The sequence below is a fragment of the Diabrotica undecimpunctata genome, chromosome 7, assembly GCF_040954645.1.
Source record: "Diabrotica undecimpunctata isolate CICGRU chromosome 7, icDiaUnde3, whole genome shotgun sequence".
Taxonomy (NCBI): Eukaryota; Metazoa; Arthropoda; class Insecta; order Coleoptera; family Chrysomelidae; genus Diabrotica; species Diabrotica undecimpunctata.
Window position 1 is genome coordinate 97,189,922 of NC_092809.1, and position 144,179 is coordinate 97,334,100.

Sequence of the window (144,179 nt, forward strand, 5' to 3'; positions counted from 1 at the left end):
TCTATAAGTGAAGGCTCGGTTTAGGATCATTTTAAGTATTGACTTTTTAATGACCTTATCCACAATAAAAGCAGAAAAACCATTGTCGGTTGTTATTTGTTTAATAATTGAAATTTCTTAATTATAATTATCTTTTTACTTCAGAAACTGTGATCTTCATCAAGACCTCCAGATGGATACGGTTATCCAGACAATAAGTAAGTTTGCCAAGAGTCATGAACAAAGCCTCTCCATTCACGTGAATGTCGAGGCCATCAAACTCCTAGACAACGCCAACCAGATAAGAAGACTTAAGAGAACGAAACCATTTGAGTTAGTGCTATAAGTGAGTGAAAGTGAAAAAGCAGAGCAAAGTTCGGCTAAAGTGTACACGTTAGCTAATAGTACTATAATGGATTAGAGCCTAAGGAATATTGCTGAATGTAACCTTAGATAAGTTTTTCGTAGATACAATGTTTTTAACAACTTTTTATTAAACTGATGATGGAATGATTCAATTCCGAAAAGATCTTCTTTAAAATAAAAATTTTAAGGTTTTTATAAGCATTTTTTATACCTTAATACACACGAACACCACGTGCTTTGTATTCAACAGGTATACTAGCCACTCCTGGATATCTCCACTTCATGGTTTGTTCCAGTTTCACTTTTAATTTTAAATAGCAAATAATAATAAACTTACTGACAAACTAAAATAATGGGATCTATATTTCAAATATTCCAGCCTAGTAATAGTTTTTTCATTAAAATTTTCTATTTTACTTTTCAAAAATTTCTCACGAGCTACAGTTTTGTTATTATGTCTGTTACATTTATAAATTCTTTGAATTCTAATGTAGATCTCAACTTAATTATTGATTGATAGCCTCTAAAAATACGAATATATTCGGATGGTATGTATTAAAGGATTTATTTAAATATGAATGGAAAGATTCACATGCATTGGTTGTTCTCGTAGTTTCTAAAGATTTTGCAGCCCAGAGTATCGGTGGAAATGTTGAGGTTTCATCAACATATGTCAACTAAATAATCAACAAAAGCATTTAGTTCGACACTCTCGGGCATAATTTCGATCAGATCAAAAACTAAACAATCACAGACTTCTTGGTGATCTAGAAAAAGAAGACCAAAGCAATGACCAATCCATTTTCTCACTTCAGTTCTGTTTTTGTAATCATTCGTTAAGCCCACTTCTTGAATTTTACGCCACCAAGCCTGCAAAAGATGGAATCTACATCCGATTATTTTAGATTGACCCCAAACTAATTTAACAGCCTTATGAATTGATTTTTCAAAATCAATGACAATATCTTTTGGAAGAAAATTTAAAGTTAGCTCTGAACATTTGGTCCTTATCAAATTAAAGCATGTGAAACATGTTTCATATGTAGATAATAATTTATCTGGCAATGATGAACTAGTGGAATGTAGTGGCCATTGTAGTATCCATGAATTATAAACATTTGATAATAGAATTTTGGGGAATATTTAAATGTACCATCCATATATATTCTAGAACACTTACATAAATGTCTGAGATTTGTGTCACAAGGTATAACAGTCAATTTTGCACTCTTATCATTTACCAATAAAAAGTTTTCATTTCTAGACGTGATGATATGGTTCTCTAATTTTTCCAATGATTCCAGTACTTCTAACGTTTTTGGTAAAACTGGGAGTAATTTTCTTCACTGATTTCAAATTCATAATAGTTAAATTAACTGCTACTTTGCTAGCTGCTACTCTTACAAACTGTTGTTGAATGCAGTTGGCCTCCAGACTTTCATGAGAATGATTTAAGTTTTATCTAGAAGTGACTACATCATCCCAAATTGTGTAGATGGCAGCGTTTTAACCTTTGGTACGACATCTCCAGCGTGATTTCCCACTTTTGAACTTTTCGGCAAAATACAAGTTATACTTATTCACGAATAAAAGAGGTCTCTTTTCGTTGCACTTTTTTTCACCACCATACGTTTGTCAAAATTCTCCATAACGTTTCGAGAATAAATGATTTTCATAACACAATTCAAGACTATAGCAATATACTTTGAGAATATTTTTACAAATGAATAAACAAGCAAGCAATTTAATTAAACCCAGCCTGTGAGAAATGTCCACCCCTAAGAATTACGTTCGGGTGTAACAATCATCGGAGCGAGGTGTATTAACTTCAGTAAAAAACAGGAGTCACTCCACTGTGCTCCAATGCTCCAGACGATCCCTTTCCCCCCTATAGCACTCTGAGGCGCGATAGGGGTACATCTATCAGCCAAATGCTTTTCATGTGGAGGTCCTGGGTAATAGAACTCCAACATGGTTTCCTAACCGAATGCAAAACTCAGGACAGCGCATTGTCGCTATATTCCTGTTATCTTAATGTGGCTTTTTCGTGAACTAAAATTGCTTACTTGGGCCTCAAGTCTCCACTCTAAGCCAGGCACAGTTCGGTGACTTGGTGCTCAAGGGGGTTGGGTCCTACGTGCCCGGGTTTCTGGGGTTTTTGTAATTTTTTTTTGTTGGCTTGTGCCGGTTTTTGTTAGTGTTTCTTAATTTTTTTTGGTGGCCGAGGACGGTTTTTTTGTGTGTTTTTTTGGTTTTTTTTTGTAGGTAGCCCTGAAACAAAAATCAAAATTAGTGCAATGTCTATACTATGACATTAAAAATATATAAAATATGAAACAGTATAATCATATAAAGCCTGTCTTCTTTAAGGCAACCGGGCTCACGTTGTAATTGGCGATTATCCACGAGTGTTTTTGAGCTACGAACTGTCTTCCATTGTGCATTGTCATTGTTTTGAAGTGATTTCACTCTGGTGTTTATTTTCTCCCTGGTGTAATTTTTATTTTCTCTCTGGTGTTTTTGTTTTTAGTCTACTATTTGTTGTTTAGGTTTTCTGTGCTTCCATCTGTTGAAAGCGTCGTACCTCATTATCTCTCGCAGTCTGTAATGAATAAACTCGAAGATTCGTACATATTTATATATTTAATATTAATTTCTTCTTCGAAAAGCATTACGAAAATTTACCTGACTATTTGGACGAACTTGTATACCTTAATTTTAGGGACTTGGACGAAAATGTATACCTTCTTTTATGATACTCATTATTTTGGACGACAGTGTAATCGCCGCTCTGGTAAGGTACGTTTTAAATTTATCTTAATCCATAGCAATATTTGATTTTACATTCAATATTCCAGATGGATACAAGAAACCACTTCAAAGGGTTTCTCCAAAAAAGCTAACAATTTAAAAAGCAACGTGCAAAAATTTTCAACCGAAAATCCGCACCCCAATAACTTAAAATAATCGACCTGAAGATGGATGGTTAAAAGTAAGTCACCAAAAAAATGTATTTTAATTTGTATTTATCTTTTGATTTTTTAGCGCTTGTGTATCGGAACAAGAGATAAAAAACTGGTTTAAAAATATTGAAAACTATGTTAAAGAAAAGCATCTAAAAGACGTTTTAACTGGTCCATTAGGAATTTTTAATGGAAACGAGTCAGGATTTCAAATATGTCCATCTACTGGAAAAGTATTTGCTATGAAAGGTTCAAAAAATGTTTATAATGTTGTAAAAAGCTATTCAAAAGAATAGCTTTTCAACGTATTCCAGAAAAAGTTGCTTAAGGCATTAATCCTAAATGGGGTGTAGACAGAAGCGATAATAGTTGGATGACGGCAGAGACATTCTATCAGTATATTGCGAATGTTTTTTATCCCCACCTAATTGAAAATAATACTAAGCTTTCAGTTATTCTTTTTGTAGATGGGCACAAGAGTCACTTAAGTTACCAATTAAGGCTATTGTGTAACGAATTGCAGATTGAAGTAATTGCACTTTATCCTAACGTCACAAGGATTTTACAACCATGTTAAGTTTCTATTTTTCGTCCACTAAAAGAAGCTTGGCGGCAGTCAGTGAGAGAATGGGAAAAATAGCATCCAGGAGGGGTAGTGAATAAGGTTGTATTTGCTTCTATATTGGCGCAAGCTACAAAAAAGCTGTAAAACTGAAACAGTAGTAAACGGTTTCAAGGTTTGCGAAATGTTTCTATTTAAAGCAGATGCTATTGACTACACAAAATAGGTAAATTTTGGACTTTAGGTAAAGGACTTTAGGTAAAGAAGTAGTAAAAAATTAAATTATTTCAGATCATCAAAAGAAACCCAAGATGAACTATAATACTTTTGTAAATATCTTAGGTCCTGAAAAAAATCATAGCTTAGAAAATTTAAAAGAAAATCCGAAGAACAATTTACATAGCGACGATAATTTGAATTTGTTGTTCAAATTTTGGAATTTTTTTGAACATGATCCAAAACATTCGGATAACCCAATAGTTCTAAAAAATACAGACACAAACATTAATATTATTTAAAATATAGCTTTCACATCTCCTGTTAAAAATACTAAAACAAAAACATCAGAACAAAGTGGTATTGAAAATGTAAATCTGAGAGTAGTAGCACCAATGATATCCATATTTAACAATATAAAACTAATGTTTATGACTTACCCTCTACAAGTAAAATTATTATTAAACACGAATTGTTGGGTAGTTTTTAAATTCTCTTATTGTACCGGAAAGAAAAAATAAACGAAATACGGAAGGACTTCCTTTTGCTATTACATCTGCACGATATCAAGAAATGTTACGAAAAAAGGAGGAGTTAAAAGAAGAGCAGGAAAAACCAAAACAAGAAAGGAAACGGAAAAGAGAAGAAAAATGAACAAAAAACCAGTGTAGCAACAAAAAGAATTCAAAAACAAGACAAATGTTCTATTTGTTCAAATGATATTCAATCGAATAAATTAAAATGAGATGACTGTAGTATTTATTATCACGAATGTTGTATCCCTGTTAAGTAGAGACAGCATATAGGTAACGATGGTGATAACAGTAACCAATACAGTAAGAATGAAGACATTGACGAACTTTTCACTCAATACAAAGAAGCACAGAAGCAATTATAAAATTTAATTGTATCAACTGTCTATAGGTACCCCATATCGCACAGAAATCTTTGGGTTTTCTTGTAATTTTCATTTGTTTCTAGTTTTTTCTGTGTTGTCCACAAAGAGGTTGTCCAATAGCTAATTTTGAAAAATTCCTGATCTGGAAGTTAACCAGTATAATAGGAAAATATCGGCTCTTAAGTTAGGTGAATTTTAAGTTAAATATTGCCGTTGAAAAATTACAAGAGTGAGTTGGTGAAGTTTCTGAGTAGGAGTAACATTAGAGACTCTGTAAATCAGCTTATATTACATAAATTATTAGTAATAAACAAAAATATCTATTTGACAACATAAGAAGAACCATTGTTTAAATAGGACTAGTTAGACAATCCTTATGGAACAAACATTTGATTTTTATTCTGCCGTCATATGGCGGCCTCTAGTCATAAATTTAAAAAACTATTAACAGAAACTTAATTCTCAGCAGGATTCTATTCGAGTATATTTTTACCTGTCTAGTAACTAATGCAAACCTGCACACGGGTGCCAGATTGTGAAGAAAATATAAGACTTTAATAAAATGCTTATTGTTATTATCGTTGTATGCGTCTTGTGAAAGATAACTTGACTATTTCGAGCGAATATTTCAAATTGTTTTTCTACTTTGAGACTTGATAAATCTAAACCGGTTAGTAATCTATTTAAATGAAGCAGTTAAATGCTGCCTTTTTTTTTAATTTTTATTAGTTTACCAGATATTTAATTTGGTTATATGATTTGTTAGAAAAGGATTAAATATTTAATTGAAATAGACTCGACTGCTCTCGTCTTAGAACACTCATGCGGAGGTTTATTTTTTAGACAAGACTTGAGTTTTATCATTGCTTAAAAAAATTCTTTTTAAACAATGGTTTTATGTATGTTTTGAGAAAATTAAATTTTCAATCTTTTAATCTTTAAAATGACGTTTGAAAATATAGTAAATTTATGGGTATGGTTTTTTGATAATGATTTTGAAACAAATAAACAGATCGATATGCCACAACAAGAGGCACCACATATTTAGGGACAAATTAATCTATGTGTTGGGATAAAAGGAATAATAATTAACAAAACTTTAATAAATGGTACCCTTTATTTTATTTATTTATGTATTTTATAATATACACACCATTTTTGTATTTCTGTTTACATAAATGAGAATGTTTTTTTCAATCAACTCACCCGATCTGACTGTTTATGCAAAAATTAAATTCGCGTTATTTTAATAGTTAGATAACACTTATTAAAATTCTAATATCTACACCATAGACAATATTAACAAAATAATAATTCAAGGTAAAAAAACAAAACAAAATTGTTTACATTAATAGTTATAGAAATTGATTGTAACATTGTTTTCATGAACTAAAATAAGCAATGTATGAGTTGGATCTATGTATGAACCAGCAATACTAGTTTAAAAATATTAGATCGATGTTTAACTACAATGGTATCAAGTCCAACAAACGTTATGATAGCAAAGTGTTCAAGAAAAACTGCAGCAGAAAACTGAGTTTGCGGCTTTGGTGCAGTTTGTACAGATTTTGTCCTAATCTTAACCAGTCTCTTTTTTTAGTGCTGTTATGCGAGTTTTCAGAAGATTAATCCGTATTCGAGATGCATGTAATCTCCTTTAAAGTGTGTGATAATTATGAAATCTTTTTTTCTTGACCAATGGTGATAACGGCATATCTAAAAAGCTCATCAACAAAATCGTCAAGTTCAGAATTATCACTGTGCGAAACAGTATTGGCACTGGTTGATGGTTGTTTTTCTATTAAATACGTATGAAAAACGCGTGGTGTCGTTAACGAACCTTCCTCTTCTACCTCACTATATTTTTTTGGTATAGCAGTACTGGGTAAATATTTTGCATTTAGATATTTTTGGCAAAATGCTTACTGCATAGATTTTTTTTTAAATCGGGTAGCTCCAGACTTTCCAATGCAGCATTACCTACAACAATATTATTATTAACACAACTGAAAAAAAGCAATTTAAGTTCTGTATTCAAAATATAGATAACTTGGCAATTATGCCAATATATGTTTATATATATATATATATATATATATATATATATCTCTATATATATATATATATATATATTATATATATATATATATATATATATATATATATATATATATATATATATATATATATATATATATATATATATATATATTATATAAGAGTAAGAAAAAAAATTTTTAGATAGGAAAAAAAAAAGAAATTAATTACTATTTAAATGGGAATAAGCCACAATTAAAGGTTAAAATACGTTTATTGACGTTTCAATTTCCACTTCGGAAATCGTTTTCAAACATGTTTGTTTTTTAGAACGATTTCCGAAGTGGAAATTGAAACGTCAATAAACGTATTTTAACCTTTAATTGTGGCTTATTCCCATTTAAATAGTAATTAATTTAAAATGCCACAAGAAAATAGCTTCAGAACAATATTAGGAAAAAAAAAGATCCCATATCACTACCAAAACCAAATTTTTGATAGTCCTATGGGATTTAGTCATGGATGATGTTATCAGTGATTGTATCAACAATTACACTTTTTTCATTCCTTTTATTAAAAGATATTGGCACTTCCTAAACACAAAATTAATGAAATAGTCAACATTTTCAACAATAATAATCAACATATACAATTTACAGTTGAGGAAGAGGTAGATGATTCTCTAGTTCCTTAGAGAAGGTTTTAAGTCCAGTGCTTTATACAGGTTGGTGAATTGTTTGCAGTCGGTAAGTTTGGTATGGTTGATTCGTAGTCTCCTAATAGTCGATGCTTCTCTTCTAGTTATGAAGTCTAGGGAGAGATGACCAATAAAAGATTGAAGTTTATGAAAAGTTGTTTTGCTCTTTTGCTATAAGTTTTGTCAAGTATCCTCTACTGACTTTTTAAAAACGAATTTCGAGATTCGTTAGCTAGTTGAATTGGGGTGACTTCAGTCACCCCATGGTTGGTAGCTTCTTTGGCAAAATTATCTGCTGTTTTATTACCAGTAGTTCCTGTGTGAGAAGGCAGCCATATGAGAGAGACTTACATCGTAAGCAGAGAGATTTTGGTATATGTCATGAATGTTTTGAACTAATAGGTGGTCAGTGAAAATTGTATTGACTAAATGGATATATGAAAGTTAATCTGAATAAATGGCAATATGTCTGTTTTGATGGGAGATGCATTTAAAAGCCAACAGAATACTATATAGTTCACCTGTGCAAACGTTGCATATTAAGGGTAACCGAGATGATCTTACAAGTTCATGTTTAGTGGTTACTGCGCAACCAATACCAGTGGTAGTTTTAGAAGCATCTGTATAGAAAATTAAATTCTAAAAATGCTTTCTTTATAAGAAGGTTAGAAGATTCAAGTTTGTTAAAAATGGTGAGTGAGGTATATATTCAAGGGAGATCTTTAGCCCAGAGGGGAAGTAAAGTTAGAGGAAATGAACTAGTCTGAAAAAGGTCAATATTTTTAAGTAGTGGACAAATTAATTGAGGTATAGGTTTTATGATAAGGTATTGGTTATTGTTAGTGGACGAAGACGCCATTGTGGCAATTAGGGAATGAACGGGATTAAATGGATTTGCGGATGTTGATGCAGCATGCGAAAGTAGAAGTGATTATCGTCTTAGGGTAGGAGAAAGTTCATTAGATTCACGGTATACACTCTCAATAGGACTAAACCGTAAAGCGCTCAGACCTAGAAGTAGTTTTATCGGCACCCCATTGAAGATGACTGAGGGTTTTAAAAATGTTCAACCTTTTAAAACAATTGATTTTAAGTTCAGAGATTTGATTCTTTTAATTTAATCTGGAGTCAAACATAAAACCGAGAATTTTACATTAATTAACAACAGAAAGTAGAGAATTGTTAAATAAAATTTTGGTTAAGGGAGTGAAAATTCTTCTGGAAAATTTTACTAATTTGGTTTTGTTCTCAGTGAGTGATAATCCTAGTTCGTTAGATCTATCTTGAAGTAGATTTACTACACTTTGTATAAGTTTATATGAGGTTGGGACCTCACCAGGGTTGAGTTACCAGTGGATATGATAACATTTGCCATGTTATTATATCCACTGGTAGCTTTAACATCCTAATATATAAGACTAAATAATGTAAACTAAATTGTAACATATAACTTTTAACGGGTTTTTACCCAGATATTTAGCGGCTCAAAACATGTTCACCTAGACACTGATGATGGAATATAGATTCCGAAAACCTTTTGTCTTCATGACATAGCCCATTTGGGTTTTTTAATTTATATACCTTTTATAATGGATTTTAACAAAAATTTTTTTTTGTAATGATTTTTCTTTTATATTAGTATAGATTAGGACAAGATCTTTCATTAACGATTGTCAGCGGTATGTCAGTGGTAAATTTACTGGCTTCATTTAGAGGGACGTTGGTGCCTAAGGAATTTTCGAGAAATTTTTCAAGATAATTCTAGAAAACCCTAATTTTTGTGTTTTTATAGGATTTGAGTGCAGCTTTTAGTTCGAAATAGTTTATAGAAGAGTTCGGATAATTGGTATCTTGTGAAACTAAGGATGAATAAGGAAAGGGTGAAGGAAGAAAAGAGTATATACGGTTAGGTCCAGATTTGTTCCAAAACTTTTATTTTATCAAGTATAACCTTTTGATTAAAAAAGGGATTGGATATTTTAAGGTTATTTTTTATTAACAATCTTTTTTCAAACCAGACTTGGGCTAGTATTTGAAGTACATAAAGTTTTCTTACTTAATTAAATATCGTGTCTAAATTTGGCAAAAGATGAAGTAAAAATATACATAGAGCAGGAAACTCATGATATATGCCTATTGATCATCTGATGTTCCGTATTTCTTAGGGACTGTTCGATTAGTGAATGCGGGATGGAAGGAGATACATTTGAAATAAGGATTCTTTTGGTCGCAGAAAGAAGCCTGCAGGTAAAGATTACGGTGAAATTAATTATGACGTTCGGTGTATTAGTTGATCAACGATGTCGGTAGAAGTGAGGAAAATGTAGATTCGATTATTTGAAATGCGAGATTTAAAAGTAATATTTTTTGGATAAACTATTTTACCAATTTCTTTAATATATTCAAATAAAACAGTATTCAAAATGGAGTGCATGACAATAACTTGTCCCCTTTTAGAAAACGAACGGGAAGGAGGTCTAGAGACTGCGGCAACGACATATGATTGTTGGTTGAAACTGGAGTTGTTTTGTGTAAATGTAAATATTTAATTGCTGTTCATGATGTGTAGTTCTGGTTACCCAGACCTTAACACAATACCTAAACGTGAGTACCTAAAGGACCCTCTCCCAAACTGGAAAGAAAGAAAAAAAGGATCTTACCTATTTCTTGGGATTTTCACTGGTTTTCTTTAATTAAACCAATATAGCCACAATTAAATTCGACTATTGAAATATAAAACCAAATTTGATACTCGTTTTCTTATCACATTGTGATTAAAGAACTTCGCTTCGTATTATTAACTCGTCGATGAATTAATTTATCTGTTTAACACTGTTTAAATCTTTAAAATCCATTAGGAACTTTAAAAAGGGTGTTTAACCTTTGACAGTTATTTGATGTTTTTTGAATCGATTATTTGAAGCTTTATTTATAAACTTCAACATTTTATTAAACTTATTATTAAAAAAACGGTTTGCAAAAGTGCTTTTTAGCTTCTAAACATTTATACTACTTTTGATATTTTTCATGTCATACGGCTGTACGTAGGCTCAATGAAAAGCTGGCGTAAAAGCACAATTAAAAAAAAACAGAACTTTCTATAACCACCAACAAGAAACAAGCTGAGATATTGCAGCGGACAGATCTCCTTTGCATTTTTCTGTGGCGATATTTTACGAGTACCATTATTTTAATGTTTCAAAACTAATTTACTTCTTCACTGTGTATGCTATTGATAAATCGAATTATAAAAAATTAGATATTCTTTTACAATGTTCAATTTTCAGCTCTTAATGTTAATAAACAATGAAAATATTTGCAATTTCTTAAACAAGAAAAAAAAATGCTATTTGATTTCCTCTGGGCCATAGAAGGTTTTGGTTTTTTTTAATGTTTTTTTTATTAGCTTTATATTGAGCCTACATACAAGTGTATGACATAAAAAAGTCAAACTTATTAGAAATTTTTATATGCTAAAAATTTGTTACTCTTCAAACTGATTTTTAAAAACAAATTTATTATATTCTTGATATTTTTTTTAATAACTTAAAACGAAGCCACAAAAAAACGATTGCTATTTACAAAATATCCCTAGAGTGACTGTTTGGACAAGTACAGTTGTTTAAATAATCGGTCTCCTGGATAAACAAATTGAATAACTCATAAACTGTATGGTCGTTCTGTATGACATTTAGCACACTTTAAAAACTCATTAACTGCCATAATTTTAAATAGTTGTATTACATATCGTTATGCAAAAAGAAAGTTATTAACATTTATAAATTATACTTTAAAAATAAGAGTTTTTAAATTATTTCGGTCAATTCTTTATGTATTTTAATTATAAAAATATCAATATTAGAGAACATTTTATGATCTATAACTTTTATTTTAACGTAATATGCGCATAAACTTTTTTCACTTTTTACGATTGTTAAAAAAAAGCAAAGCAAAATTAGCTAAAGTCTTCACATAATTGTCATCAGCTACCCCTCATATACCTTTTAGAGACTTTAAATATCTGTTTAAGATTTTTTCAGCTTTTTTAGAGTTGTAGATCATAAAAAGTAATGTAACTTTTGAGAGTATCCAAATTAAAATACAAGAAACTAGTAATCGAAATAGTTGCAAAAAACCTTATTTTTGCAGTTATTTATAAATTAAAATAACTCTTTTTTGTGCAAAAACATATAACATAGCTCCTTGAAATTATGGAAATTAATAAGTTATTACAGTCGCTAAATATCAATCAGAGCAAATAGTTTACAGGTTATTTAATCTGTTTATAAACATTTATATTTGATATCGTTTATGCCACAAACTTATATAGAGGCTAATGAAAACCTGATGAAAAACACACTTTCTAAAAAAAAAGAATCTTCTATGACCATTACGAGCCAAGAGAGCATTTTATATTTAAAACCAAAGCATTTTATTCTTAAAATCATACTTCCATTGTCTATTAACAGTAAGAGCTGAAAATTGAAGGGACTCTAAATGAAGATCTGAATTGTGCGATCCAGCTTACAGAGGGCATATGCGGTAAAGAAGTAAAAATTTATAACCCGTTAAAATGATGGTATCGTAAAATACCTCTTCGGAAAAGTAGAATGGAGAACCATCTGAGCTCCGTTTTTTTTAGATTTGAACTTTTTTAAAATAAATCGCGCTTGTAAAATTTGCAATATCTTGGCTTCTGTGGCACGTAAAACATAATTTTTTTTAACTGGGGTAGCTCAACAAAAAGTTGTTTTAATAATCGCTTTCCATGATAAACAAATCGTAACTATTTTTATTAGTTACATTACGTACCATTATGCAAAAACAGTTATTAAAATTTATAAATTTCTGCAAAATCAAGGGTTTTTTGCAACTATTTTGGTGAATTCTTTATATATTTTAATTTAGAAACTCACAAAAGGAAGAACTTTTTGAGATCTACAATTTTTATTTTAACTATTTTTCTCTAAACTGGATAAAAAACGTTTTATAAGCAAAAGAATGACCTCTCACTTTTTAAAATTGTTTAAACAAAAACAAACCAAAATACCTGTATGTCTTCACAGATTTATTATTAACTAACCCTCGTATATCTTTTAGAACCTTCAAATATCTTTATAAGATTTTTACGTGTAATCAATGATTTTTTTACAGATTTTTCTCCGATAAAGATGAACTCATTTCTACTTTTCAATACAATAACTAAAAATAGGTAGCTAAAGAAATACATATTTAAATATCTAATACTTTGTTTATGTTTATTAACTTGATATTTATTCACTAATTTGTTTTTCCGAAGTTTATTATATCATAATTATAATACCAACGAAAACGTAAAATTCAAATGATGAATGAAAAAAAAATAAACATTTTTTTAAGTTAATTACGTAACGGAAACGGTGTAAAATAAAAGAATATAAAAAAAGTTTCTATTTACTTACCAGAGTGTAATATCCATGTTTGACAAGCCGAAAGATTTTTTGTCGGAAATCTGAACATTCTTAAACCATGAATTTTATATGGTGATAAACCACATTTTTAATAACAACAAATATTTCCAGCCATCTGTAAAAAACCATTTATTTATTATGGAAGTAACATTATTCAGAACCAAATTATTTGGTACAAGACACTCAATCTAAACAATACAAAAATAAAGATGTAGATGTAGATGTAAATAAACCAAGGCCAAAAAACAATAACCGGTTACAAATGAAGGTATAAACGTTAATGAAATAGGATTAGAAACTAATGAATCATTGATCACTTCACCAATTAGCACAGAACCTACACTGCAAACACAGAGCAAAAGAGCTTTCTCCGAAGCAGCTACACCACTTGAAACTCCTGAATGCTTTATACCGCCTGCTAAGAATATACGTTCAAAAAAGAAGAGAACTATCCCAACGATAGATCCTATTGATATACAGAAATTAATGCAGCCAACAAAAGTATTTTTTGACGACGACACAAACGAAAGTGTTCTTAATTACCAAGAAACGATACACTTTTTTAAAAACGCGTATGGTTCCCCCGACCCATTGAGTGTTGCTCAAACTTTTACAAAAGATATTGAGGGGTTACTAAAATTATTAGACAACATCTACCCAATGTTCATTAAAAAAATAATGAAAACACGTTGAAAACGTATAGAACAAAAATGCCAATTCTTCAGTGGAACATAAACGGTTATTATACACAACTAGAAATGTTTAAATTATTAATTACTAAACACTCACCTTCAATAATATGTCTCCAAGAAACGAATGTTACTGACCAAAAACTAGCAAAATGAAAGGCATTTACAGGTTATCATAAAAACATATTATGAGACAAATACCAGTAGGAAGAAGGTCAAAGGGAAGACCCAAACTTAGATACATGGAACAAGTGGAACAAGATCTGAAAACACTTAAGATTACCAACTGGAAAAACAAAGCAATGAACAGAACAGAATGGCGGAAAATCCTAGAACAAGCCAGACAGAAAGGGTTGTCGAGCTACTGATGATGATGATGATGATGATAAAAACAGACGTGATTTTAAAAAAGCCAGTGCAGGGGATTCTATTTATGTTAATAACTCATTGAAATCTAGACAAATACCTTTAAAGACAAACCCTGAAGCAGTAGCAGTAACCATAAAAACTTCAAAAATTATTAACATTTATTTTCCACCGAATACTGATATAAGTATAAAAGAGATACCTCATATTATAGAACAAATTCCATCGCCTAAGATTATAGTAGGAGATCTAAATGGTCACAACTCACTTTCGGGATCTAATAGATATAACAAAATAGGACACATAATAGAAACGGTCATTAATAACACCAACATTATCCTGCTTAACGATGGATCTCCAACAAGATTTAATTCTTTTACTGGAAAATTGTTGTATTGACTTATCTCTTGTAGACTGTTATTTAGTACAAAACATAACTTGGGAAGCTAGTACATAATTGTATGGAAGCTATTATTTTCCGACAGTGATACGTTTCGAAAACAAACAAAAAATTCAACCATACACTAGATGGAATACGGAAATAGAGGATTGGTCACCGTTTACACAATTTGTGGAAAATCAATTAAATTCTTTTTCAGATCCATCCCATGATCCAGCATGATAATATAAACGACTTGGTATATAAATTTTCCTCTGTCATACTTTCCGCAGCAGATCAAATCATTGGAAAAAAGAAAATAGTAAGAAATCGTATTGGAGACTCACAGAGCATTCAGTAAATACAAAAAAAAAACACAAGAAAATCTTCTAGAATATAAGAAGTTAAGGGCTATTAGTAGAAAAGTGGTAAAAGAAGCAAAAAAGGAATCGTGGAAAAATTTTTTATCAACAATAAACAGTTCTAACCCAGTAGCAATAGTGTGGAAACAAATTAAAAAAATTTTGGGACGCCAGACAAACTCATCAATAAGGATTTTTAGAATATAATAATAAAATTAATACTTGTAGATCTGGAATAGCCAATGTATTAGCTTCATCCTACGAGTCATATTCAAGTAACGAAAATTTTTCTCAAGAGTTTTTACAATTTAAAACCAAAGAAGAATTAGAAGAATTTAATTATGATAAAAGCGATAACCTACCAATAAATGCACCAATACTATATTGGTCATATGGAATATTTGTCACTAAAATATTCGATTCGGGACGATTGGTAAAATTTAGTAATATTTATAATATTATCCGATTAATAACCACAATAAATCATCTGTTCAAATTATACTAATAATTCTCGTTTTAAAATAATTTCATATAAATACAATTATTATTTTTAAACATATTATATAGTTTAGTATACATATACATATTATAAGTGTATTAATAAGGGCGATTAACAATTGAGATATATAGCCCAGGGAAATAAGCATTTTTTCATGACACTCGTCCGGCCAGGCAAACGACAGTTGTTTTAAGTAGTATGGACCTCTGTAACAAAAACCTATATGTTTCCTGCAGTCGATTGTTTGGACTTAATTAGTTATTAACAAATTAAGGTCAAAAAACGGAAAATTTTTGCTTTTTTCGTCCATCAGCAAAAAGTGAAGCATTTTAAACAAATTTTAGAAGAGAAGAAACTTATAAGTCTTATAAAAACCTTTAAAATGGCGTTTTCTAAATGTTTCTATCCTTATTTTTTGCTTGGAAAGTTGCAAAATAAGTAAAAAATTTCGGTTTTTTATAAATGTTAATAACTTTTTTAAAAATAAACTCATAACATTTATATTTTATGGAATGCTGTGCCTTCTAGTGCTTAAAATATGGTCAAAATTTCAAAGTGATCAGTTTAATAGTTTAAAAGTTATTTTATTTGTTTATCCCAAATTAATTTTTTTTACAACAATATAAGTCAGAAAATTATATAGTTTTAGTAATTGTAATGATAGTTTCTGAAAGAAGAAAACTTATTATATTATTAACATTAAAAAAAATTCAGAAAATTAATTTTAAATATTGCAAAATAATTTTGCAAGAACATGTCGCTTTTTTGCTTATAAACAATTAGAATAACTTTTTAACCATTGCCTGCAAGAATACTATTTTTTTATATTTAAGAAGCCTGAATCTTTTCACAAATTTAAAAGAAAAAAAATTTGTCCTAAAATAATTTGCGACAAAGTTAGCCTCTTTTTTTTATTTTATCCATAGCAGCTTTGTTTATAACAATTAATAAATCTAATTAGCGTTATTTAAAAGACCATACTTTAAAGTTTTAACGTACCAAATTCTAAAAAGATTGTCCTTCAATAAAATCGTCCACAAAGCTTCAAAATGTGGTCCTTAAAATCGGCTGGCTTCGAAACTCACGGGAGCCGAAGGGAGGGGGAAAGGAGCTGTTAGCTGTGTCTCTGGTTCTTATTAATTTATGGATTTCGACATTCCTTTTTTTAATTTTGTATATACTGTTTGCGTACATTACGAATATGCATTAATTCAATAAATAAATTGTTAAATAAACTATCTAATTTGCTTCAAATTTTTTTTTAATTTTTATTGTAATATTTGAGATAATTTTAATTTAAAAACATAAATATTTATAATTAATTTATAACTTTTTAATAAAATTGTAAATAATTTATTTATAATAGATTTTATGAAAACAACAAATTGTCGTATTCAATTGTTTCTAAAAATAGTATTGTTTTGGAAATATTAATTAAAATAATTTTTCTAATGGCGATTCTTTATTATTTTATTATTATTCTGTTTAAGTTAGAGTTAATTTCATGTTATCGAATGAACTATCCTACAATAAAGTCGTCCCAAGAATGCAACTCAGTAATATTGGGAATATCATTTTAAAGTCATCTACTTTACTACTTTAAAATATATGTTAATGTATATACATATATATATATATATATATATATATATATATATATATATATATATATATATATATATATATATATATAATACAATATTAATATATATAATATATATAATAAATAATATATATATATATATATATATATATATATATATATATATATATATATATATATATATATATATATATATATATATATATATATATATATATATATATATATATATAATACAGGGTGATTGATTAGTGCAAGGAAGCTCAGTAGATCTGTTATAGTAAAAATTACAAAAAAAAGGTATTAACAAAAATTGTAGGCAGCTTTAAACTCCAAATTTTAAAATTAGTTACAATCTTACAGGGTGTTCCATAAGATGGTGGCAGACCAAACTTTTGTTTTTTTTAAACGGAACACCCTGTATTTTATTTTAAATTTGAAATTTAGGAGTAGAATTTTTGAAAAAAAGGAGTATAGTAACATTGATCTATTGCAACCGTAGTTTTTTAATAATTGTTAAAAATTTTAAAACATACTCGTTTTTATAATATTCGTTAAATCAAATACAGGGTAAGTCAAAATGCAAGCACATTATTTTCTTGGTAATTTTAAATAAAACACCCTGTATTTTATATCACTATCGAAAAGTACTAATATCGTACTTCAAATTTTATAAAGTGCTCCCTATACCTAAAGTTATTAGTTTTCTAGATATTTTTATTTTTCTATCAAAGTATTAATTTGGTAGATATTTTAACGTTTACCAATAATTATTTTGAGTCGGCCATGATTGATTTGTCAGAAACTGACAGTTTGACATAATTGTTTATTAATTCAGTATTGGGGAACACCGTAAATTAGCAACAATTATTATTTAGTAATTCAGTAATTAATTCGATTTAAATTAGCAATAATGAATTTTACTACTGATGAAATGGTAGATATGATCTGGATATTGGGGGAATGCAATAAAAATTCATTACTATCAGCTAGAACTTATCAATCCAATAGTTTCCAGATAGGCGGCATACTAGACAAGATACATTTGAAAAATTAAAAAATCGATTTAACCGCACTGGTAAGGTGGCCCCAAGGTCACCAGAATTCAATAAAATGGACTTATTTTTTTGGGGTTACGTTAAGAACGAAGTTTATAAAATACCTCCAACAAGAAGGGATGATATGAAAAATAGAATCCGAATTGCATTTCAAAATTTTTCTTTACAAATGCTTAGTAGGTAATGTAAGCAACTCTTTCAATGACCCATTTCAAGTATGCATAGATGTTTTGGAAGGTCATTTTTGAACACCTTACTTAAGTAAGATAAGTTAAAATTACTGTTGTTTTTTATTTTTCTATATGTTTTTATAATTTTCCATCGGTTATTTTTTATAAATTTTATTTCAAATAAATTGTTTTCTTTTATGTGTCGTTATTTCGTTACTGAATTAATAAACAATAATGTCAAACTGTCAGTTTCTGACAAATCAATTATGGCCAACTCACAATAATTATTGGTAAACGTTAAAATATCTACCAAATTAGTACTTTGATGGAAAAATATAAATATCGAGAAAACTGATAACTTTAGGTACTTTATAAAATTGGAAGTACGATATTAGTACTTTTCGATAATGATATAAAATACAGGATGTTCTATTTAAAATTACCAAGAAAATAATGTACTTGCATTTTGACTTACCCTGTATTTGATTTAACGAATATTATAAAAACGAATATGTTTTATAATTTTTAAGAATTATTAAAAAACTAGTGTTGCAACAGATCAATGTTCCTATATTCCTTTTTAATTATACAGGGAGTTAAACTTGATACGATTTTCAGATAATATTGGTTATAACTTTTTAAATACCTGGTATAACATAATAAAACTTTACATTGTTGTGATGTGGAAGTGAAGCAGATTTCAAATTTAAAATAAAATACAGGGTGTTCCATTTAAAAAACATAAGTTTGGTCTGCCACCATCTTATGGAACACCCTGTACGATTGTAACTAATTTTAAAATGTGGAGTTTAAAGCTGCCTACAATTTTTGTTAATAACTTTTTTTTGTAATTTTTACAATAACAGATCTACTAAGATATCTTAATTATTATAAACAAAGCTGCTATGAATTAAATAAAAAAAGAGGCTAACATTGTCCCAAATTATTTTAGTACAAATTTTTTTTCTTTGAAATTTGTGAAAAAATTTAGGCTTTTTAAATATAAAAAAAACAATATTCTTACAGGCAATGGTTAAAAAGTTATTCTAATTGTTTATAAGCAAAAAATCGACATTTTTTTGCAAAATTATTTTGCAATATTCAAAATTAATTGTCTTAATTTTTTTTAATGTTAATAATAGAAAAAGTCTTCTTCTTCCAGAAACTGTCATTATAATTACTAAAACTATATAATTTTCTGACTTATATTGTTGCAAAAAAATTAATTTGGGATAAACAAATAAAATAACTTTTAAACTATTTGACCGATCACTTTAAAATTTTAACAGTATTTTAAGCACTCCAAGACACAGCATTTCATGAAATATGAATGTTATAAGTTTATTTTCAAAAAAGTTATTAACATTTATAAAAAACCGAAATTTTTGACCTATTTTGCAATTTCCTAAGCAACAAATAAGGATAGAAATATTTAAAAAACGCCATTTTGAAGGTTTTTATATGACTCAAAAGTTTCTTTTGTTGTAAAATTTGTTTAAAATGCTTCACTTTTTGTCGATAGACGAAAAAAGCAAAAATTTTCTGTTTTTTGACCTTAATTTGTTAATATCTAATTAAGTCCAAAAAATCGACTGCAGGAAACATATAGGTTTTTGTTACAGAGGTCCATACTAATCAAAACAACTGTCGTTTGCCTAGCCGGACGAGTGTCAAAAACAGGGTACTTTTTTTGCTTATTTCCCTGGTCTAATATTAACGCGCGAGCGAAGCGAGTGCGTTAATGTTCGAGATTGTTAATAGCCATTTTAATTCATGAGTTAGTTACAAAACTTTTCCGTGGACCGTACTTTTCAGAAATAAAGATATCTTAGTTTAAATATTTATTTACTTAACGATAAACAACAATTTTTTCAGCTTTCATTGACTTTATTCAAAGTTTCCTTAGTGGTAGTTTTATTATAGTAAACATTAATATTCGAAATGGTACAATTACTGAAATTAAAGGAAGATATTGATAAATAATTATCTGCTGTATAGCATTTTGACAAATTTATATTTAAGTCTTCTTGGACCTCTGTAAATTCTGTGATAGAAGAAGTTAAATTCTGGTGGAGTTAAATTAAACTCTTCGTCAATATTCATCCTTTGATTTTTCAAATACACAGAATTTTAAACAATAAAGTAAATAATGACATACAATGACAGATAGTACTAACATCGGCTACTTCATTTTAAATTAATTTTTTAGTAGGTTTATAAATAGGTATATGTTTGGTTGCCTACACCACAGGTCACTGCCAATCTAAGAGCGTTTAATTAATTTATGCAAGCAATGTATGTTGTGTTGCCTATAATAAAATCGTTCATTAATAGAAAATCATTCATTAATAGGGGGTCATTAATCAATGATTTTGAGGGTGTTAAAATTGATCATAAATGGTCGGTCGACGGAAAAATGATATTAATTTATACTTATTTTATTATTAATATTTGGTCTAGATTTGACAGGTTTGTCATAATCATAAGTAATCAACGTCTGGTTTTTTAATACGTTAAAAGGTGGCGTTAGGAGCAAACATAATAATTTATTGAATTTGTTTAAAATATAAAACATAAATAAATAATAAAATAACTTATTTTTATAATAATATTTTATTTAAATTTTAAAAATACAGAAAACATAGAATGTTTTTAATATAACTTGTTATTTTTAAACACCTTATTTAGTTTACTTAACCCTTTTTTTATTTTGACAGACAATATATATATTTCAAAATTACGATTAAACACCAATTATTCCAAGTCACATGAGGTGTAAAATATTTGGGACACTTTGTACGTTAAGTGTATCGTATTAAGTTATTTATTAAAGCTGTTTCGTATGTTAGTAAATTATATGTTTTTTGTATATATTTTGAAAGTTATATAAGATTATTTAAATATGGATGCTTACCTTGGATTCCCTGATATTTAAAGATATGGTCACAAAATATTGTGGCTTATTCTAACGTCTTCTTTTTAAAGTTCAAATAAGATCAATAATGTTTTTTAATACAGATTTTCAAAAAATCTTAAAGCATTTTGGGAAAAGTAAAGAAAATGTTGCTTATGATGTTGGTGTTGTCAGCAAGTGGCTGAAAACTCAGGACCACCTTCCTGAAATACCAGGTAACTATTTCTTTTTATTTAAAATGTTTTTCAATTACAAACAATTCGGTATTTTAGCTTACTTTTGATCCTGAGTACCTATCGGATAATTTTTTTGTTTCTAATTCATATTAAAATATATGTTAATACTGTTACGATAAATTCTGACCCAAAACCGTAAATATATTTATTACTAATATTTTCATTCATTCACGTATTTTTTAGGTAATGCCTACCTGACACACGATGGGTCCCCCTTTGTAATAAAAACAACAATTCGAACCTTCTGGAGACAAGCCGATTTAACCATACCGGTTCTGAGAACAATTCGCCGCTCTGTCTAGAAGGCCTTTCAGCAAAACAGCGGTCTATGTTCGATGTGTTTCGAGAAACAACTGTTTTCATTCTCGAATAACAGGACTTTATATTTATAGAGGAATTTTGGTTATGGAGGGACAGTTAATAAAGAAGATTCGCGCTCGCGATATTGTTGTTACGCTCGCCTACTAATAAATTATGTATATTTAGTGATAAATAAACTTATATAAATTATCGTGCCTTTTAATAAATTAAAGTAGGAACAATATAATAAATTAGTAAAGACATTATAAATTAAAGACATAACAATTAATAAATTCACAACAAATGGTGTCAGAAGTGGGATCGAACATAAATTAGACTTATAATAATAATACAAGTGAATATAAAATAAATTGTGAAAATGACGACGATTTATGAGCTCACAGTGACGAATTTAAGAAGACATCTCGAAGACAGAGAATTAGCTTCTACCGGAAAAAAGGCTGAGTTAGTCCAACGACTAAAGAACGCTTTGCTAGAAGAAGGACTAGATCCAGAGACTTATATATTTGAAGATGCTGTCCTCTCGTCGATTTCGAAAGTTTCTGGTGATGTAGCCAAAGTTTCTGGTGACATCGCATCATTAGAGAACAAAGTTTCCGGTGACATCGCATCATTAGAGAACAAAGTTTCTGGCGATATTTCGAAAGTTTCCGGCGACATCGCTTCTTTAGAAAGCAAAGTTTCTAACGAGATTTCTTCTCTGGAAAGCAAAGTTTCTGCTAACATCTCTAAAGTCACTTCTAAGATGTCTGCTCTTGACGATAGAGTGTCTTCGTTAAAAAACCAAGTTGCTGCCGATATGTTGGCCTTCGAAGAAAAGATATGGAAAGAGATGGAAAGGAAGATGGAGGAAACAGGGACAGCAGAGAGAGGAAACAATCCAATTAGAGTAGAGATAAAAGAAGACGAGACGAAATGTAAGTTGGAAACACGGCCGAAATTTGAAGGAAGTGGAAGTTCTGTGCATGTCAAAGTCCCAACTTTCGACGGAAAATCGTCATGGAACAACTACATGAAACAGTTCGAATCAGCTGCAAGAGCAAATGGATGGTCTGAAAAAGAAAAGGCTGTAAACCTGACTATCGCTCTTCGAGGAGATGCCTTAGATGTGCTTCAGACCATAGCCGTAGAGGAGACCGATGATTTCGAACAACTGAAGAAGAGGTTAAACATGCGATATGGCCACGAACATTTGGAGCATGTATATCAGTCGCAGCTTAAAAATCGAAGACAAAAGAAAGATGAGGCTCTTCAAGAATATGAGGTAGATATTGCCAGATTAGTACGATATGCTTATCCAACAGCTCCCGAAGACATGATGGAAAAATTGGCCGTTCAAACGTTTATTGATGGTCTTCGTGATCATGAAATGCAGAGAACACTACGATTAGCTCGTCACAAGACGCTAGTTGATGTCTTATCCGCCGCCCTCGAATACGAGTCAGCTATGCAGGCCTCTGGAGGATACAGTAAAGTTAGGACTGTAAAAGAGGAAGGAGATGAAGATAAACTTGACCAGCTCGTTAATATGATGAAAATTATTACATGCAAGAAAACGAAGACCATAAAATCAAGAAACTCACCATCAGGAAAACCAGAACGAGTCGGCTTTAGGGGAGCAGCTTCGACCCGGAACTTTTCCAAAGACCCTCTTATACTAATAGCTTCTTTGAAATGTCGTGAAGATAGTGTATATGTAGATGGAGAAATAAATGGTAAAAGACATACGTTGTTGGTGGATACCGGAGCGACCAGAACCATTATACGCCCGACAGTTATAAACAGCCGAAAGAAACTGTTACCAACGAGGTTGCGACTTCGGACCGCTACAGGTGAAAATGCCAACATTCATGGAGAAATCCAGGTACAATTTTGAATTGGAGCAGAAAAGTTTGTCCATACTGTTATAGTTGCTGACATCGAAGAGGATGTTATATTAGGAATGGACGTAATGAATATGCATGGATTCCAATTGGATTTTAAGAATAAGGTAATCAAAGTTGGCAACGAGGAAGTATTTCTCCATCCACATAATGACAACACTGTGCAAGCAGCCATTAAAGAAGATACAGTCGTGCCTGCGAGAAGCGAAACGATCATAGTAGCGCGGCTACAGGGAATTGTGGACGAAGGGCTTCCTCTCTCTTCGCCTGTGGTAATCGTCGAGCTGTTTGACGAATTGGCTTAGCATTACCAGTATCAATTTTATGCTTAACAACGGTAGTTCTTCCCGTCTTTCCTCCTTTCGGTACGAAAATATCACGATACTGCCGCAGAAATTCCTTTAATTTCCTTTTCTCCATCTGATTTAGAGACTGTCCTGCAACTGCAACCATTTGGTCGAATTTGTCGTTGGAATTATCAGATGTTGTCGCCTGACGGATTATGGATGTCACAGGTACACAAGTTCCTACTTTTGTCTCTTTCTTTATGGTCACTGGGTAGTCATTGACATTGATAAGCCTCACAGGAATTTCCTTAGCCAAAGTCACCAATTCCTTTCCAATTATGATTCCACGGCCAACCTCATCGTCGTGGTTCCAAGGCTCCATCATAACAGGTCTCTGAAACGATTGTTCAGGAAATGAAGAAAGACGGGGTGATAGAACCTTCTACGAGTCCATGGGTCTCTCCGGTGGTCCTGGTTAAGAAGAAAGACGGAACGACGAGGTTCTGTGTGGATTACCGTTTGCTGAACAACGTTACCAAGAAAGATAGTTATCCTCTGCCTCGGATCGATGACACATTGGACACATTGGCTGGAAGTAAATTGTTTTCTACTTTAGATTTGAACTCTGGATACTGGCAGGTAGAAATGGACCCAGTCGATAAAGAAAAGACAGCCTTCACCACAGGATCTGGATTGTGGCAATTCAACGTTATGCCATTTGGACTTTGTAATGCTCCTGCGACATTTGAGAGGCTTATGGAAAATGTGTTGAGAGGGTTATCTTGGAAAACATGCCTGGTTTATTTAGATGACATAATCGTCTTGGGGGAGACATTCGAAGATCATTTGAGGAATTTAGAAAACGTTTTTAATCGACTTAAAGCTGCCCAATTGATGCTAAACCCCAAGAAGTGCCAGCTATTTCAAGGTAAAGTCAATTATCTGGGTCATATAGTCAGTAAAGAAGGAGTGGCCGTGGATAAGGGAAAAATCGATTCCATTAAGGAATGGCCAAAACCAACTGACAAACATCAAGTGAGAAGTTTTCTTGGACTATGTACTTACTACCGGAGGTTTATTAAGAAGTTTGCAGATATTGCTAAGCCATTAACGCGACTTACAGAGGAAGCAAGAGAATACCGCTGGGATATAGACTGCCAAAATGCCTTTGAAACGTTGAAAAAGCATTTAATAACAGCACCAATTTTGGGGTATCCACTGCCAGAAGGAGAGTTCATCTTAGATACGGATGCAAGTAACGTGGGAATTGGAGGAGTGCTGTCTCAGATTCAAGGAGGACAGGAACGAGTCCTTGGATATTTTAGTCTGAAAGTCCTAGGACTTAGAACAAGTCCTTTCAAAACCTGAGCGGAATTATTGCGTCACGAGAAGAGAACTTCTAGCAGTAGTTAAATCAGTAGAGCACTTCTACCAATACCTCTATGGCAGAAAGTTTCTAATCCGAACCGACCATGCCGCCCTTAAGTGGTTGATGCAGTTTAAGAATCCAGAGGGTCAGATAGCCAGGTGGATCGAACGACTCCAAGAATACGATTTTAAGATTGAGCACCGGGCCGGAGTTAGCCACAGAAACACTGATTCTCTTTCCAGAAGGCCATGCCCAGCAGAGTGTTCCCACTGCAACAAAACGGAATCCAAGGAAGCAGCAGTGCTAAGAACGACGATTGTCAACGACGACTGGACGCCTACTAAGATAAGGGAAGAACAAGAGAGAGATCCAGTTATACAGAAAATCCGAAAATGGAAAGAGGAGAACCGTCGACCACCTTGGCAGGAAATATCAAACCTATGCTCAGTAGTTAAGACGTATTGGGCCCAGTGGGACTCATTTATCATCGAAGATGGCTTGCTCAAACGAGTCCTGGAAAATGATGACGGTTCAGAGAAGAGAAGACAGTTGGTGATCCCAAAGAGCAGAATAGCCGAAGTACTTCGTCAGTTACACGACAGTCCATCGGGAGGGCATTTTGGTGTAAGGAAAACCCTTCAGCGAATTCGGGAACGGTTTTTTTGGATGAACAGTTCCGACGATGTAAAAGACTGGTGTAAGAAATGTACTATTTGTGCCACGAGTAACGGGCCTTACCGAAAAAGGAGAGCTCCTATGAGACAATATAATGTTGGAAGCCCGTTTGAAAGAATAGCTTTGGACATCGCTGGGCCATTTCCAGAAAGTGAAAAGGGAGGCAAGTACATGCTGGTAGTAATGGATTACTTCACTAAGTGGGTCGAGATTTACGCACTTCCAGACCAGAAGGCCGCCACCGTTGCAGATAAGTTGATCCAAGAATATATCAGCCGATTTGGAGTGCCTTTGGTGATCCATAGTGACCAAGGCAGGAACTTCGAAAGCGATCTATTCCAAGGAATATGTGATAGACTAGGCATGAAGAAAACAAGAACTACCGCGTATCATCCGCAATCGGATGGTATGGTAGAACGAATGAATAGGACAGTTGGCAAGTATTTGACAAAGATGGTGTCCGATCATCAGCGAGACTGGGACCAATACCTTCCGTTCTTCACAATGGCCTACAGATCTGCTGTTAACGAATCAACAGGCCAGACACCAGCCAAAGTACTATTCGGACGCGAAATGCGACTACCTTGTGATCTAGAGTTTGGGTGTCGACCTGGAGAAGATGTAGCAGGTGAAGATTATGTGATCGAATTACGAAGAAGAATGGACGATGTACATGAGTTGGTCCGTTCCCACCTTCAGATCGCTAGCGACCGAATGAAGAAACGGTACGATACACAAGCCGAAAAGGGTTGCTTTAAGAAGAACGACAAAGTCTGGCTGTATAATCCCAAGAAGCGGAAAGGTTGTTCTCCCAAATTGCAGCAGTTTTGGGAAGGTCCATACCTCATCATGGAGAAGATCAACGATGTCATCTATCGAATAAGCAAGATTCCGAGGGGAAAGCCGATGATAGTACACCATAACCGGCTGGCGTCTTTCGAAGGTGACCACGACGTAGATGAAGAAGTGGAAGTAAACCAAGTCCAAGATGTGTCTGACCTCACGTTTGAGGAATTCATGGGTGCCTATGGAGGTACCGGTAAAGCGAGACATGGTGTTACCACTGAAGAAAAGCAAGATCTACTCGCGCTCCCCGTTGACTACTCGCTGGCCCTTACCATCCCGGCCAGTATCAAAGACGCACCAGGGTTGGCATCCGTCTTTCGAAGGAAGTTTGGTCGAGTTGCAGAACTTCAATGCCAGGTGCCAGCTCCCGGTAAAACCTTGAAACTCCAAGAGGCATCACGTTACCTTTTCTACCTGGTAACAAAAGACACTGCCCGTGACCAACCTACCTACCGAGATGTATGGGAAGCCTTACTTCAATTGAGAGAGCACGTACTAGAGTCCGACGTGCAAAAGTTAGCCATGCCAAAGTTGGAGTGCCGCCAATTAGATTGGAGGGTTATCCGAAATATGGTGGAAGAGATCTTTAAAGACACCGAAGTCCAGGTGTTAGTCTGTTGCAATCCGCATAGTTACTGGTGCGGAGAGAAAACCGTCCCTTGTCATTTTTATACAACTGGAAGTTGTAAAAGAGGGTCCAGTTGCCGATACCAGCATACCGTTCCGGTTCCAGTCCTGACAAGGTTCCAGGAGGAACAATCTTTTAAGAGGGGGGCAATGTTACGATAAATTCTGACCCAAAACCGTAAATATATTTATTACTAATATTTTCATTCATTCACGTATTTTTTAGGTAATGCCTACCTGACACACGATGGGTCCCCCTTTGTAATAAAAACAACAATTCGAACCTTCTGGAGACAAGCCGATTTAACCATACCGGTTCTGAGAACAATTCGCCGCTCTGTCTAGAAGGCCTTTCAGCAAAACAGCGGTCTATGTTCGATGTGTTTCGAGAAACAACTGTTTTCATTCTCGAATAACAGGACTTTATATTTATAGAGGAATTTTGGTTATGGAGGGACAGTTAATAAAGAAGATTCGCGCTCGCGATATTGTTGTTACGCTCGCCTACTAATAAATTATGTATATTTAGTGATAAATAAACTTATATAAATTATCGTGCCTTTTAATAAATTAAAGTAGGAACAATATAATAAATTAGTAAAGACATTATAAATTAAAGACATAACAATTAATAAATTCACAACAATACGTATATTAATCATATATATTCTTTCATAATCCTGAATAGGTCATAACAAAATCAATCACCTTTACTGACATGTATCATCAATATTGCTGACAATCTTGTTAAAGTCAGTATCTTCTACCAATTCTTTTTCAATCTTCTCTTCCTACTCCTTTTAGAAACTTTCTAATCAACAATTTTTCATTGTTATCAATTTGTATCAATTGTATCCTTTTTTGTTAGTGGACATATACATCTAAGTATTTTTTACCCCTAACATTTAGTTACAATCATAGCTCATCTTATATTTAGAATTTTTTCTTCATTTTCATTGAAATTTGATTAAAGAAAATGTAACAGTGAAAGCGAAAAGTTGAAAAAAATAAATTATAACTAATTAATTTCAATCAATTCCTCTTTTAATCTAACATCCGTTTCTTCAATGTCACCAATTCGGTTGAAAATCCATTGTAGTATTACCAGTTTCAAAATATCCTTAAATCTAGTTTTAAAATCTGGATAGACGGCATTCAAATGTGGAACATATATTGAAACATTGTATTTCTGTCAGATTACTTAGGACAAATTGAAGAGCTGCGAAAATTCATATCGTTCAATGTTTTGCTTCATCAGTTTAATTCTGGCAAGAAACGCTAAAATTATCGACTTTGATTTTATATTTAAATTGTCTCCTTTCGACTGCAAGTTCACCATTTTAAATTTAGCAACAAATCTGTTAAATAAACAACGTCTGTTTTTCTCTTCAATAATTTTCTTTCAAATTTTCATCATTACTACCGAGAAACTCTAAACAGCTCCAAATAATGTAAAAAATCTTGTCAGGCGCAAGCCTTTTAATAACCAGCCTAGACTAGTGTGAAGAAGTAGAAGTAGAAGAACCGCGTATTCAACGCATTGTTTTAAAAGAAAAGGTAAACTCCGTTTACCTTTTCTTTTAAAAACTTATAAAACGACGCTGTAGTTACCGATATATCGGTTGTCAAATTTCTCGTAAATAGCAATTCTTCGTGGATATTTTGATCCATAATAAAGACTCGTACAGCTGTATAGAAAAATGGGTCGTTTGTAAATAATCACACAAGAAGCTTTCAATATCATAACTCAATTCATTAATATGTCTTTGATCTTGTTGTTAAAGAATTTTTTTTAATATTATCAGATGCAAGTTTTTGAAGAAACTTCTTCAACGGCTGGCAAAATTAACTGTTCTTCGATAGTATGCAGTTTTTTGGATTTTGCTAACAGTATATTGGAAGTCGCTTGCAAACCATCATCGTTTCTTGGTGACTTTGTATCGATCATTTTGTCCACCGTGAGTCTCTTCTGAAGTTTCTCTTTAAGTGTTTGAAAATATTTTAAATCTTTATTTGTTTTACCAAGGTAACTTCTTTTCAGATGATCTTCCAGCTTAGAAAAATTAATAGCGTCATTGCTAAACATTTGCTGCATAAAAGGCACAAAGACATTGAGATAAACCTGTGTAATTGGGCATGATTTGGATATTGAACTAATAATAACTCAAGTCTTGCCTATCTTTTCTAAAAACTAATACAAAACTTTGGGTAATATCTTTTAAAAATATTAATTCACTTTAATTTAATTGTTATTATAAAATAAGGTTAGTTTTATTGCCAAGAAAGAGCTTAGAGTCAGACACTAAGTTAGGCGCATATACTTAATCTAATTTACTTACTGTTGCACGTCATCAGCGTCATAGCCCGTGAGGTCACATGATACCAACACGAAATATTTAGGCGGTAGGTGTGTTCTTTTTTAGAATCACTTTGCCGAGTACACTGGCATTACAGCCACGAGACCTATTTTATTATATACGCGTAGAAATAATATTTAAAGATTTCTATTAATGTTAACTTAAAGAAATACATAATAATATGTTTCATTTAATTGGTATAAAATGCATTATAAAGCGTTTTTATGAAGAGCATTTGTTCGGAACACACTGTAACTGTAATCGAACGAAGGTGATATTTTGGCATAAATTGGTAACACTTATTTGACTGTTGCGGTGTTTTTGTACTTTATTATTTTGAATTTTAAAGTGAATACCTCTTGTTTTATATTTTTATCTACTTAATAAAATCTGTTCTTTTTAAAACAAAATTAGTGTGTTTTATTTTAAAAATGTCACGTAAGAATTTAAATAGTCGTTGTAAAGAGATGGTAGCTTATAATTCCACTTTTGAAATAATTATGTAACCTATTTGATCTAAAATGGATTTAGGATTTTATATACTTTGGCAACTATGTCAACTTCGATCTCTGTCAATGATAATGACGTACAACGGTAAGTAAATTAGATGGACTGTACTATGGAACAAATGGGACGCGTGTAAAATACTCTTAGATCAAGTGAAAGCAGTTTTAGACCAACGGTATTAATTATATTAATAATATTATATTTATATAATTTTGTCAAAATTATATCAATTATTCAGTTTTTTGCAATTTTCGAAATGTCTTGCCATTGGCCACCATTTCCATTTCATAGACCCCCTAAATTTTTTTTTTCGCCCACGTAGACCACTTTAAAAATAACTGCTCTGGTTAATAGCTTGTTCATAGATTAAGATGAAATTATTTGATAAACCGTGAAATCACTGTTGGTTTTAGTATTTCTTGAATTGATTCAATGTCTAATGGGGATTTGAATTCCTGATTTTTTATCTATTTCTTTGGCAGGAGACAGACTACTGATTTCTTCGTAAACCATAGTTACAACTTGACTCAATATATATATGACTTATATTGTATAAAACTAAACTCTTAATTTTTATTTTTTAAATTTTACAGGCGACACCATGATCACCTATTTTCTGGTGAATACCAATTTTAGTATAGAGAAAACAAAACAATCTTTGGATGTATACTATACAGTAAAGACAATTTTGCCAGGTATTTTTCATAATACTCTCCCTCTCTCTTCGAATATGAAGGCTATATACGAAGAAATGTAAGTACAAGACATTGCTTTACATTATATTTTTAATCTTTTTAATATATTTTATTTATTTTTATTTCTTTTTGAAAATGGTTAAAAAATTATCATAAAAACCTGTTTAATCTAGTAACGTTATACGACTTTTAAACCTTCTTAATTTTTTAATCTAACAGACTACTTGTTCCACTTCCGACTCTGACACCAAAACTTCAAAGAGTGATTTGGTCCAAACTAAACGGTGATCCTGCAAACTTTATTGGCGATCAAGCTATCGCTATGATGACCCATATAAACGAAGTAAGAATTTGGGAAGATGTCTCATTGGGCGATATTTATATTGTTGATTATAGTAACGTGAAGCTGGGACACGCAAAAATTACAACTCCCCAATTCTTCAAAAAACTAGATTTCATAATTGAGGTAAGACTAATTATTCACAAAATACTGTTATATTAATAATTTATAGAGTTTAGATCACAGAGTTTTATGAGGAATCCAGAGGTCGAACTTCATATGATTTTATTAATACAGAATTAAACCCGGATAAAGGGCGCTATTTTTGGCGGAAAAAAATAAGGGGGCACAACTTTTGAAAATTTCGAAAGATCTCGCTTATCAAATCAAATATATATTACAAAACTATGTCTTATCTAATTATAATTTAAAAATACACTTGTATAAGTAAAAAATGATTACGTTTTAAATTATAAGTCACTTATGGCACCTTTGTACATGAACCACTTAAGGAGGAAACAATTAGGAGACGGTAGTACAACTAAACCTAGTGCTAAGATTATTACTATCAAATGAATTAATATAAAACCTTTGTTTTCTTTATGAGAGGTCTCCAAGTCGAAGGTAATCGTCCACTCCACCCATCAATCAAAATCCTTCTGTCAGAAATGTTCGCGCCAATCCCCGCGCCAATTCCCACGCAAACCCTCACACCAATCTCCACCCAAACTACGTTACCATCGAAGGTATAAATAAACCCTCCTCTATTTCCAGCACCTGTAATGCATTGGTTAGTGATCAGTTTAGTAGTGTCTTCCTGTAATAGTATTAATCTTAGCTCTAGATTTAATATATCTTTATATATATATATATATATATATATATATATATATATATATATATATATATATATATATATATATATATATATATATATATATATATATATATAGAAGAAAGTGTCCCATAATAATGGATGGGACACGATGCATACAGCGAGTATAAAAGCAGCCACACAGGGTAAAGACCGGTTGTCACTCGACACTGGGGAGTAGGCAGATTGAGACCTCAGTGCCGAGAGACAGTTCTTGCAATATAGAACACGATACTGGTACGTCTCGAGTGAGGGGAGTAGCCAGATTGAGACCCCGAACTCGAACCGAACCGTATCCCTCTTGATAATGGCTCCAAAATGGGTGCCGAAACGTCGAGTTTTAAATTCTCAACGCGGTTCTTCCCGAGAACTCAGTAATTTTCATTTATCTGACCGCGGAAACTTATCCGAACATTTTATTCGCCTCTACGGGGAGGAATTTTTCATTCTTACCAAATCTTTTTCTAATCTTCTGACACGCAAATACCGTCTTCTCTGTGATCTTGCTTTTCTTAAATCATGTCGTGACCATCAAGTCATTCCAAAATCTTTACAAGTTAAACATCACACCAAATCTTCATCAATTTCCAAAATTCTTAGAGCCACTGGTTTTTCGCTTCTTAGAAATTCAATTCATTCCACCCGACGCAACTTAGATACAACAAATTCCCAACTTCTTAAAACCTACAATGACATCCACTCTTTCAATATCCATCCATTATTATGGGACACTTTCGATCGTCTTTCTCACCAAAAAGCCCAACACATTTCTGACAACAAAACCCAAACCCAGAAACGCAAACTGGACCAACTTATCTCTCAGCAAAATCCACCGCCCGTTTCAAATCAACAACCTTCTACTGTTGTCCACAATTTCTCAGATATTCACATATCCGATTCAGCTACCAAAGCTCTGTCAAAAGGCTTCAATTTTTCTGTCACTCCTCTTTCCATCCCAACTGAGAAAATTATTTGTCAAACTGAAGAAGCTATTTCCCATCTTCCTTCCGACCAAGCCGAAGTTGCCAGACAAGATGTCGCCAGAATTCTCCGTACTTCCAAACCCCCACCTTCAAATATCAGTCTTTCAGAAAGACGTGCCCTCAAAGAACTTTACAACAACCCTGACATCGTCATCCTTCCGGCCGACAAAGGTAATGCCAGCGTCATTCTCAACTCTTCTAACTATTTCGACAAAATGTCCGAACTTCTGAATTCCACAGAATACAAACATGTCCCAAATGATCCAACCATATATCTAGAAAAAACGACCAAATCCATTATAAATAAGTCTACTCTATATCCAGATCTCAAAAAATCTCTTATACCCAGAGAAAAATCATCCCGAATTCCAAAGATATACGGCCTTCCAAAAATCCATAAGCCCAATGTTCCCCTAAGACCCATCGTCAGTGCATACAACTGTCCCACTCAGAAATTGGCAAAACTTCTCGCTTCATCTTTACAACCATTAGCCGAAAACGCCTCGTCCTTTGTCAAAAACTCTTTTCATTTCATTGATCTTCTGAAAAACTTTTCTATTTCGCCCTCAGACATACTAGTCAGTTTTGACATTGTTTCTTTATTCACCAACATTCCCATCGATGAAACCATTTCCATCTTGGACTCTAATCATCAAATTCCCCAAGACACATTATCTCTTATAAAACACTGCATGTCTAATACATATTTCACGTTCCAAAATCGTTTCTATCGTCAAATCAAAGGTGCCCCAATGGGATCGCCCCTCTCTCCCGTAATAGCAGATATATACATGGAACATTTCGAAACAGTAGCCTTGTCCTCGTCAAATCTCAAACCCACCTGCTGGTTACGGTACGTTGATGACACCTTTGTCATTTGGCCCCATGGTAAAGACACATTAGATCTTTTCCTCTCCCACCTGAATGGAATACATCCCAGCATTCAATTCACGATGGAAGTTGAGTCACAGTTTTTCCTATTCCGTGTACCGGAAACCCACTCATACAAACCGCTATCTCAATGCCCAGTCACATCATCACCCCGCCCAACTTAATTCAGTCATCAACACTCTTATTTCCCGTTCCATAAGACTTAGCGACAACAATCACAGGTCATCCGAAATCAATTCAATAAGACAAACACTCCTACAAAACGGCTACCACAAAACCCAAATCAATAGAAGCATTCAAAAAAAAAACTTCTAAACCCCATTCCATCCAAAAAAGAAACCTTGCCGCCGGATCAACCCAAAATCTTTCTACCTTTTATTAAAGGTGTCACTGACAAGATCAGTAAAACTCTTATCCCTCTTAATATCAAAACTATCTTCACCACTCACTCCAAATTGTCCAATCTCGTTAGATCCGTAAAAGACCAAATCCCCAATGAAGACCATGGTGTCTACGAGATACCTTGTTCCAGTTGCCCACGTACATACGTAGGACAGACAAACCGACGAATCCATAACCGTCTTTACGAACATTCTCTATCAGTCAAACATTCCGATACCACTTCAGCCCTAGCCCAACATCATATTCAGACAGGCCACAAAATAGATTTCGAAAAAGCAAAAACCATCGCTCCCATCCGCTCATTAAAAGTGAGACCTCAGTGCCGAGAGACAGTTCTTGCAATATAGAACACGATACTGGTACGTCTCGAGTGAGGGGAGTAGGCAGATTGAGACCCCGAACTCGAACCGAACCGTATCCCTCTTGATAATGGCTACAAAATGGGTGCCGAAACGTCGAGTTTTAAATTCTCAACGCGGTTCTTCCCGAGAACTCAGTAATATCAGTAATATATATATATATATATATATATATATATATATATATATATATATATATATATGTATATATATATATATATATATTATATATATATATATATATATATGTATATATATATATATATATATGTATATATATGTATATATATATATATATATATATATATATATATATATATATATATATATATGTATATATATATATATATATATAAATATGTATATAAATATGTATATATGTTCAAATTTCAATAAATGTTCGATAGTAGCGTTCCGTCAAAGTTTGGAAGAATATGAGAGATATCGATTGATACCGATTTTTAAGATTATTCCACATTTGTTATTAATGACAAATATTAATTGAGATTATAAATCGATAATTAATCAGGGTTTGTGATTTCTGGATTGTACGATCAAATTATTTTAAGATATCAGAAATTTTATATGTTTCACATCACAAACTAAACATCTTCCCTGTATTATAGTGAAGTGTCTATCTCTTGAAGCTTTGAAATATTTCACTAACATTATCTCTCTATTGCAGATCAATTTCTTCTTATTATTTATATTTTAGTTTACAGAGCCTTTTATCACATTTTCGATTCGAAAAAGAACGACTCTATGATATAAATCTTCTTCTTCAAGTGCCATCTCCGCGGCGGAGGTCGGCAATCATCATAGCTATTCGGACTTTTGAGACGGCTGCTCTAAAAACTTCATTTGATGTACATCCGTAATACTCTCTCAGGTTGCGCAGCCATGACATTCTACGCCTCCCTATTTAAAATTTCTATTTCTTAATTCATTCTTCCCAAAACCTCTTTATTTGTGACGTGTTCTGTCCAAGATATTCTCAGAATTCTTCTATACACCCACAGCCCGAATAATTCCAGTTTTTTCATTCATTAATTGTTTATGTCGTACTATAATATAAATAAAAATTATACAAATATTAAATAATTAACAATAAATGTTTGATTTTTGATTTGATGTGTCGCTTATCAATAATAATCAATTCCAATCGATAAGCGTTTTTGTTTCACGGACCTTCTTTATTTCTATACAGATATTAATTTGTAGATTCTTTAAAAATACACGTAGAGCGTACGTATCTATAGCCTTTAATCATAGATCTTAAAGTTCACTTTCTGCAAAACCTTTTGCCCACATCTGTAGTTCTTTTTCTACCTATTTATTAACCAGTCAATATTTTTCATAATTTGTGCATAATTTTTTTGTAAATAATTTTATTCCTGCAATGTTAAGTGAATTTTAGCAATATATTTTTAATATATTGTGATTTTGTTTACTTCATATTAACAAGAATAATTATATTCTCTACTATAAGAAAAAATTAAATATTTAGACTTTATACAGTCTATCTGAAAGTATATCTGTTATTATTTTAGGAAGTATGGAGTAATCAAGTTAAAGAACTTCATATTATTAATCCTTCCAATGTTGCCGATGTCCTAATCTCGTTATTAAGAAAATACCTGTATAAAAGCCTAAGGGAAAAAGTAAGTAAGAAGTATATATATATATATATATATATATATATATATATATATATATATATATATATATATTTATATATATATATATATATATATATATATATATATATATATATTTATATATATATATATATATATATATATATATATATATATATAAATCCAAATATATTTAAATAGGTCATCGTCAAAAATATTATGGTTCTAAAGAGCTGCTGCTGTGCTGTTATATTATGTAATTTTCAGGCAAAGCTCTTTCAAATATCTATCTTCTCTCTTGGTGGTATTCTTTCCGTACTTATTAGATTTTAGTTGAGATATTTTGTCATTTATTTATTTCTTCGTTATTATTCTAATCTTATTCTAAAAACAGCAATATTAAATTCCTTAAAGAAATTAAATAATCAATAGAGCACGAATGACAAAAATTACTTAAAAAAATTGTATCGTAATGTCTGGTGACTCTCGAAGTTTAAATGTCGATTGCAGTACATATTATGAATACATAAAAGAATGTTTCTAAATTTCTATTTAAATGGGAATAAGAAACAATTAAAGGTTAAAGTAATTTTAATGGCGTTTTAATTTCGACTTCGGAAATCGTTCTCAAAATACAAACATTGTATTTACTTTTATTTATATAGTTTAATAAAAACATTAAATTTTCATTATAAGATTAGGATTTTTCTTATAAAAACTTAAAGGTTTATAACTTCCCTAACAATTTCAATATTATACTGTAATTATAAGCTATTTAAGTAATAAATATTTAAAAGTAAAAAAATTAATCAAAAAATTAACAATAATAAATAAAATTTTAAATGATTTAAAAAAAATACCTGTAAAAATATTCTTTCATTTAATTGACTAATTTATCCTGATTTACCATAATATTCAAATCAACCTATTCCTAAAAATTTTTTATAAAAAGAACCTAAATAAATCCATAATATAAAAATGAATCGCAAAATGTGTTGGTAAGCGCATAACTCAACAACGCATGAACCTATCTTAACAATTCTTTTTTTAAAATGTTCCTTGAAGTTTAAGGATGGTTTTTACGGCGAGAAAAATTCAAATAATTTCCAGTAAAACCCTAAAACAGCCCTTTTCTTTTTCTCATACAAATATTTTTAACTAAATGTAGAGTCAATTTAAACTTTATTGCTATTTAATAAAGTTTATATTAAATTAAAAGCACTCACTGCTATCTAAACAATGTAGGTGTGTTCCTAAGGTAAAAGAGTCAATTTGCGCTTTATTCTGCACAAAGTTCAAATTCAATCAAATGTATGTGTGTGCGTGTTCGTGTGTGTGCGCTTTTGTGTGTGTGCGTGTTTACGTTGCAGGACCTAATGCGTTCACACAAAAGTAATAATATCGCGAACCCGACCAAATTTAAAAGTCAAAAAATGTAAGAGCTATAGATTTGATTGGCCTCGCAATATTCTTTCTTTTGTTTTAGATTCGGAACGCGACATAAATTTCATCAGTTTTCACGTCGTTGCATCTAATCGCGTTAAAAAGCGTGTATTATCTTTAATAATTAAGTAAATATACTCTATACACATACAACATTGTATTGGCTTAAAGGAATTGACTCCAAGTCATATCAAATTAAAAAAAAGTTAAAAAAAACTAAAACGTAGTGTTATATCCTCTTTGATTATATTCTCTTTCAAAGACAACGTAGGGATTTCATAGACAACAACAACCTGTCAATTTGCCGGTGTACATTAGTGTACACATACGTGTTGTTTTTCTTGGATTTTCTGTTACCTTATCTACTCAGTTTTCTTTTGTGAACTTGATAAACAAAACAAATTCTCCAGTTTTCTTCGATTTATTTTTGATTGATTGTTTTATATCGTGTTTTGTGCAAAGTGTTTTAATACCTGTGATTAATAATTATTAATTATATTCGATATGCCTCATATAACCCGAAGTATTTAGGTAGAAGAAACCGAAATGCTACAAACCAAACTAATTACCGATCTAATCATACTGCACAAGAAAGTGGCGACCGAAATGAACGTGAAAGAATTCGTATATCACAAACGCGGGAAGCGAGAGCGAGAGATTCAACTAATAATCGCGCTGCTTTTAATTACGATTTGTTAATTGAATTGACAACAGTAACTACCAATGTGTTACTATTAGATCTATGAACTTGGTTTGCTCTCATTTTAAGGCATTGAAATACAAAAATGAAGCCAATGGATTATGTTGCGTAAATGGGAAAGTGAAATTGATATCAGTGGATCCACCACCAGAGCCATTGTACTCATTGGTTTCAGGAATAGGACCAGATTTCATACACTTTTTGTCAAATTCCCAACAATATAACAATTGCTTTCAAATGACGTCATTTGGGGCAACAAACGTAATTCGGGAAAATTTTATGCCAACTTTTAAGGTATGTATTATAGCAGTTAATCAAGTGTTTCCAAATGTTGCTCAAAATTATAGAAATCATGATTGGTTTAGCGAACGGGCTATATTGGCTCCAAAAAACATAGATGTAAATAAATTAAATTTCAAAATTCAAGAACAAATTAAAGGCGAATTAAGGATATATAAATCAGTTGATTCGGCTACTAACCAAGATGATGTCGTCAACTATCCGCCTGAATTTTTAAACTCACTGGTTTTACCAGGATTGCCACCTCACAATCTTCAATTAAAGGTTGAATCGGTAGTTATAATGTTGAGAAATATCAACCAACCGCGTCTTTGCAACGGCACACGGTTGGCAATAAAAAAATTATTGAACAACGTGATGGAAGCAACTATACTGAAAGGAAAGTATAAAGGAGAAGACGTTTTGATACCACACATACCAATGATTTCAACTGATGTACCATTTGAATTTAAATAACTACAGTTTCCAGTGCGGCTTGCTTTTGCTATGACCATAAATAAGTTCCAGGGGCAATTACTAGGTGTTTTTGGTATTAATCTAGAAAACCCATGTTTCTCACCTGGTCAATTGTATGTTGCCTGTTCCCGTGTTGGAAAACCATCAGATTTGTTTGTTTATTCGCCAGATAATAAAAAAAACATTGTATATCATAAAGCACTCAATAAAAATAAAACAGATTTTGTTAATAATTATGATTCACTTGATTTGCAATAAACATCAAACTCTACATAGGGCTTAGATTCACAAAGAACACAATTTCTTAACAAACAATGAACAATAAAATAATTTACAAGCTTTTCTTTAAATTTGGAAAGAAATATTGGTCCAAGTTTCAATGGCTGTGTGAAATCAATATTACCAAAGTGGTAGAATTTTATTACGCAGACTTCATGCCATTGCCATAAATTTCTAAAGGCCACTTTCAAAATTTTTTCCGCCATTTACACTAATAATTTCAACCAGATTTTTCAATATGGTGGAAAAGGTGCTTTTTAGGATTAAGTTGATGTTAACATTCAGTGTTTTGTATTCTACCAAAATATTTCGCTATTTTCATCGAAAGTAGGTGATAACTAATGGCTGTGTTGGTGCGTACAATTGATAGGAAGACACACAAATTTAATGCTTCCTGCTTCACATAACTGTAACAATTTTAATAATATATAGGTCGATAAATTGTCACTAATTAAGACTTTAATTTCAAGAACATGTTTAGATGGTGGCAATAAAAGATAAGTGAACCGGTCTTCGCACCCTTTACTACAACATGAACAGTAAAGGGGCTATGAAAGTACGGCGTATTTTCCCATGTTAAATCCCATAAGAAATCCCATAAGGTCCATTCTGGTCATTTCTGGCTCTTTTTATGGTGGAGGCGCGACGGCTAATCGGATCGTGACGTAAAAGGTATCGTCGAAATGGGAGTGGGTAACGAATACGTTAACACAAAAAAACAAAGATGGCGGCATTGCTAAAAGAACACCAAGCTTGTAGCGTCTAAACGGCTCAACGTATAACAATAACACAATTAGTTTAAAAACCAACTATAAAAATTGAAGTAGTTCTACTAGAATTTAAATCATAAATTAATAAACACTAAGTTCAAACACTAAAGCCTGTTTTATAAAAAAAAATAATAAATACAATTTATATTATTTCAGATTTTTGTTCATGAGTCCCTTACTGATCTGTACAAATTTATACCTAGAGAAATATTACCAAAAGAGTATGGTGGAAATGAAAAATCACTGCAAGATTTAGGAGGTAAATATAATTTTTTTTTTGGATTTAACAATCAACTAATTTAAACATCCTTTTTTCCTTTCCTAGACGCCTGGAGAGAAACCCTTCAAAAACACCGACCAAGATTTGAAAAATTAGAAAATATGGCAGTTCAAGAGGATCGTCGTCCATCTCCATGCAAAAATTGTGATATATTGGGGTATTATGGTAACTACATGAAAATAGATGTTAATTAAAGTACCTATTATTTATATTTAATTTATAAACAGTGCATATATTTCACAAATTCATAAGCATTTCAAAAGTATACATTAGGTATATTTACAATAAATGTAAATATTTTTAATATAAAATTATAAATACAAAACTTTTAATATTTCATAACTTTTATTCCGGATAATTTAACTGGAGGAGCCCGGTGCATACTGACATATTCTTCTTCCACTTCTTCTTCTTCTTCTTCTTTTCCTTCTTTTTATTTTTCTTCTTCTTCTTCTTCAGTTTTACCTTCTAAGTGGTCGCTCTGACTTACTCTTCGTCACCACTCAATTCTGTCCATCGGGTTTTCTTCACCTGAACCTTTGTTTCTTAAGTCCTCTGCCACACAGTTCTTCCATCTACTTTTCGGTTTTCCTCTACCTCTTTTTCCATCAACTTCTAACAGCTGTATCCTTCGTCCCACATAGGTTTTAATGTCTCTGACATAACCAAACCATTGCAGTCTTTGTTCTTGAATCTTTTTTGAGACTATAGTCATCTCGGCTCTCTCCCTAATTAAGTCGTTCCTAACCCTGTCCTTTCTAGTCTTGTCCAACATTCACCGTAACATTTTCATTTCAGCTACCTCATTTGCTTTTCCTTTATCTTCTTTAAAGGGAACACTTCATTGCCGTACACCAACGTAGGTCTTACTATACTCTTGTATATCTTTCTTTTCAGCCCTTCTCTGATTTATCGATGACAAAGTATTTTCCGTTATGTAGAAGCCAAGTATTTAAATTCTCCTACTCGTCCTAGGTTTTCTCAAAGCAATTGTACTTCCCCAACCATTTCCCTTCTTCCCAACCACATATACTTCGTTTTCGACCTGATAACCTTAAGTCCTCCCTCTTCTCCCTTCACCAACACTCCATCCTTTTCTATAACATTTCTTTGTTCTCCTTTACTAACTCGAAATCATCAGTTAATAGCATTGATCAAAGAGCCCCCTTCCTTATTTTCGCTGTCAGTACATCCATAACAAGATTAAATAGGTAATAACTAAGGTAAGTGAAGGGCCTTGATGCAAACCAACCATTACTGGAAAACTTTCGGTCAATCCGACAGCGATCCTTACTTTGATGAACGCTCACTCATACATATCCTTCACGAGACTTACGTACTTCTCAAGGATCTTATAGTGGCGGCCGAAAAGATTGAGGCTATGATCCTCAAGGTTGCGAGGGCTAGAGACCACAGTTTCTGTAGGAGAAAGGATCATACCTACCAAAAAAGTAAAATTCCACACCACTTTTTGAATTTTGAACAGGATTATATAACGAGTTTTCGGCACTAAAAGCATTTTACATTCTATTAACATTTTTAACATCCTACTTTTGTAAAACCAGATTTTTTGCTGTAGGTTCTTTAAAGACAGAATGTAGATCTCAGTTAAATACAAAAAAAACAACTGTAAGAAGTGTCTTTTTCTAATATTAAGCTTATCTTCGAAAAATTGTGCTCTGCGGGACAAACGAAATGATGTAAGTTAGTAAGTTTTAATTAAGTTTTTGATTTAGTAAGTTGTTTTTTTCATACTGTTGTACGGAGTTGAGTCGTGGATTCTCACAGACGCTACATGTAAGGAAATTGCGGCTTTCGAAATATGGCTTTATTGTAGAATCCTGGGGAAATCCTATACCGACCACATTACTAGTCAGGACGTTTTATTAAGAATGCAAAAAGGAAACGAAATATTAACCACAATAAAAATAGCCAAAATTGAATACCTTGGTCACATTCATGAGGAACAGCAAAATATATGGGTTGCTGCATATAATTCTTCAAGGAAAAGTAGAAGGAAAACGAGGACCAGGAAGGCGAAGAATTTCCTGGCTGAAAAATTTACGTACGTGCTTCAACACAACAACCACAAATCTTTTCAGAGATTCAGTTTTATTTTATAAGATCATTAATAAATATTACGCCGATATTTATTGTGCTCGGTTCAATGTGTTTTGCTTTCAGTCAGTTAATCTATTTTTTAAATAATATTTTCTCTTGTGCTTCACCTTCAGTATGCTCGCTTGGCAAGATGCCAAGAAGAGTGAAATATGACGCTTGTTATAGTGATATATCTGCCAAAAAAATCTTTTACATACTGAGGAAAACAAATTAGGGCCTGAAAACGTAGGACTAAAAAATATTCTGATGAGAGAAGGCTGGTTTAGGAAATACCTGGACTTTCTCAATAGACGATCCATAAATAAAGGCTTCAGAGAAATTAAACATCAGATCTTTCTTCAAGTTTGGTCTGACTACCATTAGATCAGACCAAAGACCAAGAGCAAGGAGGAATCATCTTTCTCCTCGGAACAATCGAGGCTGAAGAAAATAGACGCAGGGAGGAAACTGTCAATGTCACACTTTCCGGAAAAATTAATCAGACCGGCCAAAGAGAAAGGTCCTCATATTACAAACGATATTAAACGTATAAACTGCTTCTTTTTAATTGTACAAGTACATTTTTCGAAACTTTACAGCTTCAGGTACAAATTTCACTCAATGCCGTCGTTGTGGAAGTATTTCCCATGACGTCAGATTGTTTGTAATGCGAAGGTTTAAATTTAGCGTTTTAGGCATATTTTAAATGCGTCATATTTGTTGCCAAAACTCAAAATTAAAATTTTCTGTTAGAGGTTTTAAAATTTAGGCTCAAGCAATGAAAATTCAACAGCAACCGGTTAATGGAAGTGATGAATTTTACTGATCTCATAATAATCGTAAAAAATGGCAAAAATTAAGAAGCGTTTATTTATTTAACATCTTTATAAAAACTGACATCTTTACATTGAGAACGCATTTTGATTTTTGTCGCTAGGACACTCTGATCAAAAGATATCGAATTTTTACCGTCGAGTCGATACAAATATTATTTAAAAAATTAATTTCGCGTGCGTAACTGGCATTCGAAATCTCCGGTCGCTTTAAGCGTTGTTTATGAGAGAACGGTTTATTCTACGGGAGAAGTGCTAACAAATATTTTTGTTTAAAATTATCTCAGCTACATTTATCGTTAAAAATAATTTTTTCACGGTGTACAGATTCATAATAAATCGATTTGTTTTCATAGTAAATCGTAGAAGGCAAGGGCAAACTTGTTTGCCTATTTTGATGTCACAAAATTAACATTTTCAGCAAAATTAAGCTTGTTTTTTTCATTTTTAGAGATAAAAAATCTCCAACTACTGGACTATTAAGCTAATCAACAGTATAGTCGTACTCCTTCTGTTGAAGAAAAGATAAATCAATAAATAATTCAAGTTTCCAAAAAATACAAGAAGGCGAACCAAAAATTAATGAATTTAAAAATTATTCACATGTATTTGATTGAACGTCTTCTTATTTATAAACTCAAAAGTATTTCTGGTATTACCAGTTTATATGTTTTTATATTTTTTAAAGTCAAATTGTGGTGAAATATAAATTATATTTTATAAAAAAATGTAAATATCAGATCAAGGTGAATTGATATAAGGTTATAATACTGATTGTTACAGTACACAAATATTATAACATTTATTATAATATTTTGCATATCAGTGTATGTAAAGATTAATCTAATTATGAAAGTAAGTATTACACTGCGAAAACTAATCATAATATTAGTAAAAAACAATTTATGCCTATTGAGCTAAATTTGTTTGCAGAGAAAAAATAGTTTATCTGGAAGAGTGGTAATATCAGCTCAACTCTGGGTATCAGTCGACTTTCAGCCGTTTCTTTAATCTTTTCTCAGCGTACGAGGTTTTGTCGGAAGTCACCGTCCATTCTTTAGCTTCTTGCGGGACAAGAATTCAGTATAAACAAACAAACTTAGCAACGTTATTTATTAGAAAATTAGAACTGGATCTCGTTAAAAGGTCATACTTCAGAACTACTAACTACTCCCTTTCGATAAAATTGAAGAAGTCTACAGACCTAATATTTGGACCAAAGAAGCTGCATTTGGGAGATTTAACTTCAAACGAAATTTTCAGCTCATAAAGAAGACGGAGCAAAGAAACCTAGAAGCTTCTACAAACTTTTGTTGAAGGTTCGGTAAGGATGTTTGATGTTAATTTGCAGTGTATTTCAAATAAAGTCGATATGGTCAATGCTTTTCTTGCGGATCAAAATTTATATGACGTCATATGTTTCTCGACGAAATGGTAAAGTGAAGAAAACTTAAAATTAATTAGCATCTCCGACATTTTATTAGCTAATTTCTTTTGTAAGGTAAAAAAGAAACAAGGTGATGTTGCAATCTATGTAAAAGAAAATCTTGTGTATTCTTCTGACTACAATGTAGAGCAAAGTTTAGAATTTTATGTATCTTCAATAAAAACCAATATTTTAACTGTATACAGATCGGCTAAGGGTGACTTTGACTTGTTTTTGGTGAATTTTAAAAATGTCATAACGTCCTTAGACCAACTGATCACCTTTGGTGATTTTAATATAAATTTTAAAATTAAATCTGAACCTTCTTTTGATATTCAAAATCTATTAACATCTTTTGGTCTAAAAGTAACTATAAACGATTATACTGGAATCACATCCCAGTCCAGTAGTTGCATCGACAACATTATGACAATTTTTTTTAAACGTGCACTAGCTTGTACACAGATGGACTTTATGATATTAATAATGATCCATATTTTTTGACAGTCTTCCTTACCGAAACTTATAACAACTTATTATTAAAGCAGTTTCCACTAAAAAAAGGAAGACAAACTGCTGAAAAAACACTGGTGCCATGGTTTAATAATGAATTAAGGTCTTACAGATCTAATCTTCCTCTTATTAAACAGATTTTAGACGCCACTAAGGATCCCGATTTGTTCAAAGTATATAAACAAAAAAAATTTGACGAGTTCTCACAAATAATAAAGTCTCTTAGTAATTCTAATTGTGAGGACGTTCACAAAATTAATAGCAAAATTTTAAAAGAAACTTACCAAATAGTTTAAACACCTTTCATTCATCCTATTTATTTAATTGTATCAAATCTACAAAAAAGGTGATTTCTCAAAAACTGACAATTACAGACCCATAAGCATTGTTTCTACTTTCGAGAAAGTTATTGAAAAGGTTATCAAACAATAATTTTATTCCTATTTTGAGTCAAATAATTACTTTAGCAACTCACAATATGGATTCAGAAGTGCTCGATCTACTACGAATGCGGTATTTAATGTTGTGAGCGAGGTGATCGAGGAGCCTGAACGCAGAAATCGTATAGCAATTTCTCTTTGCGATTTTTCGAAGGCTTTTGACTGTTTCCACACGACATTTTGCTCCACAAATTAAATTACCATGGAATTAGAGGTATCCCTCTTAAGCTTATAATTTCTTATCTATGTGGCAGACATCAGGCGGTCGTGTCTAAAAGTCACCTCTCCGATTTTATATCCGTAAACATGGAGTCCCCCAATGTTCGGTCTTAGGACCTCTTTTGTTTATTATTTATGTTAACGATTTGTCTAAATTCATATCTTCGTACAAATCCATACAATTCGCAAATTATACGACATACGTTATATCAGGAAAAAATAATGATGATTTAAAAATGTCCCATGAGGAAGTTTCTACCAAATCTAGCACATGGTTTGCTGCAAATAAATTAAAATTTATATACTGATAAAACGCAAAATTTGGTTGCATCTGCAAGTAATTTACACAATGATCCAGATAACAAAGAAACTGTCAAACTATTGGGAATAACCATAGATAATCGACTGAACTGGTCGGCTCATATCTCACAACTAAAGAAAAAGCTATCAAAAGTTCATTATTTATTATTCGCCTCTAGTAAGGGTTGTCAACTTTACAACATAAAAATGACATATTTTTTTTATTCCACTCCCACCTAAACTATGTTTTAATCATATGGGGCAATTCAACAAATGCGACAAATGCACTTCAAATTTTTAGAATGCAAAAGAAAGCTATCAGGATTTTAGCAGGGGTTAGTTATCCAGAGCCTTGCCGATCTTTCTTTATCAAATTCAAAATTATGCCGCTACCTCCTCTGTTGATATTTTAAGTTCTAACTGAAATTTACAGAAAACGGGCCTACGGAAACTGTCACTACCTACGAACAAACCGCTGTAGATTATGTCTTTCAGATAAAAATTGCCTTGAATACTACTATATTTTACCAAAAAATACTAAACAGCTAAGTTGTAAAAGTTTTGATAAAGTTATAAAAAAATATCTTCTGAAACGCTGTTTTTACTACTCGGAAGAATATATGACTCATTGCAGAACATCTACTTAACTGCATACTATAATTTTGCCACAAATATTTTTCTTTTTAATATGTTTTCTTGTTTTGATATATTTAAGTTACGTTTTATATTTCTTTTGATATACTATGTATTGTTTTGACTTGCTTCAAACAGTATTTGTATTTGTTATGTAGTTAAACATAAATAAACTCTAAACTCTACTGAAAAGTGGTACAGAAAAGTAGCCATGAAACTGAACAGAACCCAACAGTTTTAACCCAACAGAAGTAGTAAAGTAGCCTATCAGAAAGTCCTATAAATGTTTCTTAAAATTCCAGTTTGTTTAAACATTTTGGGACACTTTGTAAATTTATATTATTGTATTCAGTATTTATTATTGTATTTTTCTACTTTTGATTTTTGATGTATATTTCGAAAATTACATAACGTTAATTAATTTTAATATAGACGATCTCCTTGAGTTTTGTAAGTATTTAAAATTAAAGGCGCAACCATCAGAACCTGCATTAATCTCTATCGTCTATAGTTGAAAACTTGTAAATAAAAAAATGTCATTTATAAAAAATGTTCAAAAGATTTTTACCCATTTTGGAAAAAGTAAAGAAAATGTTGCTCATGATGTCGGAGTTATAAAAAATTGGCTTCAATCTCAGGCCCACCTGCCTGAGATGCCGGGTAATTGATCTAATTTATACGTAAATAGGAATTTATAATTATTTTAATGGAAATTTCTGTTTGTAAATTTCATCTTGTATTCATTGCAAGTATCTTACATTAATAAATTTTTTCCATTATCAATTTAATTTTTAAATCACTCGCACTTATTGGTGAGTTTTAATTGCAATTACATGTTTTAATATATATATTATTATTATTCTTTTATTCTGGTATTAGTACAATTTCTTAAATTTTTCTTTAAACTGTTTAGCTATGTATATTTATTTTATATTAATAATACAATGAGTAAATATCTATACGAAATATACAAATATAATTCGCTTATAGTATCTTTAATACTTACTTCATAATTTATTCCTCCCTCCCTCCTCCATCCTAAAGGATCGGCCTTTATACACATCCTTCACGAGCCTTACGTACTTCTCAGGAACCCATTTTTCTCTCATACATCTCGATAGTTTTCGTCTAGAAACTGTGTCCTACACCTTCTAAAATTCTATATATTGCAAATGTAGCTCTCTTTTCTTCCCGCCGTAGCTCTCAATCAACTGTCTCCAAGCAAACAAGGTATCCGTTGTCCTTCTTTCTGGTATAAATGTAAACTGTTTATCTATCGATGTGTATTTCTTTAAACTTTACTTTACAGTTCTCTTCCAAATTTTCATTGTTTGCGATATTTTCTTTATCCGTCTATAGTTCTTACAGTCCTAACGTCCCTTTATCTTTATACATTGATACTATCACACTCCCTCTCCATGCATTGAGCATCCTTTCCTTCTCATATATATTCTACTCATCATTTGCCACAAAATATCAATACTTTCCTCACCTAGAGCATTCCAAACCTCCACAGATATTCTATCAGGTCATACTGTCTTACCATTCTTCATTCAACGACTCAACAACCTCATCTCCCGCTATTAAATTCCCCTGTATTAAATTCTCATTTGGGATCCCGCATCATTTATATACCATCTTTGCTTTATTTCAACATAGGTTATTAACACTATTCCTCCATCCGCACTCCTAATTTTGCTTTAGCAATGCTGTATAACGTTTCCTTCCCCCTTTGAGATATCCCCAAGGTCACTTCAAGGATTGCAGATAATCCTTTCTTAGCAGTAGGTACAGCCAGCATTACTTCTCTCTTTACTACCTTTCATATATTTATATCTTTCTCTGTTTTAGACCTGTTATACCTCTTTCTAGCCTCTTTCTTCTGTCTAACTTTATGCTGCACTTTATCGTTCTACCGCCAAGTTTATTTTTGTCTCTAAAAGGCCCTTTAGCAGATGTTTTTTAGCACTTTCTCTTCCACTCGCATCACAACTTTACTCTTAGCTTCCCATTAGTCATTTACCGTATCTTTTTTCTTAAGCCCTTCCAGCAATCTAATCTTAAAGACCCTTGCTAAATCCTTATCCTTTAATTTCCAACGCTTTACTTTTTGGTGTCCTATTTGCTTTCCTTTGCGCCTTTATCTTCGTGTCCACTATTACCGGTCGGTGTTGACTATAAACACACTCACGAGTTTTCACTTTACATTTGTTAACATCTTTTATCTGAGTTCTACACAGCACAACATCTATCTGACGTTTCTTTTCCCTGCTTTTATAGTTAACATACTACATCAGTCTTCATAAAAAACGTATTAATACCAGCCAAATCTATGCCACCGCAAAAATAACAGTACTATAATTCTGAAAAAAATAATAATACAATCTTTTTGTTACAGCTGATACCATGATTACATATTTTATAGTAAATAGCAATTTTAGTATAGAAAAAACAAAACAATCCCTGGATATGTACTACTCCGTAAGAACAATTATGCCGGATATTTTTCAAAATACTCTTCCTTTCTCGCCAACTGTGAAAAGTGTATACGATGAAATGTAAGTACATAGGTAACTCATTATTGGAAAAAAATGTTTTAAGGTTTTGTATGTATTCAAACTAATATTTATTTGTCTTTGTGTGGTTGTGTCTGATGAAATCAATGCATACTATGAACAGCATATTCCTGCCTTTTACTTTAATTGAACGCTTTGCAACCTTTAGTTGTATGAATAGGCTCTCTGAACAATAACCTAACCTTGATATTTGCTTATTAGGTGATTTTATGTATCTTGATACATTATGATGTACTTAATAAGATACACTAACATAATTAAATATATATATATATATATATATATATATATATATATATATAAATGTCTATATATATATATATATATATATATATATATATATATATATATGTTATATATATATATATATATATATATGTTATATATATATATTATATATATATATATATATATATATATATATATATATATATATATATATATATATATATATATATATATATATATATATATATATAATGTCTTGCAGATATCCGATGCTAATAGCGAATAGCCGATGATATCCAAAAACTAAATGATATGTTACAACAATTAAATGCAGTTTTAGGAGCGGTAGGCTTAAAAATGAACTACAGTAAAACAAAAATACTAAGCCAAGACCAGACAAATATAACAATACAAAATTATACCATAGAAAATGTTGAACATTATGTATATCTAGGTCATGTTATCAAACTAGGAAAACCAAATCAAGGTGCTGAAATTAAAAGAAGAACACAACTGGCATGCGGCGCTTTTGGAAAACCAGCATATATCTTGAAAAACACCTCCATTCCTGTAAACTTAAAGAAAAAGGTGTATAACACATGCATGTGTATAACACCAGTTTGTACCTACAGCTTGGAGACAGTAGCCCTTACCAAAAAATCTGCTAAAAAATTAGAAACAACGCAAAGAGCAATGGAACGATTCATGCTTGGAATATCACTAAGAGACAAGATAAGAAACACCGAGATAAGACGTAGAACGAAGATTAGGGATATTGTGAAAGAAATTTAAAAAATAAAATGGCGCTGGGCAGGTCACGTAGCCCGATATAAGTACAACAGGTGGACACGGAGAATTCTAGAATGGAGACCAAGGGCGACAACAAGAAGCATGGGAAGACCTTAAAAAAATGGGTAGATGACATAAGATCAGTGGCAGGCAAACAGTGGATTAGATTGGCGCAATATAGAGAAAGATGGAAGCAATTGGGAGAGACCTACATTCAGGAGTGGATGGAAAATGGTTGACAAAGAGGTGATTTTAACCTTCCGCTTTATACTTAGTCTACGGAGGAACTCGGTTCTCTTGCTTCACCCTGCGTGTTGCTCTACTTAATACTTATTAGTCCCGAAGGTGCTGTAATAGCACCTTTTATTAATTAAATTACAACTGACTTTAAAATAGAAATTTACAATATTTATATAAAATTAATTGAAGACGACCTGTCTGCGAAACTACTGATCGACTGGGTTATTGGATTACAATACTGCTGATATACTGGCTTAGTGTACCGTAATTTTTCCATCTCCTAAGGAAGTTTTGTGAGGGATGAACAAAACTCCGTGTACTGCTTCTGAGGACTCTTGGCTTTGGTCAGTGATGTTGCTCATCAGTGGTCTGCTTTTATTTCTCTTTTTTTTTTATTTTTCGTAGCTTCAGAAAAAAATAAATTTAAAAGGATTATGACCAGGATATACAGGGTGAGTTTTTAGTGCGACATCGGTTGATAATTCCATTGTGGTACAAGATATCCAAAAAACTATGTAGAAAAAATGTAGGCAATGATATTCTCCATAATTGGAAAATATGTGGAATTCTACTGGGTTATTAATAACTACGTCGTATAGCAAACATCCATTTTTTAAATGGGAAAACCTATATATTTTTTCATATATTAATTTCTCTCATAATTTTTGTTCTTATAATATTGAGCTTTGCATTACTATACAGAGTAGTTAACAAGTCATGGCCATTTTTACCATGTCTATAAAGAAGTAATGCATAAACAATTATTTATTTAAATAAATAAATAATATATCGTAGTTTTTAAATTACGTTTAATTAAAATCATTGACAAAAATTTGTATACAGGGTGAACTACAAAACTAAATTATGATTTTCTCAAAATTTTTTAAATGGATCAGCTGGTATTTCCTCTTTAAGAAATATTTTTGATACTAGCATTATATGTCTAGAGTCTATACTAAATTCATTATTTTCCGAGATATTTTTAGTTTTCGTTAAATTTCTGAAATACATTCAAACTTTGTAAGTAGAAACAAGTATTGAGTATTGAGTGATAATATAACAAAATTATTTTTATTCAATAAGTCATCATCATCATCATGGCTTAATCACTCCTGGCGGAGTGTTTGCCGCCCTTTTGGGCTCTCTGATTTATTTATTGCGGAGAATCAGTCCGCTGTTGTTTTTTTTATTATTATAGCAGTGTGTGTGACTTGGCCCTGTCTACAATTTTCCTCCATTCTTTCCGGTCCTTACAGCGCTCCTTCCAATTGTAGATTCTCAGCTTCTTTATGTCTCCTAAGACTTGATCTCTCCATCTTGTTTTGGGTCTCCCCTTTGGTCTCTTTGTTGTTGGTCTCCATCCAGTTATTCGCTTTAGGGTAGAGTCTGGGATAGCTCTTTCTGTGTGTCCCAGCCACCTGAGCCTTTGCGTCTTCACGAACTTGATTATGTCTTCACCCTCGATGACTTCTTTAATTTCTTCATTGGTTAATCTTCTAAATTCGCCTACACTTATTCCCACCGGTCCCATTATTCCTCGAATTATCTTTCTCTCTAGGATTTCCAACCTCATTTCATCTTTTTGTGTTAGGCACATCGTCTCTGCACCATAGGTGATCACTGGCCTGATTGCAGTCTTGTAAATTTTTAATTTGGTTTTCTTACTAATGTACTTTTCTTTCAGGAATTTTTGGTAATTCCAGTAGGTTTTATTACCCAGTAGGATGCGTTCATTTATTTCATCCGTTCTATCATTTCTGTCATTCACCATCACTCCCAGGTGTGGTAGGTAACACTTGAGGTATTTCGTTTTGCTTTGGTTTATTACTAGCCCTCCCTTCTTTGCTTCTTTATCTAGTATTAATATTATGTTCTGCATGGTTTTTAAATCTCTAGTAACCAGTGCAATATCGTCTGCATACGCTATCAGTTGGGCTGCAGATTCGATAATCGTTCCCATAATTTTGGCTGCTCTTACTGCCCCCTCTATGGCAATGTTAAATAATGTTGTTGACAGGGAGTCTCCCTGTCTCACACCTACCTCCATGTGTACTTCATCTGACGGGCTTTCCCTTGTTAAGATTCGTGCCTTGGATTCCTTCATCGTCGTTTTCGTGAGACTTATTAGTTTTTTCTGGATGCCTAATTAATTCATATCCTTAATTAGCTCCTCACTTAGTACACTGCCAAAAGCTTGCTTGTAGTCAATAAACAGTATATGTAGATCTATTCCGTGCTCGTAACTTTTTTCGACGATTTGCGTTACAATGTGTATTGCATCTATTGTTGACTTACCTTCTCTGAATCCATGTTGGTATTCACCTATTTTTGTTCTAGTTTCTTTTTCTATTCTTTGTCTGATCAAATTAGTTAATATTTTGTACATTATATTTAATAATGTGATTCCCCTGTAGTTAGTGCATTTCGTCTTGTCGCCTTTTTTAGGGATTGGTGTTATCAGACCACAATTCCAGTCGTTCGGCATGCGTTCTTCTTCCCATATTCGTTCTATTAGGTTGTGGATTCTGTGGGCTAGTTCCTCTCCCCCTTTCTTAAAGAACTCATTTATAATGTCGTCTGGTCCTGCTGCTTTCCTTGTCTTTAATCTGTTTATGGTCGCCAATACTTCGCTGTATGAGGGAGGCTCTGATTGTTCTCCATTCCTATTTTCTGTTTGTTCTTTATTTTCTGCATTTTCAGCCTCATCTTTCTTTTTAAACAGTTCTCTATAGTGTGTTTCCCATTCCATTTTTCCAATATTTGCCGGTATCTCTTTTTTTCTCTGTGATTTTATGTATTTGTATAGTCTTGCATTGTCATTACTATTGGCTTCGAGTTCCTGCAGTAATTCTTCGATCCATTTCTTCTTTTTTGTTTTGCAGCATTTGTCTGACTCTTTTTTCTTCTCTTTATAGTGTAGGAGATCTTGTTTCCCTGTGGCCACCCACCTGTGTCTTGCTTTGTCCTTATCTTTACTAGCTTGCTCGCATTCTTCATCGTACCAATCCTTTCTTTTATTGTCTTCCATTAGTCCTATCGTCTCCTCTGCTGTTGTTAAGATACTATCTTTTATGTCTTCCCATGTTTTATCTATGTTTGATGGTTTTAGGACTAGTAGTTTTTCTTCTAATTTAGTGCAGAATTTTCTGTTTGCATTATCTGTATATCGACCGATTCTACCTCTTTCTTTTCTTTCTGTCGTTTTTATCTTTAAGTATCTTCAATTTCATGTCGCCTATCACCAAAATGTGATCCGAATCAGCATTGGCTCCCCTGTATGACCTTACATTCTGTACAATTGTTCTCCATTTTTTTGAGATTAGGATGTGGTCTATTTGGTTTCCATCTGTTGTTCCAGGTATTAGCCACGTTACTTTGTGCTCTTTTTTGTGCTTGAATTGAGTGCTAATAATAAAAGTATTGGGTTGCTGCTGCTAGATTACATATTCTCCTGCCATTGTTATTCGTATTTTGATGGATCGTTTCTTTTCCTGCGATTTCTCTGTTCGTGTCTTCTTTTCCTATCTTTGCGTTGAAGTCTCCTAGCAGGATTAGTATGTCGTTCTTTGGTATTTCTTCGTACAATTCTTTAAGTTTCTCATAGAATTCATTCTTTTCTTCTTCAGGAGCATTCTCAGTAGGGGCATATATGTTGACAAATGTTAAATTTGCTTGTTTATTTTTAATTCTAATATATGATATTCTTCCATCAACCGCTTTAAAGTTAATAATCTTGTCTCTTACGCTATTACTAACTAGAAAGGCAGTTCCATTGCGCCCCTGTTTGCTTTCTCCTCCGTAGTACATTGTGTAATTTCTTCTAGCAATCATCCTTTCTCCTGCCTACCTTATTTCTTGTAGCGCTAGTATTCCCATCTTGTATTTTATCATTTCTTTTGCCAACTCTTCCATTTTGCCTGGTCTTAGAAGTGTTATGATATTCCACGTTCCTATTCTCCTATTCAATAAGTAACTAACAAAAATATAAACTATAATAATATGTAATGAATGTTACAATTAATGTGATATTAAGGAAATAAGTCTAAAGTAAATGTTCAAAATGTCCACCTTCAACGTCTATACAAGTTTGTAACCGATATTCACACCACAACATTTTAAGTCAATTTTATTAAAAGCTTCCTTTATTCTATTTTTCATATCATCTGGCGTTGTTGGATGCTTCTGGTATAGAAGGTCTTTTATATAGCTCCACACGAAAAAATCAATTTTTGAGAATTCCGGTGATCGCGGTGGCCAAACAGTTGTTTCTTCTCTGACTATCCACCTCTTAGGAAAGTTATTATTTAGATAATAATTGTGAATAGGAACAGTGTCATAAACCGGAACACCGTCGTGTACAAACCACATTCGATATCGAATATTAAGCGGTACATTTTACAGTAGTATTGGCAAATGATTATTTAGAAAATCCAGATATATGGCACCATTCACACGACTGTCAAAAAATGTGGATCAATCACATAATCGCCAACAATATCACCCCAAACATTTATAGACCACCTAGTTTAACTATGAGTGTTAACAAAATAGTAATTGATTGATGCATAGTAATGAAAATTATGCCGATTCACAATTAATACGATAATTTTAATTATTGTAATAGAATTGGTGAAAATTTTATTATTGGTTCGTAATTTAGACCCTAGCGGTAATTCAACGAGATAGGTCCTTTATAGTACTTATATTTAAGTGGTGTACAATAGGTAGATATTTTCGTAGCTTTTAGGAAACAGCAACGTAGTGTGTGTCTTATACCTTTTGTATCTCATACACTTAAACTTTTTAACTATTTTTTAGAACACTTGTACCATTACCAAGTTTGACTGCAACATTGCAAAGAGTAGTTTTTGTAAAAGTTAACGGTGATCCCGAAAGATTAAGTGGTGACTTAGCGCTAGTAACTATGACTCATATGAACGAAGTAAGAATATGGGAAGATCTCTCACTCGGCGATATTTATATTTTAGACTACAGAAAACTAAATCTAAGCTATGTAAAAAAGGCTACACCTCAATATTTTAAAAAATTGGATTTCATCTGCGAGGTAATTTTACATACTAAAAATTAAATTTAAATTTATAGAGCACCAAATATCGTAAATTTGACTGGCATACTAACTAAGGTCATATATATGGTTTTTATTTTAGGAAGTCTGGAATAATCAAATTAAGGAGCTCCACATTATTAATGCATCTAGTTCAGCCGAAGTCATAATCGCATTGCTAAGAAAATACCTGTATACGGGATTAAGGAACAAAGTAAGTAAACGTGTGGACATTAGGTTAATTATTATCTAAAAAATTGTTAGTTGTATTGTTCTAATTCTTTATCTTTTATAACTACTACTTTAACTTAACCATAGGGTCTATCTAATGCCAAACTATCTTCAGCTCTTACGCTTTAAAATTATACTGTCGGTATAATTTTGACACAGACGTTCTAGAAGATAGTAATCACTTTTCCTAGAATTTTTTAATTGTTTATTACTTATATAACGTTATATGTTTAGTTACTACTGATCCTACAAAACAAAATAAGGTTTCTGTGAAAAAGGATATCGGCTATTTACAATCTTTTAGTTACTTCCATCTAACTAACAATATTATAATAATTGCCAAATATAAAGCCTCTATTTACAAAAGCAAAACCAAAACTTTTGGCATTTACATTATCGTCGCTGTATCATCATTCTGGCTTTACAACCCTGCGTTGGTCCTAGCCTCCTCAAGAATTTCTCTTCAGTCGTCCCTATCCATCGCCTTCCTTCATCAAGCACGTATTCCCATATTTCTCATCTCGTCATCGATGTTATCAAGGAACCGTGTTCTGGGTCTTCCTCTTCTTCTCTGACCAATGGGTTTATCAAGGAGCGTTTTTTTTACCTGGGTCATTTTTGTGGATGGATGCATTACATGCCCTATCTTAATACGTTTAACGATATCTGGTTCGTGGTATATTCTATCAAGGGAGTTGAATCGTCTTCTCCACACTCCATTGTTATTCACTGCTTCATAGATTCGCCTTAGTATTTCTCAACATAATTGTGGATTAGAGGAGGAGATTGAGCCCAAAATAGCATCTGTTTGCCGTGCAAATTCTGCGGTTTGTCTCTGCGGTAGTGTTATTTTCAGTGTTGAGGAGCGCTCCCAGGTATACAAATTCGTTCAATGTTTCAATGACGTCGTTTTTTATAACAGGTAGTTGTAGCATTTGTAGTTGCATGCTAATTTTCATATACTTGGTTTTGTTGGTGTTTATTATTAAACCCATTTTTGTAGCTGATTCTTTTAATGCTACATACGCCTCTCGTACAGTGTTTTCCGTTCTCCCAATAATATTGATATCATCAGCATAGGCAAGGATTTGCACTGATTTATTATGTATTAAACCAATGGTTGTGATTTGTGACATATGTATTATTTTGTTCAGAATCAGATTGAACAGTATACAGGAGAGAGTGTCTCCCTGGCGCAGCCCGTTATTCGATTTAAAAGGTTCAGACAGGTCCCCCTGAATTGGTACTTTACATTAAACTTTTTAAGGGTTAGTTTTGTTAACTTTACCAACCGATTTGGTATTCCTAGCTCTTACATTGCTTTGAACATTTCTCTTTTATTCACAGAGTGGTAGGCTGCTTTGTAGTTTATAAATATGTGATGAGTATCAATGCCATATTGCAGTGTTTTTTCGAAAATATGTTTCAGTGTTGCAATGTAATGAATTAACGATTTACCACCTCTGAAACCAGCCTGGTATTTTCCTACCATCCGTTCTGAATATGGTGCCATACGGCGATATAGTACTGTGGAAAATATTTTATACGCTGCATTTAGAAGCGTAATTCCTCTGTGGTTAGAGCATTCAAAGATATCCCATTTTTTGTGTAAGGTGCAAAGTATTCTAATATTTTAATCATTGGGGGGAGGGATTTCTGTATTCATATTTTTTTATAAGCTGCTGTAATGCCATTATGGTATCGTGGGTACCTTCTTTATATAGTTCATCTAGGAGATTATATATTTCAGGTGATTTGTTTCTGGCTAGTTATTTAACTGCATCTTTAACTTTAAGAATCGTTGGTGTTTTCTCTTCCCTCTCGTCCCCTTATTTAATATCTTTCGTCTTTTAGGTTTTCTTTTTCTTTCTCTATATTAAGTGCTTGGTTAAAGTATGTCACCCATTTATTCAATACATGTTTCCTTGTTGTTAATAGGTTGTCATTCTGACTTCTGCATTGTCTTGTGGCTGCCTTGAATTTTTTTCTGTTGATGTTTTCTTATATAATGCTCTGAATTGTTTCTCTTTGTTGAGGTGTTATATATATTTAAGTTCTTTATTAAAGTGTTTCAATTTTTTCCTTTTGTGTATCTTTTTTCTTCTCTTTTCTTTGTCTGGCAATTCTCTATAGTGGTTCTAGTTCGTCGGATAAACATCTTTCTATAGGCTTAATTTTTTTCTTTTATTACATTCTTGCATTCATCGTTAAACCAATGATTTCTACGGGCACACATTTCTGTTCCTATTTCATCTTTCTCTGCTGCTTTAATGTCTTCCTTTATTCTGGTCCAGTAGGACCAGTCTATATATGTCTGGTCTTCATTTATATTTTGATTCCTTAGCCTGTTGGTAATCTTTTCCGAGTACTGTTCTGCGATTGTCGCATCTCTGCTATAACTTCTGCAGTTAATTACGTCTGTTTCATGTCTTGAATCTATCACGATGTGAATAATCTGACTCGATGTTCTTCCATCAGGAAGGTCCAGGATCCAGGTTACCTCGTGTGTGTTCTTGTGGTATATATATATATATATATATATATATATATATATATATATATATATTTACATATATATATATATGTATATATATATATATATATATATATATATATATATATATATATATGAAAGTAAAAGATTGGATTTCATTTCAATCGGAACTCCACCATTGCTCTACACGTGTTTCGAGTTAATCAACTCATCACCAGGAACACTTGTGAAAGTTCAACTGTAATGAAATGCAGTTTAGTATTTGGTCATTATAACCAAAATAACAGCCAAGTACGCTAGCAGCGACATCTATACGTAGTAACAAGAAGTCCAGAGACCTCTCTCTGATAGCAATCAATAATTTGCTATCAGAGAGAAGTCTCTGGACTTCTTGTTACTTCGTATATATATATATATATATATATATATATATATATATATATATATATATATATATATATATTTATATATATTTATATTATAATTTTGTAAAAATTCATTATGACATGGATTATGTTGATGTCTGATTTATGTCAGAAAGACATTCGTTTCTGTTTATTATATTTTTTGTTGTTGATAACTAGCTCTTGATTGTTATTATGGTTACGTACAAAGTGGCACCAAATATGAATATTTAAATTTTTTGAAATTCTAATATTTATAGTCAGAAAATCTAATATTGGAAAATTATAGTATTAATTTTCGTAAGACAGAATGTAATTATAGATATTGCTTAGTTTATCAATATCAGTTTTTTTATTAACGCATTGATATTTATTTATGCATACCATTTCTAAGAATTCTCTTTTATTTAATTGGATTTCACGTCTTAATATATTAGTTTCATTGAAATTAAATGAATGATTTTTATTAATAGCATGATCTATTAATGCACACGTATTTTTATTATTTCTAAGGTCACTTTTATGTGATGTTAGTCTGCCTATTAGATTTCTAGATGTGTGTCCGATGTATGACTTATCACAATTTTCGCATGGTATTATATAAACTACATTTGAGCTTTCCATAATGCTAATAGGTGATTTAGTTTTTGTATACAATGATGCTAATGTTTTAACATTTTTAGTTGCAATTTTAATATCAGAATAGTTAGCAAAGACTTTAGTTAGTTTGGGTGTTAATGTTGGTATGTAAGGTAGTGATGTGAAAGTAAATTGAGATTGCAAGATTTGTTGATTTGGTTCTCTTATTTGATTCATGTCAATCATTCTATTATTAGGATTGTTAAATAAAAATTTGTTAATTATTTTAATTGGGTACGAATTCTCTAATAAAATGTCTTTAAGTTCTAATAACCCTTTGTTGATGTTATTGATGTGTGATAATTTGACTATTCTGTTTTTTAAAGCCAATATCAAATTTATTTTCATATGAGGTGGATGTTGTGAATGATAATTAATAAATCTGTTACTAAATATAGGTTTTCTGTACCATTTAGTGCTTAATACATTTTGTGCATTACGTTTGATTTTTATGTCAAGATATGGGATGCTATTTTCTATGTCTTTTTCACATGTAAATTGTAAATGTTCACTATAATTATTAAAAGTTTGTAAAGTTTCATTTATTTTGTCTGCAGGTAAAGCAAGTATTAAGTCATCTACAAATCGTTTGATAAATGGGATATGAAAAGGCAACTTTTTTAAAGAATCTCTTATTAAATCGTCTAGTACATAATTACATAATATACACGATATACTTGAGCCCATAGGTGTGCCAAAAATTTGTTTATAGAATGCATTATCATTATCATTCACAACATCCACCTCATATGAAAATAAATTTGATATTGTCTTTAAAAAACAGAATAGTCAAATTATCACACATCAATAACATCAACAAAGGGTTATTAGAACTTAAAGACATTTTATTAGAGAATTCGTACCCAATTAAAATAATTAACAAATTTTTATTTAACAATCCTAATAATAGAATGATTGACATGAATCAAACAAGAGAACCAAATCAACAAATCGTGCAATCTCAATTTACTTTCACATCACTACCTTACATACCAACATTAACACCCAAACTAACTAAAGTCTTTGCTAACTATTCTGATATTAAAATTGCAACTAAAAATGTTAAAACATTAGCATCATTGTATACAAAAACTAAATCACCTATTAGCATTATGGAAAGCTCAAATGTAGTTTATATAATACCATGTGAAAATTGTGATAAGTCATACATCGGACACACATCTAGAAATCTAATAGGCAGACTAACATCACATAAAAGTGACCTTAGAAATAATAAAAATACGTGTGCATTAATAGATCATGCAATTAATAAAAATCATTCATTTAATTTCAATGAAACTAATATATTAAGACGTGAAAACCAATTAAATAAAAGAGAATTCTTAGAAATGGTATGCATAAATAAATATCAATGCGTTAATAAAAAAACTGATATTGATAAACTAAGCAATATCTATAATTACATTCTGTCTTACGAAAATTAATACTATAATTTTCCAATATTAGATTTTCTGACTATAAATATTAGAATTTCAAAAAATTTAAATATTCATATTTGGCGCCACTTTGTACGAAACCATAATAACAATCAAGAGCTAGTTATCAACAACAAAAAATATAATAAACATAAACGAATGTCTTTCTGACATAAATCAAACATCAACATAATCAATATCATAATGAATTTTTACAAAATTAAATTAAATTGGAATATTGTACTTACATAACTGTATAATTTTTAAAATAAGTTAAGTTTTAATGTTTTGTAAATTTGAAAATTTAATGGATTAACCTCATGTTGTAAGTTTTTATACTAGTTTTATACAATGCTATTTAGTTCTAATTTCGTTGTATTTACTGATACCATATTTTAGCATATCCTGAAGAAGTAAATAAATTTTGCGAAAGCTTGATTAAAGAACAAAGAGTTTTACTTTCCTGCCCTATTAATGACTGCAACCTCAAAATAAAACTTTATTTTACATAACGTGTCAGTCAATAATACCTAACTACTTTATATATATATATATATATATATATATATATATATATATATATATATATATATATATATCATCGTTTACCTGTATAATTAAAAATTAATTTTCTTTTAGGTATTTGTCCATGAGTCTTTAACCGATTTGTACAAAGTTGTGCCTAGGGAAATATTACCTGAGGAATATGGTGGCGATGAACCGTCATTGAATGATTTGAAAGGTACAGAAAAATAATTTTGTTTAAAAACTTCATTTAACTTTGGTTTTTTAGATTCATGGTATAAAACTCTTCAAAAACACCACTCTAGATTTGAAAAATTAGAAAATATGGTAGTTCAAGAAAATCGACGCCCTTCTGCTTGTAAAAATTGCGATATTTTAGGATACTACGGTAACTACATGCGAATTGATGTTAACTAAAAAAAAATATTTGGTTTTATGTATTACCTGTTGAGAATTAATAACTATATTTGTATATTTGTAGTAAAATGTAGTTTCATTTAGAATAAGGTATTATACAATATTAAGTAAAAAAAATAAACATTTATTGTAAATATATTTTATTTCACCGAAAGTTTTATTGCGTATGTTGGTAATTTTGAGCCTTGAAACATTTAATCTCGCCAAAATTTATATAATTATAAATCAGAATAAATCCACCAATAGTGAAAGAGATGATGAATGGTTTGAATCAGTATCTCATGAGTCATTTTCACCACCATTGTCTGTCCTAAGCTAGAATAAATCAGGGGGGCTCATGATAGGGTTGACTTCTATTATCAATAAAAAATAATTGCTGAAATAACTAATAAAAGTTAAAAACCTACTTTAAAATGCAGGCTAAGACATCTAGTGTACACTTCCCGTCATATAAAACTGGTACACTTTTTTTTCCCAATGTAAACCTGTGTTCAGACTGTACACAATGGTTCGTGAATCAATTCGTTGTTGCCATCACAGATAACGGAATTACACTAAATCTAAATAAAAAAAATAACGTTTAAAAATGTATTATTGTAATTGTATTGTAATGTAAATAGGTATTATTTTTATCATTAACAACAAAAAACCGTATCTAATTAATTTAATAACCAGAGATAAGGTTGAGTTAATATCCAAAATGTTTGAAGGATCTGTATTGGCACAGGGAACATTGGAATGCGTCTACTGTAATTTTATACTTCAATTGCCTACCGAACACGAACTGTATTTTTTGTTAATTTAATAAGTTTAGTAACATGCAAACTACCAAAATTAATTGATTATTTAGTATAAGAACGATAAATGTGAAAAAAATATTATACTTTATCCTACGTATTATAAACTATAAAATATCCGGGGCGAAAAAACGCTTTTCAAAACATGACAGTTACAATCTAATATCCGGCTGTAATGTTTTATTATAATAATTTAAAGTTATGTCTAGATTGATTATCTATCATTATTTTTGAATCGAAATATTTTCATAAATTATAATAAGACACAAATCAATGTATGGGTACTTAATTGAGATGATGGAAAATTACAAAATATATATTGGAATTTTTTAGGATGCATGTTTAAACTTTAATGTGATTGACTGATCGAGAATGCTAGATGTTTTAGTTTTTAGTACACTCAAAACTGGCGGTCTGTCGCACAGCCCTGCTTTTAGCTGGTTTCATATAATATTTTGGTTGAACTGGCAACGGTGCTCTAGAAATTAGAATGACACATGTGACAAGATCAACGTACACAACTTAAAAAACACGATTTTTGGTTATAAGAGTTGTACCAGTTTTTTATGACGCGAACGGTACATCGCGTAATTTGCTTAGTAGATGACACAACGCTGCTCAAACTAAGAGATCAACAAATGAGCAGAAACCACCTATTTCAGCAAGAAAAAAAGCGAACCTGGATGAGTAAACCTCCGCATGGGCGACATCCCAATGAAATCAGCCAAAATATGTCATCAATACAGTGTCGAAACTAGTGGTTGACATTAGGAAAAATGTTTCCCGAAGACACCCACGTCCAAACCAGGCATTTGTCAGAACTGATTACAAAGAACGCCATAACTTAGTAGGAAAGATTGTTCACCAAAAAGTAACTAGCAAACTGCGACTTCTCCATGTCAACCAGCTTACTTATTATCAATATGTTCCCGACAGAATGCTTGAAAAAGACACCACAAGAATTAATGGGACCGCACTGTGCTTACAAACCAACCAGTGGCACATAATAGACCGGATCTCATGCTAGTTAATAAGCTTACTAGACAAACAATATTAATAGATGTGGCGATACCTAGCAATAATAATCTGAGTGGTTAATACAACGAAAACATCGCTTACTACAGAGATCTGGAAATACAAATAAGGAGAACGGAAAGTATCCAGACGATACCTATGATTCTCTCTGCACTAAAATCATTCGAAAGAGCCTCTTGGGAACATAAAACAGCTAGGTCTTAATAAACAATTTTATAAGACATGCACAAAGTTGTGCTATTCTTGACGTGCAGATGCATACAAACATTTTTGGGAGATAATTATCTGTCACCCTGGGGCTGGATAAAATGGAAAGAGTCCTACCAGAGCTCAATTGTTTTAATGCAGTAGGTATCTGAGATAAGTGAATTTTCCTCTAAGAGGGAGTGTAAGCCGTATGGTTAAAGCGGATAGCATTTTTGCCCGAGAGATCCTTTCCGACAGGTTCCGGCGCCAAAGACCGACGTCTTTATGTACCGTTCAAAAAACGGTGAACGACTCGTATCACTTTTAGAACGTGTTGTTGGTGCCGAGATTCGAACTCGTGAGCTGTGGCTTATGAAGCCAGTCTCTTGCCGCTGAGCTAAAGCCGTCCACAATACTTTCCCTGTATTGTGTATCTCTTGTAATTAGAGTTTGTAATTATTCTATGTCATCTGCTAATATAGTTGTGTAAAATGCATAAAGTAGGTTTTTATTTATGGTCACGTTTACTTTAATTCCTTGCTGTATGTATGTTTTCTAGAGCGATTTAAAATATGTATTTAAGTACATAACAGGTAATAAGGTAAAAAGAGAGGTGACAGTAGTTGAGCTTTTATTTGTACCTGTCCACTAATAAGGATATTTTTAAACCTAAAACACTCTTAATTCAAACTGCGTTTCTACACTAATCTCTTCGCACCTTTCATATTATATTCTCGGTTGAAACATTTTAAGAAATGCATTAAGAGTGTGACTCTGACCAATATTCAGCTAATTTCTTCGACGTATGGTCGAAATTTTTCAATGGCGAAAAGGACGGCAAGGCACTCACTTTCTGTGACATAGAAATTTCTCTCGGCATTAGTCAGAGATCCACTAGCGTAACATATAACTTGTTCGCTATTCTCTAATTGTTGCGTTTAAACAGTTCCAACTCCGGTATCAATGGCGTCGGCTGAACCTGGTTGAATCTGGTTGAACCAATACAGGAGCAGATACTAAGGGTTGCTTGATTAAGATAAAAGACTTTTCGATTTCAGGGTTGCATATAATGGCTTATTTCTTTTCTTTTCCTTTACCCTTTAGGATATCGTTTATTGGAGAGACAAGGGTAGGGAAATTTTGAATGAACCGGCGGTATCAAGAGCAAAGTCCAGTGAAGCGTTTAATTTTGGTAGTGTCTGGGTCTGGGATAAGTTATCATAGCAGATATTTTTTCGGGGTCCGATCGAAGAGAATTATCACCAACGATATAACCGAGAAATTTAATGGAAGTTATGAAGAATTCGTATTTGTCTACGTTAATGGTAAGAATTGTGCCCTTTGGCTTTTCATTTACTTTAGAAAGAAGAGAGATATATTCTTTAAGGGTAGGGGAACATACAATTATATTTATCTTCAAGGTAACAAAAAATAAACGGTTCGAATTCCGTTAAACCGAAAGGCATAACGGTAAATTGGAATAACCCTCGACCTACTATGGCGAAAGCAGTTTTTTCACGAGATGATTTTTCCAAGGGAATTTGCCAGAAAGCTTTCTTAAGATCAAAAGAAGACATGAATTTTGCACCTCGTAAAAGAGAAAGGATCCTATCGATATTTGAAAGCGGATAGGTGTCATGTTTAGTGACATTGTTTCAAGTACGACCATCAAAACAAAATCCAACAAAACGGGTGATTTAGTTGACCAAAAATTACAACTGGGTTCTATCACACCTAGCTGGAGCATTGAATTTAGTTCTTTATTCGATATTCGACCTATATGGAGACATAGGGAAAGGATGTCACTTGAATGGTTTTAAGTCGCCGGTATCTATCGTCATTTAGATTTTACCTGTGCGACCTATACCTTCAGCGCTACTAACTTCGTTAAAGTTATTAATAATTTTGTCTGCTAAGGTACGGTCGGTTGGACTAATAGATTCTAACGAACAAAGTTGCGGGAAGATAGCTCCTGGATTGGCCATAGAGAAAGTATGGTTTAGTTTGTCGGACTTAGTATTCCATTTGTTGGTATTAAAATTAATAGAGAGACAAAATTGTTCAGCAAAGTTACTTCCTAGGATAAAAGAACACGGTAAAGAAGGCACTACAAGGCATAGAATTACTCTAAAGACGTTATCGGCAAGAATAGGTAAATCTATGAGATTGGTCACTTTTTTATTGGAACTGTCTGCTAGACAGACTTTCGTGTTAACGGAATTATTTATTTGAATCTTATTTTGTTGAAGAAAGTCGAGACCTTGTTTTCCGGCACACGTAATGGAACAACTGGTATCCAATAGTACAGTAAAATCCTGATTGTAGGTATTTACAGATATGGAAGGTCTTTTATCATTATTTTTAGAGATCACAATGAGACAAACATTATTATGGGCTGAAAGACGGTAGAAGTTTCTATGTGAAAAGTCTCGGTTCTTAATCGATTGTTTTCGCTGACGGGAGTTAAAGGTATTTTGGTGAAGTGATAAATTATTCTAAATTCTATTTGAAGAATAACTAGAGAATCAGGAAATATCGAACTTTTTAGGGTGACAGGAAATCGAATAGCCGATACTATTTATTCCGTAAGGTAGTTTTTTGGAGGATTGCAAGTCTTACATTGTGGGAAGGTAACTTGAGGTTTTCCACATCGCATCGGTAAGAGAATATTTTTCTTGGACGACGACATTAACGGTGACAGTGTCCTTTGCCTTGGCAATACCAACATCGTCGGTAATATCTTTATTAAATTGAGTATGTCTGCTTGATACAGAACGAAAGGTTAATTTTTCCTTTGTTTACGACTTTTACCCTGATCCCACAGTTCGTCTTCATAGTCATGCGAAAGGAAAGTAGATTTAAGTAATTCGACCAGTTGTGGCCGTTTAAGAGATAATTTGAGATTAAGCGCTACCAAACCATTTAGCTGCTTTACCTGAGAAAAATTCCACTTCAGATCGGAAAAGTATCGTATGAGGAATATCACGCGATTCAGCAAGATTTTGGATCTTTTACAGGACACTAAATAGTTGCTTACGATCGCCGGAAAATTTAATATTTCAGTCATCTACGTTGACAGGAGTATTAACATGGACTATAGGGTTAATGGCTAACATAGGGGCTTGTGAGGTTAAAGGTATATCTGCGAGGTTCGAGTCAGTATCGATAATTTTATCGTCTAAATTTATTTCTAATAGAAGGCAGGTAGAGATAGCTTTATCTTTAAAATTCGATTCTACAGGTTTCTGTAGATCTGAGGTTAGGTTAATGTTTTCTATGCAATAATACCATTGTCGTCGTACACTTGTATAGCTGCATATTTTCGTCGTCTTTACCACCTGGAAAAGTCTGATCAGTATACTGTTAGTTGTTGTATCGTAAGCACGTTCTTGGGGTAGTAAAGTTATATTTTGTTCATCGATATTTATGTTTTGCCGGTAAGTATAGTTATTATTTTTACACTTGCATAGAAGTCTGAACATGCATTGTGTCTATATAATATTTTCAATTACTTTTTAGGAAAAATGGGCGAGTATGGGTTAGAACAAGCGCGATTACTAAACTATTTGATGAATGTATGAGCGATGACAAAATATCATCAGAAGAAGAATATCCTTCAAATGAAGAATTGACACGTGATTCTCAACCAGATAGTGAGCATGAAGTTATGGCTGAATCTTCTAATGACGATGATTTGACAAGTAATAAAGAACAAGGTAGAGACTGAAATCGTTTTTTTTTTGGGAAAGACAAAGTCACTGAATGGTCACTGGAGAAGAATCATAGACTAGTGAGAACTAGAAGCCATAATCTAATTTTCCATTTACTAGGAACAATAAATGTAGTCAGTAACTGTGAGTTCGTCATTGAATGTTTTAATTTGTTTATAACTATAGACATAATCAAAGAAGTTACAAAAAGAACCGATATATTTATTAATAAACTCTCCGTAAATTACAAACGTAAGAGAGACTGTAAAGAAAACAATGACATAGAAATTCGTGCTTTAGTTGGGTTACTAATATTATATGCCATTTGTAAATCCAGCCATAGAAATATCAAAGATTTGTGGGAAATTTCAAGTCTTGGAATTCAAACGTATTATAAAACTATTAGTTACAATTGATTTTATTTTCCCATATATCTAAGGTTTAACAATATAAATACCATCCACAAGGAATCTACGTTCCTGTATTTGGCTGTATACCATATATTAAAAAATTTATTAAAATCCTTTGTAAAAGGTATATATTTATATATACCTTTTACAATATACCTTATATATTTATATATAAATATATACCTTTTACAAAGGATTTTAATAAATTTTTTAATATAAATACCCTCGAAGAAAGAGTATTGCTTGACAAGTTTGCTCCTATTAGAAGTATTTATAGTCAGTTTAACAATAATTGCCTCGAAAATTATTCGCTTGGCGAATTTGCAACCATTGATGAACAAATTTTGAATTTTAGGGGTAGATGCTCTTTTCGACAGTATCTACCAAACAAGCCGGCACGATATGGCCTAAGTTTTTCGCTATATGTGATTCCAAGAAATTTATACCTTACAATTTGAACCTTATATTGGAAAGCAGCCAGATGATTCTTTTTAAGTTAGCTATAAGCCCATTGATGTTGTGCAGCGTTTGTGTAGTACACTCTTCGGTTCAGAAAGAAACATCACAACGGACAACTGGTATACCGATATTCCACTAGCAGAAACATTACTATCTCACAAATTATCGTTAATCGTTAAACAAAAAAGAGATACAAGCATGCTTTGTCACTAATAAAGTTGCTTAGGAATCTCTATTCTGATTCCACTAAAAAATATCAATGACTCTCCTTTTATACTACCCAAAAGCAAAATAAAACTGTAATCTTATTATCAACTATGCACATAAATGAGAATACTGTGGTTGAAGTTTCTTCAAATGTGAATGAACCTGACATAATATTATTTTATAATAAGACCAATAGTGGGATTGATAGTGTAGACTAAAAATGCCAGACATATAATGTGTCAAGAAAGTGTCGTCGTTGGCCCTTGAGGATATTTTGTCATTTACTAAATACAGCTGCAATTAATTCCCACATCGTTTATTTGTCTAATAATCCTACTAAAAATATTCCCAGATCGAAGTTTCTAGAAGAGATTGGATTTACTCTGGTGCAATCACAGATGGAAGTTAGGCCACAAGTAAAATCTCTTCTAAACTCTCTGAAAAGAGTCCTAGGTAATGCAGCAACAACCAGTGACAATATGCCTATAAAAAAGGAACGACGCACTATACGTCCACGAGCAAAAGACAGTAAATGTAAGAGTTGTTGCAAATATTGCAATAACAATATGTGCCTAAGCCATATGAACACAAAGGTTTGTTGATTGTTCTTTATACATAATTATAAATTTTTGGTTTCACTATTTTAACTTTATTTTTTGATCTTTTTTATTTGTTTCTCAGTTGTGGGCAAATTTATTCCTAAAATCTATGTTTATAAAATTAAACGACTACATAATATGTAGAATTTATTATTTGTTGAAATAAATAGCTTTATTTTGTGAGAAACTGTTAATATTATATACCTGAAATATAACAAAGTTTGGATTTTATTACTTTAAACAAAAAGTAAGGTAAAATAATGGGGTGCAGGAGACACCCCGCGAGTTGACACGTTCCTGAAATAGGCGCGATTAACGGAGGCTTAAGTCTATCTTTGTCGCAATAAATGAAAAACAGTGCTAATAAGCCAGACTTTGGCCAATTTGGTTTTAGCAATGCTATGGACACTAAGGAGGCACTTTTTGCGCTAAATATCTAATTGCACAAAGGCGTGATCAGAGAAAATATGTATTTGCAAGCTTCGTATGCAAAGCATTCGATAAAGTACAGCATGTAAAATTAATTCAGATGCTAAAATATAGACATAGATGACAAAGATTTACAGAGATATTGGATACAACTACATTGACGAAATCTTCATACTTGGAGGAATCAAACAAGGTTGCAGATTATTCTATATAGCAGAAGATCTTTGCCTTTGTATCTGCCCCGTAAATAATAGAGCAATTCACAATTCCAATAGGTTGAAAAATTTTAAGAAATGATTTGAGAACATGACTCTGACCAATAGTAATATTTTATTTGCAGTTGGTAATTTCATTAAGCTTCTGAGTGATTTTTAAATAACACAATATATGTATAATTTCAAAATTTTACCCTGTACTATTCGTAATAGATCCTCCTTATAATATTTCGTTCAGATAATTTTGTTAAGGAACTGTTTTTCAATGTGCCTCCGGTGAGTATTTGTTCCATCGTTTTCGTGGTCTTCCTACTGATTGTCTTCCTATTGGGAACCGTCTCTGCCGTCTTTACTACTCTATTTGTTGTCATTTGGCTTATATGATCGTTCCATTCTACTCTTCTATTTCTTACCCAGTTCTTAATGTTCTCCACCTTGCACCTACGTTGTATATCTGTACTTCTAGGTCTGTCCCATAGTGCCTTACCATCAATTTTTTAAGTGTTTTCATCTCTGCTGTTTCTTAGTTTCTTTACATCTTAGTAAATTTGATGTCGTAACCATGCATTTTGTCTTTTTGGGTAAATTAACATGTTAAATTCTCTGGCGGTTATATTAAATTGGTGCAGCATACGTTGTAAATCATATTCACTTTGCGAGAGTAGTATTGCATCGTTTGCATAGCAGATTATTTTAGGTTATTTTTCTCTAATTTGATATCCTTTTTTAGTTCTTACTTTTCTTATTATTTTATCCATAATCAGGTTAAACAATAGAGTACTCAGGGAATCCCCCTGTCTAATCCCATTGTCAGCGTCGATAGGGTTGGTTAGTTATTCTTCTACTTTTAATCCCTTTTAAAGTCTACAAAACAGATATGCCGGTTTGTTGTATTCTAATGAATTCTCTTGCACTTGCCTTATTATAAATATAGCGTCGGTGCATGATCTTCCCGACTTAAAACATTGTTGTTCTTCTGCTAGTGTTATAATTTCATTCAGTTTATTAGTTATTAGTTTGGTTGTTAATTTTAGTGTTGTGTTTAATAAATTTTAATTTATTTGCGTTTTTATTAAATTTTTTAAATAAAGGGCACAACCAATATTATTTCATAAGTGGTTTCCACACTGTATATCCATTGTTAGACAATTCGTAATTTTATGTTCTTTTATGTGTTATTTATTCTAAGTAATCTTTTAAAATTGTTTACTTCTAATTTTTTCTATATTTCGAAAATTATGTAACTTAATAAATTGTAATAACGACGATAGCCTTGAATTTTGAAGTATTTAAAGATGTGGTTACAAAAATCGAAACCTGCCTAACTAGCTATCTTCTATTAATTCTTCTTAAGTAAAAAACATTAAGGTTTATTTTATAGTGTAAAGAACTAGAACGATCATGAGAATACACTTCCAACAATTTATTTATAATCAATTAGATTTTAATTTTAACTTTAGATAACATTATTGAATTATTTAAAATTAATATAGTAATAAAGATAAAAATGAAGTTACCAGTCTTAAGCTTACTGAATCTCGCAGGTAAAATGATAGGTATTTTACAGGTATTTTAATGCAGGTTTCGGCAGATTAACTTTAAGCATCAGCCCGGAGAACGACAGAAAGCATATATATATATATATATATATATATATATATATATATATATATATATATATATATATATTGTTATGTTTCTTCTTTCCCAACCAAAGAAAAATAAATAAAAAAATCCATCGAAATAAAATTTCAAGATATCAATATAAACAAATTGTATATAGTAATTTAAGATAAGATTTAGTGTAGATAAGAATAGAAATTTGTTTGGCAAACGACCTTTTTCCGTTTCAAACAAAATTATTAAAAATCCTTTGTTTAGAATTAGAAGACATTTTACCTGTAAGTTCTCTTTTCTTTGTTTGTATAGTCGAGTATTAAATGGCCATATTCTAATCTTTTGAAATATGTATAAATGATGTATTGAAAAAACCAATTTTAAAGTAAGCTATTTAGTTTTCTCTGAAACCGAAATTAGGCTTTTCCAAAATCATGGTAAACACAATTTGAGCTTTTTGATTGGACGGTCGTTTTTAAATGGGAATTTGGGAGTCGATCATGAGACAGGAGAGGTTAGTCATATTTTGGTCATCGAAAGGAAACAGTCGTTTGTCTCAAGATAGGGTGTGGTTCGTGAGTTTGGATACCGGCGTAACGAAAAGAAGTGAATAGTTTGAAGAAGGAGATAACAAGTAGATTAAAAGAGGTCCTTGTATCTACCGTGGGCATTTTATAAAGTATATGTGAAAGCATTCTTACGGCATCAAGTTGACAAAAGGAGGTCCTGGTGTCATAAATAAGTAGCGGAGTTTGGAGAAGTGAATCAGGTGTTTTTTGTGTAGTCTGCAGGAGGTTTGCAGAGACGTTAAGAAGGAGCCGAGGTGCCAAAGAGGGGAGATCACATCTTTGAGGAGACTGGACTTTTCTGGGTATGTTCCAACATACAACTCAAGAAGAAAATAAACTGTAAGTGTTTGTACAATTGAATTTTATATCTGTGAAGGATCGTTTCGACATCATGGTCATTAGCATTCAAATTTAAGAACTGAGGTTTTGTTAGGCTAATCAAAAGTTTAAAGTTTTGTGGTTTCTTTTTTTGAAGTAAAGAAAATTTTAAGTAAAATTGGTTTTTCACGTAATATAAATGTATGTAGCTTTATAATCTTATTATCATAATAATTTGATTTATTTTCTTGTATGCTGATTTATAAGATAACGACAGAATTTAATAATTGTTTTATTCGTTCATATAAAATAAAGAAACGTAAATCTTTGTAATATAATATATTTGTATTCTTATCATTTCTTCTCTATCCCGATAAAAGACAACTAGAAAATGTTTTGAATCCATCGAACACAGGTAATATAAGGATTATTTTACTTTTGATAACAAATAAGTTATAATTCTTTTTTATTGGCTCAATAAACTAAGTTTGAACTCAAAATAAACAATCATAACAATATATATATATATATATATATATATATATATATATATATATATATATATATATATATATATATATATGTATATATATATTTATATATATTTATATATATTAATATATATTATAGACCACCAGTCATCATCATAGTCATTACTATCTGAGGCAGGAGGCAGATGTGTTGTAGTTCACGATTGTGCTTCAGTAGCTCGGATAGATTGACTAATTATTTCTTCACTGGCCGCGCTCATCTGTTACACGTACTTCCTCAGTATACTACTTGCAGAAAAGCTTTTTGACCACCAATACACTATCAGAAATATTATGAAAAATGTTACCAAAAATGTTTTAAGCAAGAATAAAAGTCTTCTTTTACAGCTGACACCATGATTATCTTTTTTCTGGTTTATAACAACTTTAGTATAGAGAAAACAAAATAGTCCCTGGATATGTACTACTCCGTAAAAACAATTGTACACTTCCCGTCATATAAAACTGGTACACTTTTTTTTCCCAATGTAAACCTGTGTTCAGACTGGATGGATAACGGAATTGCACAAAATCTAAATATAAAACATACCGTTCAAAAATGTATAAAGTTTTTAGATAGGCATTATTTTTATCATTAACAACAAAAAACTGTATCTAATAAATTTAATAACCAAAGAATGGGTTGAGCTTATATCCAAAATGTTTGAAGGAAACATTGGAATGCATCTACTGTAATTTTATAATTCAATTACCTACGGAACACGAACTGTATTTTGTCGCAATAAGTTTAGTAATGGGCAAACTATCAAGATTAAATTATTATTTATTACAAGAACAATAAACGTGAAAAATAACATTATACTTTATCCTACGTATTATAAACTATAAAATATCCCGGACGAAAAAAACGTGACAGTTACAATTCAATATCTTACTGTAATGTTTTATTTTAATAATTTAAAGTTATGTTTAGATTGATTATCTATCATTATTTTTAATTGAAATATTTTCATAAATTATGATAAAACACAAATCAATGTTTGGGTACTTAATTAAGATTATGGAAAATTACAATAGTAATAGGAGAATTTTTTAGGATGCATGTTTAAATAAATGTGACTGACTGATAGAGAATGCTCGATAATGTTTTAGTTTTTTAGTATACTCAAAACTGGCGGTCTGTCGCACAGCCCTGCTTTTAGTTGGTTTCATATAATATTTTCGTTGAACTGGCAACAGTGCCCTAGAAATTAGATGTGACAAGATCAACGTACACAACTTAAAAAACGCGATTTTTGGTTACAAGAGTTGTACCAGTTTTTATGACGCGAACGGTACCAGACATTTACCAAAATACTCTTCCTTTTTCTTCACCTGTAAAGAGTGTATATAAAGAACTGTAAGTACAGCTTTTATTCTTAAGAAAATCAGAAGATAACAATTATTTACCGGTTAGAACTAGAGAGCGGAAAATATAAATTGTTGCATGTTTTATAAATTATGTTTGCTTTATTCCCTTTTTTGTATATATTTTTCCATATTTGGCATATATATACATCGGTTTAGAACGTCTTTCGACGTTGTCCGATACCTAAACACCATCTCTTTCTATCTTCGCAGTCGTTTGTTGTTAAATTTCTTTCGCTCATGGACTTGTTTACGCCGTGTTGCCATTCTAATCTGGGTCTTCCTCTTTTCCGTCGACCTATCGGTTGCCATTCTATTACTTTTTTGGGGAGTCTTGATGCTGGCATCCGTTGAACATGCCCATACCACCTTAATTGTTTCTTCTCTATATCTTGAGTTATATTTCCTTCTATTCCCATACGTTGTTTTATTACATCATTTCTGATTCGGTCTCGTCTGGAAATACCTAAAGATCTTCTCATTGCATCCATCTCTACTGCTTCTATTCGCTTTTTGTTCTTTTCACTAATTCTCCATGTTTCAGCGCCATAAAGAAGAGTAGTTTTAATCATGGTCTCATATATATTAAATTTCCTTCCTTTCGTTATCTCTTTACTCCACAGTATACCATTGAGACATCCTAAGACTTTCTTTGCTTGAGTGATTCGTTTTTCTATTTCCCGTGTATCAGTTCCTGTATTGTCAAAGGAAACACCCAAGTAGTCATAGCTCTGACAGCAGGAAATATGTTGTCCGTTTGCGAGGTCTATGTTATCTGACTCGTTTCCAACACAAAGATATTTGGTTTTTGTTGTATTGACATTCATTCCCCAGTCGTTATATTCTTCTATCAGTTTTCTTAGCATGTACTGCATGTCTTCCCTGTCGGTCGCTAGCACTACCTGGTCATCAGCAAACCGGAGTGTATATATACATTCATTGCTAAGCTCTATACCCATCCTATGTACCTTTCTTTTCCATATTTCCAATGCCGCTGCAACATATATCTTGAATAAGGTTAGTGAGATACAGCATCCCTGTCGCAAGCCTTTTGTAACCAGGAATTCTTCCGTTAGATATTTTCCTGTTTTTATCTGTGCCTTTGAGTCTCTATATAGTTCTTGTACAGCATTTATCAATGTGTGGTTGATGTTAGATCTTTTCAACGTTGTCCACAGTTTTGTTAAGGGGATGTTGTCATATGCTTTTTGCAGGTCTACAAAAGTAATATGAGTTTCTAGATTCTTAGCCGATCTTTTTTCTATTATTTGTTTAAGACAAAATACGTTATCGGTGCTCGATCTTCTTGCACGGAACCCGCTTTGTTCTTCCTCTTCATTGTGCTTATATTCTTCCTCGATCATATTTCTCAAAATTCGTCCATACAGTCTGCTCAGGGTGCTGGTTACCGATATGCCTCTATAATTATTACAATTCCTTTTGTCCCCCTTTTTCTGTATTGAGGACATGTATGCCGCTCTCCATTGTTCTGGTACTGGGTGTCCATTTAGACACTGATTGATCACATAAGTTAATATTTCAAATAGTTTATGAGTTCCATTATTAAGCATTTCAGCATAGATTCCCTCAGGTCCAGCGGATTTACCATTCTTTAGGGTCATTACAGCCTTCCTTACTGTTTCGATGTCTACCCTCGCTTCCTCTCCTTGTATATGTACTGACTGTGTTAAGAAGTTCGCTAGGTATTCTTGTCTTGTCTCTGTCAGCAAGCTTTTATAGTGATCTTTCCATTGTCTTGGTTTTATGGTGTGTATGTGTGCTTTGTCTTTTCCTGTATTTTTTACTGATTGTATAAAATTCCATACCTCTGTACATTGCTTCCCTCCGATGTATGTATTGATTTCTTGACATTTCTGATCCCATGTTTTATTCTTTTCTTGTTTTATCATTTTTCGTAGTAGTCTATCGGTTTCTTTGTAAGCTTGATGGTCTTCAGTATTTTTTGTATTTAGCCATTTTAGATGCTGTTCTTTTTTCTGTTTTACCATATATTCGATTTCTTCGTTCCACCATATTTTGTTACTAATTTTGTTTTGCTGTGTCCCGAGTGTCTCCTTAGAGGCCTGGTGTAAACTAGCAATAATATTCTCGTAAATATCTGAAAATGTTTGTCTCTCTATTTCTCGTAGTTTTTCATCCAGTCGTCGTTGGTATAGCTGTTTAGTACTATCATTTATAAAACTATTGAAGTTGTACTTCGGAGTATCTACTGTCTGCAAGTCTTGCTTGTCTTCTAGGTTTTGGTCTCCGTGTATTATCTTAAGTGGGAACAAAATTTTCGCTCTTACTAAGTAGTGATCGGATCCACATGTTATTCCTCGGAGAACTCTTACATCATTCCACTGCAATACAGATTTTTGTTTACTAATAATATAATCGATGACTGATTTTAGATTGCGTGTTTGTTGAATCCAGGTATATCTATGTATGTCCTTATGTTTGTAGAATCCATTGCTAATTTTTAACTCATAGCTCTCACATAAGTGTATAAGTCTACCGCCATTATCATTAGTTGCCATTTCTCCAAAAGGTCCTACTACTCTACTGTTTTTCTGATATCCCGTTCTACTATTGAAGTCCCCAAGCATAATTATTTCTCTGTTTTTTCCTATGTTGTTAAGTATATCCTCGATTTTTTGAAAGAAATCTTCTTTCACGTTGATTGTTGCATCATCAGAGGGGGCATAAGCGGCTATCATGGTAATCTTGTGCCCATATATGTCTATATTTACTCTTAGGATATTCTCATCAATTGTTTCCCAGTCTGTGATATTATTCTTAAGTTTTTTCTTTATTAGTATTGATACTCCCCTAGCAGCTCTTTTATCTTTCGGGACTCCAGTGAATATATGTATATAATTTCCTACCATATCAGTGCCAGTTCCTTTTTTTTGTTTCAGTTAGTGCTATAATATCCATTTTCATTTGTTCTAGATCAGGCACAATGATATCAATCTTTTGTTTTATCCCCTGTATATTCCATGTACCAATATTTATAATCCGTTTTCTTAGCTTTGGTCGTTTCCTTGAAAACCCATCTAAAGTTCCGAGGCTTTGTTTAGGCTTTTTGGTATGTTAAAATTTTGACGAGTATTGGAGAACCAGTCCAATGCCATAACCCCCAACCTGGAGGACCGGGTAATTTGTGATCAAGGTTTTCTTCCTCTAGCCTTTGACGATCCAACGACTATAACTACAAGGCAGCAGCTTGATTCTATACAAACCCTAAAATCAAAGGTTGCCACTTCCGCCCTCCATGCCGTAGTGAAGATATTCTTCCCCGCCACGAATGCCGTCGTGGCCTTCATCCGTAACCCTGGACAAGGGACCCTAGGACAAGGTACTAGTTTCTCGGGCCAGGAAACACCTGGAATCTGCGGAAGGCAGGGATTGATTCATTTTCCCTGATAGGACTATCCAATGGACTATCCAATGGAGTTCCTACCCGTTACCTACGGGTATTTGGCATATTATGACATATTTTCTTTCTATAATCTAGTTTTGTACGCTCAACTCCCTCAAATAAATATGTCCTTTAGAATGTTTGTAAATTCACAGTTAACAATTATTTAAAATTTTAGAGAAAAAGAAAAGTATCCAATCATATATAACATATATGCTTCTATTCCTGTTCTATCTCACACTATTTACTAGGTATTTCTTCACAGACCTCTACATTGGGAGACAGTTAATATGATATTGTAATTTTGAACTATGGTAAAACAATAATTAAATTAATTATGATCCAATTAGCTAATTGAATTAAAAATTATTTAATGAATTTTATTACGAATATGTGAATAAATTTATTAACGACTCCAATTTCATAATTCATATCTTTTCTTATCTCAGGTTCCTATTTGAGTTCAAAAAATACCTTTACTCTCAATAGTGTTCAATAAAGAAGAGGAGTAAAAGAAATAAATAAAAAAAGAACTCAAATTTGTTAAATACAATTTAAATATAATAGTAAAATAAACTTTTTAAAACGGTTTATAGAACTAATGAAATCACATGTTCTCTAAATCATATTGGTTTCACATATAAAATAACAATATGAAAATTAGCCCAATCTATTATCTCGTCTCAATAAATTTCTCTCTGCACTTTATTATGAAAATGATTCACTTTAATTAAATCTCTATCAAAAAAGCTCCTTCTCTGATCAAAAAAATGTACTGACTCACTTTTCTATCTCCTTTTGGAATTGCCCCTATCTGCTTTATTACGAATCTCTCGGGAATAATAATTTGTTGGTACTTACAAATTTTGCACCCTTTTCGTCCAGAAAGTCGGCTTTTAAAACCTACTGACACTACTATTTCACAAAATCTATACTTTTCTTTGAACGTTTAAAAAAACACACACTTGTCAATTTGATATCTTTTTTCACTTCCCGTCCAACAGCAGATGCTCCCTTTTTCCGCTTCAAAAAACATTTTCTTCTCGCAATCCCTTCCATAATTTTCTGTTTACCAATCAACATCCTCGACTCAATTCTCCAAACGCCAACACTTTCCAATTCCCATACTTGTGTACAAAAATATCAAACAAAAGACTTTCGACTTTGTACTAATTCCCCTAATGACTTATTTGAAGGGTCCGAAATTTACTGTAAACCTAAAATTGAAAAGTCTCTTTTTTTCACAAAACAATATAACTTCACAACACAATAAAATTAAACCGTATATCTAAATATGCTATAACTATAACATGGTTTTACAAATTTGTGTATCTTCTTCTTTTTCTCTATTAATTATTCTGTATATACATTTTCGGATTTAATTAACATCATTGTGTATATGTCATTGTATTTTAGATAATGGTCATCAATACAAATAGGTAATAGAAAAAATTATTGTAATAATTAAAATGTTTGGTAGGAGAAAAAGATTAAAAACTTGTCGTTACTGCACTTGAATAGACATTTCAAAGATTTACTAAGACAATGTGGTTGTGTGCAGATACTTTTGACCTCATTGAAGAACGTACAAAACTCAAAATTGCTAGAATTAAGAACCTTCTTAGAAATTCTCAGTACCGACAGCAATCTCTAATGAATTATCTATGATGTCTATATTTGTCAGATAATTTTTAGATCTAGAAAACTTATGGATTTATTCTGCTCTGTATTAGTTTTAAATTTAACATGACTATCGAATAAATTAATATTCGATAATAATTTGATAAGTTGCCCGTTAGTTCCTGTAAAGGATATTAGTACATCGTTCACGTACCTCCACCAATATAAAAACTGCTTAGATACAGGATGTTTTGAAATCTTTGTTTCTAGATGATTCATATAAATGTCTGATAGAAATGCACATAATGGTATGTTTGGGTAATGTAGGTGTCCACACTTTCAATTACTGTATCTTCAACAATCAACTAGATGTTTTCATCTGCTGATTTAGTTACGCATATCAGCATTCATTAAGGCGTGCATTACGTTCTGTAAATAATTGTTGTTATTCAAAACTTCTCCATTGATAGATATACATTCTATTGAATCTGAGAGCGCTTCTTTAAAAACCAATTCACTGTATACACTGAAAAGTAGTGGTAATAGCACGCAACTCTGGCGGACTCCTCTACTACTATTCTACTACTACTACTACCTCTCTACTATGGCAGTTTGATTCTAATATACAATAACTATAATTTTCACATAAGACTGGTAATATTTTTGCTTTTTAATATATATACAAGCTTTTTATATTGACCTTTATTAAATGCCTTTTCAAAATCTACAAAACATAAGTACATATATGTCCTGATTCATGTCCATGCATCTCTGAGCCAGCACACACAAGCCAAACAAAGTGACTCTGTGCCCGTAATATTCTGCTGTGCATTATTTTCAAAAATGTTTTAAGGTTATGACTCATTAAAGCTATTGTTCTCTGATCTGAGCAGGATGTTGCACTTGAATTTTTGGTTATTTCCACAAAGGTCGACTGCAGCCATTGTCTGGGGATTGTGACAGTCTGATATATTATGTTAAAGAGTTCAACCATTACATCAATAACTTCTTCATCAATGAGTTTTAATAATTTGATGGGCACATCGCTGTCCTGGTGGAACAATGACGCAACTACAAAAGTGTAACTTTTCAGGAGAGCCAAAAATATAAAATTATTTTACTTAATACCTAATGCAATAAGTATAATGAAGTTGCTGGATTAGTATTGCAGTTATACTTAGCCACCGTGATATACTGTAACTCTACTACACTTTCAAAATGAATTCTTAATTTTTTATCCTCAAATTTGATCCCCAATTGCAATTACGTCATTGTTGCCACAAAATAACTGAGGCAACAATGACGTAATTGCAATTGGGGATCGCATTTAGGGATGAAAAATTAATAATTTAGAATTAAGTTTTAGAAAGAAAAATTTAGAATTTAGTTTTAAACCTATAGTTAACTTTTTAGTTACCTAGCTAGTTTTGAAAGGTGGAATCGAAATAAGCACAAAAAGTCATTGGAAAACTTTATTAAACAAATCAAAAATTGTAGTGAAAGCAAACGATTTTAATAAAAAGGAACTTAAAAATAAAATTGAAATTGCAAAAAAAGTATCAACGAAAAATTTAATCGTAAAAGGCTTTACAAAATTTACGAATTATATGTTTTGAAAGTAACTGTTTCAAATCTTTTAGTTTGTTATCACCTAAAGGAATTTTTGAGGAGTAGGCCCTACGCAGCTGGCATTTATGTAAAAAAAAATCCGACGAACTCCAACCCCTTCTTTTTTGGCAAACATCAACTTTCGTCTACGTTGATTGTTTATAACTTTTTTTTATACAGGAACTAATCTTTCCCTTTTAAGCTTTGAAGTAACATTACTTTAGTTATTTTAAAGTCACGGCCTTCCTCGTCTTTGGTGAAATCTAGTCCCATTGTGAAGTGCTTTTACATTGTTAAACTCAGTGAAATCCATTTCTTTAACGGTAAAAGGAGCTCATGTTATTTAAGCATTCCTAATTAATGCAACGTATTGCTCGGGAATGTATATGGGCCCTGATTTGGTTGCCCTCTTCACTGCTTTTTCTATTATGCTGTGGACTGAATCACCTTCATTTTTTGGGTGTGACCGCGTAAAAAGTACTTGTGAGTAATAGAATTGAAGTATTGACAGCAAACAGGTACATGGCTATTAGAAATTTATTTTTTTGTTGGCCTCCACAGTTATCGGAATAAAAACTTACATCAACTGCTGAGCTGGTTATTGTCAATTCTTTTAGATAGTAATAAACGCAAGATCCGATTTCTATTACTCCCCTATTTCCCATTACTTCATTAAAAAAATTACCAGCATCAACGGTATCAATTTCACAAGTGTTATCTGTTTCGGAGACTTGGCTTTTTTTCGCCTTTACTTCTACTACTGTAAAGTTATAACCGTTTAAGCGAGATTTGTAAAAAAATGCAGAACTTTGTCCTATTGGTACAGGTAGCACTGCTTGTACTTCATAAGTGGCCAGATATATATTGTTATCAGAATTTTTTGTTTTCAGTTTATTGTTAGTTTTTTCTTTACGACTTAAATCCTTTCCCTCCAAGTGACTTTCAATGGTTTAAATGGTTTGAACGTGAGTACGTTTACAATGGTTGTTTGCATATTTTCTTTTACTTCTGCTCTGGTATTTTTTAAAGATTCGCATTGGTCACAAAGATCTTTCTTCAGGATAAAAAACCCTATATTAAATTCGCTGTTGAAAATACGAGAATAACAGTCGTAGGTTGCTGACTCTTTTTCTTTTGCTTCTTTTCGTTACTTTATATAGTTCCTGTGAAGTTCCGCAATAATTAAACCACCGTGTATGTATTGCCTCGAAGAATCACTTCGAAGATAGTGACTTTGAATTCGTGGAATTGAATTTATATGGCTACAAACAAAATTCAAAATTTTGTCACTTATTTTCTTGTGACTCTCGTGATTCCCACGTTTATCTTCTGGTATAAGGCTACGGCTCCACGAGCGATAATAGCTGTAAAATGACGGCGGCAGTAAAGCAGTAAAATCATGGCTCCACGAGCGACAGTTTACAGCACGCATATCGCCGCGTTTTGGTCTTGTAGTGGCTCCATGAGCGTTAATATGACGCAGCTACAATCATTGGTATCTTGTCCGTTTATATAATGTCCGTGTATATAGCAGATAAAATAAATAAGTAAAATAAATTCACACCGATAATACAATAATATAGAATGGATAATCTATCATTTCAACATAAAGTTGATTTAATATTGGCATTGTGCCGTCGACGTAGGGTTAAAAAACAACGGAAATGGTAGATTCACCCTGTTCTAGTGCCTAGACAGACAGGGGGAAATTTTTTTGTTTTACACAACAAATAAAAAGAATATCCTGATAAGTTTTTTAAATATAACAGGATGCCAGTGTCTTCTTTTAATTTTTTATTATGTGAAATAGAAGATGTCATACGAAAACAGGATACATCAATGCGTGAAGCAGAACCTAAGCCCAGAAGAAAAATTAGCAATTACCTACCTTAAAGTAAGATTTCAAATTACATATTTTATTAATTACTATTTAAATGGGAATAAGCTACAATTAAAGGTTAAAATACGTTTATTGAGGTTTCAATTTCCACTTCGGAAATCGTTCTCAAAATACAAACATTAGTAAATTAAAATTGATTAATTACTATTTAACTGGGAATAAGCCACAATTAAAGGTTAAAATACGTTTATTGACGTTTATTAATAAGATGACGTTTAAAATAGCTTCAGAACAATATTAAAATTTATTGTTAATAATTAAATTAATGTTTGTATTTTGAGAACGATTTCCGAAGTGGAAATTGAAACGTCAATAAACGTATTTTAACCTTTAATTGTGGCTTATTCCCATTTAAATAGTAATTAATTTAAAATGCCACAAGAAAATAGCTTCAGAACAATACATATTTTATAATCCTATACATGTATCTATCTAAAAATAAAAAAAACAAAAGATTTAACTATTTAACTTTCATTAGAATAAAAAGGGGCCGCCACCACTTCTTACCTCTGCGTATTCTATTCTGTAATTAGCTACTGAATTATCAAGTAGATCGACGGCGACGGCTCCCATATGTCGATTATATTCATTTATTATATTGGGTTGATGTAATGAATCTTCCTTTTCCAATATCTAACTTGCTTTTTATGTTACAATAATTTAAAAAATTCTGATGCGACATAAAATCTGCTTTGTTGCATTTTTTTTTGAAATGAAACATTAGTACTGAAGGATAATAAAATTTTACTATAAACAATAATTATTAAAATTTTATTTATATGACATGGTTAGACAACCACTTATATAGAAATGAATCACCAGTTCGAAGAAGGAAATCCAAAAAAAAGATTTTCGGGAAATCAATAAAATCTGTTTATTCTGTCTATTCAACTTTTTCTTGTTTAATAATGCCATATATTATTAAGTACAATTTGATACGGTTAATTGGGATTAAAAAAAACCATCCATTCATTTTTGTTATCTAGAATAATCTAGAACTTATAATTTTTTGTTGCGATTTAAGATACATAATTGTATGAAAAAACTTTAAAGTAATTTATAAAAACAAAGAAACAACTTAACAAACACAGAGAAATAAACAAACAAGAACAAAAATATCCGAGTAAATGGCAATTACCGCTACAAGCGACAAATTACTGCTAGTGGAGCCACAAACGCGCTACAAATTACTGCTAAAAAATAGGTCCGGATCTATTCGAACGCGACACGACCTTGACGACGCGTCACGGTCTCGAAATGAAGCGACAATCTACAGCGCGTGGAGCCACTCAGTATCACTGCTGTTGTTTTCATTTATCAAGCTACATGTTACTGCAACTGCTAGCGACAATCTGTCGCTCGTGGAGCCGTAGCCTAGTAGCAGTTTTTTTTTAGTTGAAACTACTTTAATTATAGAGCGAACAGCTCTTTCAGAAACGTTTAACATAACCGTTCTTATATTCGCTTGCATGTAATGAAAAATGCCCAAGATTTTGAAGCAGAAATGGTAGCTCAACTCAAGGGGCTGAATATCAAAATATCTCGCTGTCTTTGCAAAAACCCTAATGCCCAATATTCTTTAAACTGTGTCTTTCTTAGCTTTTTTAGATACGCTATTTGGACATTTCAAACGGCATATGTCGGTACACACAGGTTCCATTTTTTAGCAGCTAGAGGTTTTCCTGTTCTAGAAGTATACCGATGTCAAAAAACATTATCAAGTGTTAGTGTTTGGGGATCTTGGTGTATATTTTATTTACATAAAATGCACTTGTGTCAATGTTGCCTTACAATAACGAGAAATCCAGATGAAAAATGATAGAAATCAGTTACGTCAATGTTTTCGCGTACTTGTAAAAAAACCTTAGAGCAACAATAACATCAAATACAATTGCATCAATGTAGCACCGTAGGTACAAGCACAAACTCGACCTATCGAAGCACAACTATACATTCTGTCATTGTTTCTCCGAGATTGGCTGGTTTTTCAAATATGACGCATCTGCTCCCTGGTGGCTAAGAGCTGGTCCAGTAACTTTGGTTTTTTTTGTGTTTTTGATGACATATATAACTTCTTCCCGTAATATTGGTGGTCCGGTATCCTCTGTGGTTTCTAATACTAACTAGTTCTTTTCTTTCATCATTAAAGAGCCTTTAGATGTAATTGGTCCAGTGTCACAATATTTTTTTCACATCAGTAATAAAATCTCCTCCATCATTTTTAAGGATATTCGTTCTTAAGCTTTTTCTAGAACCTGTAATTTTTAATAATTTTTATCCAGATCTTCTATTTCTTTTCATTGGTCGAAGTGTCACCTCTTATTCAGATCTTTTGCTTTATACAAAAAATATTTAAAAATCCTTTATAAAAGGTATATAATTAAAATACCCTATCGGGCTACATCACAGAACATTTTCGGAAATAATATTCCATCATCAGTGTTATCTGGATGTACATGTTTTGAGCCATTAAATACTTGGGTTAAATGTTGTTAAATTGAATTTAAGTTACAATACTTGATTTTATATACTGGGATGTTTAAGTTACAATAGGAATTGATATCAAGGCAACGTAAGACTCCACTGGAGGTTGCTAGTCCTGACACTCAGGAATTTTTTTTTTCATTTTTGGTCGGTCAATCGTTAGAGTTTCTGCATTATCTTCTTTGACTTTCCTTAAGTTCTCGTTTATTTTAAACTTCGTGCGGGTTGTCTTGTTTTGAGCCGCCTTGTATCCATGATTTTCTTGGAGCTAGGGTGTTTTACATTCTTTAGTTTCACTCTCATCGACAAAACAGCCGGATTGTGATCGGAGGATATGTCCGCTCCTGGATAAGTTTTGGAGAATATTATGGAATGTTTATATCTTCTGTTGAAGATAATATAATCTAGTTGATTTCTGACTATTTTGGTGTTATCGTCAGCTGGTGACCTCCATGTGTATAATACATGCTTAGAAAGTTTGAACAAGGTATTTACCAAGGTTAACAAGGAAGTTTCTCATTGATACAGAAATTAGCCAGTCTATCGCCACGTTCATTCCTCTCCCCGAGTCCATATCGCCCCACACAATTCTTTACTTCTCCTTGGCCCACTTTTGCGTTTAAATCTCTCATTATAATATTTTTGATCATATCTTTTAGTCAGCTTTAATGCATTACCAATTCGTTCATAAATGTTCCCTATAGTGTCTTCCTCCTTGTCTGCAGTGGGTGCATATACTTGGATTAAATTGAGAGGCAGCATCAATACTCGATCAGAGTAGGGAACAAAGTTACAAATAGCTTTTTGGGAATTCTCTTTTCGTTGCGTTTTTCGTTGTTCTATCATAATTCACGATGGTGTGTCTTTAAGAGGTGGCTTTATATAAAATATTATGTGTATATATGCAGTGTTTCTTTTTTGTTTGTTATACTTTATATGTTTATGTATATTCAACAAGAGAAAAAAATAAACGTAATTTATTTTATTTTAGAAATCATCATGAAATACTTCACACTCAAGAGAGCGCACCAATACAAACAAAAATAAGTATCAAGGTGTAAAATACGAAATCCACTGAATACTTATATATAAAAGAAGAAGGAAAACTGGGAAAAACAAAAGAATCTCTTGGAGAGAGGAAAGTAATGAACACTAAAACGTTTTTGACACTAATTCTGGTTTACAGGAGCTTAAACGTACGCTGGCTAGTACAAAAATGGACTTTTTCTATGATATTAATAATGATTCTGATTTTTTAACAGCCTTTCTTATCGAAACTTATAACAACTTAATATTGAAGCATTTTCCACTAAAAAAAGTACGACAAACTGCTAAAAAACACCAATTGCAATGGTATAATAATGATTTAAACTCTTATAGATCTAATCTTTTAAACACACTGCAGATGCCAATAAGGATCCCGAATTTTGTTCAAAGTATATAAACAACAAAAATTTAAATATAATCTTTAATTAAAAATTGCTAAAAAGTCAGCTTACTGTGATTTTATTACTAATTAGAATAATAAACTTAGAGACTACTGGAAAATAGTAAATTTGGAAAGAAGCAACACAAGATCCAGTTCGGTACAACCTACCTCTACCTCCAGACGAAATAAATCAATTTTTTACTACAAATGCAGAGAATATAATTACATATCTTCCCACTTTTAAGGTCAATGTCCTCTTCAATTATAAATCAATTATCCTTCTCCAAGCAAGTCCTTTTTTTCGTTCTCTTGTGGAAGGAGAGGCCTCTTAAAGAATTAAGTCGCGTAATAATTCTAACTGTAGGGACGTTCACGAAATTATTAGCAAAATAATAAAAGAAAACCTACCAAATAGATTTAATACCTTTCACTCATCGTATTAATTTAATTCTATCAACTGGAGTATTAACAGAAGTACTAAAATACTCAAAAGTATTACCTATCTACAAAAAAGGTGATTCCACAAAAACTGACAATTACAGACCCATAAGCATTGTTTCTACTTCTGGGAAAGTGATTGAAAAGGTTATCAAATAACAATTTTATTCCTATTTTAAGTCAAATAATTCATTTCGCAACTCATAATATGAATTCAGAAGTGCTCGATTACTACGAACACGGTATTTAATGTTGTGAGCGAGGTGATTGAGGGGCTTGAATGCAGTAATCGCATAACAATTTCGCTTTGCGACTTGCCGAAGGCTTTTAACTGCGTTTCACATGACTTAAACATTGCTCCACAAATTAAATTACTACGGAATCAGAGGTATCCCTCTTAAGCTTATAACTTCTTATCTCTGTGGTAGACACCAGGCGGTAATGTCTAAAGGTCATCTCTCCAATTTGCCATCCGTAAAACATCCCACAAGGTTCGGTCTTAGGACCTTTTTTGTTCATTATTTATGTTAACGATATGTCTAAATTCATATTTCCGTACAAATCCATTCGTACAATTCGCAGATGATACGACATGCGTTATACAATATGCACTATTGATAAATTACAGAAGATTCTTAAGGTAACCTACTTAAATTAAATTAAAAGATTTTAATCGTAGGAACAGTAAATAACAAATATTAACAAAGAATGTAAAAAAACACAAGGACATTAATCTATCACACAGAGTTCTTAAGCTGAGCTTTAAATTCTTTTGGAATACTATAACACAAACCGCAGTTTATGCGATGGGGTCTAACATAAAAGGGTTTAGCCTTGTTTGTCTACTGGAAACATGTATGTAGATTAATTGTTTCCAATAGTTTAGAACCAAAAATACACTTCCCCAAGAAATTAACACACCACTTTGAAATATTAACATATTTTATTAGCGTTAATAAAAATTTCCATTGTAATGTTATATTTTGCAAGCCTCTTGTATATGATATTCGTACACTCTATATTTATTGACTTTTATCGCTATAGTTTTTTTTGCAACAAAACAAAAAGAAGCAAAAAATGTACTAATTCTATAAATATACTAATTTCCAAGTGTTCACGAATTTTATTTGGCTACTGTTTAATTGTTGATTATTGTTAATTGTGTTTATTATGGAGCGTCAATCACGTAATTTAACCCGAGATGAATGTGCCCAAGTAGTAATACTGTCGAAAGAAGGTTGGAGTTACCGAAGAATTGGTCGTCGGTTTAATGTGTCCCACACATCCGTCTCACAGGCGTTAGAAAGATTTCTCGAAACAAGGGATCATACACGCAGACCGGGGCAAGGACAAAACCGGGTAACTACCCCTATTCAAGATTGATTTTTAAGAATTTCTGCTCTTCGACAACGTTTTGTAACACATCGAAGTCTACAAGTTCAGCTTCGAGACGTGCATGCTATACATATTAGTACTGAAACTGTTCGCCAGCGACTTAGAGAATACAACTTAACACCTAGGATTGCCATTCGAGGTCCTCTATTAACTGCAGGGCATCGAAGGGGGAGACTACATTTTGCCAGAGAACACGTTAATTGGTTAGAGGCTGACGGGGAACGAGTGCTATTTACTGATGAATCCCGATTTTGTTTGTACAATAACGACATATGTGTTCGTGTGTTGCGACGACCCAACGAACGATATGCTCAGTGTAACTTCTCAAACATTTTTTGGCGGAGAATCCGTTATGGTGTGGGGTGGTATTTCTTTGACCGCACGCACGGACCTAGTGGTCATACAAAATGGAACTGTTACAGCTGAAAAGTACATACTGGAGATCCTGGAGCAACATGTAGTAGACCTCACGCTGCACAGATCGTCAGAAATTATCTAGAAGAGGTAGAAATTAACACTATGGAATGGCCAGCACATAGTCCGGATTTAAATCCGATTGAAAATCTCTGGGATATCCTTGGTAGGTGATTAAGAGCGACACCGATACAACCAAACAACTTACAGGAAGTGGGAGAGAAACTGATCCAGATTTGGAGAGAACTAGACCAAAATGAAATACGGTAATTAATTTTAAGTATGGGCCAACGATGTGAGGCTGTTATACGTAGTAGAGGTGGAAACACTCGTTATTAAGACTTTTTTCATATTTTAATTTACTTTTCTTATCATTATTTTTTTAGAATTTTCCGTTTTATTTTTTTTTCTCCTGTACTTCAACATTTTCTGATGAGTAGACAAATTGTTATAATTACTAATAAAATGTAGAATAAATCTGGTGAAGTTTCATTTTTTATTCTTTACCCTTTTACAAATAAAAATGATTTATTGAAGTGGTGCCTTAATTTCTTGGAGAAGTGACATAGAGTGTAGTATACTACAAAACATAGTGAGATCTTTGTGCATGAGTCGGATTTGGAGACAAGTTATGTTGAGGGACCTTTCCATATTCGAATAGTTAATTTCTTCAATCTTCTGATTTTGTTTAAATGCAACAAATCTTAAGAATTTGTGTTGAACTCTTTCAATAGCTTGAATATGGGTGTTATAGTGAGGAGACCAAACACATGACCAGTAATCTTGGTGGGGACTCACAAGTAAACAATCAAAAATTTTTATGGATAGGATATTTAGAAAGTCTTTCGTACAACGTTTGATAAACCCTAAAAGTTGAAGTAATTTTGAGAGAACAGGTGAGATATGGGGGATATAAGACAAGCTGGAATCGAGCTTTAAAAACAATTAAGTGACACTTTTTAATATTAAGTTCCATTCCGTTGCTGTCACATCATAGTAATGATTTAAAAGTCTAGCACATGGTTTGATGCAAATAAACTAAAACTTAACTCTGATAAAAGGCACAATTTGGTTATACCTGCAAGTAATTTACACAATGATTCAGATAATATAAAGACTGATAACATAAATAACAAAAACTCTTGGGAATTACCATAGATAATCGACTGAACAGGTCGGCTCATATCTCACAGCCAAAGAAAAAGCAACTAAAGAAAAAGTTTATTATTTGTTTGCCAACTAGCAGGGGTTTTCAACATTGAAACAATAAAAATGACATATTTTTTCTCATTCCACTCTCACTTAAACTATCGTTTAATCATATGGGACAATTTAACAAATGCACTTCAAATTTTTAGAATGAAAAAGAAAGCTATCAGGATTTTAGCAGGGGTTAGTTATTTAGAACACTGCCGACCGCCTTTATTAAATTAAAAATTATGTCGCTATCTTCTTTGTTGATATTTTAAGTTCTAACTGAAATCACAGAAAACGCGCCCAATAATTAGGCAGTCTGACGTCCAAGTTCATAATACGCCAACTGTCACTATCTATGAACAAATCGCTGTAAATTACGTGTTTTAGATAAAAATTGCCTTAATTATAACTATTACAATATTTTAAAGGACTGGAGACGTTGGCTGAAAGAAGGAAGGCGGCGACAGCTGCAAAAATCCTTGTATAGGTAAATAGACAATATTTTAAAAAGTATTAAACAGTTAAGCTGTAATAGTGTCGAAATGGTTATAAAAAAATATCTTCTGAAACATTGTTTTTACTGTTCAGAAATATTTATAACATCCACTGAACTGCTTACCATAACTTTGCCATGAATATTTTTCTGTTTAGTATGTGTTCTTGTTTGTGATATATTTAAGTTACGTTTTATATTCCCATTTTATATACTATGTATTTTATTTGACTTGCTACAAATAATATTTGCATTTGTTATGTAGTTAAAAATAAATAAACTCTAGACATATCAAAAAAAAACCACATGGGTTAGATAGGAAGTAAAGACAAAATGTGAAGAAAAGAAAAAAACCCGTTTTCAATACAAAACACAACAAACACAACAGGCATACAACCACTATAAATAAATTAGAAATAAAACGAAGATTTTAGTCAGACAAATAAAAAGGAAACACTGGCAAAGCTTCTCAAAACAGATGGAACACGACTTCTACGGGACATAAAAAGAAATATGGAGAATGATCGAAAGACAAAGAAAAGAAATAAACCAAGTAATAAAAACGAAGCACATTCAGAAGGAAACATGGATAGACTACTTTCGATCCCTATTTGCTAAAAGTGACGATAATGAACAACCAATACCAGAATTGACAACAAATAAAGAAATAAACATTGAGGAAGGAGAGGTTAAAGGCTAAGCTATTAAAGCTAATTCAAAAAATAATACAACAAAACAGAATTCTTTAAGAATGGAGGTCAAACATCCTCAATATCCATCAAAAATACCACTCTTTAAAGAGGGTGACAAATCGGACCCGCAGAATTACAGGGGAATTCATTTATCAAACACAACACTGCAATTAACAACCAAAGTGATAAAAAATAAACTGAAGAAAATTATAACACTAGCAGAACTTGTGGACCTTAAGAACACATTTGATGGATTCAAATTAAACGACGGTATTAACTTATTGTACGCAAAATAAATTCCTTAAAAAGTAATCAAAACGATCAAATTATTTACTAGAACAACAAAATAAAAGTAAAAGTAGAACAAGAATTAATTGATCCAATTGAATCTGGCACTGGGATAAGATATTGGGATTCCCTGAGTCCTCTATTGTTCCATCTGATCATGGTTCAAATAAGAAAGGATACCAAATGGGAGAAACTATTACTATTACCGAAAACTATTTTCTTATTCAACATCTATTATTTTGTAACAAAAACTTGTTTATAGATGAATATATTTAAGCTGCATATATTTCGTATTACGTTATACTTAATACCTAATAAAAATTGTTTTGTATGGACTTTTTTTGTCAATATTTTTAAATTTATACAACTATACTTATATCTAATGGAGTAGATATCCTTGAATTTTCTAGTATTTAAAGTTTCAGTCAAAATACGAAAGAAATATAAGAATACTTGTATCGCTTTTCTCACATAGAAGTAACTGTAAAAGTAAAAGGTAAAGTAAATATGTCGTTTAAAACAGATTTTCAAAAAATCTTTAATCATTTTGGAAAAAGTAAAGCGAACGTTGTTCATGATGTCGAAATTATTAAAAGCTGGATTAAAACACAGAATCACCTGCCGGAAATACCAGGTAATAATAATATACTAGAATTGTAGTTGAAATAATAAATAACAAATTAACTAGCTTTTTAAATTTCTTATACCCATTTTCTAGTTTAATTTTCATTTTTATTTTACTCTGATATTTTTGTGTTTTTGGATTTTTATTAAATAGGAAGTAGGTTTCTTAGTATTGTTCTAAAGCTATTTTCTTGTGGCATGTTAAAGTAATTACTAATTAATTGTGGCTTATTCCCATTTAAATAGGAAGTAGGTTGTAGATAAAAGAGCTCTTCATAATCTTACAGAAACTACTGTGTTCGTCGCCGCGTACTGTTTTTCATTTTATTCATATACAGTGTGTTCCAACGAAAATTTGACCCCCTCCCAGAAACTGAGAAACGAAGAGTTACTTCAAAATTTAAGAAAACACGTCAATTGTATTGGAAAGGGGAGGAATTTTTATGCAAAACCATGCTCTTAAACGAAACAATCTACTGCCCCGCATCAACTTTCAGTTTTTTTTTAAATAGCAAGTGTGGTCGAGTGGCAGATCATTTGAAAGGTAATTTTTTCTCTCGATTACACTAAATTTTTTTTTATTTTTATATTAACTTTAAAGATAATTTTGGATTTAATTCATTTATTGGTTAAACACAGTAATAAGAAAAAACATAAAATTTCATCAAATTAACCAATTAAATGTTCGAAATGATCACCTGTAACATCCATATAATAATACAGTATACTTTCATCAATTTAATTACGTTCTTCACGTTCTAATAATCTTGAATGTAATCTACGTCTTCGGAGGTAAAACTGACTTCCAAGTTTCAGGGATTTACGATTCTCCTCCAGATGCACTGAATATTTGAGTAACTGTATTTAGAGTAAATGTATTTAACTACTTGAGTCACCATGATTAATAACATTTGCCTATTCCTGAAGAAGCTGCCCAAAAGTAAATTTGTAAAGTACTAACACTAGAGCGGATAAGTTATTAATATATGGACTTAACAAAATATAGATTTAAATATGTATAACATATTATGTGTTTTATTTTTTATTTAGAAAAACTGCAAATATTTTTTTCTTTTACAGCTGACACCATGATTACTTATTTCTTAGTAAACAACAATTTCAGTATAGAGAAATGCAAACAATCGCTGGATATGTATTACTCAGTGAGAACGATTATGCCAGATATTTATCAAAATAACCTTCCTTTATCATCGACTACAAAGGGTTTGTATGAAGAAGTGTAAGTATCTCTACCTTTTTTTAAATATATAATTTTGTATAACATTCTATAACTTAATTAACGACCACTATATATGTATATATATATATATATCTATATATATATATATATATATATATATATATATATATATATATATATATATATATTCAAAAGGCCTAGTGATTAAAACACTAACATATGTAGACTCTTTTATTGAAAGTCGAGCTTTCGAAACTGTTTAGTTTCTTTATTAAGACAATAAATGTTGAGATTAGAATAGTCCGCAAGCCACGTTAAAATCAAGAAGAATATAATAAATTTCTGGTATTGTATATTAAACATTCAAAACCACTTTAAAATTTGTATGCAAATATCATTTTTGATAACTGTTTATGGTTATCATAGAAGTGGGCATGTTTTATATAATTTCTGTTAATTTTTATAGCATCTATTGCTTGTTTATGTACATACATTCTTAATAATATTTCTAACATTGTTATCTAAGGATAAGTATTATCAATTAATGAACCACATAACGGGTTAAAACCATGGTTTGAACACGCAGGGCTACATGTTGATAAGCTTACTTCTAGCAGTCAGCAAAATTGTGGAAAGAGTCATTTTCAGCAGACTCTAAGAGGAAATAGTCCAGCTAGGACTAATTGAAGAAGCCGAGTTTATCTCCAGGCTACTCAGACCAACAGAGTACATAGCAGCTGAATGCAATAATAGGCAATACACAGGAGCAACCTTTCTGGATGTAAACAAAGCCTTCAATAGAGTCTGGCACAAAGGACTTATAAATAAAATGAAAGCTATTCATACGGTGGGGCCATGACGAGACTGACCTTTTTATACTTGGGCAACCAAACAGATAAATCCTGTCCGAACTCGGAACTCCGAAGGCAGGAGTACCACCGGGTGCGGCCCTGTCACCATTACTGTATACAATATAATACCACCGATATTCCAAGCACATCTGAAGCACTACACGGGCTTTATGCAGGCGATACAGCTATTGCGACTAATCACATAAACATCGATATTGCGGTAAATAACTTACAAACAGCGTTAGTCAACTAAGAAAGAATGGAGCATACAATGGAAAATCGAAAAATGAAAAGTGATGCTAAATAATTGGGAGTTATAATAATGAATCAAGACTTTTAAAAAACGTGTAGATACAACATTACAAAAAGCAAACACGGCTAAAGCGTCAATAAGAGGACTTACAGTAGAAACAGTAAACTATGAATAAAAACAAAAATAATACTGATAAATAGCATCATACTGCCTATTAGGCTTTTGATTATGTATTTCATATGGTCAATGGACCTCGAAATATGAAAAAAACAGTGGAGTGCTACCATTTAAAATGGTGCATACCCCGAGAAAGAAATAGTCTGGAGCATTGGAGCGCGGTGAAGTGGCTCCTGTCTTACAAAAATTAATACACCTCGCTCCAATGAATTGTAATACCCGATTATTATTTTAAATGGTGTAAAAATTAAATAAAATATTGATATAATAATAAAACCATTTAAGTCTTACGGTGAGTGACAAAAATATCTTCTCTTGCATTTTTAGTGTCAAGGCTGAGTATCTTTATTTTTAATAAAAAAGACCATACGGTACGATTGGATCATTAAAAGTAACTTGCAACTTAAGCAAGCATACAACTATAGGAAAAATTGCTCTCTTTATAGTTGTTTTCTTAAGACTCCAAGTATTCCTTAAGTATTCCAACCAATGCTGTTTTAGTGTTTAAAATATAAAATACTATAATTAAATATGTGTCTAATAAGTATGTAATATAATTTTCTCGATTACATATTATGAGGTTCTATCACTGGGACATAGCGACTACTTAATAATTTATTTTTAACGCTTTTAAGAACCACATTACCACTACCAACGTTGACTCCAAATTTCCAAAGAGTGATTGTATGCAAAATTAATGGTAATCCCGAGAAGTTAGATGGGGATCAACCTATAGTACTAATGACTCATTTTAATGAAGTAAAAATTTGGGAGGACCTTTCACTTGGAGATATTTATGTTTTGGATTACAAAAATTTAAAACTGGGACATGTAGCAAAAGTCACACCACAGATGTTTAAAAAAGTGGATTTTATCTGCGAGGTAAAAATAACAATAATAAAATAGTTCTTCAACACAAAAACCGTTATGTATAACTTTCCTTACTTTAGGAAGTCTGGAATAATCAAATTAAGGAAATGCACATTATTAATGCACCTAGTGTAGCTGATGCTATAATAACAGTGATGAGAAAGTACCTGTATAGACGATTAAGAGAAAAAGTAAGTGAACATTTTATTAATTTTTTTTTGTTTGACCATAAATGTTTATTTATTCTCTAAAGCTAATTCTTATTTTGTTGTCACCGTATTTTAGATTTACAATATATTGATTATAACTATGCAGTCAACACAACACATGAACTAAGATAATCTAAGTTACTCTTAACATGCAGGGTTTACAGAGGCGCACAATATAGTATTCTGCTAGCTTTTACATGCATCTTTTATTAAAACACACATATTGCCATTTGTACAGATTTCCTTCTATCTATCCGTTCAATCAATATAATTTTCACTGACCACCCATTGATTCAAAACATTTATGACATCTACCAAATTCTCTCTGCTCACAATGACAGTCGTCTCATATGGCTACTTTTTCATACTGGAATTACTTGTAATGAAACAGATCAGATTATTTTGCTAAAGAAGCTACCAACTATAGTACTGGAATAATCATAATTCAACTAGCTAACGATCTCAATCTCGTTTTCAAAATGGCAGTAGAGGATATCTAGCAAAAATTATGGCAAAAGAGCAAAACAACTCTTCATGAACTCGAATTGGTTATAGGTCATCTCTCCCTGCACTTCCTACCTAGAAGAAAAGCATCGATTTATTAGAGAATACCAAATAATCCACACCAAACTTACCCATAGTTTCTTGAAGTCCTTAGTTTAACTTGTCACCATTGCAATGTTTACCTAATCGTGAAACAGATCCTCAATGACTGCAAATGATTTACTAACCTGTATAAAGCATTATAGTTCCAACCTACTTCCTACAGAGATCACGATAACACGAATATATATATATATATATATATATATATATATATATATATATATATATATATGTGTGTGTGTTTTGTTTTATGTATATATATATATATATATATATATATGTTTTCTTGGGTTTAGGTTCATAAATTATATTACATGTGGAACTAGATTTTATTTTCCATAGAAATCAACGTTTCGGCAGAAAACTATAATATATATATATATATATGTATATATATATATATATATATATATATATATATATTCAGGGTTTCTACAGTATTCACTGCCTTCCCTCGCTCAGTTGTTTTCATCTCTCTCTCTCTCTCTGTTGTCCCATTCTCCATCGTTTAGGCCTCTCTTACTATATAACCATACTCTTTTTAAAAACCGCTGGGCTCTATCACAAGATTTAACGTCGTAGACATTAGTTAATTTAAATAAAACAATTTATGAAAATAAGTACATTAGGGCAAATTTGTTTCAGGTTTTTGTTCATACTTCTTTAAGTGATCTTTACAAATATGTACCAAGAGAAATATTGCCCAAAGACTATGGTGGTGATGAAAAACCAATGAATGAATTAAAAGGTAAATGGCATATTTTAAAAAAGCAAAGCTTTATAAAACAATGTTGTTTTTTTTTAGATTTATGGTATAAAACTCTTCAAAAACACCAACCTCGATTTGAAAAACTGGAAAACATGGTAGTTCAAGAAAATCGACGTCCATCTCCTTGTAAAAATTGCGATATTTTGGGATACTACGGTAATTACATGCAAATTGATGTTAATTAAAAAGGAAAGTTATATTTGTATTATATTTCATAATTTTATAAAATTAAATTATATAATTTTGAATGCTTTTGTTGAGAAATTTACAAAATTTAATATTTAAATTGTGTAATATGCTATTTTAGTTTTAGTTTTAGGAATAGATAAGTAAAATATTATTTACTTTAAAGAAGGAACCAAATAATCTATATGTTGTAATATTTTTAAAATTAATAAATTTAAATTTGACACTGAATTGCACTTTGTATTCGTGGACGTCTGAAAGACCTATGACAGTGCCCCAATAAACAACCTATGGACATATAACGGACGATAACGGACAATTAGGAAGTAGATAAGAACTATATAAACGCCGTTAAATCACTTTAAGAAGAGAATAAATATGGAATAAAAGTCAGACAAAACTACTCAGAACTGTTTAAAGTCGATAAGTGACTTCGACAAGGTTGCTGCCTGTCACAAATTTTGTATAGATCTAACACTAAACAACTGGAACAAAAAATGTGGACATAATATGAGAGTAAAACTTGACGACACATACTTTTATAGCTTTGTGTATGTCTAAAATCGAATAATTCGTCTCGACTGAGAAAAAGGACGAACCGCCGTTTTTGCCTCTTACGTTTTGCAGAGGGCTTTGACCGTCACAGTTTGCCTTGATAAAGACTAGCTATTTCCTTACATATAAGTAAAACACCAATACGTAGTTGAAGAAAATAAAATTGCAGAGTCTGGAGGAACAGAAGATAACAGAGCAGAGGGGTCCGAGATGTGAGTTATTATAGGAGAGCCTGTTAAGCACTGTCTTGGATGACCTGAAAATCGCCCATATTTATACACGAATATGTAAAGATTTTAGATATTTCTAGGTCAGTTGGCCAATGGGAAGGTTTTCGATGTGAATCGGATTACGTACTAGTCCACAGACTAAGGCAATCGATGGAAGACACAGGCGACATTGTTATGCTAATAGCTGAAACAATTTGGAAGATGGGGCTTGGAAATTTGTAACGTCTAAGTACCAGGGTTGTGTTCTGTCCGAATGGTCAGCTCCAGATTAGTTCCCTGCTTATTTTCCTCCCAAACCCATTCTAGAAAGGCATAGTAAACAACAATATAAGATTTTATATGTTTATTTAACTTATTACCATAAATAACTATATAGAGGAAAGTGCCGAAATCCCCTCCTCCTAAAGCGGACCCCTATCCTTTTTGGTACGTTTTAATTTTAATCGTGGCAGCAATGAGTGCAAATGGTATATTATGGAGGCCATACACGTTAGGCATGATGGTTTTAACTTTGCATGCATAACCGACAGGTATAACCGAGTTCCATATTACACATTCACGTTAGGGTTTGCATTCACAGTTTTGCCATTAACTCTTCTGTTAAGCTACGTTATGGTGTGTGCACCTACCAAACTACAATGGACGACAACGATGTGATAGCTATACTAAGCTTAACACTTATTCTTCAGAAAAGAAAAAAAAAGAGAGATCGCACTAAATGGTCTAAACGCTGGTTATTAAAAAGAATCATTTCTCCCACGTAAATTTGATAAACGAATTGAGATTTAAACCAACAGATTACAAAAATTATTTTAAAAAAATATTAATATTATTTTAAAAACTTTATTTAAAACTATTATCATTGATTACTCCGTTAATACAAAGACAAGATACTGTTATAAGGAAAGCAATATCAGCACATAAGAGACTAGCAGTAACATTACGATTTCTTGCAACAGGAAGAACATACGAGTGTCTTAAATATTCTGCTATTATATCACCTCAGGCTTTGGGCCGAATAATACCTGAAACATGTGATGCTATGAGAATTATGGCAGGCAAGCTCGTCGGACGCCACACACGCTAGCATATGCTCGCAGGCAAGCAAAACCGAGCTGCATAAAATATGAATTTTCATATTTGCTCGGTTGCATGTACATGCACCGATAACTGTACAGTTTTATCATATACACACTAGGGCTTGCCTGTCGGTTATGCATGCAAGGTTAAAACCATCATGCAAACCCTAACGTGTATGGCCTCCATTAGAGTTCTCCGACTAAGTGGTGAACCGCACAAGCCGGCTACGTCCAAGGTTAGTAGATGTTTAGTAGGTTGTCTCGTAACTATGTGGGCGAAGCGAGGGGAAGGCAGAATGCTTACGTCACTCATACGACAAAGTCACATTTGACAGTTGATGGACAGTTGTCTGCACGTCTGAGTTTAAGTTCACGTTTGTTGTTGATTATTAGTTCGTTTATTTGTTTAGTTATTGTTTAGTTTTTATTTTTAAGTATAGGTATAAGAACAATATTATTTATAGAGACTTATTATTTAGTTATTTGTGTACATAAACACTTGTGAAGTGTGTTTTCGTAGCCGTGATATCAAGGTTTGTCTAACAATTATATGTAGTTTTGTACGTTATAATAATGATATATTTTTTAGATGAGATAAGTATATATAGCCTGAAGATTAGTGCTTGAAGGACTAATCATTTTTTGTATTTTAATCTAATAATAAATTATTTATATTACCTATTTGTTTTATTTTGCCTACCACTAGATATGATAAGAATGCTGCAAATTCCAGGAAAAACATAATAAGTAAGTTCCTACATATTTAGTATTTTTGCTTTGGAACTTTTTCTACTGTTTTTTTGGGTTTTTGTGTGAAATAAACTGTTATCTCCATTTAAAACACACAATATTATCAATATAATCAATTCTATTTTTTGTCATCAGACTATTGATTTAAAAAAAAATTGATATAATTACTAACATAAGAACCACTTAACATTCCTATACCCAAGAAAATCCCAAAATATATTGCAAAACCTAAGTTTTTGAACGTTTTATTAGCATTGAAGCTTATGGCAATTTTAAAAGTGTCGTATGGGTGACGTATTCCCGCCTTTAAAAAGCGAGCATTTGATTGGTCTATAGTTACGAGACAACCTACTTAACATCTACTAACCTTGGGCTACGTCACTTATCGCTTGTGAGTCGTCCTGAACGTGTGTTGATTATGTGGAAAGATTTTACGTTGTGTTATATTTTTCATTATTTCTCCGAGATATTCGCAGGTAAGCTATTCAATCTATATATTATTTTAAATAATAAGGTTTGAGGTTATTGTTTCTTACTAATACAGTTCAGGTAATAGATTGGTTAAAAATTATGACATTAATAAAATGTATGCTATAGTCGCATAAACCGGACCCCCCGTAGTTGCATAAATCGGACCCCTTATTTTTTAGATTTAAAACTCCGCTTTTCTAAGTGTACACATTTCTATGATTTGCAATTTTGTTCCAGTTTCAAAATGAATTAGATGGGGAAGGTCGAACAAAAAAAGTGTCCGCCTAAAATAATTAAGGCCATTGATGCAGTTCGAAATAAGAAGATGTGGTGAAAGAAGCCGAGTAAAAATTTTAATGTGCCGAAGACAACACTGACGAGATTAATCAAAAATAAGTATGGTACGCCTATCGAAGCAGCACAAACAGATAGAGGTAGACCTACAATATTGGGTGAAAATCTGGAAGACGAGCTGGTCCAATATTGTGGTGCAATGGAAGCATCGTTTTTGGACTCTCTAGAAGTAATTTAAGAAAACTGGCCGCGCAGATGGCCCAGAGACATGGCATTCATTATCCATTCAAAGAAGAAATAGCTGGCCAAAAGTGGTAGAAAAAAAGCCCACTGAAAAAGATTCAAGAAAATACGCAGAAATGTTATCAACTTCTGGATGATTTGTACGTTAAAAATGAATTTATTCCTGATAGAATCTATAACGTAGACGAGAGCGGAATCAGTTTGGTGCAATCTAAAATACCCAAAGTTATAGGCCTTAAAGGTAAAAAAAGGTTACTGCCCTAACTTCAGGAGAACGTGGAGCCCTTATACCGATTGTTGCTTGTATGAGTGTCACTGGCTCATTCGTCCCTCCTTTAGTAATTTTCCGAGAAAAAATATGAGTAAATAATTGAAAAACGAAGCTCCATCAGAAATAATTTTTGCAGTGCATCCTTCAGGTTGGATTTAAATCAACTCCTTCACTCAGTGGTTCGACTTCGCTTTATCGACTTTGTCCATAATACAAAGAAGAAACCTGTGCTGTTACTTTTAGGTGGCCATTATAGCCACACTCAAAATATTGAAGTGATCGATTTGGCAAAAACACACCATGTTATCATTGTGTCCATATTCACTTCTTACCAGTCACACAAACTTCAACCTTCGGACGAAAGTTTCACGGGTAGTCTCAAAACTTATTAGAGTGAGGAGATAAGGCAGTGGTTAAGAAACAATGAACGACCACTTATAGCTTACGATGTAATGGAGCTCTTTAGCAAAGCATACATTAAATGTTAAACAGCTGAAATTGCAATCAGTCGGTTTAAAGCCACAGGCATATATCCAAAAAATAAGGAGCTGTTTTGTGAGGGCGAATATATTGAAGAAGCAAACAAAATGCGAGATTGATCTTTTTACGAATCCATGTCAAAGCAAAAACAGCGTTCAGGAAACAATGTGTTATGACGATGGATGAATTACAAGTTAATGCAAAAGAAACTAAAGTAGCTATGAAAACTGAACAGCAAGAACGTGCTCAAGTTTTTTAAAAGTAACCGCGACAGAAAAGGTTTTTTTGGCAGCAGAATTTTCTAGAAAAGGGAAAGAGATAGCAAAAATATGTCTAAATTTTGAGAAAAATATAAAAGAATCAGACTCCGAAGATGAAATCAGTTCTACTTTAAAACATCTGAACTGGACATTATTCCGGGAATGTCACCATTTAAAGAGGATAACGCTTTGTGCATGTTTTGTGACAGAAAATATTCGGAAGATTGTAAAGGAGAACTTTGGATCTTGTGCATTATGTGTTGGTTGTGGGCCCATGTGAATTGTGCTGGGGCTGATAAAGATGCCTACATCTGCGATTTTTGTAGATAATTTAATAATTAATTGTCCTTAATATTTTTGTATATTTTATGTATTATATTGAAAATGGTTTCAATATACTTATATTCAGAAAGTAGACCATATTTTCTCTAATTTAATAATTTTTTCCAATTATTGGTACAACTTTATTAATTACTCCCAACTCACTGTATTTGGAAAATACATATTTCATATATTATTAATTTTTAATTATTATTAATGAAAGTTAAATATAAGTGATTCAAAACATTATAAATTAAATGGTATGTAGATATATATATATATATATATATATATATATATATATATATATATATATATATATATATATATATATAACGAGTTTATTACAGCTGCCGCCGTTTCTCGCAACCTAGCTTCCAACGCTTGCGATCGTTCCAGTCATCTACTTGTAGACCCCTATCTTCCATTGCACCTTTTACTTCTTGTCTCCACGATCTTCTTGGTCTTCGCTTTTTCCTGCGGTTGGTGGGGATCCACTGTAACATTATCTTTGGCCATCGTTGCCATAATGCTTTCTATGATACTTTTGTATATCCTAATTTTTGTGTTTCGGGTAATGTGGTTATTCCAAAGTATACTATTCAGTTGACGTATTGCTGAATTTCCTTGACTAATTTTAGAAGCTATTTCTTTTGTATTCCGACCATTGTTTGTAATGTTTACACCGAGATATTTATAGCTATCAGTATTTTGAATTTGTTTGCTTCTTAGTTCTAAGTGCTTTCCTTCACCTCCCACTACTACGTACTCTGTTTTTGATGGATTAATTGATAAGCCCCACTTAGTATATTCTTCATCTATTTTTCGTAACATGTAGTGGATATCATTTTGATCTTCTGCAAGTATTACTTGGTCATCAGCAAAATGCAAGCTGTACAGTGTATGGTCTCCAATTTTAACACCCATAGGTTCACATTTTTTTTCCAAATATCCAAAACCCCCTCAAAATAAATCTTAAAGAGTGTAGGTGCAATGCAGCAGCCTTAGCGAAGTCCTTTGGTTACTTTTATCTTTTTTGTCACTTTTTGTCCAATCTTTATTACACTCGTCATATCATCGTACAACTCTCTTACAGCATTAATGTAAATCGGTGGAATATTCTTGTCTTCTAGCACCTGCCATAGCTTGGCTAATGGGACACTGTCATACGCTTTTTGAAGATCAATAAATACCATGTGTGTCCCCATATTATGTTCCAGACGCTTTTCTGTTGTTTGTTTTAGGCAGAACACATTGTCTATACAAGAACGACCAGTACGAAAAGCCACTCTGATCTTCAGCGTCTTCCCAGCAATCTTCAATTCGGCTTTTAATTATCTTCCCGTAGACTCTACAGATTGAGTTAGTTAAACTAAGCCCTCGGTAGTTCTCACAATATTTTCTGTCGCCTTTATTTTTGTATAGATTGCTGATATATGCAGTTTTCCATTCTGGGGGTAGCTCTTCTTCTCTCAAGAATAAATTAAAAGTATAAGCCAATAGCTGAAATAGTTTGTCAGGGCCATATTTAATCAGTTCAATGGGTACTCCCCCCGGTCCTGGAGACTTTCCATTTTTCATAGCGTTGGCGTGTTTTTTAATTTCTTCTGGTGTTATTTCAGTTTCTTCGCGGTAGGAAATATCATATTTTTGGTAGCCAATATCTTGGAATTCTGTTTGATCTCCTGTCAGCATTTGTTCATAATATTCGACCCATAATTCTGGGGCTACTAGAGTTAACCAACTGCATTCTTTTCTATCTGTTCTACTACCCCTAATTGTTTTCCAGGTTTCTTTACTTCTTGCTGTACCCATAAAATTTTCTACGTTATTGTTGCGTTCTGCACATACGATGACCTCAATATAACAATTGGGGTCATCCTGAAGGGAGAGGGAATGATATTCTGTTCAATTTAGAACTCGATGGTTTCCCCCTTTCGGATTGGTTATGTATATTCAAATAAAGAAAAGAAATGAAACCCAGTGGACTGTATAACACTCTGTTTTAAAAAGAGGTGAAATTAAACATAAATATACATAACCCAATATACAATTATAAATAAAGAAGAATATATTACTTAAAAGAAGAAGAATATATGTAGTACAAACTTAAATATTAGTTAACATGAAACAACACCAAAAAGATAACCATTTACAAACCAAAACAAAGATGTTGATGAATAGGTTTTAAGAACACATTAACAATAAAGAAATTTAAAATTTCGATTGATATGGTTGAGTATGATTAGAAATAAAGCATAAATTGATATTAAACGTTAACGAGTGAAAAATATGCGTACATATAATAATCTACTTAATCCGTGGTAAAATGCATAAACCTTGGTAATAAAGTTACACAAAATGCAATCAAACATAACATATATGAATTATATTAAACTCAATTCAAAGTATATATTCAAATACAAATACAAATATTAATAAATTCAATTCAAAGTATAATCGGTAATGACAAAATACAAAAAAATAAGAATTCAGTAAATATTACATAAAACAAAACAAATGCAAAATGTCCAATTGACAACGTTTAATCGCGATCGCGGCACAAATGCGATAAAGTTCCAAACAAATATCAAATAAATATACCAAATGCACGTACTTGATATATGCAGCAATGTAATTTTGGCAACAAATATTATAAGGTGTACTTTACCCCATGAAAGATAGCATCACAGCTATCGCAAATCGTCTTCAACGACGCACAGAAAAAACACAAAATTGATAATGCAACCTTACTGCATTTTTACGAGTCTCTCGGCAGCAAGACCGATACCAAGTACCTCAGGTACCTTTAACCCAAACGCTCATACACATGTGTGTGGTTTGAGAGATAAAACTCGACTCCGATTTTGTAGATGCATCGCTTATCTCAAACACACATCTGTGTCATTTTGCAGATTGCCCGTCTCGTAACATGTAGTTTTTAACCCAGATGCACCCTTGTACATGGAATCTTGATATACGGGGAGAATAAAAACTACCACAAAGTCTGTTAATATTATATAAATGTTTATATATCGTTGCGAAACTGCAACAGTTATCGCAGGCTTTATTCCACATCTCATTTTTGGCTTTATTTACCTCTTTTTTTACTTCTTTGTTTAAGCTGTTGTACTGTTGTCGATAGTAAGGGTCCTTTGTTGCTAGCCATTTGTTATACATATTCTTCTTCTTCCCCACAAGATCTTCTATTTCTTAACTCCACCATTCATTTCTATTTTTTATGCTATCCACTTCTCCAATAGCTTTTATTGCAGCTTCGTCAAGAGCTTTCATATTTTCGTTGTACGTATTAATTGGTGAGGAGTAACAAAGATCGTGCAATTTCAGATTCAATCTCATTCTATACAGAAACTGGGTAGACTCATTTTCAAAACCTTGTAGATTATATCCCTTTGTTGAAATGTCTTGCAGTATAATTGAACTTTCGTTTTCATTTTGTCGTTGACTTCCTTTAAATATAAATAGTAGTGACGCTTTAAGCAAATGGTGATCAGATCCACATTCTGCTCCTCGATGGACTCTAACGTTATTAACCTTTATTGTGGAGTTTTCTTTGCATATACAGTAATCGATGGTATGTACTTTTACTTTTTATTTTTTTTATGTTTTTCATACACATGAATTGAAAAACAAAATTGGGGTCCGGTCTTAAGCATTTTCCTCTACTATACATATACACGTGTAAAGTATGGAAACATAAAATATCTGTGACATCCCGTATAATATAGTATCAAAATGATGGTTGTGTATGAGATGGACCAGCGATTTAAACTTTAATATTTTCGACGTTGCCAAATGTACAGTTTTTGATATAAAAGGATAATATGCACATTTTTAAATGGGACTAGCCGTATATTTTACAATCTTTTGTTACAGTTTTTTATTGCCGATGCAACACAATCTGTTACTGGGCAATATTTATCATTATTATGCCGTTATTAAGAAAAACATTTATTTTGTAATTAATATTGCTATATAAACAGAAAGCACCTAAAGAAAACAAATAAAAGTGGTGTTCAATATCACCAACTTGTCTTTGGAGATAAAAATCTATTTTGAATTAACATTCATACTAGACATTTCCAATCGTTTCCTGAGAAATTAATGCTCTTCTATTATTCTGCCCTTCAGTTCTTGGATAGTCTGTGGGCTATTTACATACAGTTAACTTTTTAAATATCCCTAAAAAAAATAATTGAGAGGTGTCAAATCCGAGGATCTCACTGGCCATTTCATAGCTTGTCTTCTTCCAATCTAACGATTTGGAAAAGGATCATCGATAAACTCACGAACGCCTCAAAGAGAATTAAGAGGTGCTCCAACTGACTGAAACTAAAACCTAAACATCAGAAAAAATCTGGATAATTTTGGCTAAATATTATTAATTTTAGCTAAAATGAGTCCCAGGACCTTTTACAATAAAACATTTTAAAGGTAATAACTACGTTGAGATCCAAAAAGAATTTCTCTTACAGATTTTGTAACAATTGTATTTTTTAAGGTAATGTGGCCCAGTAAAGGAATTACTTAGCCGACAATAAATATTCATTATAATACAATTAATATTCCTTACCTAAGAATTTTTAGAGTAAATACAAATAAAGTTACATTTGCTACGATATCGCCTCTCAGCGGTTTAAATTTATTTAGTAACGTTAGAGTCACGAATATTTCATAATAGTGAGCAATTTTAAATTTAGACAAATCAAAATAACAAACTTAATGACAAACAAAAGAGAATTATGGCATGCAGGTGGGTTATATTATATTATTAAATCAAATATGCGAAAGAAACAAGCTAATTAAAACCAATCAATACCATAAAACAGTCTAAGATTTTAATAAAATATTAAATGTTGTGCTTAATAATAAAGACTATCATAAATATGTTAATAAAACAATAATATTTAAAAACCTGATTTTACTATATAAAGCGTTGTTAATAAAAATAAGGTATATTATTTGTACTACCTTCAGCTATATTAGAATTCGTTTGTAAAAATGAGTGTTTCTGAAACTATATTAACAACGGATCCAAATAAAATATGGGCACATTTTGGAAAAACTAAAGAAAACGTTATTAGAGATATAAATTATATCAAAAATTGGATAAAAAGTAATAATTATTTTCCTGAAATTCCAGGTGAGTATTTTTTTTATCTAGTATTATTGTACTATTACAAATTTTCTACAGATACGTCCTAGAGTGGGTATTTGGGAGAGTAATATTTCCCAAATACGTCCTAGTCTAGTCTCTTTCTTTATACCGTAACTCAGCTTTAGGTCTATAGCTATTGGGTCTATGGTGTACGGTGTAAGGAAGATAATACGGCCAGTGCTATGCTTAAAATAGGCTGAATCAGCCCAAGTTAGTCTCCCGAGCCCCCAGACACTACTACACTGATGACTAACCAATGTATTACTTATTTTACTTACTCTACTTACTTAGTAATGCATTGATTAGTGATGAGTGTAGTAGTGTCTGGGAGCTCGGGAGACTGAGACCTCGAAAGCCTAGAAGACATTAAAGAGGATGTCGAAAACTTAGCGCAATGATAATCGACGCGGTGCAATCTGTAAGACTGTTGAATTTAATATTAATTCTTATAATAGTATTAATCTTAGTTCTAGGTTTAATTGTACTAACGGCGGAAATCTTTCGGAACATATACCTATACAGGGTGAGTTTTCAGTGTGACATCGGTCGATAATTTGATTATAGTATAGAATATACAAAAAACTTGTTTAGAAAAAATGTAGGCAATGATATTCTCCATACTTGTAAATATGTGTAATTCTACAGTATGATTAACTACGTGGTATAGAAAACATACAATTTTTTAAATGGGAAACCCTATATATTTTTTCAAATTTGTATTTTTCCCACAATTCTTGTTCTTACAGTATTAGGTTTTGCTTTACTATACAGAGTATTTAACAAGCTATGACCATTTTTATTTCGAAATCCCTATGAAATCAGCACCATAAACAATTATTTATTTTATATAATAAAGTAAACAATATATTGTAGTTTTTTAAATTAAGTTTAATTGAAATCATTGACAAAAATTTGTATATAGGGTGAACTACAAAATAAAACTACGATTTTCTTCATCATCGTATAACGGGGGTTCTACGGCGATTGCCGCTTCCCGCATTTCAGCCTCCATCTTTTCCTATCTCTCCAATCTCCCTCTTCTAAGCCTCTAGATTGCATTGTTCTTGTAATTTCTCTTCTCCAGGAATTTGGTGGTCTTCCCCTTTTCCTTCTTTCTGGCGGAACATACATTAAGGCTTTCTTTGGCCACCGCTCCTCCTCCATTCTCATCACGTGACCATACCATTGTAATTGCCTTCCTTGTATTCTGTCTGAAAGAGTATCTCTAATTCCTGTACGGTTTCGTATTTCCTCATTCCTGATTCTTTCCATTCTCGATACTCGACATGACCTTCTAAGATAATCCATTTCCACAACGTCTACTTTATCTCGTTCATTCTTTGTCATCGTCCAACATTCGGCACCATATGTGGTAATTGGTTCTACAATTGCTCTGTATACGCGAAGTTTGGTATGCATCTTTATTTTATTAGACCACAGTAATGAATTCAGTATTCGGATGCATTTTTTCCCTAGGGTTATTCGGTTTTGTACATCTATCTTAACTCTGCCATCTGCTGATATGATGCTTCCTAGATATTTATACTGGTTGCAGCCTTTTATGACTCCGTTTTCAAGCCTCAGATCTGTGGTATTTCCTCCAATTTTTAAATATTCTTTTGCTTATGTTTACAGTAAGCCCCCATTTGGCATATTCCTCAAATAATTTTCGATTCATATAATTTATATCTTCCTCATCGGTTGCAACCACCACCTGATCATCTGCAAACAACAATGTATACAGAGTTTCTTGTCCCACTTCGATGCCCATAAATCTACATTTATTTCTTCAACTCCTCAATGCTTCTTGGACGTATATTTTAAAGAGTGTCGGTGACAAACAGCATCCTTGCTTTAGACCTTTAGTGACTTTAAATTCATTTGAAGTTCTGGTTCCAATTTTTACACAACTACGATTTTCTTAATTTATTTAAATAGATTTTTCTATATTTTATTTTTTAGAAATATTGGATCTATGATACTCTTTCATTTTTATATAGCATTCTTTATACCAAAACTCATTGCTTTTCGAGATATTTTGAGATTTCTTTAAATTTCGGAAATAAATTCACTTTTTGCAAATAGAAAAAGGTATTGAGTATTGAGTGATAATACAACAAACTTATTTCTATTTAATAAGTAACTAACAAAAAATATAAACCATAACAATATGCAATAAATGTGATATTATGAAAATATTTTATTTTCTTAATGAAATACAAGAATTTAAAATTCCTACAAGATAATAAATGTTTTGTATAATAATATAAAAAGATTTTTTTTTCAATAAATAACTCACATAAAACAGAAGGCAAAACAATATACAATTGATGAAACAATTTTCAGATTGTTATATAAACAGTATTCTAAGCCAGGAATTTTTAATAAAACATTCCTAACTGCCGATTGTGACGCGCAGTTATCAATAAGTAAAAGGCCATCTGTGTCAGTTATAAAGGTGAAATAGTAGGCTTTGAAAAAATGACCGTCTTCGCATTATTAAACCGTAAACGGTAGGCTTTGAAAATGACAGTTTTCATATTATTACCTTTTTAATCGGTCTGTGTGGCTTGTCTTTAGTGTTAAAAATGAATTTTTATGTTGAAGAGTTAAGAGATATGATCTGGGTATTAGTAGATAGTTCGAGAAATTGCTTACTTGTATCCAGAATATAACACGAGCGTTATCCTGAACGGAGGAAGCCAAACGCAAAAGCTTTTGAAAAATTATTGGATCGTTTTGTTCGCACTGGGTCAGTTGTATTGTCAAGAAATCAGAGAACGAACACTGTTCTAAGTGAAGAGAAGGAATATGATGTACTGATAGCTACTACTAAAGATCCGCGCATCAGCACTTGTGAAATTTCACGTCAACTTGACAGTAATCAAACTTCGAAAAATCCTTCGTAAACATAAACTACATCCTTACCGCATACACTTACATCGAGCATTGACAATCGATGATTATCAACGCAGATTAGATTTTTGTCAATGGTCTCAGCAGGAAGTGGAAAGATATCGATATTTTCAAATTATGTGCTTTTTGGAGATGAGGCTACATTTAGTCAAACAATTTAGTCAAACTAAATTTAAAAACTACAATATGTTGTTTACTTTATTATGTAAAATAAATAATTGTTTATGCATTACTTCTTTATATACATAGTATTGATTTCATAGGGATTTTGAAATAAAAATGGTCTTATCTTGTTAAACTCTGTATAGTAATGCAAAGTCTAATATTATATGAACAAAAATTATGAGAAGAATATAAATATGAAAAATATATAGGGTGTCCCATTTAAAAATTGCATGTTTGCTATACCACGTAGTTATTAATCACCCTGTAGAATTTCACATATTTTTTAAGTATGGAGAATATCATTGCCTACATTTTTTAAATTCAAGTTTTTTGCATATCTTGTTCCACAATGGAATTATTGACCGATGTCACACTAAAAACTCACCCTGTATATATATATATATATATATATATATATATATATATATATATATATATATACAGTGTGACCCATTTAGATTGGAAGCACCTCTATAAAATTTGTTGTTAACCGATTTTAACCAAATTTTTTTAATGTCATGTAATAAAATGTCTATTGCGGGACAAAATATGAAATATTTAGTTAAATTTTCAGGGCATTTTACGATACTTTTTCTTCGTCGAAAATGGATAATTTGTATTAACGATTTTTTTATTAAAAAAATTTCTACGCCACTGGATTTAGAGTGGCTTCAAGTAGCTATGACAAAAATTTCATTAAGATATATTTATTAATAACAAACTTATGCAAAGTTAAAATTTTAAAACTCACTAAGAAAAAAACACTCTGTATTAACAGAAACATGGAAACATAGTTTTAGTTCAAATCCTAGTTACATCTACCAATCCACCATCTAATTGGATACATTTGTCGTAACGTTTATGAATATTTCTAATTACATTTCTTAGTTGTTGGGGAGTAATTTCTGTACATGCCTGTCGAATTCTTGCATGAAGTTACGTCTCTTGGACGGGTTTGGTAAACTTTTTGTTTGATAACTCCGCAGAGATAGAAGTCTAAAATTGTGAGATCTGGGTGACCAACCTATCAACGGACTACCCCGGCCTATCCAACGGTTCGGAAAATTTTCATTTAGTCATTGCTTCACGGTTCTGGCGTAATGAACAGAACACCCATCTAACTGGATATACAAATTTAATCGTTCATTAATTGGGAGCTCATGAATAGCATTCCACAAGTCGATGTTTAAAAATTCTAAAAAGTTCTGTGAGTTTAAGTTTTCTTCAAAAAAGAAAGGACCAATAACTAGCTCGTTCAGTATACCACACCAGACATTGGTTTTTTAAAAATACTGGCTTTTACAGTTTATTACCAAATGGGGATTATCTGCGGTCCAATAGCGACAATTCTGTCGTGATACTACTCCATTTGAAGTGAAAGTGGCTTTGTCGGTAAACAACACGTTTTTTAGAAAATTTGTATTGTTTAAATATTCCCCTCGGGCCCATACACAATATTCCAAACGTTTTGCTTCGTCGCCTTCTTGTAATGTGTGTAAGAATTTTGGTTTGAAAGGTTTAATATTATTTACGTTAAGACATCGCCGAATACTCTCTCGAGGCACATTCAAATATAAACTGGCATTCCTTAAAGTGGCATTAGGGTTATTTCTGAAATGATCTAAAATCATTTGATCATTTTCTCTTCTTTGTAACGGGTTACTTTTTAAAATTAGTTTTGATACTCCACTATCTTCTTCTTCTTCCTATGCCGTCCCCATTAACGGAGGTTAGCGACCACATTTTTAAAAGTTTTTCTGTCTTTTGCAACGTGGAATAATTCGTCTACAGTCATGTTTGTCCAGTCTCGAATATTTCGCAGCCATGACTTCCTCTTTCTACCTATTCCCTTTTTGCCATCGACTCTACCCTGCATGATGACCTGCAGAAGACTATATTTATTATTTCTTAGTATGTGTCCAAGGTATGCAGTCTTGCGTACTTTTATCGTTCTCAACAAGTTTTTGCACTATACTGCACTATATTCATTAAATATTCTATTTATTTTGTTTACCGTACCGCAGCTAATATTAGGACAATCCACATGTCTGTCATTAAATATTCTACAAATTTCCCTGGCACTTCTATCGTTATTTCCCAAAAGACGTATAATTTCAATTTTTTCTCTCAAACTTAATCTTGCAGCCATGACACAAAATATTATTAAAAGAATTTGAATTAAATATTGTTGCAGATAATATGCATAAATTTATGCACTGAAATTTGTATGACACAAATTATGTCAAACAGTAATATCGTTGTCATGGCAGCTGAGATTTAAGTTGTAGCATGAAAAGTTAATAATAATGTAAGTGCGTTACTTGCATTAAATTTTAATGCTATTTTAAACATTTTTTTGTGTAGTAGTGGTTTATTATTAAAATTATTTGAAAAATAATTAGTTTTATGGTTATCTGTTGATACAGGGTGTTCTTTTTTGACTTAATAAATATATTTTAATGAAATTTTTGTCATAGCTATTTGAAGCCACTCTAAATCCAATGGCGTAGTGTTAAAAACATCCAGTGTTAAAATTTTTTTAAGAAAAAAATCGCTAATAGAAATTCTTCATTTTCGCCGAAGATTACAAATTTAACTAAATATTTCATATTTTGTCCCGCAATAGACCTTTTATTACATGACGTTAAAAAGAAATTTGGTTAAAATCGGTTAACAACTTCAAATTTTATTGAGGTGTTTCCAATCAAATGGGTCACACTATATAAATATATATATATATATATATATATATATATATATATATATATATATATATATATATATATCTACGGCATTAAGTGAACTCCGCCCATGTTAAAATTCAGGTTCAATTGAGCTCCGTGGTCAAGTGGATACCGATATACGGAGCTCACTTGACAATTCCGTAATATTGGTTCAGTCGATTCATCAACATGTAGAGTTTAATAATTTATAAAAATTTTTTGGAGCCCGTAAATACCCCTGTATCATAAATGTATATCGCTTAGTTCACGTGTATATATTATAGGGGTCGTTCAGATCTTCTTCATTGTATATTTGAACCATACGTTTATCGATTTAAGTAAGCTCTGAGAGTTTGGCAACTGTGCGATTATACCGTATGTTTTCAACATATACCCTGAACGGTTTATATGGGCTCCTTATTTTTATCTACTGTTTGTAGACAGTGGAATGTCATACGCATTACACTGTGTAACAGAGGATATTATATTACCTGGTATAACTAAGTACTAATATGTAACTGGTTCTTTAAAAAACAGGTATGTAGATACAAAAGGATTTGGGCTTATTATTGAATGGAATGTTCGCTTGCATCGAAAATTTTATTTTTTCTGTATTTTTAAAGATGTTGTTTTTTTATTTAATATAATTTTATTAGTTCAATTAGTTCAAGAAATTTCGTAATATATTTTGTTTACGTGAGTATGTCTTTGTACATTTTATGTAAGCATCTGAATAATAAAAACTACTTTTATTTTATCCAATCTTCTGCGATATATTGTATAAAGCTTTTTTAATATTTTAGTTCTGGTCTTATTTGTGTACTACATATGATATCTTGATAGAAGGTTATCTCAAAATAAATATGGTTAAGTGCTACAATAGATATTTTTGTGTTAAAATTAATAGAAAGAATGGTTAATTTGTCTAACAAGGTATATTCGGCAGCAGAAGCATATAGTACAAGCGTCTATGTTTTAAGGGCGGAAGGACGTGCGCTTCATTTTTAGCTGACAAGCTTGCGAAGAATATTATTTCTGGTCCTTAATTTACCTTTTAGTTTTAAACAATAATCTGTGACTGACCCGGTGTAATACAAACTATTTTCAAGGAATTTATAGGAAGTCTACAGTTCAATGATTTTATGACAAGATTGGATGTTCAGTTTTGTGAAAACGTCTATGTCGAGGAAATTGAAGGAGCACCCACGAGTTTTTCAGGGGTTTTGAAAAAATATAATAGAAGTCCTAGTATCTACCGGTATGGATCGTTTGTTTGTGTAAATGTTATACAGTGTAGGTGCCTTTATGCTACCCCAAGCGAGACCGTTCTTCATCTGCTATTCTTAACATTGAGTGATACAAAAAATATTCTCTTGTGTAGGCATACGCAAATAATATAAGTGAGTTTGTTATCTAAGGGGATATCGTATAGTTTTTCGAGAAATATTTTGTAATTTAAGGTGTCGTAAGCGGCATTTGGATTGAAAAATACCACCCCTGATACCCGATATTTTTCGTACCCATCTTTGATGTGTTGGGTAAGATTTAGCATTTGTAATGTACCTGATCTTCCCTATCTATAGCCACTTTTGTCTTTTAATTTGAGCTTTTCTTCAAATATCGGTGAAATCATATTAACGATCTTGTGCAAAAGTATTTTAAATAGCTGACAAAATAAAGATATTGGCCGATAGTTTTTGTGGTCGTTGGAGTTTTTGCCAGGTTTAAGCAAGGTAACAACTTTGGCTTGTCTCTAGATTTTGGGTGTTTCCATAATTTGAATACAGTTGTTCATCATCCGGATAAGCCATTGTGGTGTTTTTGGTCCAGATTTCGTAATAAGCTTTGTGCTCAGATCCTCAATGTCGGTAGTTGTATTATTTTTCATTAAATATGTAGATGGTGGATCCAAGCTCAACATCGTTGAAAGTTTCTCTGAAAGCTGACTGGTTTTGTCCTTTCTTACTTTGAGTTATTCTTTGCTTTTTTTCCGACAGAGATAGCATGTCTATATCTATAATGTGGTTTTCAGCGATAAGCTTTATTCCAAATACCCTACGTTAGGCCCTATATGTGTTTCCTGCACTAGAAATAAGTCAGATTCGTGTTTAGCGCATATGTCTGATCAGTTTAAGTAAAGTAAAATTTCTTGATCTCTAGATATACCCTTAACAGTTATAAACATTATGTTATTAGAATAGTTGGTCCTAAAAAGGACCAATTTGACAAAATCATATTAAAGGGGTGACTGAAGAATTAGCCGATTAATTATTTAATCATTACCCTGGGTATACCCGATTGTGGTGGTTTTCTTAGTACTTAAATTTTCGTAAAGGCTCGTTCTTTGAACCCCATAAGTAATGCCTAATATTTTACTTTTTATTGAAAATTTAAATTTTACATGCCGTGTATTACTTTTTGACGATATTTCGAATCAGATTTGTATAGTAATAATTTAAGGTATTAAAGAGCCTGTTTGTGGAAAATAAATAAGTTTGTGATATCGTTCTCAACTCATATATAGATAATAAAAAAATAAAAACAGTTAAAATAGGTGTAAAAAATTTCAACTTCATACATCGGCGCCATTGTTCAGGTGATGGGTTTATCACAGATATCAAAGGTTACATTTTAATTCAAGGTTCTATTTGCGTATTTTCAATATTAAAAGAGTAGGAAAAGACACGTTTATGCTTTTTTTTTTAAATCTATTCTATTTTCTTTCTAGAGTTCCGTCTTTTTTGAACGACCTGTGGTCTTTTTTCAATTGGACACTTGTCCAAGGCTATGACAAATACTTTGTCCTCTGCTATTCTAAATTAATATGACTGATTCATTATTTTCTCTAAACATTCTGTCCTCTGCTATTCTACATTAATATGACTGATTCATTTTCTCTTTCTTGCAGCTATTTTAATGTTTATCCTGTGTATCTTTTTCTACTTCTTCTTCTTCTTCTTCTTCTTTTTATATAGCCATGACTCTGTCTGTTTTTCAATGTGCCTCCAGTAAGTTGCCGTTCCATGGTTTTCGTGGTCTTCCTACTGATCGTCTTCCTATTGGGTAACCGTCTCTTGCCGTGTCTACTACTCTATTTGTTGTCATTTGGCTTATATGATCGTTCCATTCTACTCCTCTATTTCTTAACCAGTTCTTGATGTTCTTCACCTTGCATCTACATCGTATATCTGTACTTCTAGCTCTGTCCCATAGTGTCTTACCATCAATTTTTCTAAGTGTTTATATCTCTGTTGTTTCTAACATCCTTTTTGTCCTGTTTATGTCAGGTCCTGTTTCTGCTGCGTTTGTCATTATTGTAAATTTTGTAAATTCTGCCTTTGGTTTCTTTCCCGATATTTTTATTTCTTCATATTGTTTCATTTAGGCAGCCTGCGGCTCTGTTTGCTCTATTCAGTGGATCTTCCACTTAAGTTTCGAGCTTTCCGTAGCTAGATAATGTGATACCTAGATATTTAAACTTCATCACTTGTTCTATTATCTGACCTTCCAGCTCCAATTAACATATTAGTAAACTTGCTGTTGTAACCATGCATTTTGTCTCTTTTGAGGAAATTAACATGTTAAATTTTCTGGCGGTTATATGAAATTGGTGTAGCATACGTTGTAAATCATCTTTACTTTGAAAGAATAGTACTGCGTCGTCTGCATAGCAGATTATTTTAATTTGTTTTTCTCCTATTTGGTATCCTCTTTTATTTCTTACTTTTTATTATTTCATCCATAATCCGGTTGAACAATAGAGGACTCAGGAAATCTCCCTGTCTTATCCCATTACCAGCTTCAATAGGGTCGGTTAGTTCTTCTTCTACTTTTACTTTTATTGTGTTGTTTTGGTATATTTTATATTTTCGATTGTTTTGATTATTCAATGAAATTGACATTAATTTGATAGTTTCCATTTTATTAGTACTGATGGTATATAACTAGCATCTGTTGGTACTATATATCAATTTGAACATGTGGATGTAAGAGCACTCTCTTGTTAGTAATTTCAGTGTAAATTATGACGAAACCAGAAATAACCCATAATATTATCCCACACCTCAAAGGTCTGCCTCGCTGTATCTGGGAGACGCAATAATTCGCTTTTGATAGATATAAACAAAAACCCACTAAGACGAACACAACATAAATCAAAAAAATCCGTCAACCTGTCAATAGGGACATACAATATTAGATCGATGTCTACGGATGAATAAGTACATGAACTAAAAGAAGAATTAACAACCATAAAATGAGATATCATAGGCCTATCAGAAACTCGACGAAAAGAAGAAACCCGAATACAGCCTATGTCATACTTAAAATAAGAAGAACATTAATTAAAATTATCTAGGTATATGCCCCCACGACAGCTTATGATGACGGAAGATATCGAACTATTTTATGAAGATATATTAAAGACTATGGAAGAACATAAAAATCGTCTTATACTAGTAATTGGAGATTTCAATGCCAAACTGGGTAGAAAACTAAACAATGAAGAAACTAAAATAGGAGATTTCGGCTATGGTCAGAGAAATGATAGAGGTGCTACTTTGATGAACTACCTAGAAGAAAAGCATCTATACGCAATGAACTCCTTTTACAAAAAGAAGCCCCAACGAAAGTGGACATGGGTCAGCCCTAATGGATCCACAAAAAATGAGATCGACTACATACTGTCCACGGAACGATATATCATTAAAGATGTAACAGTTCTTAACAGATTCACAACAGGTAGCGATCACTGGATGGTCAGAGCAAAAATTAGTGTTGACGATAACTATGAAATGAAAAGAAAAATAATTAAAAACTAGGATCTAGTAGATAGAAACAAACTAGGGCAATATAAAGAGATATACAAAGACCTATTAAAAGAACAACTTACTTAAAAATTAGACAGTGATGACAAAGATATAGATGAAATAGACAACATACTTACAGCAACGATGATTACATCAGGAAAAGAAATAGCAAAAAAGGATCTAAAAAAGAACAATTATATATCAACAGAAACAAAGAAGCTTATGGATAAAAGAAGGAAGCTATAGAATATGTAGAAATCAATAAAACAATAAGCAGAATAATAAGAAAAAATAAGAAAAAAGAACAAGAAATAAAAATAGAAAAAGTAATACAAAACAACAAAAATATGAAATGCTTAAGACCGAAATTAGGTAAGTGTGAAATAAACAAAAAAAAAGATGAAAACGGACTAGAAACAAACGTTAAAGATGACATTATAAATATTAATCACCATTTCTACTCAGAACTATATAAAACAAAAAAGGAACCACCAGAAACAATTAAAAACCAACTTAAGGCTAAAGTAAAAAATGTCAACTCAGAGCTACAGCCAGAAATAAGCAAATCAGAAATAAAGAAGGCATTGAAAGAAATGAAAAACAACAAATCGCCAGTAAAAGATGGAATAACTGCAGATATGCTGAAATATGGTGGAAAAGTGGTAATTAACAATCTACATTCCGTTTTTAACAAGATATTAAAAGAAAAAAGAATCCCAAACAACTGGAAGGAATCCGTAACCATTATCCTACACAAGAAAGGGGATAAAGCAGATATAAAAAACTACCGTCCTATAACACTCCTCAATGTAATGTATAAACTCCTAACAAAAATTTTAACCAATAGATTGACGACAAAATTCGATGGATACCAGTCAAAAGAACAAGCTGGTTTAGGAAGGGATTCAGCACAAGTGACCATTTACTAAGTATGAAAATACTTATAGAACGAGCAAATGAATAATGAAAAATGAATAAGAAAATGAATTGACCACAGATATACGGAACTAATAGCCAATATATATAAGGAAGCCAAAACAACAATTAAAGTATATGAATAAACAAAATCAATACAAATAAATAGAGGCGTGAGACAGGGTGACACAATATCACCGAAACTTTTCAATCAGGCTCTGGAAGATATTTTTAAAAGATCAGAATGGGAAGAAAAAGGTATAAAAATTTATGGACAACGCTTGAACCATCTAATATACGCTGATGACATCGCATTGATAACAGATAAATGAGAATAATTATTTGAAATGATGAAAGAACTGGACGTAGAAGCTGGAAAGATAGGCCTTAATATGAATTACAGCAAGACCAAAATTATAACAAATACAGATGAAAACATCACAATGAGGATCGGACAAGATGAAGTAGAACAAGTTCAGGATTATATATATCTGGGTCAAACTATAAAACGTAACAAAGAAAACCAAACAGCAGAGATAAAAAGACGAGTTAGACTGGCATGGGCGGCATTTGGCAAACTAAGCTACATTCTTAAAAACAAAAGATATCCACAGCATCTTAAGACCAAAGTATACAATCAATGCGTACTCCCTGTTCTAACTTATGGTTCCCAAACGTGGACATTTACAAAAGTAAACATGGACATAACCATAAAAACCCAAATAAATCGTTGATCAATTATTCACTATTAGGCAGTTAATGAGAAATGTTGGGAATACAAAAAAAAACATTAAACTAGTTATTTATAGATTTTAAACAAACACTGATATAATCATAAGAATAAAACTATGAAATACCATGGCAGAACTAGGCTTACCTAATAAACTAATTTAACAAGGAGTAATCTACAAGTAAAGTATCTTACTGTCGACTTATTTTCAAATGTACTGGAAAGAGCTCTAAAAAATGTGAACGAATTATTAACAGCTGTTTTGAAAACTAAATATTATGAGACGAATTGGGGATATTATATTACACAAACTAAACCGCTTGCCTACAAAAAATATTAGGAAAATATGATACGACGGAAAAGACTAATGACTTTACAGTTAATTGCCACATAAGTATCAATGTAACTATAGCTCACCAAATGGGTTCAATTACATTGCAATTTTTAAATTTTTCGTGATAAAATGAAGTGATTCATTGTTGTTTTGAAAAGGTAAGTTGTTTTTTATTTTTGTATTACTATCATCTGATATTGTAATATCAACAACATTTTTCATAATATATTCTGAAATGCGCTTTCTATTACTGATAACGAACAGAAGTTTTTTTAACTTCTCGTTAATATAATTATCTAGGAATTTAGATTTTTATCTTGTTCTTACTATAGTGCTAAAGCACAAATGTAGTTATAGTCTACCGTATTTTTTCATAGTGGTCATAGTTTTTGATTGTAGTATAGCTTATGTGTTTATAATAACTAGCACATAGAAAATAATAAAATTTTGTACCCTGTGCTTTATGTTTATTATCCTTTATTGTATTGGAACATCTAGAAGTATAGTAACACATTTTAATTGTTGAACAAAAGAGAAAATAAAAACACTTTTTGTGGTGTGCCACTTAACCATACACAAAATCGTACACAAATAGTCAAATGGTAGTAAAAGTTTCCGATATAGGCCGCCAGACGGCAAAGGCATCGCCGCGCTCGATGTCTATACTATGAAATGTTTTTCAGATAGTCTTCTGATCAGATTTTTTCAAAACATTAAATTACATCTTTTTGTCTTTCTTTATTTAGGCTAACCGCTACTGTTTTTTTTCTTCAGCGTTTCTTCTTAAATTACATTAATGTTATATTTACAATTCTTTCTGGAACGAGCTATAATTTTTCTCAAATAACCATTTTGTGTGGTTTAGTCACCTTACGGTTTAGCGTGCTTTGGCTCTTTAAAGTCCCTTTTAATATTAATATCGTTTGAGAAATTTTTCCCAGATGACTAAATAAATTTCTTTAACATACAAGAGAGAGGACGTAGAGTAGGGCATAACGTAACTTAGATGTTGAATGAAAACTGCAAATTGCTGCTTAGATTGACAAATACCACTCCTCATACCTAATATCTTTTGTACCCATCTTTGCTGTGTTGGGCAAGATTTAGTATTGGTGACGTACATGATCTTTCCTGTCTATAGCAACTTTTGTCTTTTAATTTGAGTTTTTCTTCTGTTTTACCTCTTGAGAAGTATTTTCTAAAGCTGACAAAATAAATATATTGACCGATAGCTTTTGTGGTCGTTGGAGTTTTTGCCAGGTTTAAGCAAGGCAACAACTTTGTCTTTGCTTTGTTTATCTGAAGACTTTGGATATCAGTAACTGTTGTATTTTTGGTCCAAATTTTATAATAAGCTTTGTGCTCAGATCTTCAGTCAGTGCCGTACTATTCTTCATTATATACGTAGATAGTGGATCCAAGCTCAACATCGTTAAAAGGTTCCTTCAGCTGACTGGTTTTGTCCTCTCTCATTTTAAGTTTTTCTTTGCTTCTTTGCCGGCAGAGATAGCACTTTTACATTTATTATGTGATTTTCAGCGATCAGCTTAATACCAAATACACTATTTTTTGCCTTCTATGTATTTTCTGCACTAGAAATGCGTCACATTTGTGCTAAGCGCATATGTCTGATAAGGTTAAGTAAAGTAAAGTGTGTTTATCTTTAGATATGCCCTTAATATTTATAGACATTATTAGAATAATTGATCCTAAAAAGGACCGATTTGACACAAATCATATTGACCGGGTGATTCTGATTAGCCGATTAATTAATTATTCATTACCCAGGGTACAACTGATTACGGTGGTCTTATTTGTACTCAAATTTTCGTAAAGGCTTTTCTTTTGAACCCCATAAGAAATGGCTAATTAACTTTTCATTAAAAATAATTTTACACACTGTTACTTTTCGACGATATTTCGAATCAGATTTGTATAGTAATAAGTATAGTTAATATGAAGTCTCTTTGTGAAAAGTAAATGAGTTTGTAATATCGGTCACAACTCATATATGAATGATAAGGACATAAACGGTTAAAATAAGTGCACAGAATTTTAACTAAATATATCGGCGCCATTGTTTAGGAGATGGATTTATCCCAGAGATTAAAGGTTAAATGTATATTCCAGGTTCTATCTACGTATTTTCATTACTAAAAAAGTATATTTAAAATAAAGGCCTTAAGATATATTTAGATTCTATGGAAATTAGAATCTATGGAAATTAGCAAATTAAAAAATACAGACATAATTATTCTGAATGACAAAATTGAGACAAACAGTTACCTCAAGTATTGTTTATATTGTAAAGGTTATCGTCATAGTATAGTCAGAACGCAACAAGGTTCTATTGGCTTTTCTGCTTTTTGTCTCCTCATTCCTATTGAAAACTTAGCCACGTAAATAACGTTTTAAAAATATGTATCAATATTTCTTTAGTGTCTTTCCTAAGATAACTTTTTTTAAGCCTACTTCGTTTGACTACATGTAATGGATTTGATAGTTCCCAACAGATAAGTATTGATTGTAGGTTGGATAGCAGTTGGTTGTACAGGCATGTGTTGATAAATATGATGGGTCGGTAGGTAGTTCCATTATTCCTAAATCTGACCATATGTTACCTCCCCTGTTGATTCGTGGACGTCCTAAGGGCATTTTTTCTCTCGGGGCATTCTCCCAGTTTAACTTGGAAATGCAGTTATTAGAAAGCCTTTGGATGTAGCCAGCGTAACTTTGGCGTTGAGATTTAGTCTCTTGTATGACGTTGCTATCTTTATATATCTGTTAGACCTTGGCATTAGTTCCGGTTCGGTATTGGTTAGTATTCGGACCTTTGTAAGTTGGAAAATAATTCTGATGGCTTTTCTAGTAATCCTGATCTAATTAATACCTAAGTTTTACTTACATTGTTTTGTCAGCGTTCTCGTCACATTTAAGTCAATAGGGATTTTAGGATTTTAGGGATTTGTATTAGACTTCTGGATTTAAAAGTGTTATGTGGGTTATATTTACATCAGTTAGCTACCTGAATATTCCATTTTATTTCTTATGTGACAGCGTTATCTACGATACCTAAAACGCTGCAATCTTTCAAAATTATATGGGTTTATTGTTACGTTATGCCCTACCCTACGTCCTCTCTCTTGTATGTTAAAGAAATTTATTTAGTTTTCTCATTACTTACTATCAGACCGTTTTTTGCTGCTAATAGCATTATTTTGTAGCAATTTAATATTTAATCTATGAATTAAATCCGGATAGCAAATAGATATTATTCACTTTCTCGGAGAAATAATATTCTAACATACAAAATCCTATTAAATTGCCAAAACCTTTCTTGCATATTATATTTACTTACGAGGGAGAGCAGCAATATCAGTACCATAATAAGGCGTATAGTCCTGGACTGGCTAATCGTTGGCTAATTGAAAGCATGAGTGTAGCAGTTATATTGTTTTCGGGACTGCTACCTGGTATCGGGGAGCAGAGATATCAGTACCAAGTTAGTGCATATAGGAATTGTTGCTTGAACTTTATTATTATTAAACAGCACTATATTTCCTAGTAAAATCCTCATGACTTTACAGTAAGACAAATTTTCGAACGTTGGTTATGGAAACATCATGTACATACCACCGGATTCCCTAGATCGACATTCAGCAAAATTCTTTTAATAATGATGCGGGAGTAAAAATATAAATATCTGGGAGCTTACATCAACAAAGAATTAGATTCAGACTAAGAAATCAGGGTACGAATAGAAATGGCAAGGGCAGCGTTCTTAAAATTCAAGCAATTGTTCTGTGACAAAAATCTTAATACTGCGCTGAGACTGAGGTTTGTTGAATGTTACGTCTGGTCTCAACTATTGTACGGAGTAGAAATATGGACGGTAAAAGCGCAAATAGTTAGGAAGCTTCAAGCCTTTGAATTTTAGATATACCGGAGAATGTTGAGAATTCCATGGACTGCCAGGGTCACCAATGAGGAAGTGCTGAGAAGGATGGGTCGAGACAAAAAATTGTTGAGAACAATAAAAGTACGCAGGACTGCATACCTGGAACACATACTAAGGAATATAAAGTCTTCTGCAGACCATCATGCAGGGTAGAGTCGATGGCAAAAAGGAAATAGGTAGAAAGAGGAAGTCATGGCTGCGAAATATTCGTGACTGGACAAAGATGACTGTAGACGAATTATTCCACGTTGCAAAAGACAGAGATACTTTTAGAAATGTGGTCGCCAACCTCCGTTAATGGGGACGGCATAGGAAGAAAAATAATGATACGCTAAACAAAAAAAAAACAGAGATGAAGATAGGCGCCAAGAAACTCTGAGTTATAAAACAGTTGAATAAAATACAGATTCTCGATTCAAATATTCAAAAATTTAATGAAGAGCTTACCAAAATAGAAATAACGTCTATTTAAAATGCAATTCATTAATGGCTCAAGGTACAAAGCAGTCCTAGCATCTGCTAATGATATTAATCTTATAAGAAACTCTCTCCGCAAACGACATCTTCAACAAAGTGAAGAGAGCACGAAAAATGTTTTACTTAAAATCAACAAAATAAAAACCAAATACAAGCGAATCAACAGAAGAAAGCAATTCAATACAGAGCATAATTCACTTAAGACCTATTTTAATACATGAATGCGAATCATGGACAATGACTAAAACAAATAAGGAAGAACTCCGAATATTTGAAAGAAAAATAATAAGAAAACTTTTTTAACCTCATTATCATATTGCTACAAATCCGTATAGAATAAGAACACATACTAAATAAAGAAAGCTCTTATAAATATATTGTTTAGGAAAATAAATCGCTTAAGGTAGATCGGACACATGCATAGACGCCAAGATGTCAAACTTGGTTAAAAAACGTAAACTAATTTTTGAAACCAAATTCAGTATTTTGCTTTAATCTGTGCCTTCTAAGAATTGCAAGGAAAAACAGACGTTGATAAAACTGTTATTAGAGACATGGGGAATCTAAAAATTGCATTCCACAACATATCTCCTCAACTAAGCAAAAATCCTTAACGAATTGGTTTTTAGTACTCGTACAGAGTATATCGGAATAAAAGGAAAAAGACAGTTAAGCAAGAAGAAAAGTGCAAGCATTTACGTTTTAAGGGTGAAAGGATGTGCGCCCCATTTTTAGCTGACAAGCTTGCGGAGCATACTATTTCTGGTCCTTAGTTTGCCTTTTAGTTTTAAACAAGATTCTGTGATTGACAACGTGCGATATAAACTATCTACAAGGTATTTATAGGAAATTCAGAGTTCAAGGATTTCATCACACTATTGGATGTTCAGTTTTGTGAAAGCGCCTGTGTTGGGAAAATTGAAGGAGCGTTCCTAAGATTTTCGGGGTTTGGCTTAAAATTAAATCGTAGTTCATTTTTATTATATTTAAGGCATCTATTAGATTTTTCTCCACTCCAGCAACAAAAGTTTTTGGTTGTGCAATGTATGGTCTACATGAAAATCCTAGTATCTACTGGTATCTGTTGATCATTTGTGTAAATGTAATACAGTGTAGGTGCCATTACGCTACGCCAAGCGAGACCGTTTGTCTGCGTTCTCCATATTACCATTGAATGATACGAAAAATCTTCTGTTCTGTAGATATACGCGGATAAAACGATGTTTACAGTTTGTCATACAGTATTTGGAGAAATGTCCTCTAATTTAATGTGTCGTAGGCGGCATTTACATTGACAAATACCACCCCTGATACCTGATATCTTTCGTACCCGTTGTTGCTTTTTGCAACAACGGGTACGTTATTACGTACGTTATAAGTATTACGAATAAAAATAAATAAGCAAGAAGAATATAAGTGAATCATATTTAAAATAAGTGACAGAAAAAAGAATATTATATATACATTTACTTCTAAATTAAAAATAAAATACTCGTATGCCTGATAACGAAAGATACAAAATTTACAAGCGACAAAGTATTTTTTAAAACAACCGAACATATTATATGTAATAATTGTAATAGATATGTTGGCTATAACCAAATTACCATAAAGTCACCGAAATATTTTATCTGAGTAATGATTCACTATTGATTGCTACGTTACGTTATACGATACATTTATAGTTAAAGCGAAATTAGGTGTTATGCCTACTTATTATTTTAGTATCTGTTACAAGTTACATACTAAAGTATTATAGTAAGATATTGAATTCCCTACATTTAAAAATTGAAATATTGAAATTAGACAGTAAAAAATTGTAATTTTAAGATTGATTTACAAATTATTATAATTTAAATTTTACTACTTTATGAAACAAATATTGTACATCATAAAACGTAGCAATCGAAACATCGGAACGTACATTTATATAATAAATTTTTCAGTGTCAATGCATTAAAAAAATACTAATACATAAAAATTGCCTTTTCCAAGCTTATAACAGACACTAACTTAAGTTTAAAAATAATTAAAGCAAGTAATATAAATTACCACCATAAAATATTTAACTACATTAACCAAGTATTTGTGAAATTTCAGAATGAATAAATTGATTGATATTTAAATAAATTTCAAGTTCCAAAACGTACCTGCTATAAAATTTAAAAATCTACGACTAATCAAATTATTGGCAACATCGGAGGAGTTTAGTTGTGTACGGGGAAGAATACATACGGATCCCAAAAGTGTTTTACCCTATTACGGAGTTCATTTAATCCTACATGTTGGTCGGAGTCTACATAAAGCGCTACCCAGATAATAATATACACGGTGTATATTCTCCTGGAGTTAGTATAATACCGTTTTAGTACGGGGCCCACATTAACCGCTAGATCTATATATATATATATATATATATATGTATATATATATGAATTTAAAAGCCAATTATATGGAGCGTTCTAATCGGTACAAATAGAGTGTTATAACGTTATTTCAGTTTCCCCACTGCGTCTGACAATGGACTGATACAAATTTAAATTCGGAGGGTCTGAGTTTGAATTTGTAGGCGTACTACTGGAAGAGAATCTTAGCACTACATCTTAGCACTACAGGAAACACATTTAACTGGAAACAACGTCGAAAAGATTGGCCCATACACGTTTTATACAAGTGGAGGCAATAATAGGAATTTTGGAGTGGGTTTTCTGGTACATGAAGACGTGGAGCAGGTAAAACGATTCGTAGTTAAATCTGACAGAATGTGTGCAATTAGAATTAAAGGAAAAAATAACATGATATCGTTAATAAATATACATGCTCCAACAGAAGAAAAAGAAGAAGAAGTGAAAGATGAATTCTATGAAGAATTAGAGTCATTGTGTGAAGAAATGCCCAGACAAGACACTAAAATTATTATAGGCGACGCCAATGCAAAGGTCGGAAGAGAAGATATATATAAAAACATAACAGGGGGTGAAAGTAAACATTTGAATACAAATGATAATGGACAGAGATTAATCACATTCGCAATTGAAAACAGGATGAAGATAATGAGTACCTATTTTAGGAGAAAAAATATATATAAAGGAACGTGGAAAATTCCGGGGTCAAATGGAACTAATCAAATAGACCACATCTTAATACAAGAGAAGTTTGCGAAGTTAATAACAAATGTGAAAACGTGCAGAGGGGCTGACGTAGACTCAGATCATTTTTTGGTTAGAATTAATATGAGAGAAGCAATAATTAAAAGGCATAAACGGAAAAAGAAAGTGCAACGTAAATTTAACTTTGAAAAACTGCGAAAATTTGAGGTAAAGCAGGACTATCAAAAGGATATACAAGAAACCTACGCTAAACAAGATAGTACTACTGTGAGTAACATACAACAAAAGTTCTTGAAAATGACAAACACTATAAAGGAAGCTACGTCGAAGAACATACCAAGAGCAAAAAGATTTAGAAAAAACCACTGGTTCAATGACGAATGCAGAACAGAGTTAAAAAAAAGATCAGATTTGAGATTAAAAAGTTTACGTTCGCAAAAACAAGACGACCTAGAAAGGTATGCCGTACAACGAAAAAAAGTAAAGAGAATCCTAAGGGAGCGGAAACGAAAGTATATGGAGAATAAAATTAAGCGCATTGAAGAAAATTACAAGAAAAATGAAATAAAAATTTTTTATAAAGAAGTAAAATACATTAAAACTGGGTACCAGGGAAGAACGATGAATGTAAAAGATAAGCAAGGAAACCTGATAGTGGATGAAGACCAAATATGTGAAAGGTGGAAAGAATATTTCGAAGAGATACTAAATGACGAAGTGACTACTGAAGAAAATTGTTATGTTCCTAGACCTCAAATAGTAATAGAAGAAATACCAAAGCCCACAAGAGAAGAAATTGAAGAAATAATAAAAGATATGAAAAACCAAAAAAGTCCCGGGGAGAGCGGCATTGTGGCAGAGAACATAAAATATGGAGGAGAGGTCTTAATAAACAAACTTGGTGAGCTAATACTAGAAGTATGGGATGCCGAAGAAATGCCTCAAGAATGGAATAAGTCGATTATAATTCCTATACACAAAAAGGGAGATAGAACTGAATGCACAAACTATAGAGGAATATCCTTATTAGAAGTAATGTATAAAGTACTCGCCATACTATTTAAAAAACGATTAGAAATATATATAGAGAAGAATCTAGGAGAATACCAGGGAGGATTTCGGAAAGGAAGATCAACAACCGATCAAATTTTTATGCTTAAACAAATCCTGACCAATTGCTATGAATACAACATTTCAGCACAAGTACTTTTTATTGATTACAAAGCTGCCTACGATACAATAAACAGAAACAAGTTAATAGAAACACTAAAAGAATTCCAAGTGCCAGAAAAAATAATAAGATTGGTAAAAATGACAATTAGACAAACCATTTGTGCTGTGAGATGCAACGGTACAGTCTCAGAAGAATTCGAAGTGAAAAAAGGTGTTCGCCAAGGAGACCCGTTATCTACATTGCTATTCAATATAGTTCTAGAAAAAATTGTAAGGATTAGTGGGATAAATAGGTCCGGTACTATTTTATACAAGGAGCACCAATGCTTAGCATACGCTGATGATGTGGTTCTTATTGCAAGAAATGGAAAAGAACTATCAAATATAACAAAAAGACTGATTCGGGAAAGCTCTAAAATGGGACTGAAAGTTAATATTAATAAATCGAAGTACATGGAGATCTCGAGCAAAAAAGGAATAAGCACCAGGGGATCCTTTAAATTGGAGGTGGAGAATGGATCAGTTGTAGAATTCGAGAAGGTGGATGAATATATGTACTTAGGTACTCTTATTGATCAGACATGTAAAGAAGAAACTGAAATCAACCTGAGACTGACCAAGAGCAACAGGTGTGCTGGAGCCATGAGCAAAATAATTAAGGCCAAAGATATATCTCGTAATACAAAAATAAGAGTATACAAAACTATAATTAGACCCACAATGCTATACGCTGCCGAGACATGGACTATGAACAAAACCGTACAGAACACATTGGAAGCATGGGAAAGAAAGATACTTCGCAGAATATTTGGTGGAAAAGTAGTAGAAGGAGAATGGAGAAGACGAACTAATGCAGAAGTGTATCAGTTGTATGCTAACCCTACAATAACAAATGTGGTGAAAAAACGTAGACTAGAATAGCTCGGCCATCTAGAAAGAATGCAAGGTAATAGACTAGTCAAGAATATTGCTTGGAGAGTAACTGAGGGCAAAAAAAAGAGAGGAAGACCAAGAAAGAAATGGAGAGATGCAGTGATGGAAGATGTCAGAGAGATGGGAATCAGAGATTGGAAGCTGTTAGCTAAGAATAGAAAACGATGGAAATTATCCATCCAGCAATGGGCCTAAAAGGCCTGTTAACGCTGTACATACATACATACTGGAAGAGAAGACCGGTGAAAAGTACAAAGAAGTACAAGGGAATTTTGTCATATTATCTATTCCATATTATACTATACAATGCTTACTAAACGATTATGAGTGGCTTTAGAGATCTTACCTATTTTGAAAATGTGTTTTGTATTTGTAAATATGTTTTGAAAATTAATATATTTTAAATTAATTTACAGATGACATTATGATTCAATATTTTTTGACGATCTGTAACTTTAGTATTGAAAGAGCAAAACAATGTCTGGATATGTATTACGCAGTTAGAACAGTTATTCCAGAACTCTATACCAATACGAGTCCAACATCTAGCGATATGCAGACAGCGTACGAACAAATGTGAGTATATTTTTTGTGGCATAGATTTTCGACATTCAGCCAGTTTCAACGGATTTCCTGATCAGACAAATAAAATATCTAACATGATTTAGATGAATAATTAACAGATTTAAATATAAAAAGACTACAAGCTCACCCGCTTCTGGTCTAGTAGCCCATCGAGACATTTTTACTTACATCTATCTCCTACTTTTGTAAATAATTTTTATTGGTATCTTCATATTGAAATATTGATATTTGATTGGCAAACAGAGTTTGTCATAAAAGTTGATCATATTAACCATTGATCAATTAAAATTTATTGACAACATCACAACATTATTTGTAAGCTAACCACCCCATAAGAATTCACAGTGTAAAAGTGTTACAATTTTTAAGTTTAAAGGGTTTTCAGTTAATTTTGTCTTTCAGGAATTGTTGTCCGTTACCCGATCTTACTCAAAATTTAGAAAGAATTATAATAGCAAAAATAAATGATGTAGAAGTAGATATGTTTAATGTATACAAAGTAATAGCTATGGCGTATGTCAATATGTTTGAAGTGATAATGTGGGAAGATCTTTGTTTAGGACAAAAAATTATTGTAGATTTTAAAAGTTTAAAAATTAACCAAGCTTTAACAATGGGTCCCAAAGAAGTTCGAATAGTCGGATTTATTTTGGAGGTAAGTAAATATCTGTAAATACCAATTAGCGATGTCTGTTGAAAGAAATGTTTATAAATAAAAAAAAACTTTTTGACAATTTTAGTTGTTTTTCATCGCTGCAGAGGGCGTGTTCCAAATTTTTTTTTGCTTTTTTTTTAAATGTCAACAGAATTAAATTTGTGAGACTTAAAACTAATTAATACACCATTAAAAAGTATTGATTTTTATATTTTTGAATATAGCTAATGCCGAACAAACTAAAATTAAAAATAAGCTAGCTTTACTTAATTGTACCTTTACTATTTAAAGAAATGAGATACAGTTTTCATGTTTTACCATGTTTTCATTTTTTCATAATAATAAAAGCTGGTATGTTTCAGAAAGTTTGGAATTTACAAGTTAAAGAGTATCACTTTATAAATGTTCCTACATATGCGGACAAGATGGTTCAACTATGTAAAATACTGTTAGCAAAAGCGTTGAGTGAAAAAGTAAGTAAAAAATTAAATTATAAGTTATGGTCTCTAATTGTTAACGTACATATAACATAAGTTTACCGTTAAATGAAGGTGTAGGGTGTCAAATTCAGATAGTATCTTTCTTATTTAAACTTTGCCATTTTTGTTTAATATATTAATTCGGCTTCGCGAAAAAACAACAGATTTTCTTAAACATTATAAGTATTTCTTGAAAATATATGTCATTAAGTATCGAATAAGGCTCATTTTGATTCACAATTGTTATAAATAAAGTGTCACTGTAATGTTAAGTGTCACTTTAATGTAATAAATAGGGTGAATATCATTTTTAAGGTATTGTTTTATATTGTAATGATCTTTAAAATGAGAATGCGACTTGGCTAAAGTGTCTCCATTTTTTTTTTTTTTTTTTTTGAAAAGTTATATAAATAAGTAGTAATAAATAATAGTAAAGTCTCATAAATAAAAAATAACCAAAAATTTGCTGTTGCACGAAGTGGGGACTTGTTTCTGGCATCACACACTGGATTTGCTTGATATGCACTTTGCTTGTGCCGCTGGTGAATAATCAAACTCCTTGCGAAAACAAAACTGACTTTATTTTGAATTACACACACAATACATATAATATGAACGCTAATAAGTATTATGTCCGCTCGCTCTGAATGCTGTATCACCGATCCCGTCTCGTACTTGAGTGCTGTCTGTCGTCTTTGGGGTGCCTTAAGGGACTCGCCTTATCTTCACATATGGCATAATATATCTCCCTACGCCACTATGTTGCCGGATTGTAAAAATGCATAAAATAAACTTGAATTAGATAGAGGCGTGAACATGGCCCCCGCCTTGGCAAACACTGCCAACAAAATCGTCTGCTAATGCTAAATGTTCAAATGTTTAAACTACACTTAGTCCGAAACGGGTAGCGGACACACCTTGGAAAAAGAACGAGTTATGATACCATTGTCCGTCTTTATTCTAAAAACTCTGGCTACACCATCACTGCCGCGTAAAAGTTCGATCACGCGACCTAACTTCCACCTTAATGGAGGTAAATTGTCCTCTTTTATGAGCACTAACGTGTTTTCCGCAACTTCACCGTTAGTAGTAGTCCATTTCGTGCGTTTTTGTAGTTCGGAGATGTATTCTTTGTTCCATCGTTCCCATATATGCTGAGAAAGCTGCTGAATATGCTGGAATTTTGAGAGCCGATTAACTGGAACATGACGCAAATGTGGATCTGGATTGGTAATAAGTGGTCTTCCGATGAGAAAATGTGCAGGAGTTAATGGGGAGAGATCATTTGGATCACAGGATAAAGGATGAATCGGTCGGGAATTTATTATAGCTTCAATCTGCACAAGCAACGAATAAAATTCCTCGAACGTTAAGTGCGCGTTTCCCAAAACCCTATGCAAATGATGCTTAACTGTTCTGACTCCGCTTTTCCACAGTCCGCCAAAATGTGGAGAATAGGGAGGTATGAAGGACGACGAAATATTATTCTTTAGCAAGGATTCTCTTATCGCGGGAGTGTGCTGCTCTAAAAATTTTCTTAACGATTTTAACTCCGAACTAGCTGCTATAAAATTGGTTCCATTGTCGGAAACCATCTTTTGAGGCCTCTTCGCGCAATAAATCTTTTAAAGGCCAACAGAAATGATTCCTTAGACAGTTCTGTAACTAATTCTAAATGTATGGCCTTCGTACAAAAACAAATAAAAAGACACATGTAACTCTTTATTAGTTTACAACCTCGACCCTTTCTATCGCGAATTAAGAAAGGGCCCGCATAATCTACACCTGTTACAATAAACGGTGGGCCACCTGCGAGACGCTGGGCAGGTAGGTCACCCATTATTGGCTGAATGGATTTAGATTTTAATCTAAAACATTTTACACATTTGTGTACGGTACGTCGCGCTAAATTTCTTCCTGATAACGGCCAGAAAGTTTCTCTTATAGTTGCAAGTAAAAGCTGAGGACCAGCATGCATAAGATCCTTGTGAAAATGATTAAATATTACCGATGTAACTATATGATCTGCCGCTAAAATGATGGGATGTTTTTTGTCATACGTAAACTCGGAATGCTTTAAACGCCCGCCTACTCTCATGATGCCCTGATCATCAAGAAATGGAGATAAATTTATGAGTTTGCTGTTTTTATCTAAAGATCCCTTTTTGTTCAAATGCTTTATTTCATTAGAAAATGACTGTGATTGACACAGTTTTAGAATACGATTAAATGCAGAATGTATTTCATCCAAAGAAAGGGGTTCAGAAGTTCTTTCCTTATTTTTGCACATGCGGATGAATCTGAACACATATGCAGCGGTTCTTTTTAAACGTAAAATATTAGAGAAGCGCTCAAATGAAAATACTTCCGTATTCTGTGCTTCATCAAGTTTATTCGTAAAAACCTTTATGTTTTTCCTTGTTTCGCTTGTTTCAGTAGGGACAACTTGTAAATTTGGCCATTTATCTGAATCTTGCACGATCCACTCCGGTCCATGCCACCATAAGTTGCACTCCATTATTTTATCTGGTTCCACGCCTCTGGACACTAGATCTGCATTATTATCCTTGCCTGGCACATGACGCCACTGCGCAAACGAAGTGGTTTCCTGGATCTTTGCTACGCGGTTACTAACAAACGTCTTCAATGCATTGGCTGCTGTTTTCAACCAACTAAGTACTATCGATGAATCTGTCCAGAGGTAACACGTATCAAATTGCACATTTAATGAATTTTTGACCTTATTGGTCAAACGCGATAAAATAATTGCTCCACAGAGCTCTAAACGCGGCAAGGTAACTGGCTTTAAGGGCGCAACCTTGCTTTTTGCACATAATAAGAATGAATACGACCTGCCTAACGAATCGGTAGATTTAATGAATATGCAAGCACCGTACGCCTTTTCTGAGGAGTCGCAAAATCCATGAAGTTCTAGTTTGACCTTACTAGAACATATAACATGCCGAGGTATTTTTAAATTGTTTAAGATTCCTAATTTATTCCTAAACTGTAAATAATTATTTGCTAAATGCTCCGGTATGGGATCATCCCATGAAAGACGCTCGAGCCATAGTTGTTGTAACATAATTTTCGCTATGATGGTACACGCACTTAATAGACCCAAGGGATCAAAAATTTGAGCTATGTCCGATAATAAAGTTCGTTTTGTGATTATATGGCCTAGAGATGAACTTATGCTATAAAACATAGTATCTGATTGCGGTGAGTACAATAATCCCAAAGTTTTCGCCTTCTCGTTTTCACCGAATTGAATAACGGAACCCGTAGTTGAATTATCCGGTATATCTCTCAATATTTCAGGATCATTTGAATAGAATTTACGCAATGTAAATCCTCCGCCTTTGAGGACCTCAAAAAGTTGTTTACATGCTTCGCGCGCTTTCTGTTTTGAATCAAAACCTGTCAAAAGGTCGTCCACATAAAAATCGGATTTAATAATGCTAGCAATGTTAGGATTTTTAGCTTCTTGCTCCTCTGCCAATGTCATTAGACATTTAATCGCTAAGTAAGAAGAGCATTTCATACCGTACGTAACTGTTTGTAACTGAAATATTTCAATCGGTTCTTCCGGATTATTTCGCCATAAGATACATTGTAAGGATTTTTGATCATCTGCAACCAATACCTGACGGTACATTTTTTCTATATCCGCACTAACTACATATAAGTGTGTTCTAAAACGCAATAAAATGGAGAGTAAATCATTTTGTAAGGTTGGTCCGGCCATTTGAATACTATTTAATGAAATGCCGTTTGTAGTTGGCGCACTACAATCGAACACAACGCGCAAACGTGTCGTCAAAGAATTTTCTTTTAAAACTGGATGATGTGGCATAAAATAAAATGTAGTATTTGCCCTAAAGTCTGTTGCCGCTTCCGTAATTCTGCATAAACCTTTCATATGTCCTAATTCTTTATATTCCTGGATGAATTCGCTATAAAGAGTTTTAAGATTGGCATCTTTATTCAACTTACGCTCGAGATTTAAAAATCTATTTTTTGCTTGACGAAATGAATCACCGAGTGAACTTATCGGTTCTTTGAATGGCAATGATACTATGAATTTGCCTGTCGCGTCGCGTTTCACCGTATCTTCGAAATGTTTTTCGCATGCAATTTCTTCGCCCGAGAGTGCAGGTTTTCCATTGAAAACCTCTTCAAGTTCCCAGAACTTACTTAGCTGTTCTGTAACTTCGATTGTGTTTGTGAAATTACACTTAGTTATTCGCTTTTCTGATGCTTTGTTTTGGCTGATATACGGCCCTGCTATGATCCAGCCAAACATTGTTTCTTGCATGAATGGTTTATTTTTACCTAAACTAATTCTGTTTGCGCCCAGTATTTGCCAAAATAGATCACTTCCTATCAACAATTCGACCCTTTGTGGTTTATGAAAATAATTATCCGCTAATTTTAAATGTTTAGGTATCTGCAAATCGCTAATGTTTATTTCAGATGCCGGCACGCACCCCGTAATTTCTGGTATTACGAAACAATTTAAAGTTTTATGAAAAGTTATATCGCTACGCGACTGTATATTTATTTCGCATTTCAATCGAACGGGAGATGCAATATTATTTATGCTCATGACTGATATGTTCGCGCTTGTCGTTTTTAATCTAAGTTTATCGCATAAATTTTCGGTTATGAATGAGCTTTGTGAACCGCAATCTAACAAAGCTCGCACTATGTATGCCTTACCTTGGCCGTCAAAAATATTAACTAATACTGTGGACAGTATAGTTTGATCTGCAGCGCTAACTGCCGAAACTGACAAATTGGTAGTGTTTAAACTACCTTGTATATTATCTGCAGATCGTATATCGCTCGCGTTTTCTACCGGTTGATGAACTAAAGCTGCGTTCTGTTCGCTTGATCTATCTGGATGCAATAACGTATGGTGTTTTGACGCGCATTTCTTGCATGTTGATTGTCTACACCGCTTATAGAAATGTCCAGGTTTAAGACAATTCGTGCAAAGATTGACCTGTCTTACTTTATCAAACCTGTCCCTAGATGAAAGTTTTGAAAATTCGCCGCATTGATAAATGGTGTGTTCCCTTTTGCAAATAGGGCAACACTGCGTATTATCCGATTTATTTAAAGTTCCCTGTGATGAATATAGACCGCGAATGTTATGTGAATATTTCGTATTCCGTGAATATGCGCCCGCCTGAGAAATATTCCGTGTATTTTGTTTTTCAGCTTGATTTACCTCAAGGGATTCTAAGAGGTCCGCCCTTGATTTTAAAAACGTTTTAAAATCATCAAAACTAGGAATTTCATTATGTGTCTTGCTATTCTCCCATGCGCGTAAAGTCGATGTATCGAACTTACAAGAAATAATATGAATAAGGAGTATGTCCCACGAATCCGTAGGTAGTCCTAGCTGCTTTAACGCGTATAAATGCTTCGAAAAAATGTCAACTAAATGCCGCAATCTATTAGATGACTCTTTATGTATTGGCTCTATATTAAATAAGGCATTAATTTGATTGGAAATTAATAATCTCTTATTATCGTACCTTTCCCTAATTAATTTCCACGCAACTGCATAGTTTTCGGCGGTAAACTCTAATGTTCGTATGACCTGCGCCACACCGCCCTGTAATGAACTTCGTAAATAATGAAAACGCCTTATATTGTCTAAGTACTCATTTCTGTTAACTAAAGATTCAAAAAGATCTGCAAAATCTAACCAATTACTATAATTACCATCAAATTTTGGTAACTCGATAGGTTTAAGCTCAATACAATGCCCTGTATATGAATTCTTAGAGCGCTCACTTGCTTTATCGCTTTCTATACAAGCTACTTGTTTATTATCGCGAATGATTTTTCGCGCTACCGCTAATTGTGAATAATATTTGTTATAGAATTCTTCGCGCTCCGTATATTCATCCTCTAATAATTCAAATTGAACCGTATTTTCTATTTGCCCCTGAACCTCATCGAATTCGCCCTGTAAATGTTCTATATTATTTACCATTTCAATAGCCTGTAATACTTCTAAATCTGAAATCGTTTCACCCTTAGTTATTTTATCATTTAACGCTAATATAAATTTCGAAAATATTGTGAGTTTGCATTTAAAACCGCCCCTTTTTCACTTTAAATTCTCCATAATTTTATAATAAATTATACAGTAAACAGAAACAGAATATAAATCGCTTGATATTCGACCCTAACGTTCTCAGAATTATCACATGTGCAGAATAAAGGTACAAAGACTGATAAATAAGGGAATGTGAAATGGATATGCTCACCAAAATATTGTATGTTTATTCTAACAGCCCTAGCCTCCTGGAGCCAAGGATATGCCTCAACTCGTATAATAGGTCTTCACAGATTTTAAACCCACAGTTGTCCAATTATGTAACTGTCTTAAGATTAACGTTCGACAGTCTATAACGCGCTCGGGCCACTATGAATGCACTATTTCGCCCGCTAATTTGATGACACAAATATGAGTTCGGAATTCGGTGAATTTACACTGTTTTAACACAAGAATTTGATGATTCGGCTCGAATAGACCATGGATTTTGCTTGATATGCACTTCGCTTGTGCCGCTGGTGAATAATCAAACTCCGTGCGAAAACAAAACTGACTTTATTTTGAATTACACACACAATACATATAATATGAACGCTAATAAGTATTATGTCCGCTCGCTCTGAATGCTGTATCACCGATCCCGTCTCGTACTTGAGTGCTGTCTGTCGTCTTTGGGGTGCCTTAAGGGACTCGCCTTATCTTCACATATGGCATAATATATCTCCCTACGCCACTATGTTGCCGGATTGTAAAAATGCATAAAATAAACTTGAATTAGATAGAGGCGTGAACACACACACACACACACACACACACACACACACACATATATATATATATATATATATATATATATATATATATATATATATATATATATATATATATATATATGCCAAAATATTGTAATTTATTATATAAATAATAGAATTTAATGCATTTTTAGATTTTTATTCATAAATCAATTGAAGATTTGCACAAGTTTATTCCAAAAGAAGTTTTACCAAAAGAATATGGAGGTACTCAAAAGACGTTATCAGAACTTAATGGTAAGTGTGGAGTGGAAAATGAACACATTTTCATTAGCACACCATTTTAAATTAAACTTTTTGATTACTTAACATTCTACTTTTTTTTTATTTCTTTATTTTCGAATTATAGCGTTGTTAATGTTTTGTCTTTTCGGAAATTCTACGGCATGTAAGCTATTTATCTGAAGACTCATCACTCATAAATGGATTTCAGGAATAAAAAACCCACTAGAAAACACTTTAACAAAAGATGTTAACCTATTGTCATCTATAAACCAGAAATTCCATAATATTAAATAAAGGAAACAATAAAACACCACAAGCAATCAATAAACGATCACAAAAAGGTACTAAAAAGTTACAACAATACCATATGTAAAGACCTAAAGATTAAATTCAACAACACAAAAGAAACAAAAGAAAGATCAAAGAACTGCATCTATAAAATTCCCTGTAAATTCAACGATTTCTGTGTGGGACAAACTTCAAGAACACTAAGTGTCAGGATAAACGAGCAGGAAACATACATCAAGAACATAGACTTCGACAAATCCTAGATATGCAAACATTCGTGGGACAACGAGCAAAGAGTACAATAAAAGATGTATCAATAACCATAAAAGAAACAGACATAAAAAAGAGAAAAGTCAAAGAAGCATCTTTAATCCTACTTAATAAAGAAAAGTGAGTAGCATATGTAGCAAGTTTTGGTTGTCAATATTAAAAGAACAAGAAGATACCAACTAATAGCGGATTAATAGAAAGTCGGGGACATAAAATATACACATATTTACAATCTAAACACAATACATATGCAACCACCATTTACACAACTATAAATACAAAAAAGTAACAAAATGGTCAGAATGTGATATTCCGAGAGTAAAATACCACCCTCAGATTTTTTTTTCAACCACAAGTATGCTGTTGCCTATAAGACCAGGGACAAGAAGTCAACCATCAATTTTGAAATCGAAATCGAGTGGAAATCGAAACGTCAACATTAGTTAAATTAAAATGTAATTTTCATCACAATCAATTGTAGTCTAATGCCATATAAACATATGTAACTTTATATATTATTTTCATTGTTTTGATTTTTATGTCTTTTTAATATATTTTATGTAAACCAATAACATTCAGTTGAACTACTCAGTAGTTTAAAACGAAACTTTGTACGCGTATTATGTTTCTTCTTCTTCTAACTTTGTTAATAAACTTGCGTCTGTTCGACGATCGGATTCGATATTATAGATGTTCATTTTATAATTTGACCTTTTTGCAACTTAGTGTATGCATGTACATTCCACATTTATATGACTTTACTAGTTCTATTTTTTAATTATTATCTCCTATGCGCTATATTACACCTTTATAACGTTCTCAGTCCGACAAAAACACTTTTTAAAGTGTTCGATAAACATTTTTTTTTGTATTCGATCTGACTATCTTGATTCGAAGGTTTTTATTAACATTCTGGTTATATTGGTATTTGAATTCCTTGATCCTGAAAATGCTCTATTTATATATACCTTTACGAAGTATGAAATATTTTGAAACTTTAAGCAGAAAAGCAGTAAATTTGTCTAGCAGAACTTTTTTACATAGTTTTAAGCTCCGTTGATATTTTTGTGGGTACTTCTTTGAACCATAAATTTAACTGTAATTGACAGATAGCATATCGTCTACCACAAAGTTCAGACATTACCCCTAATAAACAATAAGTACACGATTTTCAATCGGTTGTCTTATAACCATAACTAACCTAATATTTTTTGTGTATATCTAATAGTTTTAATAATTTTTAGGTGCATGGTTAAAAAAATTAAAACAATATAAGGACCGCTTTGCAGCACTTGAAAATATGGATATAATCAACGCTAATAGACCGGAATTTGGTAGCAACAACCTTTCCGAATATTATGGCAATTATATGAAAATCGACGTGGAATAACATATTTACCTATATTATGGTAATTACATAATTACTAAAATAGTGTCATAATATTGTAGGTGCTTAAATTAATTATATTGTTTTTTAAGAATTTAATATAGCATAAAGCTTTATACAGTTCTTTTGTACTACCACTTCAAATAATATTGTATATTGTTATACGAATCCAATGTTAGTGTTAAAATAAAAAGTAAATATTGTAGAAGAGTTTATTTATTTAACTACATAACAAATACAAATACTGTTTGTAGCAAGTCAAAAAACTACAGATTATATTGAAATGGAATATAAACGTAACTTAAATATATCACAAACAAGAACACATAAGCAGAATCACGTAAGCAGTTTAGTGGATGTTCTGCAATGAGTCATATATTCTTCTGAGCAGAACAATGTTTCAGCAGATATTTTTTAAGGCTTTTTCGGAACTATTACAGCTTAGCTCTTTAACACTATTTGGTAAAATATAGCAATAGCTATAATTGCAAGATAATTAAAGCAATTTTTATCTGAAATACGTAATCTACAGCGATTTATTCGTAGGTAGTGACAGTTTCGCGAATTGTAAACGTGGTCAGATTGCTTTTTTAAATAGACCCATTTTCTGAGAATTTTTGTTTGAACTTGAAATATCAACAGAGTAGGTAACAGCATAATTTTGAATTTAATAAAGATAGGTCGGCAATGTTATAGATAACTAACCCCTGCTAAAATCCTGATAGCTTTCTTTTGCATTCGAAAAATTTGAAGGGCATTTTATCGCTTTTTCTTTGGTTGTGAGATATGAGCCGACCAGTTCAGTTGATTATCTATGGTTATTCCCAATAGTTTAACAGTTTCTTTATCTAGACCATTGTGTAAATAACTTGCAGATATAAACAAATTTTGGGTTTAATCAGAGTTAAGTTTTAGTTTGTTTGCAACAAACTGTGCTAGATTTGGTAGAAACTTCCTCATAAGACATTTGTAAATCATCATTATTTTTTCCTGATATAACGTATGTCGTACTATGTGCGAATTTTATGTATTTATATGAAGATATGAATTTAGGCAAATCGTTGACATAAATAATAAACAAAAGAGGTCCTAAGGCCGAACCTTGTGGGACACCATGTTTTACGGATAGAAAATCGGGGAGATGACCTTTAGACATTACCGCCTAGTCTCTGCACTTAGATAAGAAGTTATACGCTTAAGAGCTTGTGGAGCAAAATGTCGTTTGAAACGCAGTCAAAAGCCTTCGACAAGTAGCAAAGAAAATTGCTATGCAAAATAGGAATAAAATTGTTGTTTTATAACCCTTTCGATCACTTTACTAAAAGTAGAAACAATGCTTACATATCTTTAATTGTCAATTTTTGAGGACTCACATTTTTTGTAGAAAAGGTAGTACTTTTGAGTATTTTAGTACTTCGGCAACTACTCCAGTTGACAGAATAAATTAATAAGATCAGTGAAAGACGTTAAAACTATTTGGTAAGTTTCTTTTAAAATTTTGCTATTAATTTCGTGAACGTCCCTACAATTTGAATTACTATTTGAGATACCTCTCTGAGACTTTATTATTTGAGAGACCTCTTTTTTTACAACGGGTCGAAAAAAAGCTTACTTGGAGAAGGATAATTTCTATAATTAAAGAGGACATCGATATTAAACGTGAGAAAAGATGTAATTATATTCTCTGCAATCGTAGTAAAAAATTGTTTGACTAAATTTAGCCTCATCTCCAAAAAGCACATAATAATAATCTGAAAATATCGATATCTTTTCACTTACTGCTGAGACCATTGACAAAAATCTAATCTGCGTTGATAATCATCGATTGTCAATGCTCGATGTAAGTGTATGCGGTAAGAATGTAGTTTATGTTTACGAAGGATTTTTGCCTCCGAAGTTTGATTACTGTCAAGTTGACGTGAAATTTCACAAGTGCTGATGCGCGGATCTTTAGTAGTAGCTATCAGTACATCATATTCCTTCTCTTCACTTAGAACAGTGTTCGTTCTCTGATTTCTTGACAATACAACTGACCCAGTGAGAACAAAACGATCCAATAAATTTTCAAAAGCTCTTGCGTTTGGCTTCCTCCGTTCAGGATAACGCTCGTGATATATTCTGGATACAAGTAAGCAATTTCTCGAACTGTCTACTAATACTCAGATCATATCTCTTAACTCTTCAACATAAAAATTCATTTTTAACAATAAAGACAAGCCACACAGACCGATTAAAAAGGTAATAATATGAAAACTTATTCAGAGAATTCATTAATGTATGATAGGAATCTATAACGTTTGTTTGATTTAATAATATAACTATTATTATTGCTAGTTATGGTTTGGGTGTATTTTGGATTGGTTTTGGAATTAGACTGATTTCTGATAATGGTTCTTTTTTTTAATTAGATTGTAAAATTGTGGTGGATAATTATTTTTTTTTCTAAGATATCTTTAACTTTTTTTAGATTTTCGGAATGGTATTGTAGGCTAGATAGCTTAATTGCTCTGTTTAACTGACAGAGACAGATCTAATACTCTAAATCGAGTTTAGCTTAAATACGCAATATTTTTTGAAATGAGCAATATTACGCAATTTATGCATGTATATGCACTTTTAATATATTCCGCTCTCTATGTATGAATCAACCAACATTACAAAGTTTCCCCTTATGTAAAATACATTCGCTTGATATCGTCAGTCCATCGGATTTCAGATCTCCCCCAACACCTCTTATTTGCTTTTGGTCGCTAATCAACAATTATTCGCTTCGTCCAACGATTGTCTTTCATTATTTGTTTAGAATAGGCAATAAAAATGTAGATCTCGTTCCTCAGTCCTTTATATATGAGTGTAGATAGGAGAATAAAATGAATCAGACAATATTTTTGCAACAAGGTGGAGTTGCAATTTATGTAAAAGAACATCTTATGTATTCTTCTCTTAATCTAAATGAACACAATGGAGAGCAAAGTTCATAGGTTTGTACAATTTATGTACCTTCAACAAAAACCAATGTTTTAACTGTATACTGATCCTGTAAGGGTGACTTTGACTTGTTTTTGGTGAATTTTGAGAATTCCATAACGTCCTTGCTTAGTAAAGCAGACAAACTGATCATACTTGGTGATCTTAATGTAAATTTTGAACTTTAATCTGACCTTTAATTTGGTATTCAAAATCTATTAACATCTTTTGGTCTAAAAGTAACTATAAACGCTTATACTAAAATCACATCCAGTCCAGTAGTTGCGTCGACAACATTATGACAAATTTT

General features: G+C 32.3%; 2 protein-coding genes and 1 long non-coding RNA gene across 4 annotated transcripts; 2 read left to right on the top strand and 1 right to left on the bottom strand.

The window, feature by feature from the left end:
- Positions 1 to 21,244: 21,244 nt before the first annotated feature.
- On the top strand, positions 21,245 to 97,981 carry LOC140446563 (uncharacterized). Its single transcript, XM_072539126.1, has 20 exons — positions 21,245 to 21,423; positions 30,910 to 31,069; positions 31,231 to 31,477; positions 36,351 to 36,461; positions 40,542 to 40,644; positions 40,711 to 40,856; positions 47,645 to 47,789; positions 49,528 to 49,687; positions 55,781 to 56,027; positions 56,131 to 56,241; positions 61,871 to 61,973; positions 62,025 to 62,164; positions 67,255 to 67,454; positions 67,711 to 67,907; positions 92,453 to 92,638; positions 93,709 to 93,868; positions 95,746 to 95,992; positions 96,061 to 96,171; positions 97,441 to 97,543; positions 97,601 to 97,981. Exons 1-20 carry the CDS (start codon positions 21,297 to 21,299, stop codon positions 97,747 to 97,749), a joined length of 3,153 nt encoding a protein of 1,050 aa, XP_072395227.1. The 5' UTR covers positions 21,245 to 21,296; the 3' UTR covers positions 97,750 to 97,981.
- LOC140445625 (uncharacterized) lies at positions 62,297 to 63,058 on the bottom strand. Its single transcript, XR_011951426.1, has 2 exons — positions 62,581 to 63,058; positions 62,297 to 62,488 (listed from the first exon to the last, which is right to left on the bottom strand). It is a non-coding gene; the product is annotated as an uncharacterized lncRNA (long non-coding RNA).
- Positions 97,982 to 100,767: 2,786 nt separating the features above from the next.
- On the top strand, positions 100,768 to 141,110 carry LOC140445622 (alpha-tocopherol transfer protein-like). 2 transcript variants are annotated; one of them, XM_072537822.1, is made up of 6 exons: positions 100,768 to 100,840; positions 130,542 to 130,701; positions 131,113 to 131,365; positions 131,728 to 131,838; positions 138,867 to 138,969; positions 140,760 to 141,110. In XM_072537822.1, the coding sequence occupies exons 1-6, from the start codon at positions 100,783 to 100,785 to the stop codon at positions 140,903 to 140,905; spliced, it is 831 nt and encodes a 276-aa protein (XP_072393923.1). In that variant the 5' UTR covers positions 100,768 to 100,782; the 3' UTR covers positions 140,906 to 141,110. The 2 variants fall into 2 exon arrangements, with proteins under 2 accessions (XP_072393923.1, XP_072393922.1); XM_072537821.1 differs by lacking the exon at positions 100,768 to 100,840 and adding an exon at positions 107,669 to 107,868.
- Positions 141,111 to 144,179: the final 3,069 nt, after the last annotated feature.

Bases quoted from the DNA above. Each gene is read 5' to 3' on its own strand.
- LOC140445622 (XM_072537821.1), top strand. From the start codon at position 107,727: ATGAGTGTTTCTGAAACTATATTAACAACGGATCCAAATAAAATATGG. The intron at 131,839-138,866 runs GTAAGTAAAAAA...ATGCATTTTTAG, and splicing joins CAAAAGCGTTGAGTGAAAAA to ATTTTTATTCATAAATCAAT. The intron at 138,970-140,759 runs GTAAGTGTGGAG...AATAATTTTTAG, and splicing joins GACGTTATCAGAACTTAATG to GTGCATGGTTAAAAAAATTA.
- LOC140446563 (XM_072539126.1), top strand. From the start codon at position 21,297: ATGTTTTTTAATACAGATTTTCAAAAAATCTTAAAGCATTTTGGGAAA. The intron at 31,070-31,230 runs GTAAGTACAAGA...TTAATCTAACAG, and splicing joins AAGGCTATATACGAAGAAAT to ACTACTTGTTCCACTTCCGA. The intron at 40,857-47,644 runs TAAAGTACCTAT...GTCTATAGTTGA, and splicing joins ACATGAAAATAGATGTTAAT to AAACTTGTAAATAAAAAAAT.